This window comes from Nuphar pumila, chromosome 1, assembly GCF_984573655.1.
Source record: "Nuphar pumila chromosome 1, dmNupPumi1.hap1.1, whole genome shotgun sequence".
NCBI classification, from domain to species: domain Eukaryota; kingdom Viridiplantae; phylum Streptophyta; class Magnoliopsida; order Nymphaeales; family Nymphaeaceae; genus Nuphar; species Nuphar pumila.
Genome location: NC_143249.1, coordinates 172,039,384 through 172,165,383, shown reverse-complemented (window position 1 = coordinate 172,165,383; position 126,000 = coordinate 172,039,384). Strand labels below are relative to the sequence as shown.

Sequence of the window (126,000 nt, the reverse complement as noted above, 5' to 3'; positions counted from 1 at the left end):
CCTCTCTCCTGTCTCACATTTTTCTTTTTCTCGTCTTTGAGCTCACGTGTGGATTAGACCCGTGGATATGATCATCCACCTTTGCTAAGGGCCCAAGCCCTTCTCGTATCTTCGAAGTACAGTGAATCACTTGCTTGAGGAAGTTCCTACTATCATCTTGGAACTCTACTCCTACATATCACAAGCTAGGAAGCAAGTCAAGCTTATTACAAGTGGTGCCGAGGACTGTTATGAGATCTAATGTATAGTTGATCAAAGCCTTGTGTTTGGCCTTGGTGGAATGACAAATCAGAGGGTTATGGTTTTCACTTTGGAGGCAAAGTGGTACGGAGCGTGGTGATCTATTACAGCCTGAATTTTAGAAGATGGTGCGGATTTGAGCTTAAGGATCTACACGCCTTTCTCTGCAGGCAATGAGGGTCATCAAGGCCTAGGTGGAACCCATGATGTGTTTTGGTAGGCCTAGGTTCGGGTTTTAGAGTTTAGATAGGCTTGGGTTGGGTTTGGTTAAGTCAAAGGTCAAGGTTATTAAACATATTTGGGTAAGGTCTGGCAGGGTTCAACGAAAATTCAGCTTCTCTTAAAATATAGCATAATAAATGATGAAAAAATAGAAGAAAACTTAGGACACGTTCGGGAAGCTTGGGATAAAATTTAAGGGTCAAGGAATTTGGGGTTGCAGAGATTAAATTTTAGAATTTTTTAGTTTGTTTGGGAACTTGATTTTATTCAATTTCTAATAGACCCTGAGAGAATGAGTAATTTCTCTAATAATAAAAATTAAAAAAAAATCAAGAAAATAGGGTTAGGTTAGGAACAAGTTATAGAGCATTTTAAAATTTGGGAATCTATTTTGAATTGGTTTTGGAATTAAAATAGGAAAGTTAGGACACATGTTTGGATCATGTCTGATTCAGGATTGGGTCTTCGATATAACAAGTTTTGGTGATGGATTTAATTCTCCTAAACTGGGAAAAATTAAGATTTGGGATTTGTTTGGTAGGTTAAGGTCAAGTAGAGGTGTGAGGAGTTAATTTTGCAGGTCTAGATTAGATGGAGTTTTGGAGAAACATTATTTCTAAAGAGGATTAATTTTTAGAAATTACAGCAACTGTTCGAAAAATGTGTCTTGTTGAAAAGAGGTTTGGTTCATCCGGAAAATCTTAGAAACCTCACTTGATGTAGGGATGATCCACATTTATCGAAGAGTTGTAGTAGTCCACACAAGTATTAAGTAGAATTAATTCTACTTAGCACTTATGCAAATTCCAAATCTTTAGAAGATTGAAACTACCTTATTAACCAGGAGAAGAGCCCAAGATATGGTGAATAAGTCAATGGGGTAAGAACACCTAAAGGTAAGAAAGGAGGAAAGATGGATAGGGACCAAGAGATAGAAAGAGAGAGATAGAGAAACGTTCCACTAGAGGAGGCAATTTTTTTTTAGAGAGAGAGGGAGACAACTTGATTCTATTTTTCATATCCTTCCAGCACAAAAAAATGCATATTTTATAGACCAAGAGAACTCCTACACAAATACAGAAATTTAAGCAAAATCAAAGTAAATAACTTACTACACTAAGCACTTACACACTAATGAGAGACACTTAATATTGGAGGTTGTTGGGTTTCAAGTCCTTAAAGAAGGAAAAGCCCAAGGGCCACATGTTTTTAAAGGGCCTTGAAGGCCTCCTAAGTGGTGCCAATTGGGTGGGACCCACTAGCCATTAGTGGCTTTTAGAGGGGATGCTCCATGTGGGTCCCACTTAGCTTGATGAGGTGGATTGCATAGATGAGGTGGCAACATGGCTAAGGTGACCGCATGGTATGGATGAGGTAGCAACATGGCTGGCGTCTACTGGAAAGTTGTCTCTTGTGGCTAAAGTGGATTGCATTATTTAGAGTACGGGTGACAAATCTGGATCAGCTTGATTGGGATCAATTTGCATGATTTAGACCTTCAGAGTTGGATCGAGCTCACCTGGATCTTGGTCTGCATCAACCCATAAGGGTGATGTGCCAGATGAGGTGACTTCTCCACATGTTAAAAAGTCAAAGGTCGCATATGTTAATCTAGAGGAAGAGAAACCTGACACATGTCATAGCCAGAGTCAGCAGACGGGGCTCACATAAGTAGGATGGACTAGGTGTCCCTCATATCTAGAGGCTTCCTGAATCTTTTAAAAAAAATTTAATTATTAATTAACTAGAGTCTTAATTGTTTCACTTTTTTAATTGTTTAAGAGTTTTAATTAATATAAGAGTCCTGATAGAGTTTCACTCTTATTAAGTTTTTTTGTTCTTTATAGGATTGTTTGTAAAGTTACAATTAATTTATGATTAAACTCCAAGCCTCCACTTTATTAATAGAGAGTAGAGAACTCAATTGAATAAGAGAATAAAGTTGATTCTTTTCTCATGCTCTCTCTTTCTTTAGCCATCCCCCCCCTTGCCCTCGTTGATGTCTCTCTCCTTTCTTACATCTTTTCTCTTTCTCGTATTTGAGCTCAAGCTCTGGATCTGGTCGTTCACCTCTACTAAGGGTTCAAACCCTTTCTCGTATCTCTCTTTACAAACCAAGGTTAAGTTCTAGTAAGCAGAGATACAAATTTTATATATATATATATATATATATATATATATATATATATATATATATATATATATATATATATATATATATATATATATATATATATATATATATATATATATATATATAACCATTTGGATCAAGCATAAGAATGAGTCAAGTGCAAACAAGCTAGAGTTCAATTACTTAACCAAGCCCTTGAGGGTCGTGGATGGATACCCGTTCTAGTTCCTACCTTGTTGGACATAGTTTGCTTTCAAGTGTGTTTTCCTTCCTAATTCAAGCAACTATATAAGTGGCAAGCTGTTGGATTTGGCCGCTCATAGTGGAAATAGGCAATGGAAGGACCAACCACCTAATTGGTTTCCTTCTCGATTGAGCTTGCAAAATCTTGTTATTTTTGTACTGGTAGGGTCAGCCTAACCCCAGCTTGCCAACACAAAAAAAGAAAAATGCCAGTGAACACATTTATCCCCGGAGGATCGATCTCAGATCTACCTGCTACTAGGGTCCGAGTTTCTCTGCAATAAAAAAAATGCATTTATAAGGAGGCTTGGATTTTAAACCCAGCCCAAACCCACTGTCTATACAAATCAGAATCAGTGTGTCAACGGGTCGGTTGGTTCGGACCCATGTAGAACCAGACTTGGGACCGATTTTCAGGTACAGTATCGGGTCCAAACCCGAGTATAATCGGGTCCACTAGGAGAGAAACCATACCCGGACCGGATAGGAACTACATGTACCAGACCAGGACCATACCCGGTAAAATAATATTTTTTAGCATTTTTACATTGAAAATTTGTGGGTCTTAATCGGAACTTGGGTCAGGCACGGGTCTGGTATAAAATTTCACAAACTATACCCGGATCCATGTATTAATCTGACTTTCGGGTCTGAACCCAGTTCTTAATCGAGTCTTATTATTTATCACCATATCCACACCCTTTAGGGTTTGGTCCAGGTATACCAGACCCATTGACACCCCTAGTAGCGTCCAATGAAATCACTGACATATATCACCTCAACCTCTGTCCAGTCCAAACGGACCCTCGTTTCTGAGAGAGGATCAGGTCAGAGGAGCCTTGGATGTCATTCATCTTAAAACCGAACGGCATCCATCAAACAGTGAATAAGACTCATTGTGAGCCGCTCATTTTAAACCATCTAGATGTCGTCCATCCTAAACATAAACGACATTGAGAAAAAAAATGGGGCCCATCCAAGTGATGGGCATCTTATTCATGCAGGTTTCCCATCTCCTTGTATGCTTTGTTGTGATCCATAGATTTCGTTGGAGCACACCGGTAATATGGCATATGATGGGGACTGATCTCCCGAATGTTCTGGTGACAACCCATCTCAGCCAAGATCAAGTTACTTCTTTTATTTTTATACTGCTACCTTGTTTCCAGATGAGAAATTTTCAATTAAGAAAATTCTCGTGCCAGGGATCTAGCCTCTACTGTGAAATCTCAAATCAAGACCTCATGTTCTTGGCAATTTCATTAATGCCTGATCTTTTACAAAAACATGTCCAAAAAACAGGCCCAAAGCTTCTCATTGATTTTGATTCCTTTGAGATGATTTTTATATATGGGGGCAAACTTCAGACCTGAATTCTAGTATCCATGAAGATGTTTTGATTCACCGTTACAGCTTAAAAATGCAGTGTAACTCGAGTGGTACAAACATGCTAAATGAAATATACTAAATGAAACATGGGGTTTTGTATGTTTTTTCTTTCACAATCCTTGTAGATGTGTTTGGCATAGGGGTGGCAAAATCTGACACGACCCGCCAACCCGCTTCTTAGGTGAGTTGGGGTTTGACTTAAACAGGTTTGTGTCATAAATGGGTCAACCCGCCTAACCCGTTTATTAAACAGGTCAGGTCAGGTTCGTGTTAGGGGTATGCCAACCCGCCAACCTGGTTGACCCGTTTAATAAATCGGTTAGGCGGGTGGGTCAACCCGTTTACCCAAACCCGACCTGCCAAACCGTTTACCCGACCCAACCGCTAACCCGCCAACCCGTCCACTAACACGAACCTGACCCGCCAACCCGTTTACCCGACCCTGACCCATCCACTAACCCACCAACCCGTCAACTCGTTTATTAAACGGGTTAGCCGTGTCGGGTTACCCGTTTAATAAACGGGTCGGGTTCGTGTTGAGGTATGCTGACCTGCCAACCCGACCCGATTGCCACAGCATGGTCGATTTGCTAAGAATCTACACATGAATCATGTATTTTTTATCAAAACACTGATATTTGAAGCCTCAAAAAATTACAAAAATTTTGAAGTGTTAATTTTTTGAACCTTGTAAAAACTCACCCATGTTTCGAAATTGAACACTCTCTTTAAAATCAAGTAAGGAGATCGCATTTGTATGGTCATAGTTTAGAAACAAATAAAGAAAAAAAAAACCTGAAAACCCCATTTAACGTGGAGGTAGATAGAGCACGAGAGCATGAAAGATCTTTTTCTTGTGGTTTTTATGAAAAGTTGGGTCTTAGCTCTCGTTTTTTGAGATTTTTAGCAAAATGGGTCCTGGTTTGAGATTTCATTGTAAGTTGGGACCCAAATCAAATTGTTTAATAGCAACCAGAATACGGTGGCTCTTGTTTCGACATGTGGCGTTCTCCCATTGGATAAAAAAAGAACCGATAGGCCTCTAAAAATAATCAATGCCCACCAATAATGACCGAGACGATGAAGAGGCGGAGACGATAAAGAGCAAAATTGGGGAAGAAAAACCCAACCCTTCCCCTCCCCCTTTGATCAAGTTGGTTCTTCTCCTCTGTGCAGCAGTATCTACGTCTATCCCTTTATTGGGCATTGCCTGTATTGCTGTCTGACAAAGGGGGAGGCGGGTTTCGGAAGAGAGAGAGAGAGAGAATGAGGTTGTGGCTGTTGGCTTTGGATTGTGCGGAGCTTCTTGTGAGTTCGGTGGTTCATATGTTGTATGGAATGTACATCTTCAGCACGGCCATTGCCTCCGACATAGAGCTCATAGCCACATCTCGCAGCAGCAGCAGCAGAAGCAGCAGCATGGTGCTTAGGGCTAGCAACAAATTAAAAAGGATTGCTTTTGCGACTGCTTCTTCTTCGTTGATAGATGCGAACGGAGACGCAGATCATTCGAAGTTGCTTCTGGGAACGGGCGAGGGTCTCACACCGGAAAACAATCTGCCCCCTATTGTTCTTGTGCACGGGATTTTCGGTTTCGGAAAGGGGGTCGGTCACCAACTCTAAATCTTTCCCCCACCCCGCCAGCCATTGTTAGGTCTAGATCGGGTGAGATTTTTGCCCATTTGATGTTTTGTTTGTGTGTGTGTGTGTGTGACAGAGATTGGGAGGTCTGTCGTATTTCGGTGGGGCGGAGACGAAAGACGAGCACGTACTCGTGCCGGACCTCGGGTCGTTGACGAGCATCTACGATCGGGCTCGTGAGCTCTTTTATTACCTCAAAGGTGGGCAGGTTGATTATGGGGAAGAACACAGCAAGCACTGCGGGCATTGCCAATTTGGCAGAGTGTATGATCGAGGTACCTTCTAAAACTCCAATCTGTTTCGCCTCCTGGGGCGAAAACCCCCATAGATCAATACCAGTGGCAAAAAATGAGGACCTGATCTAATTGTGGAGTATCGTGTTTTGGTAATCCTTTCTTATGGTCTCCCCGTTGTCCACCTTCTATTACAGGGCACTACGAGGTATGGGACGAGCAGCATCCCGTTCATTTTGTGGGACATTCTGCAGGGGTGCAGGTTGTCCGGGTGTTGCAGCAGATGCTAGCGGACAAGGTATACCGTAATCTCTGTATCACCTCTATTAAGGGATCAAAAGCAATAATCGTCAGCAACTCTAATATGTCTCTTTTACATCACGCACACACACACACACACCTCAAAGGGTAATTGACAAACAAAAGGTTGTCATGTTTACTAGGCCTTCAAGGGATTCGAGGACACTTCTGCAGATTGGGTGTTGAGCATTACTTCTTTGTCGGGTGCCCTCAACGGAACGACCAGGACATACATGGATGGAATGCAGTGAGTGAATTTTGATTTTAGAGGTTTAGTTTTTCGATTCGCTTGTTGGCAGCAATCAAAGCGCGATTTGATGAGGCAGCTGTCAATCAAGAGCGCTCATCTATTCATGAAACCATGGCGCAATGCTGCACTAATCATTTTGGTTGATCGATGACTGGTTCTACGATGGAACAGGCCCGAAGACGGGAGATGGATGAAGCGTCTGTGCCTTCTGCAGCTGTTACGGATTGGTGTCATCTTATACGAATGGATGGACATTCCATGGGTGAAGAGGTATTACAGTTTCGGGTTCGACCATTTCCGCATGGATTGGTCAGCTCTGGGCATTTCTGGGCTGATCGACTCCCTGCTCGCCAACAATGGTGGGGGACCCTTCGCCTCAGGAGACTGGATCCTGCCGGACCTCACCCTTCAAGGATCCATGCAACTGAATGCCTCCCTCAATACCTTCCCCAACACTTTCTACTTCAGCTACGCTACGAAAGGTACCCGGAAGTTTATGGGCATCACCGTTCCATCCAGCATATTGGGGATCCACCCGTTATTGTTCATAAGAGTCCTGCAGATGACAAGATGGCGCCACCCTTCCAATGCTCATCCTCCTTACAAGGGATACAGGTTGGTTTGGTTTGGTTTGTTGAATGCTTGGGAGCTTTGGTCCTTAATTGACGTCCAAGGCCAAATTTTCAGGGATGAGGATTGGCATGACAATGATGGAGCAGTCAATACGGTATCCATGACGCACCCTCGCATACCATTGGAGCATCCCAGCCATTTTGTGGAAGATGAGCGCGACCCAGAGTGCCATCCCTTAAGGCCAGGCATATGGTAGTTTTTTCTTATTCTTTTTTCGCAGAATGGTGTTTGTTCACATTTTCACATCATCATTATGAAATGGGAGAACTGATGTACGCTTGTATTTGTGACCACCAAATCGATATCATCGCCTAGGTACTACAAGGTAGTGGAAGCCGACCATATCCTCTTCATTGTGAACCGAGACAGAGCTGGTGCGCAGTTTGATCTTATTTACGACGGCATCTTCGAGCGGTGCAGAAAGCAGGTCTCCAGGACAACGCTTTGCCTTCAATCAGGCCCACCATCTAGTTCACGTGAGGTGGCTGACTAACAGCACCTCCGAGCAAGCGGATAGTGGTGGCACCACAAATCACTCTCCATTCGGTATTTTGGCATCGCCGTGGTCCATCTCCCATTGTCACCGTCCATCGCCCAAAAACAGCTGGGCTATTCATAATGGAGCTCGTGAGATCATCATCATCATCAATGGTGTGGACTCGTATGAGTGGACTCCGGCCCAAGCCTTTGCGGTCACAAACGGTATGGCCAACGATGTGGTGAATCAACCAGTCCCCTGAGACCGTACCACCCTGCTCGAAGCTTGTCTTGCAAAGAGAAGGGGCGGAAGGGAAGAGCTGAAGCAGGCACGTCTTGAGGGAGATGAAAGGGCAGGCACATTCCCATGCATACACAACTAATTCAGGCAATCTGACAGGCTGTGTCATGACTTTTGTTCCATGGCGGAGGTTGGTAACAGGATCCTCTTGGCAGATTCCCAGCCCAATTGTTGTAAGCGATGCATTGTAAAAAGGTGAAAACTGAAAAGAAAACGAATACAACCTATACCTTGCAATTCGTCAGCTTCATCTCGTACCAAGCAAAACAAATTACATTTTCCTGAGCAAGATTTAAACTGCAGCATCCCAAGGCAAAACACGTCTTGGTGGAGCAACTGAGAGTAATAAAACAGAGAACACAGAAAGAAGAAAGAATACACACAATTGTTACCAACTCTCCTCATCTAGACATTGTTAACTTCCATCCTTTCAGATGAACAAGCAAGCAATGGTGTAGGCCGGGATTACGTGGTGGGTCTTTGCTACACTTTGAATCTACTACAGAGGATCCCTTGTACACGCATTATACTTGTACATTGCTGCGTCATCAATCACTGCAATGGCCAGTGATCTACACTGCTTTAAAAGATCCTGATTTCCTGTGCCTCATACCTTGCTGAACAGCAAATAGCAGAAAAATGCTTTCGATATAGGGAGACACCACCTGATGGATCTGTTTTACCAGTGCAATCAAAATATTGGAACGGTTTCAGTGATATAATAGCAAGAGATGAGCGGTCACGAGCAGACTGCGATCTACCCTAGTGGTTGGGAGTGACCTCTGAATGTTGAGTTTCTAGGAGTAGAGAACGCCAGCTCATGCTTCCATGGCATGTTGTGAAGAGAAAAAAATCAGGTGGATAGCAGACAATAAACTCACCTGCATCCATGTCATTGGATAGTATGATAAAGTCATGCCTCTGGTGATTGGAAAAGTGGCCGGAGTGGATGAATCAGTTTAGGTACCACCACTCGATCCCTACCAACTACAAGTAATGCCCCGACATTGTTTGCCGTTCCTGACAAATTTTCCACATCAGCATAGAATATCAGTAAGCATCCTTGTGGACAAAAAACAAACTGCTTGGATAAAAGCAATTCGCTGATACACTCATGGGCTCTGATGATGAGCTGCAACTTGCTCTTCTTGCAAGTCTCTCAGTCTGTCAGGTTGCATTCACAAAAAACGTACAATGGCATTCTTTTAAGACGAACTGAATAAATGTGTTCTTTCAATCTGGATAAAGATGGGGATGAATGGTATTAAAAGGATTAAAAGGAAAACGATATTTCTTTATTCCATTAAAAGGCAAAGGTGACTTACAAACATAACTTTCACACAAACTGGAACTGTTACTAACATCATTGTTGAAAGACAGAAAAATTACTAAGGGGTTGTTCAAATGATGCCCAAAGCTTGTGTTTTGGACCCTCCAAACAAGGGTTCGTTTATATGACACTGAAAACCAGGTTTTTAAACTTGGTTTTTCAGTGAAACCAGCCAGGTTATGTCTGTTTGGGTGACAGTATAAGGCAGGTTTTCATTGAAATCATGATTTATCAAAAACCAGACCCAACCAAGTTTTTCATTTGAGAAACCAGGCTTATTGGAGCTGGCTTTTCAACCCTTCATGCTCCCTTTCATGCTTTCCATCATTCATCAAGTTGGCTGGCCCATTCAACCATCAGAAAATGGCTGGGATGTAATGGCCCATGACACGTGGTGCCATGCTAGCCATTTTTTTATTGGTGGCTGGCCAAAAATTGACCGAAATTTTTAACCTTTTTCTTTAGTCATTTTCTAACCATCCATCGGCTGAAAAATGGCCAGGATGGTACCATCTTAGATGGTGCCACACATGCCGGGATGGTACCATCTCAGTTATTTTCTTGTCAATAGTTGATCAAAAAATGGCTGAACAAAAACATTCGAAACAATAAAAATATTTTCAACCATTTGCAGCCATCCACTGATCAAAAAATGGTCGAGGTGGTTTGGCATGTGTGGCACCATCCTAACCATTTTTCAGCCAATGGCTAGCTAGAAAATGGCCGAACAAAAATGTAAAGAAAAAGAAAAGCCAGCCACCGATTAAAAAATGACTCAACTGATACCATCCAACATTGACAGTAACAGTTAGCCGGCCAACCTGATGCCTGATGGAAGGGAAGCCTATGGATACATGATACATCTTATGCAAAGTGGTTCCATAGCTCCATTCCTACAGATGCATCAAATACATTGACATCACAACATCAAGTTATGGGTACAATTCAAGCTGCTTCTTTCATATTAGGAAGCTGGTAGAGTCAAGTTTTATAGAAACAAGAGTAATGAAGGAGTTGGAAGAAGAGCATATACTAGTGAAAATAATAGTGCAAGGTATGAGGAATAAAATGACACAACAGCAACATAATATGACACATTTACAATTAACATATTCTCATGGGGGTTTTCCTTCTTTTTTTCGTGAGATAATCACTGGATTTGGTGCAAATGCAAGCAAATATTGCAGATCTGACACCCAGCTGCTTGACACTGAAAGCCAACCTAATGACCATAGCGATAAAGTTGCTAATGTCAACAACAGTTAGTAGTTTTATTATGGGTCTGAAACCAAAGAATGCAAATCTTAGAAAGGCAGATGAATCTGCAATAAAAAGGAAAAGAACTTGATTTTGAAGAAAAATACCAAATGTGTGAAAAGAAAACAAAGAACAAGAAAAAACAAGAAAAAGAAAAAAAGAAGATTATGAAAGAAAGAGTAAAAGAAAATGCAAGTAAATGAACAAGACATCAGAAAAGAAAGAAGAATAAGTACCTAAGACCTGATGAGTATGGAAGAACCAATATTTGGATCCTCTCATGATCTCGTTGGAGAAGGTGGTTCTGAAACCATCCAAACAAGAAGAGAATAGGAGAAGAATTACAGAGCCAATGACCCAACCCCTTTGGTGTTGGTGAAAAATATATGACCGGTGGTTTTCCCATTCACATTTTATTAGGATTGTACAAATAAGATCACAGAATACCCTATTCAGCCACATTACAAATATGTATCTAACAATGATAGATGTTACTAGTGTGCACCTTCAAATTTCCAACAAGTTCCAAAGATTTTTCTTAGCCTTATTTTTGGGGAGAATTTCTCCAGCTTCAACTGTACTCCTGTCTTTTGATCCCCCTTTATTTCCAAAGTACTCTTCTTCAATCATTCAATTACACTAGAGAATTTTAGCCCACGACGGTATTGTGATATATAATAGCATTAACGTACTTATTTCTTTATATGAAGTAAATTAGCTTTTTTGTAGTGTTTCTTCTCTATAGTGTTCATCACCATTAGTACAATTACTTGGTCAGTAACAATAACTGACTAGCTCGTGTAAAAACCTTAACAGCAGATGAACTATTAGAGGTAGAATATAAACATGGGCACGATTGGAAGCGAGAAAATGGTAAGAAAAATGCAAGTAGGAAAGAAAAAAAGGTTAACTTTTTCAACCATTCCAAACGAGAGAAAATTTGTGAAAGGAAAGTTTTTCTAAAAAGTGTGATTTTTTATAGGAAAAATTCCTCCACCTGGGAAGGTGGAGGAATTTTTCCTATCAAAAATTATTTTTGATTAGGGCGACCATTCACCCATCCCATGGGCTTCCATAAGAAGAGCTGTCTTCATCTTCCTCCCACCCACCACCATTTTCAGGTCTGTCTGTCTGTCTCTCTGAGGGGGCTGATCTACTCCCCCAACCCTTTTCTCATTTTTTTAACATTTCTCATTCAGTTTTTCTCATGCTACACAAACTAGTGAAATTTTTTCATTTAGAAAAGTTGTCATATCAAAACTTCTCATAGGCAAAATTTTATTTTCCTGAGAGAACTTTTCTTGCTTCCAAACATGCCCATAGAGACCATTAAGTGTGTCATGTCATTGGTGATTACCGCTTCTTTGACAAACTATTTTTTATGCCTTGGACTTTATCATGTTTTTTACCCAAATGGATTGCAAAGAACTTAATCAACAAATTGTGGTAATAAAAAAGAGGAAAGGGGGTGGGAAATTATACAGGATATGGAGAGAATCGCTTTTGATACATCGTTGTATAGATGGAGGAATTCCAAGAACTCCAAATGAGGAAAAAGAATTCATAAGAAATGGTTGGCTTCCATGTTGAGAACAATAATAAGTTTTGGGCTATGTACAATTTCCGAAGGACGAGTTGGAGTAAACAGGCCCAACACAGCCTTATGGTCATAGTTTTTTTTATCCAGCTTTGTTTCTTGGTTTCTTGATGTACTCAGTGACTCTTTGCTGCCCTCTTTTTTATTTTCTCAAGGTTTTTCTGTTCTGCTTCCAACATAGAAAAGAAAGACAGGAAGAAGCTTTCTGCTTAAATATGTTTATTTTCATTAATATGCAATGCTTTGTTAGGTAATTGTCATATATTCTTTTGCTTTATCAACTTTTCTGTTACAATGTTGTTGATTACTAATGTATTTGGTGCTGTGAACTACTTTATTATTTGTTTTCTCATGCTACTCTGGGTGTTTGATAGTACTGCATTCTGCCACAAGCTTTGGATCCTAATCGTTAGCAATATTTAGATCAAATTGGAGAATTCACAACCCTTGGTATGAAAAAGGAAGCCTTTTTCAAGAGAGACTGCTTATTATCAGAACAAGTGCAGATTGGGAGGTCACACACAATAACTAGAGTGAAGAGGTACTCATGCATATTGAGATTTTTAATGTTAGATCAGAACAAAGTAATACTATATTGTAGCTTAAGGTGTGCCACCTTCTGGACTGAAACACTTCCATGCTCATGACATCTTTTGCACAATATTCAACACCCAAGAAGCAGAAGCAGTACAGCAAGAGAAAATATATGGGGTAACAAGTAAAGGTCTGATTACCATCGTTACCGATGCAAATGACAATGTAACGCTGATCAACTAACTCCATTGGATGGCCATAATGAGTGCCAGGCCCGGTCCGAAAACAACCACTCTGCCTGGACATTATAAGAAATATGCAGCAACGCTATTGGATCAGATACAGCCCAAGAGACAATAATTCACCTGTGCAACTTCAACTTACGATGTATAAAATCCAACACAGAGATCACCAGTATAAGGACCTAGTTTAGAAACAGACTTACATCATTTAGAAACAAAACAAACAAAACCATGCCCCTTCAAATTTCCTTTAAATGAGGGAGTTTAGTAATGAGGGAAGGGAGAGCCGACCTGAATGACGACCATGTTACCCATGACAGCCTAATAGTGTGCAGCCCGGGGAGATGGTGTAGGCAACAACAGGGAATGAACCTTGCACATTGCAGCAAGCTGTTGCAGGTTATGCAAATACTTTTATGATTATTTTGGACCCGCTGAATATACTCAGAGAATATATGTTGCTCATCTTAAAAGGCAGTGATCATCAAATCGCCAGAAATTGATCTATGATGGTCGATGGATTAAAGTATCCATCTACAGTTTGCTTATTCATTTGTGGCACATTGGGTACCAATGCTCTAATGGACATTTCATTGTTCCAGGGTGTTGGTCTGATCACATGCATGCCATGGATCAAGGGCACACTTTGACATGGTCCGAATGCCTTACCAGGCACCGACGACCAGATTTTCCACACAAAATAAACTTTATTTCAGCATCTCCAATAAATTTGCATTCCAAGTCTAGTGATTGCATCGCTTACTGCTTACCAAAGCTTAGTAGCATTGGAACAGATCGCATTTGGAAAGATAAGCCTTCTGACTGGTCTTTCTTTTACGTTTTTTTTATGTTAAAACAATTTTGTTTTGTTACTGGTAGGGATCTAGCTAATCCCAGATTGCTGATCTAAAAAAAAAAGTTCAGTTCAAAATGAGTTGCATGGACAGCCAAATCATTAAATTCCTACCATGTTAGCTGCAAATAAAAGCAAAGGCCATGAATCCACTCACCTGTACAAAAGAAAAGGAAAAGTTTGAAATCAATAAAATAATTTGAACATTTCTCAGGTGCTCGTTTATCTAGTAGCCAAGCAGAGGGATATAACACACCAGTGGGATTCGAACACCACCAGCCGTTAATAATCTTGCTCTCTACTGGCTCAAAATTGGACGTTACAACTGTTATGAAACTAAATGAAGTGACATTCATTTTTCAAATAAATCACATCTCAACTCGCATGTTCAAAATGTCTGCCAAAATATCACTTTTGCAGTATCTTCAAAATATGCCAATACATCACACAAAGTTCAAGAAATGGCATACTTAGGTATAGCACAATTAGAATTAGGGTGAGAATTGAGTGTAGCGACAAATATTACAGATTACAATTGTGGAATTCCTCTCGCAGCATCGTCAGACAGCGTTCTCTTCTTGAATTGCTGGCGTGTAAACTCCACAAATCAAAGCGGAAGAATCTTGTTCAGTGCAGCAAACAGATTCATACAAGCACACATACGAGCCTTAAAGTGGAACTCAGTTTGTCCAGGCTCGTTGTCTGGGTTAATGGGTCAAAGAGAACAAGGCTTAAGATGCTGGAACTATCATCAGGTCATGGAATTGGGATTGGCGCAAGTTGCAATAACCAAAGGGATGAGCACTAGACATAAGCTGCTACTTGTACCAAATCAGCATGTCCATACTGAATTACTTCTGCGTGCCCTGGTAGATCAAGAGGACAGCCCCAATTTTGGCTATGTTACAGATTCTCATTTTTTTTTTATTAATAACTATAGTCAAGGACAAGGATTCGGGTACATAGAATGAACTCTATCAATATCGGACATCATTTCTGTAGAAAGATCAACCTGACATGATTCAATAACCTCCTGCAATTGCCATTGCTTGGTTGCCCCAAAAACAGCACTGGCAACAATAGGATGCTTCAAAACAAATGCTGCATTGAAGAAATAAATGTCTGCATCAGAGCAGCAATCATGACTAAATGCACTTTATCAAGAAACTAGTTTTCATTCGTGACAACTGAACTTCAATAGATCTATTTACTAGTCCAAAAGGAAAAAGAATAAAGAAAACAGCAAAAATTAGTTACAACACACACACACACACACACACACACACACACACACACACACACACACATATATATATATATATAATACAAGGTTGTAAGTAGCATATCGTTACTTGTATTGGTCGACCCAATAATAACATCGAATTGTATCATAAATTTTTAATAAAAAATTTCAAAAAAATCCAAAAAACAAGAAAATTCAATAAAAATTCATGATATGAAATAATGATGAATTGCACAAAATACATACATAAAATCACATTATGAAACATTTATGTCTCTATTACATACCACAAGAGTCGAAATTTCATATTACATAAACAAAAACATCTCACAAGAACAAGTTTTTTAATAAAACATGAATACATGATCATCTTCATTATCTTCTTCTTCTCCGATATCCACATCCTCCCCAAGATACGTGGATTCTTCATCATCTACCTCTTGGGCTCCTTCCAAGTTAATCAATTCAATGTCTTCTTCGTTCAAATGAGCATTTTCTTATTATTCAACCCATGCATCTAATTCATCAAAATGTTCCAAACTGATGGAATTGAATTGCTCTTTGTACCTCCTTGCTAATAACTTTTCGATTTGCCTAAAAAATGATATGAAAAAATTAAAATTAGTTGAGTTTTGAATGAAAATGACAAATAAATTTTACAATTTTATATACCTCTGCATCAATTGTAAGTTTTAGCCAACGTAGACGAGGTCATTGAGCCTTTTGTGCTCCAATCTGTTTTTTCTTTTGGTATGGATTTGCTCGAAGACACTCTAGTTTCTCTTGCATTTACTTGCACTACATGTTTGGCTTAGAATGTGAATGACAAAAGATCTAAGATTTGGAACATCACTTTCAAGCCTAACCCACCACAAGTCTAAAAAAAAAAATAAGAAAATGAGAAATCAATTATAAGACAATAACAAATATTCAATCATACAAAACAAATTATCTGGATGCATTGTGGCACGATTTCGCACTGTTGTAGGTCTCCTCATATCATACAATGCATTATCATAAGTTTTTATTTTCTTATGAATTTGATTTTTAATGTTATAATCAAGGTTCAACCTTTCCCTGCAATCCAAAAGTCCCTGGTTGACTTCCATGTCCATTTTAAAAGTAAAGGATTATCTAAATGCAGGATTTAAATAGTATGCTGCAACACGAAGAGGTTGATGAAGTTGCCCAATCCACTTATGGTCAATGATGTTTCATATAGGTATGTAGAATTTTTTCTTCTCCTTCAAATTATCTCTAATGAACTATTTTGCCTTATCCATGGCCTCATAGAGATAACCCATAGTTGGTCTGTCTTCACTGTCAACCAATTGAAGCACATTCTCCAAAGGTATAGTTATTCTCAATAACTTCACGCATCACATGAAAACAAATTTTTTAGTGAAACTTTATTCTTTATTAAACTTTATACTGTCAAAAAATTTGTAGCAAATCTAGTAACTGCACTTCAAATCAACTCAGCACCACTAGTGTACTTTCTCATTAGGCTCAAAATTCATGCATAATTATAAATAAATTTAATAATTTTTTTGCAGCAATCAACTGTCCGATGTACCTCATCTATGTTGTTAATGTCCTCAAACATGAGGTCTATGCAATAGGCAGCACACGGGGTCCAAAAGAATGACCTCTACAACAATATTTTGAGGTTCAACCTCTACAACAACCTGATAAAAAACTCCAAGTAATGCATCTGATGTATTGGGCGTATCAGACAGATCAATTGATTTAAAAAACATGGTTCTTTTGGAGCAATAGACAAAAAAATTTATCAAGGTCCTCAACTTTCTATTTTTTCACCCATCTGCCATGATGCTACACCCAATCTCTCCATGACTACCTCATCTCATCACAATAAGCCTTCACTTTATTCACATTAGAATCTAAATTTTTTTCTCTTAAAGCATGATATGAAGGCATCTTGTATCCAGGCCCGATACTGGTTATGGTATATGCCATAGCTGAAAATAAAAGAAATTTACTGCATTAAAAGAAATGCAGGCATCATAGAACCATCTCCCAACTGTGACATTTGCCTGCTCGACTAAACGTTGAGGAGTCATAGCAGTACGAATATCGGGCTGCGCCCCAAGGGCAGTCCTAGGAGGGAAAAAACTCCTAATAGAGCCTCTAGCTCTACCTCCTGGTCCTCCTCTCAAAGAACTCTCTCCTGCTCCTCTTCTTTCTCCTCTTCTTTTTGTGTTCGTGGCGGCAATCGCGACACTACTACTGGCACCAGCCACACCTTTCCCCTTCGTTGCAGAACTTCTTATGATCCTATGCTATGGGTTGTAGGATTAGTATGGATCTCATTTTCGTAATATACATCCTCCTAGGGCTCTCCATACCCCATTTTTACCTCATTCATCTCTCTTTCTTGTCTTTTTTCTCTCAAATCATCAAGTAATTGTTGGCATTGTTATTTTACGACATCCAGCAATTTGCTTGACGTGCATGCTTGCACATTATGATGTGTCTCAGCTATGCTTCAACCAAGAGATACCACCCGAAAAACTATTTTTGCAATAGTTGCATTTGATTCTCAATCGGTTTTCACTCGTTATTTGAGTGCACCATTGCCATGTCGGATCTTCCTGTGCCATATTCCCCCAAAAACACTCAATAACAAGTAAAGAATAAGAATTTTTTACCTTAACCCACTTCCTTGGGTAGAAAAATGGGTGAAAATGCACTCTTGAGAAAATCGCAAAAGCTCTCTCTCTTGCGCACAAATCGACCACCAAATCGATCTCACGGAACCTAGGGTGCATGAGTTCCCTTCCAACAGACTCTACTCATGTGTAGAAGTTGACCCTTAAGAGGGCTTTTAAACCCAAAATGAAAAAGACCGAATTTCGAGTCTTTTTTAGTGTGCCAAACCCGTATTGTATGATAAGGGGTGTACCGTACGATACGGGTCGATACACAAGTGTATCGTATAATACACCCGACATGGGTATGATACACACTTGTATCGTGATACAAGTGTGCATTGTATCGTTATATCAAAAAGTAACGATATGTATCATGCTGTATTATATGATATGACACGATATGGACAACCATAATTATAATATATATGTACACACATACGTATATATGTATACAAATATGTATACATATAGATATATGTATATGTATATACATTTTAATACTCCCCCTCAAACTTACGGTAAAATAACCGAAAGTTTGCAAAGAAGAAAGCGAAATCTAGAAGCAACAAGAGGTTTGGTGAAGAAATCTGTCAATTGGTATTTTGATGTGACGTATGGCAAATCAGTGATGCCTTAAAGATATTTCTCCCCTACATAATGGCAATCCATCTCGATGTGTTTGATTCTTTCGTAAAATGTGTGGTTGTTAGCAATGTAAATAACACTCTTATTGATGCAACACATCTTTGAAACTGCTTGAATTTGGATTACCATATCAGTCAATAATCTTCTCAGTCATACCACCAGTAGTGGTCATGGCTCAATAAGAAAGAGAAACCTTTTGTTGCATTTTGCACCACCACGAGATTAGAAATTCACCTAGAAAAACACAGAAACCAGTGGTTAAATGCCTATTGTTAGGATTACCTCTCCAATCTGCATCAGTATAAGCAAGTCTAGTGTAGATGAAGAAGACATAAACAAGCCTCTAGAAATAGAGTTTTTAAGATATCTAATGATGCGCAAAACACCTTTTATGTGAATAGATGTGAGTGTGTTAAAACTGACTAGTTGTGTACAGCGTGTGATATATCAGGTCTAGTAATTGACAAATAAGAAAATGATCCAATAAGTTGTTGATAAGGTGCTGGATCAACAAGAAGCTCCCAATCATCACTTTTTATTTTGGCATTTGTCACTTCTGGAATATCAACCCTCTTATCATTAGTGATACCAGACCTGAGAACAATATTAGAAGCAAACTTAGACTGAGATAATAGATACCCTCTAAGAGAATAAGCAACTTCTATACCTAGAAAGTATCTTAAAAAACCTAATTCATTTATTTTAAAATTGGTTTTAAGAATCCTTTTAATATTTTGAACTCCATGTTTGTCGCCTCCAGTGATGATCATATCGTCGGCATAGAGAAGTAAAATAACAGTACCTGCATTAGAATCTTTAACAAACAAAGAGTGTCAGTCAAACAGGATCTAAAACCAATGTCAAGCATAACTCTACTAAATCTATCGTACTAAACTTTTAGAGTTTGTTTCAAACCATACAAAGCCTTTTGTAAATGAAGAGTCTTCCCTTGAGGGATGTGCATACCTGAGGATGCCTTCATGTACACTTCTTTCATAAGATTTTCATTGAGAAACACATTCTTAGCGTCCATTTGATATATAGAATAGTTATTAAGTAAAGCAATTGCAACGAGGGTTCTAACAATAGTCATACGGGCAACAAAAGCAAAGGTTTCTTCATAATCTGTCATACTCTTGCGAGTACCCTTTGGCAACTAGTCTAGCTTTGTATCTCTCAAGGGTCCCATCACTTTTGGTTTTTATTTTATATACACACCTACAACCTATGGGTTTTTTTCCTTGTGGAAGGTTTTGAACATTCCATGAGCCATCTATAATGCTTCTAATTATATTCTCATCACTTCAACGCATTCAGAATTTTCTTTGGCCTGAGTATAAGATAATGATTTTATATAAGAATGGATCAAGGCTAATGCATGCTTGGTATATCGAGAAAAGTCATAGGATATAAATTTTGATGGAGGTTTTGATATTCTAGATGATCTCCTAGTTTGCAATTCATTATCACTTTCAAAGTTAGAAAATTTCTCATGTGCACATGGAGGGTTTTGGTTTCCCTGTCTAGAATATTGTATACAAGTTTAATCATCATGGAATAGTTCATCAAGAAGTTCAATATCTTTTGATTCATTAACATTCTAAAAATCATACTCACAATCACAATCATCAATATCTCGTTTTGAAACAAGATCAAGCAAAAAGTTCAATTTCTTGAAATATATAGTTTTTCGATCTTAAAGTCATAATACCTATATCGTTTTTTGTTGTCATAATAACCGAGAAAGATACAAGAGATAGCACTAGGAGAAAATTTGTCATTTTTATTGGTTAAGACAAAACATTTGCAACCAAATAGTCTTAACCTAGAATAACTAGGAGTAAGTTTGAAAAGTTTTTCAACTAATGAAATATTTTGCAGACAAAGATGGCATTCTGTTTATATATAACCAGGAGTAAGTTTGAAAAGTTTCAACCGTTGCCACCTTCTTATCAGTATAGCATTTTTCATCCCTTCTTAGCTTGGGACACATAGGTTTAATGTGCCTTGGTTCATGATAATAATAACAAATGATTTTTTTTGTTGCTACAGGCATTTATTTGTTTCCCAAAGTAAGGTGATTTATAAGTCCGAGCATAAGATTTGGGCCTGGAGACGGCCAACACAGATTCTTCATCATTCTTAAGAGAATTTTTCAACATATTCTCTTTCATTCTTGGTTCATCTATTGTATCAACAATAGAGGAAACTTTGCCTCTATGCAAAAGAGCTAATTTAGTAGACTCAAATTCTAGCCTCAAACTATTCACAAATTGGTAAAAAAATCTTTGGCAGAGCTCAATATCTTCGAGAGAATGTCACTTTGGTGCAAGTAGGGCCAATTCTTCTCATAGTTCGAATAACTCATTATAGTATTCCCTAATACTTTTGTTGTATTGAGTCATAGTACGAACTTTGTCTTGTAAATTGCACATATATGCAATACCCTTAAAGGAATACATGTTCTTGAGGTATTCCCAAGCACTTTGGCATACTCGAATTTCGCAAAGCTAGAGCACTTTTTGACGTCAACTCCTATGATGAGCCAAGACATAATCATGGCATGTCATCTCCACTCTTTCCACTTTTTTTCATAATTAGCTATAGCTTTAGTTTTTTCCACATTGGAAAGAGGGATTTCTTTCTCATTCTCCACTTTAGTGAGGACTAGTTTAGGTTTTGAATCGGAACCATCCACTAATCCCCGCAACCCTTTTCCCTAAATGTGATACTTCATAATTGAAGATTACGTAACATAATTCATATAGTTGAGTTTCATGGGCATGATGGTGACACTTTATGATCCATTTTTATAAGGGTAAGAAGAGATGGAGGGAGAGCTATGTCACATGGGTGCGGGTGCGGGGATTCGGCACTTCCAAAAAACCCGGGTGCGGGGGTGCAGCAGGGGCAAAAATGTAAAAAAAAATTATATATATATATATATATATATATATATATATGATTTTGAAGTTTTAACAGTTTAACATTTAACAGTAAACATTGTCATAAACTCATAATATGATTCATCATGCATGCAATATATCAACCTAAATATCAAATTATCAATCAAATAAGTAAAGCAATTACATAAATCGACCTAAATATCAATCAAATAAGTATTGCATAAAAGAACTAAATTACATACCAAAGTATATCCTGATGAAGTAATGGATGCTAATAATTTTCTTCTTCATCATCAAATGCATCATTAGAAGGAATACTGGGCTCAGCTAAATCCATGTTTGTTACGTTGAATTCATGTTCTCCCTCGAAGTCACACTCTTCTGGGTTTACATCCCAAAATTTGGATGTTCCTTGTCTGCATTATAAACCCAATTTGAAAATGATAAATACAATACAAGTATATTTAAATGAAAACTAAGAAATAATCAAATAACTAAGAGAGCAAATTAGTACCTGTATTCATCATTGCTTCGCGAAAGTAATCGAAGATTTGAATGAACATATACTAAATCCTCTGCACGCTTGCTGGTGAGTTTGTTTCTCTTCATGTTGTGGATTTGAGAATATGTGCTCCAATTTCTTTCACAACAAGATGAACTAGCAGGCTGCGATAGCAATCTTAATGCAAGACGTTGCAGAAGAGGTGTTTCTGATCCAAATGTTGACCACCATGTGATAGGATCTATATTATCTTCTTCTCTCGCGAATAATGCTGGTGCATATAATCTCGAAGATGAAAATTTTCCAAACTCTTGTGTGACTTGATGTAGAAAATATGCTTCTGGAAAAAGTCTTGTCATACACATATTTCTATGTCTTGATAGCTCTGGGTCTAAATTTGGAGGGACACGACCAATACCACCAGCCCGCCACTTATTTGCATAATATTTTGGATTAAGAGAATGTGTCATGCAATGCAAAGGAGTGTTGCTCTTATCCCATCTTCTGACTAAAATTGAATGAATATGATTAAAAAAATCTGAATCATCCAATGCAGGATTTTTTCCTTCATGCATGAAAACTATAGCTTGTATTTTTTCAATCATATTATCCCACATTTCATAAACTCTGTGAAGCATGGGCTCATCCTTATCAACTTCTCTTAACATTTCCCAAATAAGTTGCGTAAATTGAAGGAAGTATACTACTCTGTCCCAAAACTCATCATCAAGAATGAATTTCTTAATTTCTTGAGCCTTCATATCATCATCAACACGATAGAATCTCCAATTTTCATCAGTCACCATGTTAATCAAAGCATTCTTCACTCTTTTAATCCTCTTCATCATCACAATGATGGAAGCAAAACGTGTTTCAGAGACCTTCAACAATTTTAAATCAGAATGCCTATTAAATATAGCATTAGCACGATGGTGGTTAACAACAAAATTCCTAATGCTTTTGACATTTCTTTCTAAATCTTCAATCCATGAACATAAAGCATATGCTTGTGAATTTTCTTCTTCTTTGGGGTTGCATATGCTCTTTAGGGCTAGATTTAAGCTGTGTGCTACACAGGGTGTCCAAAAAATATGAGGGTACTCACTCTCCAAACTCAACGCTGCACTTTTACAAACTGGAGCGTTGTCTGTAATGATTTGTACCACTTTCTGATCACCCACTTCTTTTATCACTTCTATAAACAATCCCTTCAAATACTCTGCATTTTTATATTCCCCAGATGCATCAACTGCTTTCAAGAATATTGGGCCACTAAGCGAACAAGCAATGAAATTGATTAATGGACGCCTTTGAATATTTGTCCATCCATCAGACACAATGGAAACTCCATTTTGCTCCCATGAATATTTTTTAATTTCTAGCAACCTCTACACATTTGCCCTCTCTTCTGCAAGAAGTGTGGTTCGTATTTTTTCTGAACTTGGAGGCACATAACCACTCAAATTACAATTTGCCAAGGATGTTACTAAATCCTTCTAATAAGGATTTCTAGCCACATTAAATGGGAGTGAACCAGAATAAAAATACCTCCCAACTTTTCTATCAAATTCTTCTCTTCCATATGTATTGAATGCTGCTTGTATCGTTCCTCTACCTCCTACATTGACTTTTCTTTTTTTTTCAGCATCTTCTTGGTGGCTTGCAAATGGCACACTGACTGCAGAAGAATCGGCCATTGCCTTTCTCTTCTCATATTCTTCTTGTATTGTCTTCGCATTGCCTCATCAACTTTTCTGCAAGCTAAAATGCCATGTCCTGGTATCTTCAACAAATGAGTCTTCACTCTTGTGTAAGACCCAACAAAATCTCTTTCGCAGAGCTTGCATCGAAATCTCTTGTTTCCACCACCTCCTTCTCCAGTTTTTGCGAGTTTATCTACATGTACCCATAGTGGCCCCACATCATCAATCCCACTGCAACTATCAGCAAAACTAGCAGCAGAACTCGCATGTTGGGATGAGGATGACGCAAGTCCTTTCCCTTTGTCCGTCATTTTTATCCTGAAAACACAAAAAAAAAATACATTACAATTTTCAAATCAATTTGAAAACACGGGGAGAAGGGGGGGCTCAGCCCCTCCCCTGCCAACCCAACAAGAGAGCGAGAGCGAGGGGGGCTCGGCCCCTCCCCTGCTGAAAACAGAGGGAGCAGGGGGGGAGGGGGGCTCAGCCCCTACCCTGCCGACCCAAAAAAAAAACAGATGGAGGAGGGGCTTGGCCCCTCCCCTGTCGACCCAAAAAAACAACAGATGGGGGAGGGGCTCGGCCCCTCCCCTGTCGACCCAAAAAAAAACAACACATGGGGGAGGGGCTCGACCCCTCCCCTGTCGACCCAAAAAAAATAACACATGGGGGAGGGGCTCGGCCCCTTCCCTGTCGACCCAAAATAAACAACACATGGGGGAGGGGCTCGACCCCTCCCTTGTCGACCCAAAAAAAACAACACATGGGGGAGGGGCTGATCCCCTCCCCTGTCGACCCAAAATAAACAACACATGGGGGAGGGGCTCGGCCCCTCCCCTGTCGACCCAAAAAAAACAACACATGGGGGAGGGGCCGAGCCCCTCCCCTGTCGACCCAAAATAAACAACACATGGGGGAGGGGCTCGGCCCCTCCCCTGTCGACCCAAAATAAACAACACATGGGGGAGGGGCCGAGCCCCTCCCCTGTCGACCCAAAAAAAACAACACATGGGGGAGGGGCTCGGCCCCTCCCCTGTCGACCCAACAAAAGACTGAGAGAGGGGGGGGGTGCTCGGCCCCTCCCCTGCCGACCCAACAAAAGACCGAGAGGGGGGGGGGGGGCTCAGCCCCTCCCCTGCCGAAAAATGAGGGAGCAGGGGGGGGCTCAGCCCCTCCCCTGCCGACCCAACAAAAGACCGAGAGAGGGGGGGGGGTGCTCGGCCCCTCCCCTGCCGACCCAAGAAGAGAGTGAGAGAGGGTACCTGCGAAAGGAGAGGATGAGCTGAGACGATGAGCCGAGAGGAGGAGCTGGGGCTGGGGCGGTGGAGCTGGGGCGGCGGCGGCGGAGCTGGGAGAGAGCTCGAGCTCGGGGGGAGAGAGAGGAGAGATTAGGGCAAAAAAAAAATTTGCCCTTTTTTTTTTACGCCCAAATCGTGGACAAAAATGACCCTGGGTGCGTTGACCGCACCCAGGGTCGTGTTGACCGCACCCGGTGCCGCACCCGCACGCGCACCCGCGTCGCGTCGCGTCGACGCGGGTGCGGCATATGTTTTGCCGAGTCCATGTGACATAGAGGGAGAGAGATAGAGAAGAGATGAGAAAGAGAGAACACACAAAGTACAAGCACCACTTTCATGAACTTTGAAAAGATCAACGAGCACTACAAACAAGTCAACCTTCAAGAGAGCACAACTTGATCACACGAACACTTGAGATGATTCACGAAGAAGAAAACAAGCTTGTGTTGCAACCACCAACACGAGCATGAGAGAGACACGATTTAACAAGCCAACGAACTTTTTTCAATCTCAAAGAGCGCCTTGCTCTGATACCATGTAAGGAAATATGATCCTCCAATTACAGACCAAAATGTCCACCAATAAACCAAATGGACAAGCACAAAAGTATCACTAAGGAAACACTCGCAAACACCCATAAAGGGGTTCTCCACAACAAAGAATACATAAAATATATTTTATTAATCACCAAAATGCAAAGAAATGAATTACAAATAATGAGGGGGTTCGCCCCGATATATACACAAGAGGTAGTCTCAATAGAGTTGTTGGAACAGTCCAACAACTACAAATAGAGCTGTTGGAACAGTCCAACAGCTACAAATAGAGTTGTTGGATTGTTTCAACAGCTCTAACTAAAAGGAAAAAGAAAAAAGAAAAAGGGAAAAAATAGTTACAGCATATTTACATATATATATATATAATATATATACACACATACATATATATGTATATGAATATGCATACATACTCAAGTATGTATACATATAGATACATGTATGTGTATATTGTATATATACATATTATATGTATATACATTTTAACAAATAGCCCTTCCCCAAATCAAGGTCAAATGTTCATCGAGCATAATTGTTTATCACTCAAAAAAAGTGGAAGCATCCTTTTTTCTTTATGCTTCTCCCTTCCCAAACATATCAGCAAAGAAACATGACTAGACCAAATAACTGATATAAGAATTTGGTCAGGCAAAGTCCTAAGCCTTTAGAGTTCAGATCAATATATCTCAAATCAATCATGTGACAGCAAAAGGATGTTCAACAAAAGATGGTTAATAAACTTAGATTAGCAATATCTGAAAAACAAACATGACTAATATATTATCATATTGTGTGCAAAATGAAAAATTATACCAATTGCAAGACATGAAAGGCGAAGGCCATAAGCTTCAGCAACAAGTCTATATGCCTGCAGAATCACGAATATCTTGTCAAAGAACAAGAACCAACTAAGAATGGAAACTGCAAATGACCAGTATGCTCTTTATTTCTTGCTCATGTTTATTCGGATTCCATTTCAAACTTAAAACATAAAAAGTTCATATATATTTAATCGGAACACAATATTTGATCCATTGGATGAACTGGATAAGATTAATACTCAATTCAGTATGAAGAGAATGCATCCGGCTAGCATGTGTTTCCTTTGTTATAATGAGGAAGAGACCACATCACACATATTTTGGCCTTGCCCAGTCTTCCAGGCACTCGTCAGTTTAGACTGGCCGGACTTGAGGTGAATATTTCACCAGAATGTTGTATACAACAACTTTTGATTGGCCCCAGGCAAGTTAGGAGGGAAATGGAAATATATCTGGAAATTCTGGCTGCTCTCAATATAGAGGTTCTTGTTGCTAGAAAAGGAAGAACCAGATCTTCAAGACAGTATCTTATCAAGTCAATTATATTCATAAACTATCTTAAGGGATAATACTAGGATACTAGTTTGTGCTAGGTCAAATGGCAATTATATTCATAGGCTATCCTAAGGGATGCACTTGCTTGTGCTTGGATAAAAGGGCTGCATTGCAACCTCTCATGAATAGTTTGTGTTAATCCTTTGTTAAAAAGTGTATATAATTATATATAATATAATATGTTTTATTATATATTATATTATATATAATAATTTTATTTATTTATTTTTCTTCTTTTCTTTTATTTTTGCATTTATTTCTGTATTTTTAGGCTTGTCTAGTTCATATTGAACTAGACTCAAAACTAGTCAAACCTTTGACTAGTTTTGAGATAGCCGTTGGAGCTAGTCCAACAACTACAATTAGAGCCATCAGACTAGCTCCAACGACTCTCTTGAGTCCTCTTAAGTCCCTTTTTCTCCCTCTCTCAATGTATATAAATAGGGGTGTTCCCCCCTCTCTTTGTATCAATGCTTCTTAAGCATTTTCATGTGAATAAAATAAAAGTTTATTATTTTATCTGTGTTATTCCTTTTATACCCTTTTGTGGGTTATGATTGTAGTGTCTTTAATAGACACCGATTACAAGCATTTGTGCTTTCGTGGAAGATCCTCATTTCCTTACATGGTATTATAGCTTGCAAGCTCCTAGATCTTAGAGTGTTTTCACCTCGTTTTTTGTACCTTTTTAGCAAAAGTTGATTCATCTCCTTGTTCATGATTCAAGTGTCTTTTTTGAAGAAAAGAGATGTTTTGGAGGATCGTTGGCTACTCAAAGATTGCAATTGTTCTCTTGTCCTTTCCTTTCTTTTTCTCTTTTTTTCTCTTTCTCTTTTCTCCCTTATCAACTCTCTTTTCTTTTTCACCCTTGTAAAAATTGATGACAATGATAAAGTCACCATCATGCCAGTCAAATTAAATTATACTAATTATGCGATGTTGGCTTCAATCATGAAACATTACATTTGGGAAAAAGGGTCATGGAGAATAGTAGATGGTTCCGATTCGGAATCTAAACTAATTCTCACAAAAATTAAAAATGAGAAAGAGGTGCCTCTCACGAAATGAGAGAAAAATAAGGCATTATCCCACTTATGAGAAAAAGTTAAAAAAATGGAAGATAAGGCATAACAAAATCATGTCATGGCTAATTAATAGTGTTGACATCAAAAAATGCTCTAGTTTAGCCAAATTCGAGCATGACAATAAGGCTTGGGAATATCTTAGAAATACGTATTCCCTTAAAGACATTGCATATGTATGCAATTTGCAAGATAAAGTTCGAACTTTGACTCAAAAAGATAAAAGTATTAAAGAATATTATAATGAGTTATCCGAACTTTAAGAAAAGTTGGCTCGTCTTGAGCCAAAGTAGCATTGTCCCGAAGATATCGAGCTTCACCAAAAATAACTCAATATGAAATATTTTTACCAATTCATAAATGGTTTGAGGCCGGAATTTGAAACAACCAAATTAGCCCTTTTACATAGAGGAAAATTTTCTCTATTATTGACACTATTGAGTTAACTATGGAGGAAAATAGGCTCAAGAAGAATACTCCAAAGAATGAAGATGATTTCGTTCTAACTGTATCTAGACTGAGAAATTATATGCGAGTTTATAAGCTGTCTTATTTTAGTAGACAAAATAATGATTATGACAAAAGAAAAATCATTTGTCACCATTGTCATGAACTAGGACATTATAGGCCTCAATATCCTAAATTAAAGGGAAGAGAAGAAAAGAAGGTAGAATTTTTTGGTTCATCACAATAATCAAAAGATCTAACCAATCAAGATGCGTCCGTATCTATGGCACAATTAATGAAAATCCTTCAACCTCTTCTCAAAGAAGCATCTTCATCAACCGAAACCTCAACCAGAGTCGTTGTCTCATCTTTCTCCGATCCCTGTAACTTTCCTTGGCTCCTTAAGTCTGGTGTTTCTTTTCATATAACTTCAAACATCAATAGTTTGTCTGAATGTCTTAACAATAACTCAAGTGTGCCAAATATTTTCACAGCTGATGATACATCTTTTGAAATAAAATAAATAGAAAATTTTGAAAACCTTCAAAAATCCAAAAAATTCTTTATTCCAAAAGTTAAAAACATTTTCAAATTAAATCTAAATCTTTTATCTGTCTTTCAAATATCTAATTATGGGTGTAACATCTCCTTCTCTTCTCATGGTTGTTGGGTACAGGATCGTCACTCAGGGAAGCTGATTAGGAAAGGCCATAGTGAAGGACTCTATTATACGAAATTTTTGAAATTACCCAAGAATGCCTTTTGTTATAATGTTCAGAAACTAGAGTTGAATCTATAGTACAAAAGACTTGGCCATCCTCATATATCCAAAATCCAACACTTTCCAAGTTTAGGAAAATTTTGTAATTCTGAAAGTTTTGCTTGTAAAGATTATATTCTTGGTAAAAATGAAAAAATCATCATTTCATGATAGAACTTTTGTTTCATCTATACCACTTCAGTTAATACATTCGAACGTTTGGGGTCCTGCACTGGCCATATCAAAAGGCGGATATGCATATTATGTAATTTTTGTTGATGACTTCTCTAGGCATACTTGGATCTTCTACCTTAAACATAAATCCGAGGTTTTTCGCATTTTCAAATATTTCACAAAATAGCTAAAAATAAATTTCAAAATGCTATTTTTATTTTTCGCAATAATTCAGGGGGGGGAACTTATGTCAAAAGAATTTAAAGGCTATCTCAATTTACATGGCATTACACATCAAAGATCTTATCTACACACACCACAACAAAATGGTTTGGTTGAACAAAAACACCGACACATTATGGAAACCACCCACTAGGACTTTATTAATAGCAAATCAAGTTCCAAAAGAGTTTTGGGCATAAGCAACCCTAACTGGTACCTATCTCATTAACCGAATGTCGTCTTCTTCTTTAAAAAATATAACTGCAATTGAAAAACTTATCAAATTATCCCCTGATTGCTCTAGATTGAGAGTTTTTGGATGCAAATGTTTTGTTTTCACCAACAAAAATGATAAATTCTCCCCCCCTGTCATTCCTTGTGCCTTCTTAGGTTATGCAGATAATAAAAAAGGCTATAAGTGTTTTGATTTTAAAAATGAAAAATTGTATGTATCAAGAAATGTATCCTTCTTGAAAAAGAAAAGTTTTTATTATTTTGAAAAAACCTAGTAACCGAATATTCTTTTTTGATAAATTCGACTTCGAAATCTGATGGATGTGACCATGAATACGATCTAGACGATGGTCTGATTCTAAACATAATGTTGCTAATGAAGAGCAAATCCATAGGGACACCAGTTTACAATACTCAAGAGGTAGAGAATTGAATCCTCCATGTGCATTGAAAAAATATTCTGAGCACAAACTAGGTCATCCAGTATTTCTAAACCTCTCGAAAAATTTGTGTCCTACGAATCTTTTTCACTCACATATAAGGCATTTATTGCATTAATACACTCATATGTAGAACCTTCATCCTATATTCAAGGCAAAAACCATACAGAGTGGATAGAAGCCATGAAGGCAGAATTAGAAGCATTAGAAAGGGGTAACACTTGGACTATTCAAGATATTCCACAAAGAAAGAAACCTATAGGCGATAGGTGGGTTTATAAAGTTAAAACCAAGAGTGACGAAACTCTTGAAAGGTATAAAGCCAGATTAGTGGCCAAGGGGTATTCTCAAGAGTATAACATCGATTATGAAGAAACTTTTGTTCCAGTTGCCCGGATGACCACCGTCAGGACACTAGTAGCCTTAGCCTTTATTAGAAAATGGCTCATATTTCAAATGGATGTCAAGAATGTTTTCTCAATGGAAACCTAGCTGAAGAAGTTTATATGGAAGCACCACCTGGTATTAGTATTCCTAAGAGTAAAGCTCTTCGTTTAGAAAAGGTTCTTTATGGTTTTACACAGGCACCAAAAGCTTGATACGACAAGTTTAGTTATGTTATGCTTGATATTGGATTTAGAACTTGTTTAATTGACATTGCTTTGTCTATTAAGATTTCCGATACAGGGATTATTATTACTATTCTTTATGTGGATGACATGATCATCACCGGAGGCGACAAACAAAGAGTTGAAAATATTAAAAAGTTTTTTAAAAATCATTTTGAAATGACTGATTTAAGTTTATTGGTATATTTCTTAGGAATTGAAGTTGTTTATTCCCCTCGAGGATATTTATTATCCCAATCTAAATTTACTTTTGATATTGTTTCTAGGTCTGAAATTACAGATGATAAGAAAGTGGATACTCCAGAAGTTGTCAACATAAAAATGAGAATCGATGATAGATAACCTCTTGATGATCCTACTCCATACAGACAACTTATTGAAGCACTTTCCTATCTTTCTATTACTAGACCTGATATTGCACATGTTGTACACACAACTAGTCAGTTTCAGCACGCTCCCACTTCTGTTCACATAGGAGCAATTTTGCATATTATTAGATACATCAAGTCTTCCCTTTTACGAGGCCTCTTCTTGTCTGCTTCATCGTCATTAGATTTAATTGCTTATACTGATGTTGACTTGGGAGGTGATCCCAATAACAGACACTCAACCACTGGCTTTTGTGTTTTCTTAGGTGAATCCATAATTTCGTAGTGGTGCAAAAAGCAGCAGAAAGTCTCTTTCGTCCAACGAAACTGAGTACCGAGTCATGGCCACCACAACAATGGAGGTAGTTTGGCTCATAAGACTCTTGGCTGACATGGGAGCTGAAGTAACACAAGTTTCACGCATGTGCTGTGACAACAAGAGTGTGATCTATATTGTCAGTCACTGAACATTTCATGAACATACCAAACATATTGAAATGGATTGTCACTATGTTAGAGAAGAGTATCTACATGGAACTATTGATCTGTCGTATGTTACATCAAAATACCAATTAGCAGATTTCTTCACCAAACCTCTTGTTGCTCCTAGATTTCATTTCCTCTTAAATAAACTTTCGTTCATTGTCCTGTAAGTTAGAGGGAGAGTGTTAAAAAGTGTATAATTATATATAATATAACATAATATAATTTATTATATATTATATTATATATAATAATTTTATTTATTTATTTTATTTATTTTCTTTTATTTTTGCATTTATTTCTGTATTTTTAGGCTTGTCTAGTTCATATTGAATTAGACTCAAAACTAGTCAAACCTTTGACTAGTTTTGAGATAGTTGTTGGACTAGAGTCATTGGACTAGCTCCAACGACTCTCTTGAGTCCTCTTTGTAATGAAATGGTAGGCTCCACGAATGCACTTGAATCTACTCAAAAGAAAGTATCTAAAAGATACTTTAGACAAGACCCATAAAAGGGTATAAATGGAAAAGCATAAAAATAAATAACACTTTATTTATGAGAGCAAAATGCGTAAAAAGCATTTAGAGGAATAATTTACACAAGGGGATGCACCCCTATTTATACAAGAGTATTAAGGAGAGCTCCCCTTTCTAGTTGTTGGAACTTTCAACAGCTAGAATTCTAACGGTTGTTAACAGCTAGAAAGTTGGTCAAGTTCCAACCGAAACTTGACCAAACTAGATGTATCTAGTTCTAATAGAACTAGATACCAAAAACAAAAAGGAAAATGACAAAAAAATAAAAAAGTATAAATACAAAAATATATAATAATAATATTATAATAATATTATTATTATATATGTGTTATTTATATTTTAACACTCTCCCTCAAACTTACGGTACAATGAGCGAAAGTTTGTCTAAGAGGAAGTGAAATCTGGGAACCACGAGAGTCTTGGTGAAGAAGTTTGCTAATTGGTATTCTGACGTCACATATGGAAGATCACTGGTTTCATGAAAGTACTCCTCTCTGACATAGTAACAATCTATCTCAATGTGTTTGGTGCGCTCATGGAAAGTCCGGTTGCTTGCGATGTAGATTGTACTCTTGTTGTCACAACACATTTGTGAAGCCTGTGTTGCTTCAGCTCCCATATCAGCGAGCAGTCGCCTGAGCCAAATAACTTCCATTGTGGTGGTTGCTATGGCGCTATATTCAGCTTCAGAGAAAGAAAGAGAAACCTTTTGTTGCTTCTTGCACCTCCATGATATTAGAGATTCACCTAAAAATACACAGAAACCAATGGTTGAGTGCCTATTATTAAGATCACCTCCCCAGTCAGCATCAGTATAAGCAATTAAATCTAATGGTGACGATGCAGACAAGAAGAGTCCTCGTGAGAGAGAACTCTTTAAATATCTAATAATACGTAAAACTGCTCCCATGTGAACAGAAGTGGGAGCATGTTGAAACTAGCTAGCTGTGTGTACAGCATGTGCTATGTCTGGCCGAGTGATGGAGAGATAGAAAAGTGCTCCAACAAGTTGTCTGAACGGAGTGGGATCATCGAGACGCTCTCCATCATTAATTTTCATTTTAACATTGACCACTTCTGGAGTGTCCACCTTCTTATCATCTATAATGCCAGACCTAGAAACAATATCAAAAGCAAATTTAGATTGAGATATCAAATACCCACGAGGGGAATAAACAATTTTTATTCCTAAAAAGTATCTCAATAATCCTAAATCAAACATTTCAAAATGAGTTTTAAGAAGAGTTTTAATATTGGTAACTCCCTGTTTGTCGTATCATCCACATAAAGAAGGATGATGATACATGCATCAGATTGCTTAATAAACAAGGCAGTGTCAGTCAAACAAGAATGAAATCCAATGTCAGTCATAACCAAGGTTGTCAGACTAGAAAGCGGAAGCGAGAAACGATACGGGAAGCGGAAGCGAGAAGCAATGCATTTTAAAATGTATAGGAAGCGGGAAGCGAGGAATGAAAAAAATAAACAAATATAAGAATTGAATGGGAATCAAAATGAAACACAAATAAAAACTAAAATAAAAGTGAAAAACATTAAATTTCATGTTTTTAGTGTAAAAATTAATTTTTTAACAAAATCTAAAAATAATGACTACCAATTTAGAGAAATCACATGGAAGTGAGTGAGAAAACACATAAAAACAAGACAAGTTGAGTAAGAGAACATATAAGAAGAATAAATGAAGCGTGTGGAAAGCATATGAGAAGCGTGGGAGAATCAAGGTTCTCATCAAGTTTCGGAAGCGAGGAGTATCGTGCTTCCGAAGCGAGCTTCCCACCTATCTAAGAAGCTTCTGGTAACTCTAGTCATAACATGACTAAATCTATCATATCAGGCTTTTGGTGCCTGTTTGAGGTCATAAAGGGCATTCTCAAGACGAAGTGTTTTACCCTTAAGAATAGTAATACCAGGTGGAGCTTCCATGTAGACTTTTTCAACAACACTCTTATTTAAGAAAACAGTTTTGGCATCCATTTGAAATATAGGCCATTTTTTTATAGAAGCCAAAGCAATTAAAGTTCTAACAGTGGTCATACGGGCCACAAGGGCAAAGGTTTCTTCGTAGTCAATGTCATACTCTTAAGCATAACCTTTGGCTACAAGTCGTGCCTTATATCTTTCTAGGGTCCCATCACTTTTGGTTTTGACTTTATAGACTCATCTACAGCCTAAGGTTTCTTTCCGAGAGGAAGGTCTTGAATGGACCAAGTGTTGGCCTTCTCTAATGCATCCAATTCTATTTTCATAGCTTCAACCCATTCTTCATGTTTTTTGCTTCAAAATAGGAGGAAGGTTCAACATAGAATTGGATTAATGCAAGGGATGCCCTATACGAGGGTGAAAAAGATTCGTAAGAGAAATTTTTTGGGAGGTCGAGAAATTCTAGAAGTCCTACGAGGGGGAACTTCAGAAAACCTTTCTAATGCACATGGTGGGTGTTGCTCTCCAACTCTTCGTCTTGAATATTGCAGACCAACATCCCTATTGGTTTGGTCTTCGCTATCATTTTAAAAAATAATAGGACTTTGATCATTGTCAAAGTTATATTCAAAATCTTCTTCATTGAATTTTGAAGTTAAATCGATTGAAAAGGAATATTCAGTAATATCTTTGGATTTTTTACTTTCAAAAGAACTTTCTTTTTCTAGAAAAGACACATTTCTTGATACATATAATTTGTCATTTTAAATATCATAGCACTTGTAGCCTTTTTTATTTTCAACATATCCTAAAAAGACACATGGGATTGCACGAGGGGAGAATTTATCATTTTTGTTTGTAAATACAAAACATTTGCAACCAAAAACTCTTAATCAAGAGTAGTCTGAAGCTAAATCATAAAATTTTTCAATTGGAGATATATTTTTTAATGAAGAAGATGGCATTCTATTGATGAGATAGGTGGCAATTAGAGCGGCTTCAGCCCAAAAACCTTTTGGAACTTGACTTGCAATTAGCAAAGTCCGAGTGGTTTCCATAATGTGGCGATGCTTACGTTCCGCAAGACCATTTTGTTGAGGAGTGTGTGGGCATGATCGTTGATGAGTAATGTCATATAGATTAAGATAGTTCTTAAATTCTCCAAACATAAATTCTCTGCCTGAATCGGTACGAAAAATAGAAATATTACTTTAAAATTTGTTTGTAACCATTTTATGAAATATTTGAAAGTGAGCAAAAACTTCGGATTTATGTTTAAGAGAATAAATCCAAGTGTGTCTAGAAAAGTCATCAACAAAGATGACATAATATGCATAACCACCTTTAGAGATAACTGGTGCAAGTCCCCAAACGTCCGAATGTATTAACTTAAGAGGTTTTGTAGAGACAAAGGTTCTACTAGAAAAAGGTAATTTTTTCAATTTACCAAGAATGCAGTCTTTACAAGCAAAATTTTCAGATTTACAAAATTTTCCCAAACTTGGAAAGTATTGGATTTTTGACATATGAGGATGGCCAAGTCTTTTGTGCCATAATTTTGTTTCTAATTTCTGAACATTTAAACAAAATACATTCTTTGGTAGTTCCAAAAAGTTCATGTAATATAGTCCTCTGTCTCTATGGCCTTCCCCAATCAGCTTTCCTGACTGACGATCCTTTATCCAGCAACCATCAGAAGAGAAGGATATATTACATCCATAATCAGAAATTTGTGAAACAGATAAAAGATTCAAATTTAATTTTGGGATATATCTAACTTCTGGAATAACTCCGCCTGTGTAGTTATACACTGCCGGTCCCAAGCCCGGATAAAGGAGGAGGGTTGCGGTAGGCCTGTGACAGCCAGCATAAAAACTGTCATATCCTATGAAAATGAACCAATATGAGAATTTCGTTGGGGCGTTCCCTACTGAGCGACGCGCTGTACTCTCTAGGCCCGGAGGCAGTGATAAATGTGCAAGGGTTGCTAGGTCGTCGCCCAGAAGCGACGCGTCACACCGGCGCCCGGGTGTGGTGTCAAATAGGCAAGGGTTCCCTCACTTTGTTGGACGGGTGGGGGTAAAGAAGTTAGTCCAAGACCATAAAATTAGGTTAGCCACTTGGAACATAGGGTCTTTAACTGGTAAGTTGGTAGAGTTAGTAGATGTTATGTGTAGGAGAAAGATTGATATTTTATGTCTTCAAGAGACCAAATGGGTAGGTGAGAAAGCTAAAGTGATAGAACCTTGGGGATATAAGATTTGGTATACAGGAATAAATAGGAATAGGAATGGAGTAGGGATTGTTATGAGTCGTCAGTTTATAGATAATGTAGTTGAGGTCCGTAGGAAGGGTGATAGAATTTTACTTATTAAATTAGTATTAGGTACGGATATTATTAATATTATTAGTGTTTATGCACCTCAAGTAGGTTTAGATGATTCCATTAAGCATCAATTTTGGGAAGATTTAGATGGAGTAGTACAAGAGACATCTTATGGAGAAAAGCTTTTCATCGGCGGTGACCTTAATGGACATGTAGGCATTAGTAGGGATGGATTTGAGAATATCCATGGAGGCTATGGTATAGGAGAAAGAAATGAAAGTGGAGAAAGGATTTTAGATTTTTGTTTGTCCTATGATATGATCTTAGCAAACACTTGGTTTAGGAAGAGGGAGTCTCACCTAGTAACATTTAAAAGTGGGGTTAATACGAGTCAGATAGATTTTTTCCTACTTAGAAAGAGAGATAGGGGTTGTTGCATCGATTGTAAGGTTATACCAGGAGAAAGTGTAGCTACACAACATAGAGTCTTAATTTTAGATCTTAGAATTAGACAATGCCGCAAAAGGGATAGACATAGGATAGATCCTAGAATTAAGTGGTGGGCACTGAAAGGAGCTAAACAAGGAATGTTTGTAGAGCAGGTAGTTAAGGAAGTTGATTGGTGTCTCGAGGAGGATTCAGAATCAATGTGGAATAAGATAGCGGGTGGTATGAGAAAAGTAGCTAAGGAGGTATTGGGTGAGTCTAAAGGCGGTGCACCACTAGGTAAGGATACATCATGGTGGAACGAGGATGTCAAATTAGCTATTAAGGTTAAAAGAGAGTGTTATAGAAATCTAAGTAAGAGTCGTGATAATGAGAATTTGGAGAAGTATATGATAGCAAAGAAGGAAGCTAAAAAAGTTGTTCGAAACGCGAGGGCTAAGGTATATAAGGAGGTTTATGACAAGTTGGATACCAAAGAAGGCGAGAAGGATATTTATAGGCTTGCAAAGATGAGAGATAGGAAATCGAAGGATTTGGGTATGGTTAGATGTATCAAAGATGAAACGCAAAGGGTTTTAGTCAAAGATGAGGAGATTAAGGAGAGATGGAAAAATTATTTTGATAAGCTATTTAATGATAGTCATGCTCAAGATCTTGGAGACTTCTCCATTCCTTTTCATGAGATAAATCGTGACTTCATGCGCAAGATTCAAAAGAAAGAAATTGCAGAGGCTTTGAAGAAAATGAAATCAAGAAGGGCAGTTGGCCCAGATGGTATACCTATCGAGGCTTGGAAATGCTTGGGAGAGAAAGGTTTAGAATGGTTGACAAATCTTTTTAACTTGATTTGGCGAACAAATAAGATGCCTAATGAGTGGAGGAAGAGTACTTTGGTGCCTTTATATAAGAATAAGGGTGATATACAAGATTGCACAAACTATCGTGGTATAAAACTCATGAGTCATACTATGAAACTTTGGGAGAGGGTGATTGAGTCTAGGTTGAGGAAGGTTGTCATGATATCGGAGAATCAATTTGGTTTTATGCCTGGAAGATCAACTATGGAAGCTATACATCTTCTTAGACAACTTATTGAAAGATATAGAGAGAGGAACAAAGATTTGCATATGGTTTTTATTGATTTAGAGAAGGCATACGATAGAGTACCTAGGGACGTTCTCTGGTGGACAATGATGAAGAAAGGTGTTTCTCTCAAGTACATTAGTATAATTAAAGATATGTATGAAGGAGTAGTAACCAATGTCCGCACTTGTGGAGGGGTGACAACCAATTTTCCGATAACGGTTGGGTTACATCAAGGATCTGCTTTAAGCCCTTTCCTATTTGCGATAGTGATGGATGAGCTTACGAGATCAATTCAAGAAAATGTACCGTGGTGTATGTTGTTTGCTGATGATATTGTTTTGATTGATGAGTCTAGAGCTGGGGTTAATGCTAAGTTAGAATTATGGAGACAAACATTGGAAGCTAGAGGTTTTAAGTTGAGTAAGAGCAAGACTGAATATATGGAATGTCGGTTTAGTAAGCAACGAAGTAGTGATGGGAGTGTAGTGAAGCTTGGTGAGCAAGATATACCGGTGAATGATTATTTCAAATATTTGGGATCCATCATTCAAAAGTATGGAGAAATTGATGGAGATGTAAATCATAGGATAAAGGTTGGGTGGATGAAATGGAAAAGTGCTACTGGAGTGCTGTGCGATCGTAGAATGCCATTGCGGTTGAAGGGAAAGTTTTATAGGACGACTATTAGACCCACTTTACTATATGGTACGGAATGTTGGGCTGCCAAGAGACATCATATTCAAAAAATGAGTGTAGCTGAGATGCGGATGCTTAGATGGATGTGTGGAAATACAATAAAAGATAAGATTCGGAACGAAGAGATACGTAAGAAGGTAGGTGTTGCACCCATTGAAAATAAGATGCGAGAGAATCGTTTACGGTGGTTTGGACATATTCGGCGAAGGCCTAATGATGCTCCAGTTAGAAGGTTGGAGAAATGGGAAAATATATTAGTTAAAAGAGGTCGGGGTAGGCCTAGGAAGACTTGGATGGAGATGATAGGAAAGGATATGAATGCTTTGAACCTCACCGAGGACATGGCGTTGGATAGAAATGATTGGAGGAAAAGGATTCATGTGGAAGACCCAAAATGAATTTCTTTTTTGGTTCATATCGCTGACCCCAATTGTTTTGGGATGAAGGCGTAGTTGTTGTTTGTTGTTGTTGTATCTAACTTCTGGAATACAAAAGGTTTTGGATTTTTGAAAACTTTCAAAACATCCTATTCCTTTTATTTCAAGAGATGTTTCATCTGCTGTAAAGACTTTTGATATACTTGAGTTATTTTTAAGACATTCGGATAAACATTTAGCATTTGGGGTCATATGAAATGAAGCACCAGAATCTAAGAGCCAAAGGAAGTTACCTGGACCGGATACAGATGCAACTGCCGCTCCAGTTGAGGCTTCAGTCGAAGATGATACCCCTTTGAGAATAGGTTGAAGAATCTTCATCAGTTGAGCCATGGAAACAGGTGCATCTTGATCTTTTGGCTCGGTTTCAACAAATACAACCCTCTTTTCGTCTCTCCTTTTTAGCTTCGGACATTGAGGCCTATAGTGCCCTGGTTCATGACAGTGGTGACAAATAACTTTCCTTTTGTCAAACTCACCACTCTGTCTCCCAAAAATGAAGCGGCCTATAAGTGCGAGTATGATTCCCTGGTCTAGACACAGCTAGAACTGAATCATCATCAACTTTTAGAGTACTCTTTTTAAGACGATTTTCCTCCATAGTTAGTTTTTCAATAGTATCCACAATAGTATGGATTTTACCACGATGAAGTAGAGCCGATTTGGTGGATTCAAATTCCGGCCTTAATCCATTCACAAATTGGTAAAAGTGTTCCATATCGAGTTGTTTTTGGCGAAGCTCGATATCCTCGGCGCAATGCCATTTTGGCTCTAGAATAGCTAACTCTTCCCAAAGTTCGGACAACTCATTATAATATTTACGAATAGTTTTGTCATTTTGAGTTAATGTCCGAACTTTTTCTTAAAGATTACACACATGGGCAATATCTTTAAGGGAATACATATTTTTAAAGTATTCCCATGCCTTATCGGCATGTTCAAATTTAGCAAAGCTAGAACATTTTTTAATGTCTACGCTGTTAATAAGCCATGACATTATCTTTGCATGTCCCATCCTCCACTCTTTTCATTCCTCTTCCGTTAGAAGGACTTCCTTATCACCCTCTTTTTTGGTGAGAGATAGTTTAGGTTCCGAATCGGAACCATCCACTATTCCCCATAAGCCTTTTCCCCATATGTGGTGCTTCATAATTGAAGTATCATTCAACTTCATGGGTATGATGGTGACCTTATTATGGTCATCCATCATTTACAAGGGTGTGAAGAAGATAGTAAGGAGAAGAAGAAAAAAAAAGAAAAATAGAGAAAAAGGGAGAAAGGGATCTAATACAATGTTGTTGCTCAAGTCCTTTTCTCCGAATGGATCCTCTTGTAGTCGATAGAAGAGTGATAAAACACTCTTTTGGCAAGTGATGAAACACTCATTTGCAAGTGACGAAACACTTTTTGTAAGAACAAGGTAATAACACACCTTTACACAAAAGGCACAAAAATCGAAGAGGAAGTTTTTCAAGATCTAAGAGTTCCGTAGCTTTGATACCATGTAATGAAATGGTAGGCTTCACGAATGCACTTGAATCTACTCAAAAGAAAGTATCTAAAAGATACTTTAGACAAGACCCATAAAAGGGTATAAATGAAAAAGCATAAAAATAAATAACACTTTATTTATGGGAGCAAAATGCTTAAAAAACATTTAGAGGAATAATTTACACAAGGGGATGCACCCTTATTTATACAAGAGTATTAAGGAGAGCTCATAAGGAGCTCTCCCTTTCTAGCTGTTGGAACTTCCAACAGCTAGAATTCTAGCCGTTGGACTAGTTCCAACAGCTAGAAAGTTGGTCAAGTTCCAACCGGAACTTGACCAAACTAAATGTATCTAGTTCTAATAGAACTAGATACCAAAAACAAAAAGGAAAATTACAAAAAAAATAAAAAAGTATAAATACAAAAAAATATAATAATATTATTATAATAATATTATTAATTTATTATTATTATTATATATGTGCTATTTATATTTTAACACTCTTAAGTCCTTTTCTCTCCCTCTCTCAATGTATATAAATAAGGGTGTTCCCCCCTCTCTTTGTATCAATATTCTTAAGCATTTTCATGTGAATGAAATAAAAGTTTATTATTTTATCTTTATGTTATTCCTTTTATACCCTTTGTGGGTTATGATTGTAGTGTCTTTAATAGACACTGATTACAAGCATTTGCACTTTCGTGGAAGATCCTCATTTCCTTACATCCTTGTCTGCTCATAGTTTGGTGACCTTTTGCCTTTCCTGTGCTATTATAATAAGATTTTTTTTCCTCTCAAAAAAAAAAGGAAGCCCCAACAGAGATGGTTGCAAGGATTCATCTTATTTTTTTAGCCAAAATTTTTATAAGGCAGCAGACGAAAAGGGTAAGTTCCTTCAAATACATGGCATAATGTCCACAACTAAACATACTTGTTAGAGACTAAATCTTTTTTATAGCTTATAAGTGATCATGAGAATGTGCATGGTTGATGTTACTTTGCAGCCACATTAATTTGCTCCTAACAAATTTTGAAGTACTATATTGACTCTTTACATCAATTGTTGCTAAAAAGGGTATTCCAATAATTTTATGAAGAGTATATGCATCGTGCATATATTTATTTGTATTTTGTTTTTTGCAGATTCATTTAATTAATATTGGTGGTGACTGTCAAGGTATGGAACAATATGGTAATACCAAAACTCATTAGGAGAATTTATTTGGTAAACCTATTTTCATTAAAAGCCATGGAAGACAATAATATAAATTATACACGTCGATGTGTAGCAACTATGCATGAAGCAGCAAGATAACGGACTGTCTGTGTGCATGTGTTGCACATGATAATTGGCAAAAATGAACAGCAGATCCTCAGTTCTCAAATTTGAGGATCACCCTCAGAGTTGAGATCTGAGGGATTCAAATGCTCCTTAAAGGTAATGGAATCTAACTAACTATATACATGCATTTTCACATTGGAAATAGTAAGTTCATCTGTAACTAGAAATGCACACTCGTCGATAATCCAACATTGGCAAAGGCCAGAACAATATCATAACAGACTACAGTAAATAATGGTAAAAAATGAAAAACATGAAACTACAGCATGTCTCATCCCAATGCAGTAGATAAGATAGGACACCTGTTCCAGAAGAGGCATGTTCATGCAAAGTAGATAATTTTCTCATGAAAGTGAAACCACACAAATTGAAAATGGGAAACAAAGGTGTGAATTCCAATGTGGAGACTTACAACCCTAAATCACACAGGGTACATTTGAGTGTATCACTTGTCACATCCTAGAGATCTTCAGGATTTGAGATTCATGCCCCACCCCCCACCCCCAAAATTCCCTCTAACCGGTCAGGCAAAAGATCCATGAATTAATCTTAAAAATGAACATCAGATCCTTATGAGCCTCATGCCAAATTCAACACTACCATAGTAACTACAGAAAACATGGTTTTATGATACTTTATAACAATAACCTTGTACATTTTTTGATACCACATAGTGTGAATACAAACAATAATAGGCAAACATAAGCAAAATTATAGAACTGTCACTGCTCATCTTCTTCTAACAGCCCCTAAAACTACCACCTTGGAATAGACCACAAATAGTTTATGCTAAGGTACCAACACCACTAACTAGTGAAAGATCTTGTAAAAAGTCCAACAATTTGATGCTCATTGGCAATGTAACAAAGAACAACTTCATAATCTTTGATCTCACAGATGAAATGTTGAATCTATTTCAATTACTTTTTGCATTGCTATTCTGGACTAGATTAAAGGACACAACATCCTACTAAAAAATAGCTCTAGCTTAGGCCGATGAAGTTGGAGGTATTAAAACCAAAGTGTTAAAAGTGACCACTGCTCTAGCACAATATTCAGCATTTGTTGTAAAGATCAGTTATGTATCAAACTCCTCCAAGAGAATAGACATGATGTAGAAGAGATGCAATAGTCAGAATCAAATCTTGTTTTTTGTTGCACTCCAGCTATATATAGTAGAGAATCCTTTTGACAACTTAAAAGGTGAGTATGCATAATGGATGCACATATTGTGAATCTAACCACATCAAGCCGTGTAAAGATGATTACTGAAATGCATTTTACGATGCTACAACACTATTGGTTTTGAAAGTATATCACCCACATATAGAGTTTAGTCTACATAAGTGAAAATAGAAGTAGCAACAAACTCACATTCATGCATGCAATGTTCATCTTACATAGATCTACCTCTATAATGTGTAAGAAGAATCACAATGATCAACCTAAACTCTGAAAAAATAATCCAGTCAGAAATTTTGCATGAGACCACCTGCACCAAAGTCTTTGACCTAACAAATACATTGTAAGGTGTAATATGCAATAATGATGTTGTCCACATATATTAGCACAATTATTAGTCTATGACTCTATGCAACCCTTGCAAAATGAAAGGAATTTAACCAACTGAAGTTTGAACAAGCCATGAAAATAACTAGTTTGCAGAATTATGGCAGCATGCCCTAGAAACTTGTTTTAGAGCATGAACACCATTCCTCACCTCAATTGCAGCTTGAACATTTTTCCTTGATAGGCTGTATCTAGATTCACCTTCTGAATACTTGCCTAGACAAGACATTTGAACTACAGGTCAATAAAGAAAATTACTATGCATACAGATGCACGAAAACATGTGCACACAGATGCACGCACACACAGACACACATTGGGAGTTGCTAGCATCCACAGCTTTGTGGATGTTAGTAGGTACTCAACAAATTTATACTCCTGATAAATTTAAAAAGATATGGTGGTTTCATGCATCATTTGTCATCATCATGGGTATTCTTATAATTTTAGAGTAACAAAACACTTATTAGCTGTCCTTTGTAAATAGACAATGTATTTTAGTTTCCTTATAAAATTGTAAAAATGCCTATGGTGGTGACAGTTACTGCATCAAATCACCATGTCATTTTCAAACTTCTTAGGGATGTACACGTGGTGAAGTGCTAACATGCACAAAAAGCCACGGACATATACACATATGCAATACATACAAATACGCATATATGCATAATCATTTTTGTCCAAGATCTGGTTGATCAGGCTTGAGCACAATTTTGACTAGACCCTACAGAATAAAATCTCATGTAAACTCATGTATTTCTGTCAAAAGCCTGTGAGCCTCATAGCTAATAAAGAAAGAGAAGAGGGGTAGATGGATTAGATTCTCATTCTTTCCTAACGACTCTGGGGACATTTGACTAATGCCCAGGCACAAGTTTCACCAGACCCTACAGAATAAAATCTCATGCAAAATCATGTATTTCTGTCAAAAACCTATAACCCTCATAGCTAATAAAGAAAGAGAAGAAGGGTAGAGGGATTAGATTTAGATTCGTTCCTAAGGACTCTAGGGACATTTGACTAATGGCCAAAATGATTTTTTTGGGAGCTATTTTTTTGCAAGAAAAAAAACAAATTTGAAAGAGTTTGATTGACAATTTTAGTAAAATAAATCATTATTTTGAATCCCTAAAATGATGTTTAACAACTATGACCAGTTTTTTTTTTAACATCTGTTATTTATTCGAGGGGAGGCATTCCCTAATCCACTTTCTCTTGCTTCCATTTTCAAGTTGTCCATGGCAACGTTATTTGTCACTTTGCACCAACCTCCTCAAAAGGCCAAGGGGTTTCTCAAGTACCCTTTCTCATCTGGGCCAAGACGGTCAGTGATTTATGAGCCACCAGGATAAAGGAAATTTCAAAGTGCTTTATAAACAAACTCAAAATCAACTGGCTGATGTATTTACTACGGCCATAAATAGGACTAGATGTACAAACTAGTAAGAAAGTCAGCAAAAATTGCCATATTCACCGAGGTTTTTTCTATCAAATGTTTGTAACACCCATAGTTAATAAAAAAAGAGGAGTCAACAGATTAGACTCTCATTCTTTCCTTAGGATTTTTTTCCTTCCTCTCCTCCAGTTTTTTTTAGTCTTCTCTGCTACTTTTTTTTCAATAAAAGCTTGGAATCCATTAGAAGAAGACCCTTGGTTATTTACAACATCTATGTATATATGTTTGTAGTCTCTTGTGGTTGCACACATTTTCAGGTAGATTGATCTGCGTGGTATGGATGGGCTTGGTATGATCCATTTCATACCAATTATGCTTTCTATCTAACGAGTTGGGTGTCAAAAGACTTACTCTATAGTCATATTTAGTGCGTTGTGAACAGTTTGTTTGTATACTGCTTTAAAATATATTTCAATATTTAATCTTGTTGATTGAGAGCATGTTGTAAAGTAAACAAACAATGATAAATATATGTGATGTCAGATTTGCTAAATAATGCATGAGCAAAATCTCATTCACTCACTGACAATGAATTTGTGGTGTACACATCCGCACCAAAGACTATATATAGCTGGAACAATTTTCTTTGATAGGTTGTATGTAGAGACTACATTCAACCTCTGGTTACATGCCTGAACAGGACATACCTGAACCACAGGTTAACAAAGAAAAACTTACTAAACACACATACACACACACACACACACACACACACACACACACACACATATATATATATATATATATATATATATATATATATATATATATATATATATATATATAATTCATTTATGTATTTGTTTATATTTAGCCTCATAGAGCTAGGCTTGGTTTGGACCTACAAGAGCTTGTTGACCCCAGGTAGAACCAAGGCAATACCATCATAGTATCATACCCTACTTGGTTATGAGATTGAGCTTACTAAATGATAATATGTCAGTCTGGAAAACCTCTCTCTTACTGTCTCCCGCAAATTATAACGTTAAGAACACCCTCCAACCCACCCCTCCCTCAACACCCACACACACTTTCAGGAAATTCGTTACACAGGTTTAATAAGGACTTTTAACCTTTGAATAGATTCATCCGGGCATCTGGTGGGCCACCACCAGGATATGAATACTTCCCTGATAGCAATCCCATTGCCATCGGACTATAAGCCAGTAAGCTAATCCTGGAAAAAAGAATGCAAATACGTTAGTAACAAGAAATTTGATAAAGTAATAGCAACAAATAATGGTCGAACAGGCTATCAAATGAGAGGTCAGACTTGAGTAAACTTGACAGGCATTTCTCAATCCAAAGAAGCCAATCCTGCAAGGATTGCATATATGCTCCATGAAAGCACCATAAAAGCTGACAGGAAAAGCACTGCAAAAGGCTTTAATTATATTTCCAAGAAAAGCACAAAACCAAAACCATTCACTCTTTTCCACCTATAAACATTGAAAGAATCAAAGGTATAAAAAGAGGGCATGAGGAAATTGTAATACCACGCTCCAATTGTACCCAATTATTTGCCTCATTTTTGTTTTAATATAATAGTTCAAGTAGAAGTCAATCAAGGTCTCATTTGTCCAAGCGCCATAAAGGGTGCCCAAGAAAGGAAAATAACTTTTAGCAATCAACTTATGAAAAATTTTCTTCTGAACTTTTGAAACAAAGTGGTGACATATCAAGATAGAATTTTTAAAAGCTTAAAATCAAAGAAATACCTAGACTTTAGAGATGTGTAATCTTGGGGCGATCCATAAAATTCTAAATTTGCACTGAAACCTTTGAGTGAGCTTTTTATTCCGTAGGAATTTGAATTCCTTGAAGTTACCTGGTTGTAGACACCCAATTTTTCACGATGCCCAAATACTAACCCCTTTTGAAAAATGTGCTCTTAGGTTCTAGAGTGAAGACCTCAAAGGAAAAAACATAAAAAACCCAAAAAATATCTCATTTTTCATTGGGACAACAATCCAGTTTGTCATCCTGCCTTGGGACAGCAAACCAGATTGTCATCTTGCATTGGGGACGACAAACTAGATTGCCGCCCTTCCCTGCGACGGCATACCTGTATGTTGTCCTGACATGAGACGGTATTCCTGCTTGTCGTCCTCCCCTAGGATGGCATACAGGTTTGTTGTCTTGCTACGAGACGGCATTCCCCTGTGTCATTTGTCCCGTCGAGCGTGAGGATAAGCCTCAAAGAAGCATGTCCCAATTAGGCTCAAACTCTTCCTGTGCGTTTTTCGTGCAGGACTCTATGGATGAGCCTTATCTCCTCTTTTGGATAAGCACAGATCCATTTGGGTTGGATTTAAATCCAGAAAACCCTTGATCCATATCTCATCCATGATTATTATAAATAGGGGTTGACCCCTAGATCCTGAACCATCTAGAAATTCCCTATCTGAGTGTTGGCGTTAGAGAAAACGAGCTCTAGCCAAGCCCCTCACTCTGCCCCTCTGTCTCAAAATACCATACCCTATGCAAAAAGGAGAAAAGACAGCCAAAGCATAAAGGACAAACAAAACCCAAAGTCCGATAAAGGTGCTTTTCAGATCAATCTGTTGGTTTATTCATTTATTTTAGTTTCTATATTTAATTTGTTTTATGAGTGCTTATATGTGTTTGATCTTGCTTACATATCTCATTTCACGAGGGTTGAAATCTTGAATCCGGATTTTTTCTACGGTGAGTTTCGTGTCGCAGAGATCAAAATCAGCTTTTGCTTTAACTTCTTGTGGAGGACGGCTGATGTTTGAAACAAGCGTCCCATATCTTTTAAGCAAATTTGAAAAGGGGTTTTGCGAAATCTAGGTGACTGCCTTTTCTTTTACCATAAAATTTTTGTTAGCAGTTTTTTAAGAGCATGGTGGGACATCGTATTTTTTTTTGTTTTTCGTAGCTAGAAGTGCATTATTGAGAGATTTTGGGTTCTAACGAGCCCAAAACCTTCAAGATTCAGGTATTTTCAGTTTCAAATGGCAAACACCTTTGTCGTTCATCCTTTGGCGTCCGTAGAGTCTGCCATCTCCTTTGTCGTCTGTAGAGTCTGCCAATTGTGTCTTTGTCGTTTGACTATTGTGCACAGGATCGGTCATCCGACAAACAGTGTTGTCTGAGACTCTTTGTCGTCTGCAAACCTCTAACTATAGGCTTTGTCGTCCGCAGACCCTCGGTCTATAGGCTTTGTCGTTCAAGGCATCATCTGCACTCACTGTTGTCTATAGTGATTGCCGTCCACTCTTTTCTACTGTTTGCGGACATTGTCATCCACAGTGTCTCTCTGCAAACTTTGTCGTCTGTAGATCCCCCGTTCGCAGAGTCTGTCGTCTGCAAAAAACCATGTTTTGTAGACTTTGTTGTCCACAGACTTGGTCGTTCTCAGCTCTACCGTCCAGGATCTTGGTCGTCTGGTGGCTTTGTCGCCCTTGTGCATTGTCGTCCAGGTGTCTTTGTCATTTGTTGTCATTTGTTGTCATTATCGTCTATTAGTCTTTGTCTTCCACTGTAAATCGGTAGAAATCTCACCGTTGTTACCTCTATATGGTCGTTTAATTTACTTTTCCGAAAAAATCTATTATGTTTTAGGGTTTTGGTTCGTTTTTTTCGAATATAGGTAGTTTTGCATTAGGTGCATGCATACATATTAGGTTTAGGTTTTATTATATTCTTAGAGACACTTGCTGAAGAAAAATCATGTCACTTAGAAATTAGAAAAAATACAACCTCTAGCAAGTTAGGATTTTGATTGAGACCTCGTTTGATTCATTATATGCTCTTCGTATTTTTATCCCCTCTTCTTTTAGAATTAGAGCTCTTCTTTTATTTGAGGTTGCAAAAATCTTATCCTATCGTTTGGATATTCGGATGCCCCACTAGTACCTTTAAGTTGTTAGCTTGGGTATATCAGTAGTGGTACCTTAAAGTTGGATAATCCACGCATCAGTACTTTTAAGTTGTTAGCTTGAGTATATCGGTGGTGGAACCGAGAGGGAACCCTGATTCATAGAACCCAAAGAGATCTCACAGATCTATGCAGCAATTTTTGAGAACTAAGTTAACCATTGTTTTTTTAAATCTAACGTTACTTGTTTGGGCCTTTGTGTGAAACATTGTTTTGGGTATCATGAATACACGATATAAAACCCGAAAATCTAAGTCTCAATCCATTATTGAGGAGCAACCTTTAGAAAATCCCACCTACAAGATGCCAACCCACATGATGTCCAATATCATCTTTAGGGCACGTTTGGAAGCAAAGACGTAGAAAAAGGGAACCAAGGTTGGAAAACCATACAGTTTTTCCAACCTTTCCAAACGAGCAAAAATGTTTTGTTGAGAAATATTTTGAAAACAGCACAACTTTTGATAGGAAAGACTCATCCATGGGGGGGTGGAGGAGTCTTTCCTACCAGACTTTTCTGAGCACCGGTCTCTCGCCCCTCCTCTTTCGTTTGCAACAGAGAGGTCATCCCCATCTCTCGCCCTTCATCTTTGGTTTGAAACCAGAGCTCGTAGTTCTCCATTGATGAACAAGATGACCTCTGCCGCTCAGGTGTGGTCGTAGATCTGAGAACGCCTATGTCCTCCCTTGCCCTCTTATCCTTTGAACCTTTTGTTTTCTCTTATCCTCTTTCAAGAAGGTGTCCTGAGCTCTTTGTGATTTCCTATGTTCTTCTCAGCGTAAGCGTTCTGTGGTGGTGATTCTCATTGCATTTTTCTGAATGAGAGTATTTTTCTGTAGTTTAACATTTTTATGCAATTTAGCATTTCGCATTTTAGCATTTATGTAGTTTAGCATTTTTCTGCAGTTTAACATTTCTTGCATTTTCCTGCAGTTTAACATCTCATTGCATTTTTTCTGAATGAGAGAGATTACTGTTTGACATTTTCTGCGGTTTAGCATTTTTCTGCAGTTTAGCATTTTTCTTTTCATTTGTACCAAAAGGTTCTTTTTTTGTTCCAAAATTAATATACCAATTTATTTGGCATATTTCTTTTCATGCATCAATTTATTGCTATGTTTTTTTACATTGGAAAAGGCTATAAGTGGGAGAAAATCTATTTTTTATTTGTTCAAAGGCCAGCAAGACATATCTGTAAACCTGTTTCAGCTAGATCCATGCTTGGTTTGCAGGATTGAGTCCACCTGGCTCAGGCTTTTTGATACAATTGGTGGGCCTGGAGTGTTCTAGCTTGGACTTGTTATACATGCAGTCAGGCAAAGATTGACCTGATGTTTTCTTTAACCTTAGAGCAAAGATGGCTGGGTTTTGGATCTTTTCATGTCGAGCATCAGTGGTAAAGCAAGCCATGTTTTGTGAATGCATAATGTTTCAAGTGTTGCACAGTTTTATATGGCATAAGAAAACATGTTCCTCTCTGTTCTTATATATAATGGGTTAACCATAACACTGATATTTGTTCTTATCTATGTTGCACAGTTTTTGGTTTTCTTGATAGACATGCTGCAGGATTACCCCCAAGAGATTCGAACCCGATAAGCTCAGTTATGATAGTGTGATCTAACCAACCAACCCAAGAAGAACTACCATTTATTAGCTAGTCGAAAAATTTTTCCATGCACAAACAAACAAGCATAAAATTTTCTCTTTCGTTTCCGGCTCGTTTTTCTCATGTTACACAAACAAGCGAAAAACTTTCTTTTGGAAAACTTCTCATATCAAAAACTCTTATAGGAAAAACTTTCTTTTCCTATGAGAGTTTTTCTCGCTTCCAAGCATGCCCTTAATGAGGATCCTGAATAAAGGACCCATACTAATGTCCTTGATGAGCCTAAGGACGACCAGAGAAAAGGAGAAGCTCCGAGGATCCCAAATTCAACTCACATCAGTATTCTCATCGTTCTCGTAAAGATCCTCCCATGGAGTATGAGACAAACAGTTCCAAAACAAATAAGTCCACAAGGAGACGAGTCTCTAGAACCTGACGTCTCAAATCTCCATCCAAAAAGAGGGATGTACTAGCACAAATGAGGCAGTATATGAAGGAAATAGAGGGAACATGAAGAAAATCCAGAGGAGAAAAAAGTATCAGCGAGCTTAGGTGGCAAAGACAGAAAGAAAGGCCAGACAGGCTCAAGAACATGAATATAATAGATGGAGTGAACCCCAAGTGTCCGACTGAGAAAGAAAAGTTCACAGACGCCGGTTGACCCGTCTGGTCCAAATCACATCATCAAAGTCAGACAGAAAAATAAAATCCCTAGAAGACATGGTCTGGAATCTCAGTGTCAGAATAAGATATATGGACATGGATCGGAACGAATACTCCCTAGAAGACTTTCTACCCGAGGCATGTGATGATGATGATGATGATACTCCCCAAGGTTTATGAAGTTAAGTGGAAAGAGGGACCCAATAACTCACATGGCCCTATTCATGGAGAGTGTTGCCAAATATCGCAACGATAGGGGGTTAATCAACTAGTTTCTCAGAAGTTTGGAGGGAGGCACTGGAATGGTTTGTTACCCTAAACTTCGAACAGGTTAGAGAGTTTAAACATATCATCAACCGCTTCATGGATCAGTTCTGCTTTAATCTTGAAGCCCTCCCTACCATAAGTCAGTTATATGACTTGAAGCAGAAGAATGATGAGAGAGATCATGAGTTAATTACTAGATGGCAGTTCATGGCAAACAGAATTAAGGAGTCAATCTCAAACTCTCATGCATTGATTATAATTATAGACAATTTCTCTCAACCTCTGAGGAGCCTAATCAGCATGTCTCAGGTTTAAACCTATGTCGTACTCATCAAGAAGGCTACTACTGCCTTTGAGGTAAGCATCAAAAGAGGAGTATATGACAGGTTCTTAAAGCACAACAGGGACAACGTTACAAGAAGTCAAACTCATCCAAAGGTCAGGTCAATGTGATTCGAACCTCGAGACAGACCGCTTAGAAGAATGGCAATCAAGGCTAGAAGGTGGGCAACGAGAGAACCACCTCAAAGAAATCAAACTCAAGTGCGAATAGGTATGGCAGCAACCCAAAATGTACCATGGACCGAAGATTCACAAAGTTCAAGCAAGCCTAGTCACAGGTCCTGGATCTTTTGCTACAGGATGGTTTGGTGAAGTTGCCTAAGGTGTCAAATCAATCACAGATGAAGGGTAAAGACTCATCAAAATATTGCTGATATCATAGAGCGGTGGGTCATAATACCAAAGAATGTATCATTCTCAAGCATATCATACAAGATAACATCAAAAGTGGTGAACTGCTTGTCGACGAAGAACAGAGTCAGGGCAATGATGACATGGGCATATTCAAAAAGTCATTCCCGGATCATAGCACAGAAGAAGTCCAAGCTTTTAAACCGAAAGAGAATTGGCTTCTAGAAAGAGGCATTGAGCAAGGATCACCTACCAACACAATTATTTGCATTCCCCATGCTCTCAAATACAATGTTAGTCATCATCAACTGCTTGTGGCTCCTCAAATATATTACCAAGGAGGGTAGAAGAAAGATAGATTCTAGAGAAAAGCAAAGAAATTTCACAGGACCCTCAGATAAGTATGATTCACCTGGACCCACCAGACAACAATTACACTAGGGTTCCTCCCCAAACGTCCTATGACAGAGACGCAATTATAAGAAAGGATTGTCCCCATGTACTCTCTCTTAAGAAGAACCAGCCAGAAAGTGATGAGTTAAATCACACGCTCAGGAAAAGTTTACCAACCAGAAGTCTTAAAGAAAGGCACACCCTTGATGCCTCACCAAATCACCTCTCAACCCAAATCCAAAGAGATAGATAAAGGAAAGTACAATATTGAGACCCAACTGGCCAAGACACGTTCATATCTCAATATTGGAAGTAATCAAGGTTTTTGATGAACACCGAGAGGCAATAGAAAGGATTTTGAGCAAGGTCAAAGTTTTCTCCAGCACCCAGCCTAAAGGATTGACAACCTTAATTTCTCAAGTCATGACTCAGATGCCAATTACCTTCTCAGAGGATGATGTATCAAAGCCCGTGACACCCCACACTAAGGCATTGTACGTTACCGCGCAAATCAAGGACATGTCGGTCACCAATTGTCTAGTGGACAGTGGTAGAGGAATGAATATAAGCCCAGTCCTTACTCCCAAAGGTTGGATATCTCAAAAACTGAGCTAAGGAAGCATGTGACCCAATTCAGCAAATATAATGGCAATACTACAACTACAATAGGGATTGTAATATTGGATGTGTATAAAGTATAACACTAAAAAAAACTTTCAAGAAAAGAGGAGTTAATTAAATTTATGCATGCAACAATGTGAACAAGAAAAACACATAATGTAATGTCTGAAAAAAAAAATCTGAGTCTGACACGTGTCTCGGTCGACTGACGATAGCGGATCTGAGCCCAGCACGGATCCGGCTTCTCAAATTTTTGAGAAGTCGGTGCACCCCCCTTTTTTAAAGGGTTCGGGTGTCTCGGGCGAGGGCATTTGCCCTCGCCCGATTCTCTCTCTTCTCTCTCTCTGCCCTTCTCTGACGTCGGCGTGTCTACCTGCCGACCGACGATCGTACGATCGGCCTTCCGGCAGCCCCCTTGGTGGTGATCGGTCTCCACCTCCTTCTCCGGCGTCTCACCGCCAGTTACCGCAGGTAGGTCTCCTCTCCTCCTCCTCTTCTCCCGGAGCTCGGTGTGCCGGCAGAGGGTTTAGCCCCCTGTCGCCATCGGGGTATCGGCAGGGGGGTTGGCCCCCTGTCGTCGTCGGCTCGTCCGGCAGGGGGTTTAGCCCCCCTGTCGCCGACAGGGTGTCGGCAGGGGGTTTGGCCCCCTGTCGCCGACAGGGGGTTTGGCCCCCTGTCGCCGTCGGCTCGTTGGCACGGGGCTTGGCCCCCTGTCAACCGTTGGTTCGCCGGCAGGGGGCTTGGCCCCTGACGACCGACGGCTCGTCGACAGAGGGCTTGGCCCCCTGTTGCCTTTGGTTTGCCGACAGGGGGCTTCGCCCCCCTGTCGTTCTGTTTGCCGGCAGAGAGCGAGGCCCCCTGTCGACGTTCTGTCTTCCGGCATGGGGGCTTCGCCCCCTATCGCTTTTGTTTGCCGGCAGGGGGCGGAGCCCCCTGTCGTTGTCCGGCTTGCCGGCAGGGGGACTTCGCTCCCCTGTCGTTGTCCTGTCTGTCGGCAGGGGGCTTGGCCCCCCTATCGTCGTCGGCTCCCCGGCAGGGGGCTTCGCCCCATGTCGTCGTTCTGTCTGTCATGCTCACAGTATGGCATGCTCACAGCTGTTGTTTGTTCTTTCTTCGGACTGCATGCTTTTACCTTGCTATTAGTTTGTTATTTGCAATAGTTAGAAGGTATGCATGATCAGTCTGGTTCTGATTGTTTGCAGTTAGATTGTTATCACTAAAATATTAGTTTGCTTGAGCTCGTGATATCTTAGTTAGCTTTGTTATTCACCTTCTTATGTTGTATCAGTTTCTACTTGCTTCTATTTAAGCATGCTTTAGATTAGTTCGTCTTATCCCTTTTGCGTACCTACCAGTTTTCAGGACTGACCCCATTTTTATGGGTGTAGGTGACAGGTAGCTCTTCTTACTAGCGGCGGTACAGATGCTACGTGGTCAAAGTCTCACCTCTCTCGTCGACACACTGGCTATTCGGTTTTGTATTTTTTGTTGTTTTGGGTGGATACCCTTCTGCCTTGTATAAACTAAACCTTTTTTATGAATATACTCTTTTCCACCTTTTGCTCACTATTTTGGCTTAGAAAATGGGCTTGTGTTTGTGCGGAGTCTTTTTGCTAACGTACTCAGAAGAATCGACTTGCGCTTTTAAATCCTTTGGCATCTTTAAAAATCTTTGCTGCAAACTCTGATTTTCGAAGGTATTTTTATTCAAATCTTTTTCTCTCGAGTCGAACTTCTGGGGCGTTACAACTTTTGGTATCAGAGCCAGGACGAGAACGGTTGAGCCTTGATCATCGAGCATTCCACCGCACTGTAAGTAGACGCTTGATTTTTTCTTGCTTAGATAAAATTAATGCATTGCTTTTACTTTGATCAGTACTTGTGTGTGTGATGGATCCGTCAGCTGGTCCGAGTGGCTATCACGGCAGGGGTGGTCGTAGAATGCGTGCTCGTTCATCAAAAGGTAGGGGTCTCTTTTTAGAAAGAGGAGGACGTAGGATGTCCTGGGAAGAGTGTTGGACTAATCGCCCACCCCACCGACCTTTACGGATGAGACGGGTATCCCGCTACCAGCAGAATTTCAGATACCCTTGGCAGCGACTTGGTCTTCAGTATATGCTCAAGTTGGAGGATTTTTACCCTCGCAAATCCAGGCAAATCGGCAGGCTACGCCGGAAGTCTCAGATGGCAGTGGTTCCCTCTTAGTACCCATTGAGTGTGTCTTTTGTGGTGAGTCCGGACACGCTCTAGACTTTTGTCTCCTTAAAGAGGAGCACGATAGGGCAATTGCAGCCCAGGATTCTGCCAAAGCCGTCATCCCCGACCTGAATGTGCCAGATCTACCTTTGGCGGTCCTCGAACAGCCTTTGCCCCCAGTGATCTCGGAAGGCCCGGTGCTCCCAATTCCTGGTGTTGATTTTCCAATCAACATTTCAGATTCGTCCATGAGCGGTTCAATCTCACTGGACTACACACCTTCGACTTCGATGTACGATGTGGGGATTCTCCCCAATGAGCCACTCCCTTTTGTCCCTCGACGCAGGTTTAGGCGTACGTGGAATAAGAGGGAATATCTTCGACAGTTCGAACGTCCCTAGAAGGAAGTGTTTGTAAATTTTTGTTCAATTTTTGTAAGAGAGGCTGCGAACTCTCATGCGGATAAGTTCTTTTTGGCTTGTATACCAGCATCGCTGGGATTTTGTATATGCAGTGACTTGAAGATCTATAAAGTACCCTTTGTTTCTTATTCGTCTTGGTGTATTCTGACGTACCTTATGTTTATTTTTAAGGATGGCACGACGACCAGACGAGGATTTGACGGAGGACGGGCTCGAACGCAGGGGATTTATTATGGATTCTCTGAACGCGTTGGCCAAAGCGATCCGAAATCAGGGTACTGCGCATAGGAGTCAGGCTCCTGAGCAGGGGGTCTCTTTCGAGAAATTCCTAAAAGTGGATCCTCCGGTTTTCTCTAGTGGAGTAGACCCAGATGCGGCAGAATATTGGATCAGTGAAATCGAGCGAGTCTTTGACGTCCTCACAGTTCCCGAGGAGAAAAAGACTTTATTTGGGTCCTTTCGTTTGAAGGACGAGGCTCGTGTTTGGTGGGACACCACACGGAAAATTCGATTCTCGAGCATTGGCACGGTGCCTTGGGAGACTTTTAAAAAGGCGTTTCTTGACAATTATTTTCCCCCTCATGCAAGGGAGAAAAAGAAGACCGAGTTCTTGGAGTTGTGTCAGGGCAGCTTGACTTTGAATGAATACGCGGCAAAGTTTCAGCAGTTGGAGTGGCATTGCCCCAACCTCTTTGAAGATCAGCGTGAACGGGCAAGAAAATTTGTTAGGGGCCTGAAGGAAGGACTCAAACATCGAGTTCTTACTAGCATGCCTGCAACCTTAGCAGCGGCTGTCGAAACAGCTACTTTTCTCAATGATGATTGGGAGCGTTCCAAAAGCATCCAGACCCGGAAGCCACCTCCGACAGGTGGCGATCGAAGGAGGATGCAGTCACGCGGTCAGGCCAAGCAACCGTTGTTGCCGGTCAAAATCAAGGAAGATTCGATTCTCGAGCATTGGCACGGTGCCTTGGGAGACTTTTAAAAAGGCGTTTCTTGACAATTATTTTCCCCCTCATGCAAGGGAGAAAAAGAAGATCGAGTTCTTGGAGCTGTGTCAGGGCAGCTTGACTTTAAATGAATACGCGGCAAAGTTTCAGCAGTTAGAGCGGCATTGCCCCAACCTCTTCGATGATGAGCGTGAACGGGCAAGAAAATTTGTTAGGGGCCTGAAGGAAGGACTCAAACACCGAGTTCTTACTAGCATGCCTGCAACCTTAGCAGCGGCTGTCGAAACAGATACTTTTCTCAATGATGATTGGGAGCGTTCCAAGAGCATCCAGACCCGGAAGCCACCTCTGACAGGTGGCGATCGAAGGAGGATGCAGCCACGCGGTCAGGCCAAGCAATCGTTGTTGCCGGTCAAAATCGAGGAAGATAAGCAACCGGTTCTGCCTGTGAAGATTGAAGGAGCGAAACTGTCGAGTCCCCCGGCAAAAAGGCAGCGGAACCAGTACCGTCCGCCGCGACGACCTCCTAGTGGAGCTTACGGTAAGTGTGGGAGATTGCATGTGGGTCAGCCTTGTCCCCGCGAGACAGGTGGCTGTTTATATTGTGGCAAGATGGGCTACTACATCCGTGATTGCCGCAAGAAGGCGGCAGACGAATTTAGGCAGGTCAGTGGTGCGTCCCAGCCTTCCCTGCAGCTGCAGGCACCACAGTCGACCCATCCAGAGCAACCGCAGACCAGCGGCGTAAAAAGAGCTCATGCACGAGTCTACACAGCTACTGCCGAACAGTTGACTAAAGGAGATCTCGTGCAAGGTACGATTTTAGTTGCAGATCGTGCAGCTTTTGTTCTTTTCGATTGTGGTGCCACTCACACGTTTATTTATGCAAGTTTTGCTGCACAATTGAAATTGTCTGTATCTCGGTTAAACTCTGCCTTAGATGTTTATAATCCGATTGGGAAGAATACAGTTTGCGTCACCTACTTACCAGATTTAGACGTAGTCGTGGCTGAGCGGCACATGCCGGCTTGTGCCATTTTGCTCGAGATGTCCAAAGTCGATGTTGTCCTGGGCATGGATTGGTTGCACAAATACCATGTCAAGGTCTTATGCCGCGAAGGTAGAATTGTTTTGTCTCCTCCGGGTTCTCCGAAGGTGGAATTTCGGATTCCACGGTCGGTGCGGGAGACAAAGATAATTTCAGCATTGAAGGCGCAGAGCTTCTTACGGAAGGGATGTTCTGCTTTTCTTGTGAATCTTATTCAATCGGTTAAGGCACTTGGTTTCCTTGGCGAGTTGGATATAGTACGTGATTACCCAGACGTTTTCCCCCAGGAGTTGCCTGGTCTTCCTCCGCCCCGAGAGGTGGAATTTTGTATTGACTTGTTGCCCGGTACCGCACCCATCTCGAAGGCTCCTTATCGTATGGCGCCTGCAGAGCTTGAATAACTCAAGAAGCAACTTCAGGAGCTTATGATTCAGGGCTTTATTCGCCCTAGTGTGTCACCCTGGGGAGCTCCTGTTTTGTTCATGAAAAAGAAGGGCGGATCTTTGAGGTTGTGCATCGACTATCGGATGCTCAACCAGGTCACGATCAAGAATAAATATCTGTTACCGTGTATTGAGGATCTGTTCGACCAGCTGCAGAAAGCTAGGGTCTTTTCCAAGATCGACCTTAGATCCGGATATCATCAGCTTCGGATCAAGGAGGGCGATGTTTCGAAAACAGTTTTCCGTACTCGGTACGGGCATTTTGAGTTCACTGTTATGCCTTTTGGACTCACTAATGCCCCAGCAGCTTTTATGGACCTTATGAATCGAGTGTTCAGGCCTTTCTTAGACACTTTTGTGATCGTGTTTTTAGACGACATCCTGGTCTATTCGGAAAGTTGGGAGCAGCATCGGGATCATTTGTGCATTGTCTTAGAGACCTTGCGTAGGGAGCGCTTGTTTGCTAAGTTCTCCAAATGCGAGTTTTGGCTCAAGAAAGTGATGTTTCTAGGGCACGTCATTTCAAAAGAAGGGGTGTCCGTGGATCCTGCGAAGGTTGAGGCTGTGTTGAATTGGCAACAACCAAGAACTGTGCGCGACATTCAAAGCTTTCTTGGGTTAGCTGGATACTACCACCGGTTTATCCAGGATTTCTCCAAGATTGCTCAACCTATGACCAAGCTGCTGAAGAAAGAGACTAAGTTCATTTGGGACGATAGTTGCGAGGCAAGTTTTCGATCCTTGAAAGAGCGACTTACCTCTGCTCCTATCCTGGCCTTGCCTTCTGGTCAGGAAGGATTCGTGATTTATACCGATGCCTCAGGCACGGGCCTGGGTGGGGTTCTTATGCAGAATGATCGAGTGATAATGTATGTCTCTCGTCAGCTCAAACCGCACGAGAAGAATTATCCTACGCATGATCTTGAGTTAGCCGTTGTAGTCTTTGCATTAAAGGTATGGTGACATTACTTGTATGGTGTGCAGTTCGAGGCTTTCACTGACCACCAGAGTCTCAAATACCTTTTTTCTCAAAAGGATCTAAATATGCGTCAGCGACGATGGCTCGAGTTTTTTAAGGATTACGATTTCTCGCTTTCCTACCATCCAGGAAAGGCGAATGTTGTAGCAGACGCCCTCAGCCGCAAATCCTCTGGGGTTTTGGTCAGCACGTTAGCTGCTGAATGGAAAATGATCAAGGATTTTGTCTCGTGGAAACCTTTCTTTTCTTCAACGGGCTCGTTGCGTTTATCGAACCTCGTAGTCTTTCCGAATTTATCTGCCCGGATTATTGCTGGGCAGATGATTGATCCACGCTACGAAGGGATTAAGATGAATGCGGCTCAGGACGGTTCTTCGTTCCGTCTGAAGGAGGACGGTAGTATTTGGTTCAAAGATCGTCTTTGGGTCCCTAGTGACCCTGTCCTGAAGAAGGAGATTTTGACCGAAGCGCATGGATCAAAGTATACCATCCATCCCGGGGGCACAAAAATGTTTAAGGATCTGCAGAGAAATTTTTTATGGAGCGGCATGAAGCGTGAGGTAGCAGAGTTCGTGTCTAGATGTTTGACTTGCCAACCGGTTAAGATCGAACACCAGCGACCGGGTGGAGTCATGCAGAAAATGGAGATCCCGCTATGGAAGTGGGAGGATATCGCTATGGACTTCGTTGTCGGGTTACCTCGAACGAAGAGAAAGCACGACGCAATATGGGTGATAGTTGATCGACTCACTAAATCAGCGCACTTTCTGCCTTTCCGTCTCAGCCAGTCGCTCGACAGTGTATATTCGGGAGATCGTACGGTTGCACGGAGTGCCAATTTTTATCGTATCCAACCGTGATCCAAGGTTCACTTCGAGATTTTGGGGGCAGCTCCAGCAAGCTTTGGGTACTAAACTAAAGTTTAGCACAGCTTTCCACCCTCAGACTGATGGACAGTCGAAACGCACTATTCAGACCCTGGAAGATATGCTGCGAGCGTGTATGATAGATTGGCATGGAGAGTGGGATTCTCACGTATGTTTGGCCGAATTTGCCTACAACAATAGCTACCACGCGAGCATCGGCATGGCTCCTTACGAAGCTTTGTATGGGAGGCCATGTCGAGCACCGGTTTATTGGGAGGAGGTAGGTGAGCGAAGACTTGAGCCACCCATCGTACTCCAGCACTATACCCAGCAAGTGCAACATATTCGGGAGCGTCTTCGTACAACTCTGAGCCGACAAAAGAGTTATGCCGACCGCCGTCGTCGCGAGCTTTCCTTCGCAGTTGGAGATATGGTGTTTATTAAGATATCTCCGACAAAGGGTGTCTTTCATTTCGGAAAGAAGGGGAAATTGAGTCCCATATATGTTGGACCGTTCGAGATTTTAGAACGGATAGGTGAGGCAGCCTATCGGGTGGTGTTGCCTCCGCAATACGCTAATATTCATAACGTTTTTCATGTGTCTATGTTGCGGAAGTACGTCCAAGATCCATCCCATGTTATTTGCTTTGGCGACGTGGATATTCGCGATAACCTAACCTTCGAGGAAAAGCCAGTAGAGATTGTTGATCGTTGCGAGCGAGTAACGAGGTCCAGGATGATACCTTTTGTTAAAATTCGGTGGCGACACCATGGCATCGATGAGTGTACTTGGGAGCCAGAGGCTGATGTAAGGGATAAATACCCTGAATTGTATGCTTAAGTCTAATCGCAATAAAAATTTCGCGGACGAAATTCTTTTAAGGAGGGAATGATGTAATGTCTGAAAAAAAAATCTGAGTCTGACACGTGTCGGACACGCGCCAGGCACGTGTCAGACACGTGTCTCGGTCGACCGATGATACCGGATCCAAGCCAGACCCAGATTCGGCTTCTCGAATTTTCGAGAAGTCGGTGCACCCCCCTTTTTTAAAGGGTTCGGGTGTCTCGGGCGAGGGCATTTGCCCTCGCCCGATTCTCTCTCTTCTCTCTCTCTGCCCTTCTCCGACGTTGGCGCGTCTACCCGTCGACCGGCGATCGACCTTCCAGCAGCCCCCTTGGTGGTGATCGGTCTCCACCTCCTTCTCCGGCGTCTCACCGCCGGTTACCGCAGGTAGGTCTCCTCTCCTCCTCCTCTTCTCCCGGAGCTCGGTGTGCCAGCAAGGGGTTTGGCCCCCTGTCGCCGGCGGTTCGTCGGCAGGGGGCTTGGCCCCCTGTCACCGACGGAGCGTCGGCAAGGGGTTTAGCCCCTTGTCGCCATCAGGGTGTCAGCAGGGGATTTGGCCCCCTGTCGTCGTCGGCTCGTCCGGCAGGGGGGTTAGCCCCCCTGTCGCCGAAGGGGTGTCGGCAGGGGGTTTGCCCCCCTGTCGCCGTCAGCTCGTCCGGCAGGGGGTTTAGCCCCCCTGTCGCCGTCGGCTCGCCGACAGGGGGCTTCGCCCCCTGTCGTGGTTCTGTCTGCCGGCAGGAGGATTCGCCCCCTGTCGTGGTTCTGTTCATCGACGGGGGGCTTCACCCCTGTCGCTTCTGTTTGCCGGCAGGGGGCTTCGCCCCCTGTCGTGGTTTTGTCCGCCGACAGGGGGCTTCGCCCCTGTCGCTTCTGTTTGCCGACAGGGGGCTTCGCCCCCTATCGCTGTTCCGTTTGTCGACAGGGGGCGGGGCCCCCTGTTGTCTTTTTTGTCTGTCGGCAGGGGGCTTCGCCCCCCTGTCATCTTTCCTGTTGCCTCTGTTTGCTGGCAGGGGGCTCCGCCCTCTGTCGCCGTTGGTTGTCGCCTGCCGCTTGGATTGTTCATCGGGGGCCCTGTTTGCCTGTCTTTCCTTGGCGGTTAGGCCCGTGTTTCACCTTTGTCTTTTGCTAACCTCTTTGGGTTTGCAGGTTGCACGACGGAGCGTACTCGTGTCTCGTAGCCTGAGACTCTTCGCACTTACGCCCGTAGGCGCCCAGGACCTCGCAATTCCCCAAGGTAGGGGAAAGTTGCGCAAAAGGACTTTGAATGAACTAAACTGAACTAAAGAAAAGACAATTAAACAATATACATATATGCGTATACATATAAGCTATATGTACGTTTTTTTTAACTCAAGGACGCGGTTTCGCGATCCTTGTCCTATTTACTTTTCAACACTTTACTTTCGGCTGCCGCCGCGCTATATGTGTCCAGGCTTTAATTTCTGTCTTTTTAACTCAAGGACGCGGTTTCGCGATCCTTGTCCTATTTACTTTTCAGCACTTTACTTTCTGCTGCCGCCGCGCTATATGTGCTCAGGCTTTACTTTCTGTCTTTTTAACTCAAGGACGCGATTTTGCGATCCTTGTCCTATTTACTTTCCAGCACTTTACTTTTTGTTGCCCCGTGCTTTATGCGCCTTGGCTATTTACGTTTCAGCACCTTACTTCTTGTTCCCCTGCTTGCTTATGCCTTTACTGACTCACTTCTTACCTGCACCATGTAAATTATGATTATGTTATTGTTTTACTTTGCAGGTACCTTCTAGAAATTTGTTGTCAGTGTTTGAGCTCGTTTTGAGTGCTTTCTGATGGCTTGTGGCTATAAACCTAGCCGCATCTCTTGGCAGTGCTATGCGATGCTATGATGCGTAGCACGAAGTGAATAAGTCTCATGTTCTGCGAAATATCATAATTTGGATATCTCACTAAATGTTTATCATGCGCCTTCACAGGCAAAATGCTCGAGTGGGTCGAATAGACCAGGGCATATAGGGCAAGGCGATGATGATGAATAACCCCTCATCGTGCTTGTTCGGGTTGGTTCATCAAGAGAGAGGATGGATGGTACAAAACCTCCGGTGGACAGGCCATTCATGGCTATTTCGGGCAAAGGTACGACTTCCCCAGTCATCGGAGGTAGGGGAAACGACATTATTATAAGTATCCTAGGTGGTAGTCGTCGGGCACTTCTGCAAAAGTTGGATGCATCCTTGGGCCCTCTTTTAGCCTTTGGGGACTTACTCTCTCGACCACTGGTCGTTCCCTTAGGAGCGGACTCAGTCAGTCCTTCGGGGTATAATAAAATACATAGCATAATGAACCCTCGAATGGATCTCGGTTGTTTCTACGTTTTATACATTGTGCGTACCCATAATGTCCAGATACTAATGAGATCACAGTATGGCATGCTCACAGTTGTTGTTTGTTCTTTCTTCGGACTGCATGCTTTTACCTTGCTATTAGTTTGTTATTTGCAATAGTTAGAAGGTATGCATGATCAGTCTGGTTCTGATTGTTTGCAGCTAGATTGTTATCACTAAAATATTAGTTTGCTTGAGCTCATGATATCTTAGTTAGCTTTGTTGTTCACCTGCTTATGTTGTATCAGTTTCTACTTGCTTCTATTTAAGCATGCTTTAGATTAGTTCGTCTTATTCCTTTTGCGTACCTATCCAGTTTTCAAAACTGGCCTTATTTTTATGGGTGTAGGTGACAGGTAGCTCTTCTTACTGGCGGCGGTGCAGATGCTACGTGGTCAAAGTCTCACATCTCTCGTCGACACGCTGGCTATTCGATTTTGTACTTTTTGTTGTTTTGGGTAGATACCCTTCTGCCTTGTATAAACTAAACTTTTTTTATGAATATACTCTTTTCCACCTTTTGCTCACTATTTTGGCTTAGAAAATGGGCTTGTGTTTGTGCAGAGTCTTTTTGCTAACGTACTCAGAAGAATCGACTTGCGCTTTTAAATCCTTTGGCATCTTTAAAAATCTTTGCTGCAAACTCTGATTTTCGAAGGTATTTTTATTCAAATCGTTTTCTCTCGAGTCGAACTCTTGCGACGTTACACATAATATATCCAACATACAATTAAAGCAGATTTAATGCACATAAGATGCATGATTTTAATATAAAGAATCAAATAGTCTTTAATTACAAATTAAAGTGTCCATCAATATTAAGTGGACAACACAAGTATTTTCGTAAGGAACACACTTTCAATACCCACAAAGGGGCACACCGAAGGAGGCTCACAATATAAAGAATAAGATTTTTATTAAACATCACAAGTATGCAAAATCCATGAAAATATTATCAACAAAAAAACTTCCTTATAAAGGAACGCAAGTAAAAGACATTTTTGAAATTTCATGGAGAGATTCTAAAAAAGCCCATCTAACAAAAGGAACGATACTTGCAAATTTCAACAATAGTTTGACCAATATAAGCAATTACCTCGCTAGACCTCCAAACGTCAAAATTCAGAACATAACCAATAGGTGCACATAACTCACCATATTGAAAACATCTCTTGTCTACATATAATGACACTCAAAACAAGTGTATCAACGACTATAATAAGAGCATAATCGCAATGTCAACGATAAGCTAAAATCACACATGAAGGTGTGAATAAACATCTTTTGTCTACATATAATGACACTTAAAACAAGTATATCAGTAACTAGAACAAGAGCATAATCATAATGCCAATGATAGGTTAAAATCACGCACGAAGGTGTGAATAAACATCTCTTGTCTACATATAATGACACTCAAAATAAGTGTATCAGCGACTAGAACAAAAGCATAATCATAATCCCACTAATGAGCTAAAAACACACAAAAGTGTAAATAAACATTTCTTGTCTACATAAAATGACACTTAAATAAGAGACATAATAGGAGAAAACACAAAAGGTAAGAGAGCTTGTAACGAAAACAAACTAATGCTATCAATTTTTACAATCTTCTTAAACACCATGGTTTTAAAAATATATAGCCATTACAGATAAACATAATTATGGCCATCCAACATAATAATGGCCAAATAAACAAATGAGTGATACAATTAACTCGTAAGATCAGAGATCAAACAACCGTCAATTAGAGCCAAACTATAAGTAGAGAATCTAAACTAACATAACCAAGGTGCACACAACTCGCCCCCACAAACAAACTCTTGTTCAACAATAACAAGGCCAAGAGAAATGATACATCATGTAAAATCCTGTGATGGACACAACAAATGCCATAAGGCAATAAATACTTACGAAAATCATTTTTCAAATAAGTGAGTTCAAATACAAAAACCGATTTGAAAAAAACAAAGTTTAAAATCAAATCCCATAACGGTAGATGGAAAACTTAGACTGAACATAGTGCAATCATATGCACAACAAGATGTCAATTGATGCAATCATGTGCTATGAAATCATAAGCATCGTTAATATAAGCAAGCTATATAAAGAGAGCTCAATCTAAATTACAAGTCTATTATGACAATCAATGTCATATAACATTAAAGAGAACCAAAACATATATAGAGATTCTCAAAGAACTATATAGAAAACCAAGTGCATACATAGGTACAACTAATCATGGATACTCACAAAGAAATTAAAAGAGCTCATGTATATGCAATAATCGAAATAACTTAAAGTCACATATCTTATACACAAGACATGTATAGGAACAAATTTAAGCATATATGCAAGTGATAGATTTAAGGCACTAAGGGCATGATATAAAAAATTATATTTTATAAATAACAAGTATGCAATGAATCAAGAGTCTTTAATCAAGAAAACACATGTCCACCAAATATCTAAGTGGACAAACACGTCCACAAATAATGGACAAGTAATAAAGTGAACCATAAGAGAAACACTTATAACACCCACAAAAGAAAAACACAAAAAAGATTTTTATAATTCTCAACCTAATATTTTATTAAAAATTAAGTGTTCAATATAAACATAATATTTAAATCTCATGCAAAACATGTAAGATAATGTTCATTAAAGAGCCATGAGATTAAGAAAATAACAAAATCATAAGGACCACAAAAAAGATATATTGTTATAAAATCATATGAAATACGCACAACACCATTATTATAAAATTTCTCAAATTATTTTAAAATATATGATAATTTTTCAAGAAAGCACAAAACAAAGTTCAATAATAAAACAAAAGCCAACAAATACTCAAGCATACAAAATTGTATACATATATATCAAATAAAGCAAGTTTTTGAAAAATTAAGATTCAAACATGATTTAAAAAAAACATATATATTTCTAATTTCACAAGATTAAACAAATAAACCTTATAAGAACAAGTCCAATAATAATAAAAAAGACATTCAAAGCCTTTTTTGTTTTAATAAAAAAAGGAAAACATATATATTTAAAGATTAAAGATAATAAGTGCTTCTTCATGCATAATGCATGAAAAAGATAACACAAATAAGATACATACCAAGTCTAGTTTTTCTTTAAATCAAAGCTACACAATGAACATGAATCTTTCACGAAGCACAAACTCAAACCAAAAAATCCCAAGACCCAAAAGAGGCAAAATGCAAAGGAGAAATTCCTGGCTTTGATACCATGTAATGAAATAGCAGAAAATACAAAAATAATGCCACTAAGGGCTTTATAAGATCATGATCACAAAAGTGCATAAGCACAAACCCATGCCACTAAGGGCTTACAAGTTCACAATCATAATGTGCACAAGCACAAGTCCACTATAGGACAAAACAATAGACACCAAAGGGCAACAACACAAGCACTAAGTGCATAATAACACATTAAAGAACTAAATAGAAAAAAATATATATAAACTATTAATCTTTATTGAAGATAAATGCTTAAGAGAAGCATTGCTTATACAAGAGGGGTTCAACCCCTATTTATACACAAAACAACCACTAAGAGAGGCTATTGGGAGCTCCTAACCGTCATAAAAATAACCGTTGGGGAGCCCCAACGACTCTTTGAGTGAATACCCAAAGAGCCCTTGGTCTTTTAGGAAAAGGACCAAAAATAAAAATAAGAAATAAAAAAATAAAAGTCTGCCCCAAGATGACAGATTTTATTACAAGGGGAAAAGACAAAAATACCCCTAACAATAACAGAAAATAAAAAGGAGTAAAAAAGTATACTATATATATATATGAATATATATATATAAGTATATATGTACATATATTTTAACATGTAGTTTGTGCAATTCATCATTATTTCATGTCATATGATTTTTTTAGAATTTTTACTGAATTTTTATGATTTCTCTGATTTTTCTTGATTTTATTGGATTTTTTAAATTTTTTATTAAAAATTTACGATACGGTGTTACTATCGGGTCGACCGATATGGGTAACGATACGCTACTTACAACCTTGTTTCTGCCATGACACTTAGAAGTTTGTTTCGCCCATGGTGAGAAAGGGAGGGAAAAGGATGCCAGCTCAGCATTTTACCATGAAATTACATTAAACGATGGGCCTTTAGGGAAATACTGGAAGAGTAGACCACCTTAGACTACCTGTGTTTGTGTCTATACGGATTAGATTTTCACGTAAGATGTGTAATATCATGTGAAATATCGACAAATATATCACTTTGTCTTTTGCATTATCATAAAGTATGAAATTACTAAGTGTGAATGTTAATTTTTACCCCTATCAAGTATTTGATCACTGGCCAACGTGAACTGGCAAGGGAGGAAGATGGGCCTTCTTTCTCACTTTTTGTGATTCCTAGACTTTAGATTGTGCTTTAAAATTCTATCAAGGATCACCATTTCTATATCCCTGTTATGCATGGATGCAGAATATTCATCTCAATATTCTTGACTTCTTCACCAATTTCATGTCATTTCTGCTCCTTTTCTTCTTTAGATCTTCCTCGTTTTAGTCTTACTGCAAGTTTCGTTATTTTTATTAAGGAAATTGCTGATTTGTTCTCTCTATAACAGGCTAAAGTTAGATCCATTCCATCTTTTAAGATTACAACTATTTGTGAAGCACACAAGGATATGAAGTATTTCATCGTTTGCAGTTTTGCAACCTGAATTTTATATCCCTCACAAATATTGAAAAAGAAGTATACCTTACAAAAAAATAAAATTCATTTAACTGTTGGAATAGATTTTAACATATCAATGTAAATGAAAGTGCCAGCAACAATCAACACAAATCTCAAAGCAGACAATCTTTTCAAATTAAGGATAAAGAATAGAGCATAAGAAACAGTTTGAAAATAATGTGCTGTTGAAAAATCAAATTTATATACACAACTAGCAAATGATTCTGAAAGAAATCCAAAGCTAGAGCACATAAAAACTGCGTAAGAGTTTTTTTGAAGTACCCTTCATGGTGACAACATTCAGCAAGACCAAAATCGAAGTTCCGACAGAGCAAGTTGTAACAATTCTGTCAAAGATGAAAGCAATAAGTACAACATTAACATGAATCTTGCACATCAAATGAAACAACAATTACAAATTATGCACACCTGAATAGAAACAATTTTTGGATAGCGACTGTCACTTCGAGAAATATGAAGAAATTTCATAACACCATAAGGTGTCTCATTGCTCAACCCAATGTACCTGATCTACAAACAGGACACATTACTTGTGAGACTAAAGTATGATGATGAGCTACATGTATTCATTTTATGCTAAACTTCAAAGGTCATTAGAGGTGCCCTAGATACATGCAAGTGCACATACACGCACACAGATGCATACATGTATCTACATACCTTACCAGCTTCTAAGGCACCTGCAAGAGCATCAAGCTGTTCCTCCATCGTAACTGATGCAAGTTGACGATTTGGATCATACTCAGTTTCCCCAAACATAGGTACATAACTATAATGGTAAAACCAAAACTATTTAGACAAGCTCTCCATTTGTTTTAAAATGAAATCTGAAAAAATGTTTAGGCACATTACGGATACAAGTCACCACAACTAGAAACCCAAAAACTTCTCCCCGTTACCACTCCAGAAAAAAAAAAGTAAAATAAAATGAACTAAAAAGGCATTTTGCATGTGTTGCTGCAAAACTAATAACTATTAACACGTACACAACCCCATATGGACTTCCTAAATGGAAAAACTATCTCAGCAACTTTTCTCAATCCACACAAAGAGTACATACCGGTCAGGCCAATGGATCTGATAGAGGTCTATGTAATCTGTATGCATGCGCAATAAACTGCAACAATAGAACAAATGAAAGAGAAGCAAAACAAAAGAGCCATGATGCACTGGACTAGTAAAATAAATCTAAAAAAAATAGGTAAAGAATTAATGAAGTGGCCTATCTAGAAAAAATAATGATGTGTATGCAACTCCAAGCATTTCCAAGTACAGATGCCAAAATTACTGCCATTGTTCTTTTAGGTGATCTCGAGCATTGGTGCTAGAGACTGTAGAAAGGGGAAACTTATTTAATAAGACATAAAAATATGAAAAATGCATGCCTATTTCAAAGAATTTCATACTCTTTTAGGCTACATGTATGCACTTTAATGCAAAATCTTTTTAGTAGTCACTAGACCCACATCATGACAACACATGAACAATGAATGACAGAAATATGAGACAGCATTTAGCAGTCACCAGACCTATATCATGGCAACAGATGAACAATGAATGATAGCAATATCCACCAGGCTGGGTCCACTATATAGAGTAATGTGTTCCTTAGGCCCTCTTTTTCATTAGGTCTCGTTAGGCCCCTTCAAAAATCACAGTTTTTAAGTATTTTTTCTCACGCCTAACAATGTAGATGTGATCTATAGGTTTTGTTTAGTGGGAACCGGCTTTTGGATCGCCGGAATCTGACCTGTATACAGGTTTTTCTGGTGTTCCAAAATCAATGGATATGAAGGTACCAGTTTTTTTTACTCAGAAAAACATGTTTTTTCGTCGAAAAAACATGATCCAAGAGTCGATTCCCACTAAATCGAGCATGCGAAACACATATAACGGTTCAGATCTATCATAAAACACTTAAAACCTATGGGGCAGAACGAGAAATGGGGCCTAATATGTTCAGTTCTCATATATATATAAGTGATTTGGCCAAAAACTGTCACTTCTCATATTTAAAGCAAGTCTAAGAAATTAAACCACCTAAAACTCTGCTAGTTAAGGTTAAGAGATACACCTCAAGGTAATGCTTATAACATAAATTAATCTTTGCAAATCATAGATAACAAAAAGTTACATAAGTATAACATATATATATATATATATATGTTTTTTCTATTTATGCACCATAAAGAAGACATCCTAAAAAACTCAATGCTAAGTAATGTTAAAATTTGAAAATAGAGGACAAGGCCATGAGATCCATATCCATTTGGTCATACATGTTCGTGTAGATGGCTTACATATTTTTCAATACCATATATTACTATTTTGATAAAAGCCCCAAGGGCTCCGTACAGCTGGCTAGGTGGGTCGGCTTAAAAGTGCTCAACTTGAAGGACACCAAGAGTTCAAGACTGGGGCGTCCACTCTTTGCAGCAAGGACGAAGTTGTATTACCCGAAGGCAAGGTCTCAAGGGTTTTATTGATGAAAGCCCACACTAGGACTGCCTAGGTTCACACCCATCTGGGTCACGGCTTATGAGAACTAGGTTTTCCCTCTGCTTAGCCCAAGAAAAAATGATTTCATCAAAATGACCCTTAAGTATACAAATATTCATTCGTATAAGGATGGGTGAACATCTAGCAGATTTGGCAGGGATGTCTAAGCTGCACCAATCACTTATCATTATTCACCTCATCTCCTTTTAACATCCTTCATAGAGTAAAATGCATCATTGCCTTATCTAGAGATATGGTCCCAATGCCCATCTTTTTAATCTTTAGATCACATTACCTCTAAACACCATTCATTGTTCTTATTTTCAACCTTCATCTCATTACCATAGCAAAAGCAATCATCTTATTCGCTATATGAAAGAGAGTTCCATTAATTCTACATCACATAGATCACAGATGTATTAATGCAGACAGTGATCACATATAAAGTAATGCCTCATTCTCTCCCTAATGTTATAGTGGCATCACCACTTATATATGTGTTAAATTGTACATATATGTATATAATATAATATACGTATGTATATAGAAATATATATATATATATATATGTAGGAGGTTGGACAGCTTTGGACCCAAGTCAACTTAGTTGACTCGGAGGCCCAACGGCTGGATTTCCAGTCATTGGACTAAGGCCCAACGGCTAGAAATCCAGCCATTGGAGCCTTGTCCCCTCTCTTCATGTTCTCTCTCTTTGCTCTCCTCTCTCTCTTGTATATAAATAGGGGTTTATCCCCCTTGTAAATGTACGCTTCTTGCATACTTGTTCTTTAATAAAAGATTTTCTTTTTTATCTTTTTGTGTATGCCTTTAGTGGCACTTGTGATTTTGCTCTTAGTAGCACTTGTGATTGTGTCCTTGTTGACACTTGTGCTTGTGTATTGCACTTGAATGATGTGTTGGTGCTTGAAGGTGTTCAACCTCTCTTTACATGGTTTCAGAGCTTGGAACTACTGAAGCCTATTTGAAGATCTTCTTAAAGTGTTGATGATCTTGCAAGAGTTCAAAGTAATTGTGTGAATCATTGAAGTGTTTCTATTCCACATTTGTTTTCTCTTCCCTCTTCACTTCTTATCTTCTCTTTCTCTCCTCCTCTCTTAGCCCATGTACGATAGATGACAATCATAATGTCACCGTCAAACTCATAAAACTCAATGATTTCAACTATGTAACAAGAGTTTCTATTATGAAGCACCTTATTTGGGAAAAAGGGTTATGAGGACTAGTAGATGAGTCTGATTCGGAACCTAAGCTACTTGTCACTAAGGTAGAAGGTGAGAAAGAGGTGCCTCTAACCGAAAATGAAATAGAAGGGACAACATTCATTGTTCTTATCTTGATGGCCGCAATTAATGCATTTTTTCTCAGTCATTTAGTTACCGAAAAACTCGATTCTTCCAATTTCATCTCTTGAAAGAAACAAATTATTCATTTCTTTTGCAGCCATGATTTGATGGGACACCTCGATGGGTCGATCCCTATGCCCTTGGAATTTATTTTCTAAACAGCTTCAGTACAAGAAGGAAACATAGAGAAAGTCTCGAAAAGTGTGATTAAAAATCCAGAGTTTGATGCGCAAAAGAGTGACCAGTCAGCAGTGGCTTTTATTACAGTCACGCTCTCCTGTGAGATTCTTTTACATATTTCATCAGGAGTCCCAGCGAAAGCGTTGTGGGATATATTGCATCAGTGGTACGAAGAGATTTTCACTCCCAAGATATTTCAACCGAAAGCAGAGTTCGTCGATTTGAAAAGGAGTGATTCTCACCTTGTTGAGTATCTAAACAAGATCAAGGCTCTTGTCGATCGGCTTGCTGCCATAGGTTCCCCTTTGTTAGATGAAGACATATGCACGAAAACGGTTAGAGGGCTTGGACCAGAATGCATGTTTGTGACAGTTTACACCAGCACTACGCCTCCTCCACCTTTTGATAAATTGAGAGTCATGTTATTGGAACATGAAGCAATGTTCAGCATATCTTCTAGGACTCAAAAGGATGAGGTAAATCATGAATTCATGGTTACAGCCCAAAACTTTAACTCTTCCCGAGGAAGAAGATGTGGTTGTAGGCGCAACTTTGGTGGACGTGGGACAAGTATCTTACCTACACCTTCATCTTCTTCTAATCAAGCAAATATCATATGTCAAATGTGTGGGAAGAAGGGTCATGTGCTCAAATTGTTATTGGTGATATGTCCCGACTTATCGGCCACCCACTGTGCCCATTCTTGCTCGATTTCGGGCATTGGTTGTTGTGGCTCCTCCATCGGTTGTTTTTTATCCACGTGCTGCAATAAACTTTATGCAAGGTGCTCCAATAAATTTTATGCAAGCCGCTACCAATCTATACTTTCCTTCAGTTGTTGGTTCTCATGATCTAGAGGCACTCAGTGAAGGCTTTGAACAACTTAATTTTCAACAACAGCATCATAATCATGTTAGTAATCCATGGGTTGTGAATATACACTCTTCATCTTCAACAATGTCTTCTACTATTTCGTCTCGGGGCTGGTTCATGGATTCATGGTAATCCAGGTCCTCTCTCTCATGTTGAGCCTTAACATGGTAGAGAGAGTGTGATTACAGGAGATGGAAAGCATAACCACATCACTCACATAGAGACTGATGTTATTTCTACTATTAGAAGAACCTTTTCTTTGTCTAATACCTTGCTTGTTCCCAATATTAAAAAAAATCTTATCTTTGTTTCTCAACTTTGTCGTGATACTAATTTATGTGTCTACTTTTCTTCGTCTTCTGTTTCTATGAAGGGAATTCACACGAATCAGATGCTCACTGAGGGAAGAAGAGGCGGGAACTTATATAACCCGAATGAAGCTCTGAAGTTCACATCATCGCTAGTCAGTCATTCGTTATTCGCGTCATCATCAAGTCCAGTTCACAAAGATGTTGATATTTGGCACCACAGATTAGGTCATTGCAATTCTAGTTTCCTTGATCTTTTATATAATAAAGGATTTATTGATGTAAAAAAAAAAACTATGTTTCTTCCGCTTCTTGTGTTAGTTGTCGTATCTGTAAGAGCCATGAACTTTCATTTTTCAGGTCGAATAAAGAAACTTATTTTCCATTTAAGCTTATTCATTCTGATGTTTGAGGGCCTTCTCCTATTGTGTCTTTATCTAAATCCAAATATTACGTAATTTTTTTTAAAATCCAAGGATCAAGTTTTTCCTATTTTTTGTAGATTCAAGTTGTATGTCAAAACTCAATTTTCTCAAAAAAATCCTAGCCCTACGTAGTGACGGTGGTGGTGAATACATATCGAATGAACTCACATGATTCTTACATAATAATGGAATCTGGCATGAGTTGAGTTGTCTCAAAACTTCTTAACAAAATGGTGTTGCTGAACGCATACAGCGACATATTGTGGAGACAACCCTTTCCATGATGTATGATGTTAATCTCAAGATAGGTTTATGGTTAGAGGCATTTCATACAGCAGTTTATTTGATTAATAAAATGCCTCTATCTAACCTTGGTGGAGAATCCTCCTACTTTCTTTGTATGGAATGCAACCTAATTACTCTTGGTTACGGGCATATGGATGCCGGTGCTTTGTTCGTATTTATGGTACAATAAGAGATAAGTTGTCTCCCAAGGCAATCATGTGCCAGTTTATCAGATATGATGATAAATATTTTGGTTACAGTTGCTTTGATCATGTTAGAAATAAAATTAGCATTTCACGCCATGTTTTTCAAAAACATATGAGCAGAAATGGATCATCGCCCTCTAACAACATTTTGCTGCAACCCTTCTGGCCATCCACACATAAAATACAGCATGCAGTCCATAGTGCGACTGCAGCTGAATCAGCGTGCTAGGCAGGTCTACCTTTAACTCATGTGGTTCAGCTAGCCAAGCAGACACCTTTTCTTTTCATTCAATAGGTATACAATAGAAGACAAACATCGCAGCCTACTGCCCAGGGTGGGCATGTCGCCCTGCATAGTGAATCGGCCAATCAATCAGTAACGTCTTCTGTTGATCTGATCCATAAGCAACTTTCCTGTGAATCTGAAAATGTTCCAGCGTCATCTCCTCAGGGTCCTACTCATGCTGAACCAATTCTGCAACAAAGTGTCTCTACACGCACGTCCAGCTGAATCCGACAGCCTCCCGATAAGTGGGTTAGTTATGAAGCCTTTTCCTTGTACTTTTGGGTTTATGCTACAGCACTTGATACCATTCAAGAGTCGAGATCTTTTGTTGAAGCTAATCAAAATCCATGGTGGACAGATGCTATGAATGAAGGACTTGCAGCTCTTCATGAATGTGGTACGTGGGACATTGCAGATAAGAATGTCGTTGGGTGTATAAAATCAAACGGAAGTCCGATGACAGCATTGAACGATTTAAAGCAAGGTTGTTAGCCAAAGGCTATACTCAAGAACATGGGTTGGATTTGGATGAAACATTCAGCCCAGTCGTTTGCATGGGCACCAGGACTCGTTTCAACTGAATGTCAAGAACACTTTTCTCTATGAAGATCTATATGAAGAAGTGTATATGGAGCACCCACCTGGATATCCTGAAGGAGACACGCACTTCACTATGCTTAAGTTAAAGAAAGCTATATATGGACTTAAGCAAGCATCGCGGGCCTGGTTTGATACCATTCATCATTGTAGTTCGCTCTCATGGGTTTGAACGAAGTCACTGTGACTATTATTTGTTTGTCCACTGCGACGAATCAGATCTCACTATTATTTTGGTTTATGTGGATGACACAATCATTACTGGTAGTAATGGAGCCAAGATTGCGCAGCTGAAATCTATGCTCCATAATCGATTTCACATGAAAGATTTGGGTCTTCTTCGGTTCTTTCTAGGAATGCAGGTTGACTAACAACCAGATTATTTTGTCTTATCGCAGCACAAGTATGCTTGAGACGCCCTTCAGCATAGTGGTATATTGAAATGCAAGCCTGTAAACACTCCTATGGCTGCTCATACTCAACTGGGCAATCTATCCTTTGATGATGAAGACTTTCGGGAACCAGAAAAATATCGCAGCAATGTTAGAACCTTGCAGTACCTGACTTTTACTCGACCAGACTTGGTTTTTTCAGTGAATCAGGTTTCACAGCTTATACATAAGCCCCAATTGAAACATATGGAGGTTGTAAAGAGAATGCTTTGATACATCAAAGGTACTCTCTAAGATGGTCTTATATATGTCAAACCTAATTCAATAAGCTCCCAAGTATCCATCAAGATCATTGCATATTCTGATGTTGACTAAGCTCATGACCCAATTACAAGAAGATGTTATGGAGTTTATCTAGGTTTGCATCTTATATCTTGGGTCAGTCGCAAGCAGAAGACTGTCGTCCGTTCAAGTACTGAAGCAGAATATCGAGCCATGGCCGCACAGAAGTTGCATGAATCAAACGTATTTTATTCAGTTTGGGTTAACATATCTCCAACTCGTTATTATATTGTGATAATCGTAGTGCAGTTGCTATCTCCACAAATCAGGTACAACATGGCAAGATGAAACATGGTGGAGGCCAAAGAAATCCAGCCAGTTTTTATCAGAGGAGAAAACCAAGTAGTTGATTTTTTCACTAAGGCCCTTAATGTACATCGTCATTGGTATTTGAAGTATAAACTGTCCATGGTCCTTAACCATGCACAGTGTGTTTAAGATTATACTAGATCTGGGTCCAGATTCAAACCTGACTAGGGTTGTACCATCCTTGTATTTATCCTATTGTAAAGGGGCAATATTGTAAACTATCTCACACTAATATAAAAAGAAAAAGATGCCACCCTAGACGGGTGAAGAAGTCTATTCAGTTTTCTAGATTCTCTCTTTTCCTCTTTCTTGTCCGTTTGTTTGTGCAGGACACAACTTCAGCAGCATATTTCACATTCTATACTAGATATGAACCGTTAGACGTGCTTCGCATTGTCTATTCAATAAAAAACATGTTTTTGATTAAGCATCATTATGCTTAGATGTGTATTTTAAAGAGGCAAAAAAAAATCAATGGTTAATATTATACTAAAATTTAACGAGAAAATATTTATATTTTTACATCAAGTCAATTTGAAACAAAGCTTGTTTCTTAATAAATAAGCAATGATAAACACATCTAACGATTCAGATCTAGCATAAAACATCTAAAACTATAATTTTTTGAGGGTCCTAATGTGACCTAACAAAAAAAGGGACAACACAATCTCCAATCCCTCTCTCTCTCTCTCTCTCTCTCTCTCTCTCTCTCTCTCTCTCTCTCTATATATATATATATATATATATATATATATAGAGAGAGAGAGAGAGAGAGAGAAAATTGTATATATATAATTTATTTATTTATATGGGACCATATTTGATACAAATGCCTCTCTTTTTTTAACTTCTTTCATTTTTTTGGTTGTTTAGCACGAAACTAACCTTGGATATGTGAACTACGTGTTTTCTTAGTGACAATCGATTCTTAGATCATCCAATTACGATTGTTGGCAGGTTTTTATAAGGCTTCAAAAATCAATGACCTACAATGTGTGAAACTTTTCTGGGTCATAAAATCTAAAAAACACAATTCAAAAGCTGGTTCTCACTATTTTGGACATGCTAAATCCATCTATGAGGTTCGATTGGATCAAAACAACCTGTGTCATGGAGATCCAAAGGCCTTTGCACCTACAATCTTTTGTAATAAATATTACCATATGTGTATGTAAATATCATAGTCACAAATATTGGTATCGGCTATATCTCGACAAAGCTATTTCTCGTGATATTATAGGTTTGGTGATAAATCTTGGGAAAATCGGGGCTTAAAAAATATAAAAATAACAAAAACAAGAAAATATCATGTTTAGACAAAAAATACATAAATAATAAAAGAAATAAGTAAAAATGTAAAAGAAATAAGAAAAACATATTTAAAATGTAAAAACAATAAAACAAATTAATAATATCGTGATATTATCAAATTGGCAATATTTTAAAAATATCACGATATTTTACCTATATTATCGTTTGTTAAATTTACAGTGATAATATAGCAATATTTTGAAAATATCATTGATGTATGTGACTATGGTAAATACATGTAAAATATCGCTGATGTATGTGACTATGGTAAATACATGTAAAATATCGCTGATGTATGTGACTATGGTAAATACATGTAAAATATCGCTGATGTATGTGACTATGGTAAATACATATATACGTCGACGCACATCTGGATGCTCTTGATACAATTCCTCGATTGAATGTCATAGAGCCATAATTTTGATTTTTGACTAGAAAATATCAACCACAACATCAAATGAGGTGAATATCATCTTATTTCTCAAGTATTGTTGATGTTTCATTCGTGAAAATTGTTTAAATCATGTGATCGTCTAGATTTTCATTCCTAACTTTTGATCCTCAGCATTTTCTTTTTGAATTATTGTTGGTTATGTGTACAACTTTTTAGATGAACATTTGATTATACAGACTGCTCAGTTTATGATTATCTCAAATTCTCAGTACTCAATAAGGATGATGATAGCAGCCAATCATCCAAAACTTATGCAATCAATTTTTCTCCAATATACCTTTTTCCTGCCATTGAGTTTGCTATTGAAGTATTTCTCTGTTTAAATTTTGAATAGTTTTGAAAGGCTTAGACCTTAATATTTGTCATTAAAAGCCTTGGAATGTGCGAGAACTGTTGACTGTGGTCAGGTAAAAAAACAGCTAAAATCACTTGAATTAATGCATAAAAAGGAAATATCAATCATGTAAAAGAACTAAAAACTTCAGAACATGGAAGGGAGATACACACAAGCTCAGTGGTACATCATAAGAGCAGTCATGGGAAACATTAAACAACAGCATCTGAAAAATCTGTGATAGAGTATGAATACACCTGCTCAAGGTTGTATGAACAGCAAACATCAGCAAAATCAAATGCAAGCATCTGCTCTCTAGTTTAAATGACATTGACAAGCACAAGAAATGGCTCAAGTAAACTATGTTGTACAAGATATGAACTTGTTATTAGGAATGGTACACTGTGTACAAAACAATAAAGAAGATACGTCATGTAGGAACCAAAAGAAAAGATATTTTGCAGTTTACAAGAACCACTATTTTCATGATGGATTGGTATAAAGCAGAATGTATGCATGTAACCTTTTATCTATTTCCTGATATGAGGTGCAGTCAAATAATTCCATGCATAACGGAAAAGCGGCAAAGGAGAATCTAGCTCATACTCCTCAACAACTCTTAATGCATTCAGTTCCAGGAGTAGTTCCTCTAGCAGATGGATATATTTGAAAGAAAAAAGCACTGTATATGCATGTCTAACCTTGCATCTATGGCTTCATTGATATTTTTGGCATCTAAACACACAGGTCCACCACGAATCCAAACCATCTGTCCAGATGGACCAGCAACCTGCATGATTAGACCAATTAAACATAAAAGAGAGAAGTATTTTGAATTCGAGAATCCTGATCTGGGTACTAGTCCAAGCACACACACATACAAACCAAAAAATTTTTAATCTCCATTTATCTGTTACTTTTCCAGCTAAAGTCAAAACGAAGAAATCATTGTGTGCAGTTGCAGTAAAACTTCTCCAAGGAACTTAATGTAAAAATTATATATATATATATATATATATATATATATATATATATATATATATATATATATATATATATATATCAAAACAAACCTACTAAATTATGCATAAAGGGAAATTTTGACAAATAAAACACTTCATGACTCTTAACCATGGTGTCACCACGCAACATCTGAATCAGCTACACATTCAGAATTCTAATTTGTTTTTGTTTTCAACAATCTTCCACAATCAGCAACAGCACTATCAATTTGTAAACATTAAAATAGATGAAAACACGAGCTCACTTTCGTGGCTAAGACAAGTTTATCGCGAGATATTTTCCGATCTCTCATCCAACGACCGATATATTCTTCACTCCTCCCCTGCGTTACAGGGCTTTGTGGCACTGGATACCTAGAAAAAGATAGACGCTTCAATCGAAAAAAAAAAAACAATTGCACAGACCACTAAGACGCATGCTAAAGGAGAAACCAGACGACAATTAAAATGTCACACTTCCATTCCTAACTTGTCAATAAATTGAGCACGATGCTGCTGCCATCAGTTTTCTGTTCCTAACAACTCTTTTGAGGAAATTTACACCGTTTTCATGATGGATTAGAAAATTTACACGAGAGAGAGAGAGAGAGGTGTCACACATTTCGGCCGAGTCGACGAAATTGATGCCCGCATTGAACGACACATCGAGAAGCCGAAAGGATTCGCTTAACGAGTTCTGCTCTCCGAACGTCATGCTTCCTGTCGATGGCAGCCACAGTCCACGAACCATCAAATGGGAAGACAGAGTAAGCGAGTGCAAGTGAACCAAAGGAAAAAGAAGAAAAGAAACGATGGGAAGGAAACCCCAACCAAAGCAGAGCCTGGAGACGTTCATGCCGGGGGCAAGTGCATAGAGAGGGACGGCCATTCAGCAGGATGGTGACCTACGCCTTTTCTCCAAGGCTGAGAACGGCAGCTATTTGAGGCAGCGAGGTTGAGAAACTTTGGTCGCTCATCCTTGTTGGGTTCTGTTATGGGAGGGAGCCCGCGGTTCTTTCCACGGAGACGTAGCAAGGATTTATCCCTGGTAAATGAACGAGCGTCATTTGCATTTGCACACGCCTAGGTGCAGCACCGTCTCTGCCACCCTTTTTCTCTCGGGGAAAGCATAGTACCGGGAGCGATTGTGAGCGTATAAGAAACAAAAAAAAAGTAAAACGCTCAGGAGAGAGAGAATATATACGGCAAATGATCACACTGTACAGTTAATTTGATGCATCGTAACTGCAAATTTAAGCATTTTTGTGATAAAAATTATATTACTCGTCGAGTATGTTCAATATCCACTTAAGTTCATAATTGCAGTTTTTTTGTTTGAATTAAAACTTCACAAACTTGCATAAATTTATTTACAAAATTTTGGTGAAATTCACCAAAATTGTAAATATCATACTCCTTTGCATATATTTTATGAAATAGCAAAAATATAATTACAAAACTCCACTTACCACTAAATTCGCAAATATCATACTTTTTGCATATACTTTTCAAGATTACATACATTTACGTGTGAAACTACACTTACCACTTCTTACGAAATTCGCAAATATCTTATATATTTGCATGTACGATACGATATCGCTTAAATTCATAAATATCTTACTTATTCATATATATTACACATTCTCGCATAACGTAATTTGTGAATCGCTTGATATCGAAAAATATTGTACTTAACTATTTGTGAAAGTTAGACATATGTGATATTGTTTATTTGCTGCGAAATCTTTTTTCGAATCATATATAAAGCGGTTGTGGTCTTCAACCTGATTATTTGCACATAATCTAGCATTTTTTTTGGTCTTTTGTCTTCAACCAGTGGTTCCTATCATACTTCCCTTTCGGCAATTATTTTAGTTAAATATTTTTAGGAACTATTTTTTGGCAACTATTCATTTAAAGCATTTGATTGCCGTTGAACCATTCGGTAAGTATAATGTGCCCTTTTGTTTAACGGTTGAATTAAACACTATTTTCATTTTGTTTAATGACTGAATAAAAAATTGTTCCTTTTTGTTTAACGGTTGAATGAATGAAGCAATGTTCACTTTTGTTTTTTTTTAATGCTCTTTGAAACATAAATCTGTAGTTTATTTTTTGCAATGCTTGTTCCATGTTTCATGTATTGTTATTGACAAAAAAATTGAATATATTTATTAATACAATATGGCTAATAAGAAGAAAATTGTATCGAAGAAGACCACACCCACATCATTTGAAATTTCTCAAGCACAACAATAAAAGCCGACGAAGAAGTATGAACTAGGTCATTATGGTAATTTGGAAGCACAACTTAGTGTGCATAAGTGGATAAAGAGGGAGCCACATCCATTTCCAAAACTGTGAGTGTCCAATGTTTTTCATAAAAAATGCACCAACGATGATCACACACAGCCGCATTCAAGCAGTGAGCTACAAATTCCAAAGTGGCTCGTATCTAAGGCATAATGTACAGAAAAAGTTAAGCAGCTTGTAGGCACAATATTGTCTTCTATCTCGGAAGCATCTAAAGAGGAGGAGGGTGACCCATTGGCTGGTTATGAGGTTGTTGCTAATCACAATGCCTGAATAAATGAAGCTGGAGATGAGGTCACCTACAATGGTGAGAGGGTGAAGAAAGTACCTGACTAAGTGGCTGAGGTTAATGTGGACCCCCCCCCCCCCTTAGGAAGTAGATATATGTCAAGGTCATGTGGCTGGGTCAGATACAAACATGGCTCAAGAGTCTGATGTCGCTCTCCATGTGCAAGAGAAAGTGCATGCTCCGACGAAGCGGTCGTAGCGAGAAAGAAGATCTAGTGATCGTAAACAGGTAAAAATTCATTATAATTGATTGATTAAATTGATATATATATATATATTGCTACTATATCTCAATGCAATTGATTAGTTTATTATATATTTATGCAAAATATAAAATTTTATTGTAATTAATTTATTTAATTGTTTAAATTAAGATATATATATTGCTACTATACATGAATGCAATTAATTAGTTTGTTATGTATGTGTGTAAAATGTAAAAATTTATTTTAATTGATTGTTTATATATATATATATATATATATACATATTGTTACTATATCTCAATGCAATTAATTAGTTTGCTATGTATGAATACAAAATGTAAAAATTAATTACAATTGATTGATTTCATTGATTAAATTTATATATATACATATTGCTACTATACATGAAAGCAATTGATTAATTTGTCATGTATGTGTGCAAAATATAAAAAATTATTGTAATTAACTTATTTCATTGATTAAATTGATATATATATATATACGATATCTCAATTTAATTAATTGGTTTGTCATGTATGTGTGCAAAATATAAAAAATTATTGCAATTGATTGATTTCATTGATTATATATATTGCTATTGCTATTGCCAATGCTATTACTATTGCTATTGCTATTGCTACTATACATGAATTCATTGAAATTGACTTATTTGAGTAAAATTAATTTAGATTGTAGGATTCTCAACCAATTAATTAAGAAAAACCAATATCACGCATGCATTGGTTCTACTAGAACAAAGCACACCAATGGTTTTTAACACTAGCAGAGAAAGCGAAGGAGTTGTTGGATTGAATGCATTTTCACAAATTCTTAGAGATCAAACTATGAAACATCAGTCACCCTCATTTTAGATGTCGTTGTGCATTTTGGAATTTGGCAACCAACGCATTCTAATTTAGAGATCATGAGATGATCATCATGTTGGAGGATGTACCATGAATAACCAGACTGAAGTGCCATGGAAAGCTAATTAGTGGACAATAGTGGAGAAATTTTAAACAGTTGTGTGATATTTATTTGCAAGCAGATGATGATGCATTTAAAGCCAATAAATTCATTTTTTTATGGCTTAAGAGCAATTATAACCCCAGTAAGGTGAGGAGGATGAATGTGGAACTATCATGTATTAGAGGAAAGAGCGATAGTAGAGTAAACAAGACAGTGAGAGTATTATTTCTATACTTCTTTAGCTCATGCTTATTCATCAACACTAGTGGGAAGTCGATCCATGCATTGTACATCAAATTATTGACAGATCTATATCACGTCGATAATTACTTATGAAAAGTAGTCGCACTTGCACACCTTTATGCAAGTTTGAGTAGCATAAGAAGCAAAAAAAAAATTACTAAGATTTTGGTGTTGTTGGAGGTATTTATTCCTTCATTATACATAAACTTTTTAATTTATAGTTATTCTTATACTTATATATTGTGTTTTAATATATACTGTGTATTAATCCCTTTTAATCAGTGTTATGCAGGTTTGGATATAAGAGCACATATCCATTGAAAGGCTCGTGCCCATAAATTTTTATGTGCAACAATGTGGAGTCGATCATACAACAAAGAGGGTTATAATCGAAGATTCGTGGGTCCTCGCATGTCATGTGTTGACTGCACTGTATCGCTTCACAAGATGACTAGGGCAAACATAAATATTATTGTTGATATTTTGTATGCTTTTTAATAAATGCATGTTTGTAGGCCTAATCATAAAAGAAACGTAAGTAAACTGGTAACCCTGTGAATGTGTGTTGAAGGAGGAGAAGAATGCTGATATGGTTGTGTGTGTGTGTGTGTGGGGGGGGGGGGGGGGGGGGGAGCAGGATATTGCCATAAAGGACATTTGGATGCACAACATGAATGAAATTAAGCGCCAAATGACCAGCCAAGTTGTTCAGTAGTTTGAGTTTGTTCAACAACTAAGCAGTCGTCCTTGTATAATTAGCAAATTTCTATCGCATGTCACAAAGGATTACCCCATGGTATTTATCTTTGAACTTCAAGACTAGTGTGAAGGAGGCAAATACATCAACTTGTCATCGATGGAACGTGCCACTAATGACGATTTTGTAGCCGCTCAGCAGGTTGCATGTTCTTCAATGACAAATAGTGACTTTCAAGGAGAGAAGAAAGTTGAAGAAAATACATAAAGAGTGTAAGTGGATCGAAGGGAGAGTTGACTCTTGCACTTGAAGAAATACGCAAGTTGAAAAATACGATACGTACTCAAGAGGATATGATACATACTCAAGCTTGCTTTCTAGAGAATGCAAATAAGGTCCTCAAGGAGCTACGATCATGACAATCATAACATCCTCAACCATAAAAATTTATTTGATCTTTTTTATTTTTTTTGTATATATTGAAAGATTAATATTGTAACTCATTGACTTACTCGTTGATTTATATATAATGTCATTTGAATATTTCTATGAGTGATTTTTTATATAGAGTCATTTATTTGTATATAATATCATTATTTTAATGTTTAAATTATTTGAATATAAAACTAAAACCATTATTCAACGTTTAAATAAAAACCTCTACTCTTGCACTTTAAACTATTTAAATATTGAAACTGAAAGCACTATTGAATGATTTGTATATAATGTCATTGTTTATATGTTTTCAACTCATTTAAATATTTAAATGATTTGGATGTCTATTTGTTACCTGAGATATGTGAAAATCCACAACAAGTTTATATATAATTCAAGAAATTTGTAAAAATTAAATTTTTTTGCATATTTATCATAATTTCATAAATATTTAACTACAATATTTGTTTTGAAGATTCATAAATAACTTCATGCGAGAGCATTCAATATATGTGAAAAGTAAGATATTTACGAAATTACTGGTAAGTGTTTTGCAAATATATTTTTCGAAATATTAATGTGTATGCGAAAGAGTATGATATTTATGATTTTGGTGGTTTCAGTTTCATCAAGATTTCACAAATAAATTTATGCGAGCTCGTGGGATCTAAATTCACATTAAAACCAATGAATTTGGATTTAAGTGGGTGTTGGACATATTCAACGGATAGTACAATTTTATTTCAAAAATGCCTAAATTCGTAGTTGCAAAGGGTAAAAGTGTCTTAATAATGTTGGATATTTGCAATTTTGGACATCAAGAGAATATAAAAAAATTATAGGGTTTTTTAGGGAATCACATCAAATTACCTATACAATACAATTATTTTTTAGAATATATATATATATATATATATATATATATAATAGAGAGAGAGAAAACATATTAGGCCATTTTTCTCATCCTTTCCCGTTAGTCCCCATAGTTTGAAGTGTTTTATGATAGATCTGAACCAATGGATATGTTTAACATGCTCTATTTAGTGAGAATCGACTCTTCGATCATGTTTTTTCAACGAAAAAATGTATTTTTCTAAGCTAAAAAATTGATGCCTTTATAACCATTGATTTTGGATCACGAGAAAAACATGTACACAAGTCAGATTTCGGTGATCAAAAAGCTAGTTCTCACTAAACAAAACCAATATATCACATATACAGTGTTAGATGTAAGAAAAAATACCAAAAACTACATTTTTTGAATAGGCCTAATAGGGCAGAATGAGAAAATGGGGCAGAACGGGCGCATTACTCAAATCATTTATATATAAAAAATCTTAATTTTTATTTTTCTTAATTTATAAACATTTTTTACTTTTTTTATCGAATCTGAGATTCATATCCGAGGCTAAAATCCAAAATAAACATGTTAAAACACTCATGTGGCCAGACAGATTGAGTCTTATGATCCACAACGAAGTTATCTGACCCATTATCTGTGTGTTTATGTTGTCCACACATAGAGTAAAACAAATATTGGACGCAAGGAGCACAACCTCTTGTACAGTCAAAACAAACATTGGACTTGTTACAGAAATGAACAGAAGAGTCGATTCCTATAAAATCAAACATGTAGAATGCACCTGTATGACTAGATTTAAGAGAAACACAAAAAACCCCTTCAAAAACCTAGTTAGGCAGTTAGCTAGAAAAGTGGTTAATACCTACTACTCTCTCTCCCTCACACTCTCTCTCTCTCTATATAAGAAATTGAAATATATAAACCAGCAAAATATGTAAACTAGTATAAATTGAGATTTTCATAGGATTTTTGCAAATCTAACCATGATCCATTTGCTTGGATTCGACTATTGGATCAAGAAATGTTATTTTATATGCTTGAATATTTATGAAAATTTTGAACCATTGATTTTCAAGCCTTAAAAGATCCTTCTTATACATCGTTATCGGATGATTTGAAAGTCTATTTCTATAAAACCAAGCATCTAGATTGCATTCATACGGTGAAATTTTAGAAAAAAAAACTATAAAATCTTGGTGCATACCAGTTTACATATTTCAGTTACCCATATATATATATATATATATATATATATATATATATATATATATATATATATATATATATATATATATATATATATATAATGTGTAAGTTTTAGGCCAATCATAGCCGAGACCATCTCAAACTCCTTTAAAAAATATATTTATATATATTTTTTACTTAAACTAAATACATAGATGTGATCTTTATGCTTTATTTAGTAAAAAACATATACTGGTTTAAACATTTTTCATGTTTGGATGTGATAAATCAATGATTCATATTACAACAAAAACTTGATTAACTAAAAATCATGAATTTTTGTTAAATTGATTCGTTCTTAATGAATAAGCAATGATAAATATGTCTATAGGTTTGAATTAAGCATTAAACGCATACGCAAGTATGTTTTATAAAGAAATCTAAGATGTTCTGTGTGATAAATGGTCTAGAACTTGCACGTTACTTTATATTATATATATGAAAAACGTAAAAAAATTAAGAAAATGGAGGAAAATAATGAGTGGGAAGTGATAAGAAGGGGAAAAAAACATAAAGCTAAGGAGAAGTTATTTGAAAAGTGCATGAGGAACACATTTTTATTATATAAGAAGTACGCCTCTCACAAATAAAAGCTAGTTTCTCAACACTTCCATCGTGGTGCTTCCTACTTCCTGTAACTATAGAATAAAAGCATTGCGCCTCTTCCTCACTGCAATACAAATCTCTCTCTCTCTCTCTCTCTGTATATATATATATATATATATATATATATATATATATATATATCCCCTGTGCCCATGTTTCATAATTAATTGTATTGCCTACATTTCTCATAGGAGACATCCGAAATAACAGTTATTGTCACAGTCATGCCAAGATTTAGAAAATCTTTCAATAATTTTCAAAAAAAATCGCAATACATGAATCTCACTATTGTTACAAAGCTTTTGAGTTTTATTCTCACTGTCTCAATATTGTAAGGACTTTATAGTTGCATTAATATCATTATCATTTTACTTATAGTTTATAGCCATTGGATCTTGGTATTGGATCCAGTATGACCATCGGGTCTCACAAATGAAACTCATAACTCATACATATGTTAGATTAAAGTATTGGATCTAAAGTATGGATCCATGTATTGGATGATGAGTCATTGGATCTCACAAGATAATCCAATAACCCAAGAGTAGTGGGCCCTTGAAATGTGAGTCATACAAAGATTGGTGAGCCCACAAGTCATTGGATTCCCAACACTGTTGGGATATTTAAACCACTAAAATAGTGGTGGGCCCATAATTCATAGGATTCCCACATTGTGTGGGAGAGCACTGGATTGAAACTGGTTATCCAAAGAAGGCTAGATATACTCAGCCCCTGCATTCTAAAGGAGCCCCTGCATTCTAAAGGAGAGATCAATATATGTATCAAGGTGATTTTCACTTAAGCAGGCCGTTAATGTAATATCTAACATTTTTTTTATATTTTTGATTTATATAGTATCAACATAATAGACATTTTGAAAACCTATTTTATGACATTTGAGTATGCAATTGCATTCACATCAAAATTTCAAAGAGAACTGTGGTGATTTCCTAAAAAAAAGAGTTGAAACAAGTTCAGAGCATGGCCAACAAATTTTAAGAGTAGCGGTTATTTTAGGAATGTTGCGAGGACAATTATGACATGGTCATAGTCATCCAAAACAATGTTGACTGACTCAGGGATATGTATATCATTAACATTTGACTTAATAGCATAATTGTAATTTTTTTTAGGGATTTATGTGAAAAAATCACAATTCATAAGGGTAACCTTGGATCTAGTTAGTTAGTAAAACTAAGTCCCAACTAAAAGCCAACCAAAACCAATTCTAGTTTGAATCTAAATTGAATTTCAATTTGGATCCATCCTAGATCCAAGACCTACTTCACTCCTCCCTCGACATGTTTAAAAATAATAGCCATTTGTCACATGGCTTTAACAATGTGTCTGCCCCCTCTCTTCACTTTCACTCCCCCCTAACTCCCTCTCAACCTATATAAACCCCTCCACCCTCTTATGAAAATTCATTCCGTCTAAACTCACCCTACTCCCTCTCTCTCTCTCTCTCTTCACTCTCGCAGCCTCCCTTGCTGGTGGGCAGCACCACCAGCAGCCCTTCAACCCAGCCCACCACCGAGCCTAGCCCGGTTTTGGCCGGACCTCGACCCAAGCTACCACAGAGCCCAACTCGGTTTTGCCACCCGAGCTTCCACCCAACTCCACTGCACCCTAACCCAGCTCAACTCAGTTGTGCTCAACCCGACTCCACTGCACCACCACCACCTCCTCCGCCCGGTTCGGTTTGGCTGGACCCACCACCTGAGCCACCTACTGCCTTGTCCGCAAACCGCAGTCATCAGTCACCACGATCTCCGCCACTTGCATGTGTTTCCATAGTGACATGGAACCCGAGGCGCTCTAGTTATCACTGCATTAGGATCTACGGCGAACATGCTTTTTAATGCAAACTTCAAACATCTTCACGCATTCTGAGGTAAGGTTCCTACACCAGTAAATAATGATGATATACTATTAAATTATTAATTTATTCCGTACACAAAAGTTACAAAAGGATTGCGCATCTTTATGACATGCTCGTAAATTATGTAATATAAAATAATATATTTTTTGATACATTAATGTAGGAAAAATATGTATATATAAATTATAAATCTTGCATGTTTGCATTTTCTGAGGAAAAATATAATATATGTTCTCAAGTGTTATTATCTGAGGAAAAATATATTATACGATTCGCAAGTTTTATTTTCTGAGGAAAAATATATTATATGCTCCTAATTGTTATTTTCTGAGGGGAAATATCTTATATGTTCTCCTGTGTTCTGTTTTGAGAAAAAAATATATTATATGTTCCCAATTGTTATTTCTAAGATAAAATATATTATATGTTTCACCTATGTTATTTTCTGAGGAAAAATATATATATTTTCTCATGTGTTCAAGCCAGCTTCCAGATTGGCATCCAAATAACCACCATATCGTGAAAGCCAAACCGATCATCCATCCGACCCATCAATCAGCATGGCCAGCAGTGTCATGCTGCTTTACTGTGTGAAAAGGAGGCTCGCTCTGATAGTGGACAGATTATCTCATACAAATTATACAGCACTCCTTTGTCATACATGTTCTCCTTACAAGCAAATTCCTCATCCTTCCATTGCAAGGCAGAGAAGGGCCAGATGCACTTTCTTTCTTGGGAATTGCTTTTCCCATATGTTGAGTCACCTGCATGAATGCCCTCCTTCAGTTGAGCACTGCTAGCCTTGGCTTTGTTTACTCGCACCTTCCAGCTTACATAGTCTGCCCATTTAAAAGTCTGCATATTCAAATTTTAACACTGTCCTGAGATAAATCGGCAAAAAAAGGCACATAAGCAGCTGCAGAATCAAATCTCAACCAACCTCATTCGTTGTTGTGTTTGTGAGACACAGATGCACGTGGTATATGAAGAATCCAGCTAGTAGTAACGAAACAACAGCCAGGAATACTATTAGAAGTATGTGTGTGTCGTACATTCCCAATAACCACTGCAACACATTATACAACGAATGTGGAACTTTAGTATTGGATATTAGAAAGAAAAAATTGCAGACCAAAAGCAGGACAGGACTTAAATTGGATTCTAGTAAGCATTGATTAACAGAATGGGCCTTCAACTCACAAGCCACAACCACCACTATCTTTACTTGTGTTTCCCTGTGCAACATGTATGCATAAACATGCATGCTGTTTCTTGGAGTGAAACTTCCAGAAAATAATTCCAACTTATTGTTGTTTCATAGAAAGCAAGCTTGCATTATTTCTGAAGTGATTTTAATTTTCTCACTTCTTCGCACTAAAACTGGCTATTGTGCTTTCTCAGAGATATCTTTATTTTTTCAACCTCTCCAGCAATTCTCCATATTTTAAATTCTCAAAACACAGTTAGAAGTAGATAGCCATTCAACAAGTACATGAGAAAATATAGGAAATCTTTGCATAGCAGTAATGTCATGAACAATCTCTCTCAAGATGGATGTCCATGGTAGTGCCACCATTTTTTTTTCTAACTTTTCTACCTTGTCCATCCATCTTGAGATAAGACAGGTATCCTACACTAACTACGCACTACCACATCCATCTACCTTCAGATAAGACTCTACGTTGAAAAGATACACTCTTCAGATACTGCATGATATATAAATGTCAAAATGCAGGTTAATTTTTCAATGTTTCAAATAACAATTCACCATTGACATATGATGGTCTCCACAATTTCCAATGACTAATTGTTCTTATAACTAATTCATTTTCAATTAAATTTAACATTGTCCCTCGGAGTTTCATGCACATTCTTATAGGCTAAGTGGCTGGCCTTGCAGGATAATTCACCTCTGCTTGCAGAGAACAATGATCGATTTTTACCACAACAATAATAACAACAAAGCAAAAGAAGAAACAAGGATAAACAACAGAATAGGTGCAGCAAGATGGAACATTTTGCATGAAAGACAGGACATTGCAATTTATCAAAGACAAATTGATGCAGCCTTTACAATGAAGCAGCCAATCAGAGACGAGTTGGGTCAGCAACATTTCAAGTGCAAAGTAGCCTCAGATAATATACACTAGATTGTAACCCAAAAGCCTCATAGCATATATTACAGAAACAGATTTTCCTTACCTGTACGATGTGAGGAGCTAGACTTGAAAATGAATTTTCAATTCCATAGTATACTGTAAGATGAGAAATATATAAATAGATAAGAAACATCCCAGGAATTAATCATTAAGATGCGAATGACACAACATGCATACCAGTTAGAATATAGATCACCTTGTGCTCTTTCAACTGACCAACAAGGATCATGGAGAGGACCGCACTCCCATATAAGCATAGCAAGAAGTGCCTACCACAAAAGAACAGTGTCAAAAGAATTGGCCATCCTCAAACATGTATGTGACAGATATCACATGTGATGAACATTTCAATCTATCAGTAACATATAACCTAGGTTCCTCACAGTTTATTTGGAGTTCATACGAAAGACGTGCATAGATATGTCAACAATTTTAATCTAATGTGGTTCGAAAGGATCTAATGATTGCCCAACTGTGAAAAATATAAATTAATTCCACTACCGTTAGAACAGGTGAGACCCAATTGTCCAGAGGCACATCTTAAGTCTTCAAAACAACAAACTTAAAACTTTGCATAGGAAGGTAACTTCATGTCCTTATTTGTCATCTTTTTTAAGGTAAATTTGTTGTCTTATGTCAGAGCTAATTGTTACTTGGAGAAAAGTATTTGACTGGGCTGGCAAACTGCGGGTACACTTTAAGCCGTGAATGCACCCTTCTCCATTGAACAACGTTGCAAATATGCAAATTTGTATGGTTATTCGATACACAATGTCAGGATAAACTTCATTAAATGTCTTTTACTTGTTGGCACAACACCACACAAACAGAAAACACAACGTTGTAAGTTCTTTTGGAGTACATTGTGTTACAGATACACTTCATTACACGTGTGTCACTTGTTGATGTTGACCACAATGACAGACTTTGAGCACATCAAAACACATCCTCAACATACTTAAGCCTTCATCAGGCACAGCCAACCATTGTATACCTAACAACACCTATGTTCTTTATCAAAACAATAGAGTTCCAACCATGAGAGAGAGAGAGCAAAGAAGATAAAAGAAACTTCATTAGCAAGAAAAAAAGATGAAAGATACATCTTAAAGGGGGACACCCCTCATGGTTACACTACAAGACAAATTTGGTTGACCCTCAAACTATCAGCTAAAATACAAGTATGCCCCTCATAAATAATATTATGTACAAGAATAAGAGAGGATAGCACAAAGAATACAAATACAAATATGATACAACCATATTACACTTCTCAACACTCCCCCTCAAACTTGAGATGATGCTGATGGAATCATCCCAAGTTAGGAAAGAAAGGGCTGAAAGTGAGTAGGAGTCTAACTTTTGGTCAATATATCAGCAACTTGTTCCTTTGAGCTCACATGCTCTAACGAAATAACTCCATCTTCATAAGCCTTCCTTGTAAAGTGACAGTCAATCTCAATAAGATTGATTCTCTCGTGAAATTTAGGATTTTTGACAATATAGATTGCACTCATGTTGTTACAATACAAGGAGGTACTTCCACAAACTTCCACTCCAAGCTTTTTAAGAAGTCATCTTATCCAAATGATTTCGGCAATAACCTGTGTCATGGCTCGGTTTTCTGCCTCAACAGTAGGCAAAGCAACACATTGGTGCTTCTTACTCTTCCAAAATATCAAAGAACTACCAAGAAAAATACAAAAACCAATAGTTGAAAGACAGTCCTTAGTTGATCCACCAAAATCCGAATCACAATATGTTCTGACATCTGTAGAGGATGAAGTTGAAAAGAACATGTCAAAATGCATAACGTCTCACATACTGAATTATTCTAAACACAAATGTCAGATGAACTGAGGTGGGGGTACTCATAAACTAACTAACTGCGTGCACTGCATATGTAATGTCAGACCTAATGATAGTTAAGTATTTGCACATCATCTCAAGTGATGATTAGGGGTGGGCAACTGGCCCGGCAGCCCGATGGGCCAAGCTGACCCGGCCTGCCATGGGCTGGGTTTTGGGCCATGATTTTAGGCCCAGGCCCGTTATATACGTGGGCCGGCCCGATGGGCCTAAGTTATTTATTAATTTTTTAATAATATACATTTTTTAAAAATTAACTATTACACAGTAACTTGGATAACTATTATTATTTACCTAATTAGTTGCATGAAAATTTGCTATTTGTTAATTATTACTATTTACCTAATTAGTTGCATTGAAACTTGCCATTCTCTCATTAACCCATAATTTCAGTCAAGCATTTATGCATTTTAAGATTGGGCCAAGCCGGACTCGGCCCGCTTCACACTGGCCCGTTGGGCCAATGGGCTTCTCTTCAAACTCGAGCCCATCAAGAACCGGGCCAAAACCCAGCCCGTTAGTAAAACCCAGCCAGGCCAAAACCCGACCCATTAAGAATCCATTAACAGGTCGGGCTGGGCCGGCCCGATGCCTACCCCTAGTGATGATCATATCATCAATATACAAAAGTAGTATATATTTTCCATTCTTGGAAGATGATACAAATCAAGCCGAGTCGTGATAACTTTGCTCAAAGTCAAGAGATTTTATTGCATTGTTGAACTTCTCAAACCAAGCATGTAGCCCATACATGGTTCTTCTCAACCTGCACACATGACCCTGAGGATCTGAATATCCTTGAGGCAATTCCATATAAACCTCCCCCTCCATATCTCTATTTAGGAAAGCATTCTTCATGTCTAGCTGCCAAAGGTCCCACTGGCGAATCGCAACAATTGCAAGCAAAGTCCTTATAGTGGTCATTGAAATGAAAAAATAAATACAATAGAATGCCAATAAATGGCTACAAGAGAACTCAAATACAAAAGGGCCAATCACAGTCTCACAATGGAGATGAACACAAAATACAAACCACCAGAGGAATGCTTAGAAAAACATACCAAACAACAATGTTATTAAAAGCACACCTCAAGGTGCAAAAAGCGCGCCTTGCCTCAAGGTGAGGGACTTTGTGCCTTGAGGCGCAAAAGCCCTGAGGCGCACGCCTCATACGCCTTGAGGCATATGCCTCAGGGCGAGGCGCGCCTCAAGGTGAGGCGTACGCGCCTCAAGGTGAGGCGTACGCGCCTCACCTTGTTTTGGTAAATTTATATTTTTCATCCATTTTACATTGAAATTTGAGGATCTCAGTTGGAACTCGGGTCTTGCCCATGTATGGTATGAAAGTTCACAAACCATATCATATATTAATTGGACCCTTCGGGTCTGACTCAGATTCTTTTTCAACCTTTTTATTTATCATCAAACCCAAACCATTGACACCCCTAGGTGAAAGATGCTTGCCTGAAGCAACTTGATTGATTGAACTTGAAAGGTAAAGTTCTTGAATTAAGTTTTGAGCCTGAAGTGGACCTTGTTGGGGCATTTGCACAAGAGCTCCAAACCAAACCAGTTTTTGTCCTTTTAAATCTCTTTTTTTTCTTAATTAGCCATGGAGAAGCTGTTGCTATAGCTTTGACCTGAGTCATTGTCTTCTGCAGTATAAAGCTGCACGAGTGCTCTTCATCTTACCATTGAGGATAGTTTCCAATTTTTCTGTCATTGCCAAATAAAATAATTAATAGAGAAGAGTTTGTCTTTCTATGTTGTTCTATTGTAAACGAGTATCAATTTTTTAGTATATTTTAACTTTTGTTGCTTAATATCATATATTTTTCAGTTATTTCAGTTATGTAATTAGTTTTTGTTAGGCAAGGGAGACAACCCTAAACCTAAACAAATCGGGTCTGATCCATAAGAAACTGGGTCCCAAACATAAGCCCAAGAAAAAAAAATTCCTCGGGGGGGTGGGGGGCGCTGCCCTTCTATAACCCCCCGCCAGGGGCGGCCCCCCTGGACTCCCGCTCGCTGACCGCGCAGCGGGACCCTGACCCCCCCCTTCTGTAAGGGCAAAAACTCTGAATCAGGCTCCACAACTCATCAGCTTTTTAATATATTTTAACTTTTGTTGATTAATCTCATATATTTTCCAGTTATGTAATCAATTTTTTAGTTACTTTTATATGTTAATCTCATATTTTTTAGAATAATCTCATATATTTTAACTTTTGTTGGTTAATCTCATATATTTTCCAGTTATTTTAGTTATGTAATCAGTTTATTAGTATATTTTAACTTTTTTTGGTTATTCTCATATATTTTCCAGTTATGTAATCAGTTTTTAGTTACTTTTATATGTTAATCTCATATTTTTTAGTACTTATTTAAGATTTTCTATTTCTTAATGATTGTTATTTAATCAATAAAGCATTTTTTTATTTATTTGTATTTTTAGATATTTTTTATAATAGTTTTTAAATTTTCAAAATTTTTTTTTGAGGCTTACGCTTTACGCCTCGCCTCGGTTTTTGGTGGAGCGCCTCGCTACGCCTCAACGCTTTTCACAACACTAAGTTTGACTGTCCCAACCAATGTTATAAAAAATGTGCCTTGAGGCGCAAAAGGCACACCTGGCCTTGAGGCGTGGTCCTCTGTGCCTCAAGGCGCAAGCCTGAGGCATGAGCCACAAATTTTTTTTTTTTAATTTCTAAGACATAATCAACAAGATTTTTATAGGTTAATCTCCTAAATTTCCAGTTATTTCAGTTATGTAATCAGTTTCTTAGTATATTTTAACTTTTGTAATCAGTTTTTATATGTTACTTAAAGTAACATATAAAAGTAACTTACTTTTATATGTTAATCTCATATTTTTTAGAATAATCTCATATTATATGTTAGGAGAGAAGGATTCATAAGAGACAGACTCATTTGGTGGTCTAGATATGCGTTCGAATCTCCTAAGACTAGGTTTCTCTATTTCAAGTGATTGACTATATTTATTGAGTGCACATGGATGCACCCCATCACCATGTCTAGAGTAATGTATAAGTTCATGAGGAGGTTCTCTACCATCTCTTGGTTCATTACTCGGTTCCTCATCAACACTATAATTATCATCAACATTCTCAATAGAATCATCAGCTACAATATTTTGTTAGGGCATTCTTGAAGATCAAATCATTTTCTTTCTCCAGGAAAGTAACATTCCTAGAGACATAAAGATAATTCATTTTTCAAGTCATAATATCGAAGCGTTTTTTGGTTATCGACGTATCCAAAAAATACACATTCAATGTCTTTAAGGGAGAGTTTATCATGTTTTTCAAGAAGAAGAAAGCACTTGCATCAAAAAACCCTTAATCTTTTAAGTCTGAACTAATTTTGAAAAGCTTTTCTATTGGAGACTTGTTTTCTAAAATTTAAGAAGCCATTCTATTTATCAAATAAACCGCAGTGAGAGCGGCTTCGGCCCAAACTCTTTTTGGAACTCTTATTGGAATAAGTAATGTCCTAGTAGTCTTAACAATATGTTCATGCTTTCTTTCGACAACTCCATTTTGTTGAGTTTTAGAAAAAGGTTTTTGGTGTACAATACCATGGGTTTTTAGATAAGTTTTTTAACCTAAATCAGAGCAGAAGATCTTAATATTTGTCCTAAATTAATTTTTCACAAGATTATGAAAATCACTAAAACATGCAAACACATCGGATTTGAATATAAGTAGATCCAAGTATGTCTACTAAAACCATCTATAAATATAACATAATACAAGAATCCACCTTTAGACATAACGAGAGCGGGACCACATACATCCGACTGCACCAATTCAAAAGGTTCATTAGACAAAAAGGTTCTAGATCCAAAAGGTAACATTTTCATTTTTCCAAGTATACAATCATTACAACAAAGCCTTTTTCCTTACAATAATTTTTCAAAAGCAGAAAAAGAGATAATTTTGATATGCTTGGGTGACCTAATCTTCTATTGTCTACTAAAATAACCTATAAATATAACATAATACGAGAATCCACATTTAGACATAATGAGCCATACATCTGACTACACAAATTCAAAAGGTTCATTAGACAAAAAGGTTCAAGATCCAAAAGGTAACATTTTCATTTTTTCAAGTATACAATCACTACAAAGTCTTTTTCCTTACAATAACTTTCCAAAAGCAGAAAAAGAGATAATTTTGATATGCTTGGGTGGCCTAATCTTCTATGCCAAAGATCTAAGTCAATCTCTTGAGCATGGTTACAAAATGATCTTTTAGGAAGACATAAAAAATTCATATAATAGATGTTCCCTCTTCTATGGCCTTGCCTAACTAGCTTCCATGACTAGAGATCCTGCACCCAACAAGTCTTAGATGAAAAGATAACCGAAAATTTAAGAAATTGAAAAAAGATTTATGTTTTGGATTGACTCTAACCATAGTTGGCAAACTCGTGACTCAGGCTCGGATCGGACCCCTACTGGGTCACCGAATAAGCGGGTTGACTTGGTGACTCGGATGAGTTAGGACTATATTGTATAGTATAAGCACATGAATAAGACATGGAAATAACTAAACTTCAAGCCAATATGTCAATAGCTAAGTTACAAAAACATATAATTATACATGATTATTAACTTTTTTCATTGAACAATATTAGATTCTTCGTAACAAGTGACTTTATATAAGAATTATGCATTAAAATAATAAAATACATGATAAAAATTTTTATTTAATGGGTTGGATCGATAGTCCTGAATCGTGACCCAATTGGGGTCCGATCCGAGTCAACTCGGGCGATTCCCGAGTCAACTCGGGCGATTCCCGAGTCAACTCACTGGATTTGCCAACTATGACTAACATCTTGAACAAAGAAAAATTTTTAGTCATTTGAAAAGTTTTCAAATTTCCTATGCTTTTAAAATTTAGGGATGTTCCATCAGCAGAGGAGACATGAAAAATATGAATTAGTGCATTCAAAAAGCAAGGATTCATTAGGTGCCATATGAAATGAAACTCCTGAATCTAAAATCCAAGAGTACTTACATAGAAAAGAAAAAGGTGACACGACAACACCAGATATAGATGAGGTAGCCTTTAGATATTATTGAAGAGCCTCTGCTAGTTGTGCAATAGACAAGTCTTTGAGATAGATTCCTCTTCTGCTTGTCTTTTCTTGTTTAGGAGTCGCTTCAATCACCGAAGCCACCTTCTTTTTGAGTTTAGGGCAATCCAGTCTTATGTGCCCCAGTTCATTACAAAAATGACAAACATTTTTTCTTCATCCTCCATGGTATTTTTTCTAAAAATCTCCATTAATTTTTTTCTCAAAGTGAGGAGGCTTATATGTCCTCACATGGTTCCCGAGTCTTGACACAACAAGAACTTCCTCATTTGTCTTATACATTCCAAGCCTTGTTTTCTCTTGACACACTTCGGCAAGAGCCTCACTTATAATTGGTGGAGAGGTTCTACGAAGGAAGGATGACCTTGCTCGAATTCTGGCCTAAGCCCATGCAAGAAAGAAAAAAGATTCTCTCAACTTGTTTTTGTCTCATTTCTATTGTTAGGTCTTCCCACTTAGGCTCAAACATAACTAATTCATCCCAAAATGGTGATAAGAGACCAAAATAATCTCTAACACTTTTATTTTCTGTGATAGTGCGTACAATGAATGTCTCTTTGAATGAATGTGCTCTTTAGAAATATTCAAGCAACTCTTGCCTTCTTGAATTTAATGATATTGGCGGCAATCTTGAACTCCATGGTATTCATGAACCATGAGAGTATTTAAGCATTGGTTGCCTCCCAATCCTTGAACTTGTCTTGGTATTCATTCAAGGCTTGTTCTTTTTCTTCATTGGAGAGAGATTTTACTTGATCTCTTTATTTTCTTGTCAACTTTAATTGAGGTTCGGTAATTGTACCACTAACGAAACCCTATAGCTTTTTTCCTTTGATGTGGTTTTCTATAGCGGTTGACCACATCAAATAGTTGTTCTTGTTGAAAGTGAAGGAGATTATAGAAGATTCCCTCTCGGCCATTATCACGATCAATGTGGAGAGGATGACTTGGGGATAGCGATCACCAAAAAGAGAGCTCGAACTAAGTGATTTTCAGATTACAAGAGCTTATTGCTCAGATACCATGAAATGAAACAATAAATACAATAGAATGCCAATAAATGGCTACAAGAGAACTCAAATACAAAAGGGCCACCAATGGGACAATCATAATCTCATAATGGAGACAATACGAACCACAAGAGTCACAACATAAAAAATCTAAATTTTATTCAGTCACAAGCATACAAAACAACATGGAGAATGACCCTATTTATAGAGCCAAGAAAGAGCCCCGGGAGGCAACCCAACTAGCCATTGGGCTGCCTCCAAGAGTCATATTTATGACTGCTGGTCCCAACAGTCATATTGACTAAAATAATAAAATACAAAAAACAGAAAATAAAAAAGACAAAAATGCAAAACAACCCCTACTAGGTTTTTCCTATTACAACAAGAAAAGACCATAATACCCCTGATATATATAAGTATATATAAAATCATATTTTAACAGTTGTGTGAGCCACTAGAGCAAAAGTCTCAGCAAAATCAATCCCAAACCGTTGGCTATAACCCTTAGCTACAAGTTTTGCCTTGTATCTCTCGATTGACCCATCTGCCTTAGTCTTGACTTTGTATACCCACTTGCACCCCGCTATGTTCTTGTCGGGAGGAATATCTATAAGGTCCCATGAATGCATTCTTTCAAGAGTTCCCAACTCTTCAACCATTGCATGTTGCCACTCCTCTTTTAAAGCTTCCTCTAAATAGGAACTAGGCTCGACATAGGAGTAAATCAAAGTAAAAAAAAGAATGGTGTTAAGGAGAGAAAGATTCATAGGACACAAAACAAGTAGAGAGAACCAACGCTCGAGCTACGGTGTACTTGAGGAGAAGGTGCCGAGGGAGAAGACTCTTGACTTGTGTAGTCAGAGACTCAGAATCAACCAGAAGGGGATTAAAATTGGCTTTTGAATTTCCTATTTTCTCATATTCTATCTGATTCAGAAAAGGTATTTTCACCACATAATCTTGCTTGCTGGAGTACGATAGACCAAATCTTCCACCTTGCCCCTGAACTCTTACAATTCTTTCCACCTCCCTTGTCTCAGGAAAAGTTATCAAGAAAGATAAATCACTAGTGTCCTTTTCCTTAAGTTCCAGCTTACTTAAATAGGGTGCATCCTCATGAAAAACCACATACCTAGAGATCCATACATGTTTCTCCACTGGATTATAACACTTATAACCTTTTTGTCCATGTGAGAATCTGAAGAAACAACACTTTACAGAGCATGGTAAAAGTTTATCTCTATATCTACTAGGCAACAAAACAGAATACAACAACAACAACAACAACAACTACGCCTTCATCCCAAAACAATTGGGGTCAGCGATATGAACCAAAAAAGAAATTCCTTTTGGGTCTTCCACATGAATCATTTGAAATAGAATAAGTACACCAAAAAAGAAATTCCTTTTGGATATGAATGCTTTGAACAAAACAGAATAAGTACACCAAAAAACTTTCATCATGCTATAATTAGGCCCAGATCCATATAACCTTTGAAATGGAGATATACCTTTAAAAACACTTGAAGGCATACGATTGATCTGATATATCGCCATACAAACTGCATCTGCCCAATACTTTTTATGTATATTTTCATAAAAAAACAATGCTCTAGTGGATTCTAAAATATGTCTATTTTTCCTCTTCGCCACTGCATTTTGCTCAGAAGTATAAGGACAAGACTTTTGATGTTCAATTCCCTTGACCGACAAGAAACTTTCAAACATACCACTAATATATTCTCCACCAGAGTAAGTACGAATAACTTTGATTATAGTAGAAAATTGATTTTCAACTATTACGCAAAATTTCTTGAAAATGTCAAACAATTCATTTTTATTTCTCATGAAGTAAACCCATGTAAATCTGGTTTAATCATCTATAAAGGTAACAAAATATGATAAACCACCCTTAGACAAGATAAGAGATGGTTCCCATACATCTGAGTGTACAAGATCAAATGGATTCTCTGATTCTCTCTCTCAAATCAAACGACAAGGCATGACCCTTTGCCAATTTACAACTTTTGCAATTTTGAACATTATCAGAAACAGCAAACTTCAAATCTCCTAAACATCATAAAGCAACTAAGTATTGCAACCTAGAGCTGGAGATATGGCCTAGACTATGATGGCACAAAAAGGACTCATCTTGACTAGCTGCTCCCAAACCAACTTCACATCTCCTTTATTTGCTCATATCCAGTCAATCCAAATAGTACATGCCACCCTTCCTATGGCCAAATCCAATCCTCCTTAATGATAGTTGACAGTCAACGGGAGAGAAGGTAACATCATAATTAAATTTGGTTATTTGACCAACAGAAATGAGATTCATAGCTAAGGATGAAACATGATAAACTTGAGAGACATTAAGTTTGCTTTCAAGAAAAGAACTAAAAGAGACAATACCAACTTTAGAAATAACCATAGAAGACTAGTCAGCAGTGTGAAACACACCACTGCAAGGACAACAATCAGTTAGGATGGTCTGATGAGTTGTCATATGACAAGATGCCCTTGAGTATATCAACCAACCATGAGAACTACCAATAATACCTGCATAAGCAGTACCAAAGGAAGGTAGAGGGGCCAGTGGCAGACTCAGGAGTTATTGCACCTGCTCCAATAACTATTGTCAAGTACCACTCACAAGCTCAGTAGGACGCTGTAGAGAAGATATTCTAGACTGAGGATCAATGTTGCTCATATCTGGTGGGTCAATATTAGTTTTAAAGTTCTATTCAGAAGTAGAGACAACCACTACACCTTTCTTCTTGAGCACCCGATGTTGATGAAGACTTGAGAATTTAGTTTGGAGAGTGTATCCTTAAGATCACCTTCACTTTTGCTTGTCTCCTTCTTAGGAATGGATTCTCTAATGGCAGCCAGCTTACCTTTAAGCTTAGGATAAGTCGGTTTGATGTGCCCTGGCTCATTCCACAAGTGGCAAATAATTTTTCTACCACCTCCATTATTATTTTGCCTCCCAAAGTGTGGAGGTTTATATGTCCTCACATTGTTGTCGGGTCTAGATACCGCCAACACTTAATCTCCTCTTGGCATGCCAAGATGAGTCTTCTCTTGACAAACTTCGGTAACAACATCTACAAGAGGTAAAGGAGATGATCTATGGAAAAGAGATGACCGAACTTGTTTATATTCGGGACGAAGACCATATAGAAATTAGAAAAAGTGTTTTTTTTTTCATTTGTTCCCGTCTTAGTTCCATATCTTCGGTGGCAACCCATTTAGGTTCAAGAAGTGCTAACTCAACACATAAAGAGAATAATGCACTACAATAATCACGGACACTCATGTCCCCTTGCTTGGTGGTTCTAAGTTTCTAACTTTCTCTTGTAAGAAATATTGTCTGCAAGATCATTTTTTGTCTATATGCCTTTCATAAACAACTAAGCCTCATTGGCTTTTCTAAACTTAGCAATGTTGGCACATATTTTAATGTCAACATTGTTAATAAACCATACAATAATTTTTGCATGATTACTCCCAATCTTCAACTTTGGATTGATAATCACTAATGGTTTTCACTCAATTATCTCCTTCAAGAGCCTTTACTTGATCTCCTTCTTTCTTGGTGAGCACAAGTTGAGGTTCGGGAATGGTGTCCACGTATCCCCAAAGTTTATTTCCTTTAAGATTGTTCTCCATAGTGGAGGCCCACATCATGTAGTTTGTTCCATTAATCTTGAAGGAGAGATCTATCTTGGAATCATGCTCTATTTTGAATAGTAGGAGATGAAGATATAGAGAGATAAGAGAATAGCTATAGATGAATAAGACAACCACAAGCACCACGATCCTACAAACACTTTTGAATGCTTTCTTATGAACACGAACACGTGATGGAAACCTTCCAAAAGTCCAAGAGCACAAAGGCTCTGATACGAAATGGCGGAAGTACAAGAGAAGAGGCCACTAAGGGCATACAACCAATACAAAGTGCACAAGCACAAGTCCTCGAAGGGACAATACAAAGCCAATAATGGCTTAACAAGATAACATAAAAAATAATAGTGCTTTATTATCCAAATGCTTAAGCAAAGCATTAGGGAGATGAAAGGGGACAAATGTCCCTATATATACATCTTTCAAGAGAGAGGCGAGAGCTCCCAATGTGACTGTTGGATAATAAGAGAGAGAGAGAGAAAGAGAAAGGAGTTCCAACAGTCATAAATATGACCGTTGGAATCTCTACGTTCCAAAAAGACCATAAAACCCTTACTCCTATTACAAAAGAACAATGACAAAAAGACAAACAAAAATATAAAAACTGTCCCTAGTGGAAGTACCTATTACAATGCAAAATGACCAAAATGCCCTTGATGGACATGGTCAAAGACAAGACAAAAAAACAACAATATATGTATATACATATGAATATATGTATATAAATATACATATTCTAACAGATTTCTAGCTGTTAGACTGATCTAGTTGTTAGACAGGTTTTAAGAGATAGTTTTGCTCCCTTGTGCATAATAAGGGATGTTTACCCCATTGTAGGTATGCATATTTGCATACTTGTGGATAAATAAAATATTAATTTTTATATTCTTTGTTCTTACTTTGTGTGTGCACTTAGTGGCATTTGTGCTCGTCCACTTAGGATTCTTTGGTGGGTGTTTAGTTCGTGCTTGAAGACACTCTATTCTTTACATGGTATCAGAGCCATAGTGCTCAAACTTTTGGAGATTGGTCATCACACGTTCATGTTCATGGAAAAGCTTCCAAAAGTGTTTGTGTTCGTGGTGCTCGCAGTGACTCAAGTGAACATGTTACTCTCTCTCTCTCTTTTGTAAACATGGAGGACAAGGAAAGTAATACCATTGTCCCCATTAAGCTAAATGATACTAATTATATAATGTGGTCTTCAATTATGAAGCACCACATATGGGGCAAGGGTTTATGAAAATTAGTGGATGGGTCCGATCCAAAACCTAAGCTACTTTTCACTAAAGTAGAGAATGGGAAGGACGTTGCACTACAAGACGATGAAAAGACCAAAGCCATAACCGACTATGAGAAAAAATGAAAGGAATAGAGAATGGTTCACGTGAAGATCATGCCTTGGCTCATCAATAACAGACATTAAGAAGTGCTCTGGTCTAGCTAAATTTGAAAATGTTAATGATGCATGAAAATACCTCAAAAACATGTATTCTCTTAAGGATATTGCATATGTGTGCAACCTTCAAGATAAAATTAGAACTGTGACACAAGGGAGTATGAGCGTTAGAGAATACTACAATGCTTTATCCGAACTTTGGGCGAAATTGGCCCTTCTTGAACCCAAATGGCATTGCCTCTTGGACATCGATCTCTGACAAAAACAAGTTGATGTGGAGCACTTCTACCAATTCATGAATGGTTTGCAGCCTGAATTTGAGACCATCAAACCGGCTCTTCTTTATAGAGAAAAAATTTCATCTATTGTTGATCCTATTAAAGAACTAAGTATGGAGGAGAATAGGTTGAAAAGGCACACTTCCAAGAATGATGATGAGTCCACCCTAGCCATATCTAGGTCGGGAAATTACGTGCATATATACAAACCGTCTCATTTTGAGAGACAAGGCAATGAGTACGACAACAAGAGAAAAATCACTTGTCACTATTGCCATGAACCGGGACATATCAAGTCATTATGTCCCGAATTGAAAAGAATGGAGAAAAATGTGGCTTCTGTTGGTCTCCCTCAAGAGACTAACAACATGAGCCACCCACAACACACATCCATTGAAAACATACCCTTATCTCAATTGGTAGAGACACTTAAACCTCTTCTTAGATGATCATCTTCCTCAACTGGAGCTACGGTCTCATCCTACTCTGATCCCAGTAAGTCTCCTTTGCTTCTAGATTTTTGAACATCATTTCGTATGACTCTCACCCTTAGTATTTTGTTCGAATGTCATACTAACTCAAGCATGTCAAATGTCTTAGCTGTTGATGGTATATCTTTAGAGATCAAAGGAATAGAAAATTTTGAAAGCAATTTTCAAAATTCAAAAAAAAATTCAATTCAAAAAAATAGATATATTCCTAAATTAAATTTAAATCTTTTGTATGTTTCTCAAATTTTGGACCATGGATGCAATGTCTCATTCTCATCATATGGTTTTTGGGTGCAGGATCGCAAGTCAAGGAAGCTTATTGGGGAAAGCCATAGAAAAGGGGGCCTTCCCTACATGGATGTTTTGGAAATACCCAAGAATACATTTTGTTATAATGTTCAGAAATTTAATTTGGATTTATGGCACAAAAAAATTAGGTCATCCAAATGTATCCAAAATTCAATATTTTCTAAATTTGAATTTTTTTTATAATGTTAAAAATTTCAACTGTAAATATTGTATTCTTGGTAAAATGAAGAAATTACCATTTCAAAAAAGGAGTTTTGTTTCCAATAGACCACTTGAGTTAGTACATTCAGATGTTTGGGGTCCAACACTGATTATGTCAAAAGGTAGATATGCATATTATATAATATTTTTGGATGATTTCTCTAGATATACTTGGATTTCCTTCCTTAGACATAAGTATGAAAAGTTTTTCTACATTTCCAAATCTTTCACAACTTGATCAAAAATAGGTTTAAAAATAACATTTCTATCTTTCACACTTTTAGGGGGCATAATTTTTATCAAAAGAATTTAAAGACTACCTTAACTTACAAGGCATCACATCAAAGATCTTATCTACACACCACAACAAAATGGTTTGGCTGAAAGAAAACAAAGACATATTATGGAAACCACAAGAACCTTATAGCAAGTCTTGTACCTAAAGATTTTTGTGTTGAAGCTGCCTTAACCATTATGTTTCTCATCAATAGAATGCCATCTTCGTCTTTACAAAATATATCACCTGTGGAAAACCTTTTCAAACTTACCCCTGATTATTTTGGATTAAGAGTCCTTGGATATAAATGTTTTGTTTTTACTAAGAAAAATGAAAAAATTTCTCCTCGAGCCATTCAATGTGTCTTTTTTGGTTATGCAAATAACAAAAAAGGTTATAGGTGTTTTGATCATAAAAATGAAAAATTGTATGTTTCACGAAATGTATCATTCTTGAAAAATAAAAATTTCTTTGATTTTGAAAACCCTAAGGAAGTAACTGAGCATTCTTTTCTGTTAGATTTTATTTCAAAAAATGACGTTGATGCTTGTGATTGTGAATTTGGTCTTGATAATGACAATGAATCAAGAAATGATATGACTAGGGAAGAGCAACCACATGGTAATGAAACTTTCTTACAAAGCGTAGTGTTCCAAAACCTACATGTGCACTTAAAAAGTATTCTAATGTTGAAAATACACAAGAGCAATAAAAAAGATCATCTAGAACATTAAAGCCCCCAGAAAAATTTGTGTCCTATGAATCCTTTTCATCCAAGTACAAGGCATGTATTGCGCTAATTCATTCCTATTTAAAACCTTCAACCTATGCTCAAGTCAAGGTCATTCTGAATGGAAAGAAGCCATGAGAGTAGAGTTAGAAGCCTTAAAGAAAGCCAACAATTGGACACTTTATGATATACCTTAGGGAAAGAAACTTATAGGATACAAGATGAAAACCAAGAGTAATGGGACACTGGAGAGCTATGTCACATGGGTGCGGGGATTCGGCACTTCCAAAAAACCCAGGTGTGGGGGTGCGGCAGGGGCAAAAATGTAAATATATATATATATATGTATGTATATATATATGTGTATATATATATAAAGGGGGTCCGGGGGTTCCCCCCGACACGGGTCCCGCTGCGCGGTTAACGGGCGGGGGTCCAGGGGGGGCGCCCCTGGCGGGGGGTTATAGGGGGGCAGCGCCCCCCCCCCCCCCCCTCAAGACAGGGGGGGTTCAAATACGAAACTCCTTCCCCTCTCCTGCTCTCTCATTCTCTCTGCACTCCTCCCCCTCTCGCTCTCTCGCCTCACCGTCTCTCGCTGGACCTCTCTGTACCTCCCCCCTGACTCTCTCTCGTCAGCTCGCTCGAGACCCCCATCCGCCGTCGGCCACCACCTTCTTCCTTCTCTCTGCAGCGAAGGCGCCGGCAACGCTCGCACGCCGATGACCCTCCTTCCGACGAGCTCCTCTCCGGTAGCCTCCCCAGGTACGCCCTTTTCCCCTCTTTGCTCTCGTCTCTCCCCCGATCCCCTCACTTTCTCCCTCACTTCTCTGTTGCGCAGGGAGGGGCTGAGCCACCTCCCTGCCTCCCTCAATCGCAAGGGAGGGGCAAAGCCCCCCTCCTTGCTGCCTTAAATCACAGGGGAGGGGCAGAGCCCCCTCCTTGCGATGAGTTTTGCGAGGGAGGGGCCAGCCCCTCCCGATGCCTCTTGTTTTCTTGACAGGGGGCGAGCCCCCCTGCATTCTTTTTGCCTTCCAGCAGGGGGCTTCGCCCCCTACCCTCTTGTGTTTGTCGGCAGGGGGCGAGGCTCCCCCTGCTTTTGTTATTTCCGGCAAGGGGCTTCGCCTCCCTACCACGTGTTTTCCCGGCAGGGGGCTTCACCCCTCTGCCTTGTGTTTTCCGGCAGGGGGGCGAAGCCCCCTGCCTTCTTGTATTTCCTGGCAGGGAGCTTCGCTCCTCTGCCTTGTGTTTCCGGGTAGGGGGCGAAGCTCCTCCTGCTCTCATGTGTTTTTCCGGCAGGGGGGCGAAGCCTCTCTTGCCTTCTTCCTGATTCCAGGCAGGGGGCGAAGCCCCCCTGCACCTCATTTGTTTTCTGGTTGTTGCTGGCAGGGGCAGACTTTCTCGTTTTCAGCAAGGGGTTGTGCCCCCTGTCCTGTTTCCTGTTGAGGCAAGTTCGGCAGGGAGCCTCTGCTCCCTCCCCTGCCTTTTCTATCCTGGCAGGCAGGGAGCATGAGCTCCCTGCCTCTGTGGCTTTTTGTCGGCAAGAGTGAGGTCCCTGCCTCCCTGTTTCTCGCTGACAGCAAGGGCTCGCGGCTCTTGCCCCTGCTTCTTACGCTGATAGCAGGTGCGCAATGGCACGATGCCTTTGTCTCTTCCTTCACGTCAGGTAAGCGGCAATGCTCCTGATTGGTATTAGCTTGCTAAGATCGTCGCTTTTGCAGCTCGTGCGACGGATCCCGCTCGCGCTCCGCGACCCGAGCCGTCCATCGCTTACACCCGCAGACGCCACCAAGCTTGCAACTCTCCAAGGTAGGGGAAGATTGCACAGAAGACTTGGACAATTGAATTAAGTTCAATTAACTAAAAAGGACCACTAAATAAATATATATAGAAATATATATATTTATACAAGTATGCACTTAACTGAAGGACGCAGTTTCACGATCCTTGCCCTTTACTTTCTGTCATGTCCTTTACCTTCTAACAGTCTTTACCTTGCCGTCGCGCATTGCGCAAGGGTTTTGCGTTGCACTCCTGCTTAGTCTTTACCTTGTCGTTGCGCATTGCGCAAGGGTTTTGCGTTGCACTCCTGCTTACAGTCTTTACTTTGCTGTCGCGCTTTGCGCCCAGGCTCTTGCTTTTGCATATGTGTTGTTACTGCCTTGCTATTGCAGATGACGCTCAGGTTTTTGCTCATTGTATACGCTTTTGAGGCATCCTCGTGGAGGATGCAATAGACATCTACCACTCTCCCTCTTGCGACAAGAGTTGAGTCAGGAGCTTAACGATTCATCATCGTCGAAGGAGAGGGATCCCTAGCAGGGATCCGGGTTCTTGGAGTACGCAGTCCTGCAGACGAATTAGGGTTTGAGCGAACTTCTTAGCGGGGGGTCTGTTGAGAAACCCGTATCCCGTCTATCGAGGCCGGTATCGAGTCATGCGAGGCATGTAGATACCCCGGTAGCGGATGAGATTCGAGATAATCACATGCCAAATGTTGGCACAAGCTGTTGGCTATTTCAAAAGATAAAGAATGTCAAAGTATAGTTTGAGAAGCATTATATCTTTGTGAAACACTTCTGTTGAGGTTCCTATTGAGGAACTATACCCCTTTCATCCTAGAGTACTTGTAGTCGTGCACTACACGCTAGTACTGCGATGATCGGATGAGACGATAGTGCGACCTCGAATAGTGCTAAATGCACAATGTTGTAATCAATAAAATGACCTCACATTCGCCTTCACAGGCAAGATGCTCAAGTGGTTTAAAGACCACAACATAGAATTGATCGTTAGTTAAGCAACCCCTAACGCACCCATTCGCTTCTGGTTGTCTGTTAAGGGAGAAGACAGAGCGGTACAAAACTCCAATGGACAGGTTGTTAACAACCACCTCACGGGCAATGATCTGGCCTCCCCAGTCATTGGAGTTAGGGGAAAGAGGCTACAATAGTTAGCTCAACACTTCTGCAGAAGTTGGATGCATTTGTGACACTGCTTACCTGCCTTTGAGAAATCCTCTCTCGGCTAAAGCCGTCCCTTTAGGAGCGGACTCAACTAGCTATTCAGGTTATTGAAAATACATAAAATAACAGACGCCCGAACTAGTCTTAGTTGTTTCTACGTTTTTCCTGTGCGTACCCGCAGTCCAGTAATATCAAAACATAAAGTCTGTTCACACTGGTTGATTGCTTGTTTGCTTGTTTGCTCGGTAGTTCAGTATGCTACTCGTTGAGCTATACACGTCTGTCAAGGCGTTACTCTAGTTGGTTAAACTGCTTAGGCAGTTCTTTGCTGAGTAATAGATAGCTTCTCATACTAGTTAAATGCTTATAATAATAGCATTATGCCAGTTGCTACATATTAGCATATGACTTGCTTTACCCCTTGGTTGAACTGCTTGGTGCTTATTGCAACGTAGCACTTGTTGGCTTGCATCTCTTATGATTGATGTGATTGCATACAGCTCGTAATCTACGAACTGGTGGCAACTAGGATTGATGTGGCCGCTTGTCTTATAAGCTGCTTACATATTGTGATATAACTGCTGTCGTATGATTGCTTATCATGTATAGCTTATGAATGGCTTGTGATGCAATGGTTTATGCCTTACGATTAATTTAATTACTTGCTGATGGACTGAGCCATTTGATGGTAATTGTATGTTTTCGCGAGCATTGTTATGAGTGCTTGTCTTATTCAGTTGTTTTGTTTGGCTGTCGGATAGAGTTAATTAATCTTCGCCTATAGAATCAGATGGGTAGCCATATCTGCGTATTCTCATGCGTCGTTTATGCATGCTTTGAGGTCCTATTTGAGGATTGCAATGTTCCTTGTGGCAATAATTTGATGTGTAGTATTATATGCTTCTATGTGATGTGATTGATGTGCCACGTGATAAGAAATGTTGAGAGTATGCGATAATATGTTCATGGTTAATAGAACCTTATTGGAGGAATGGGTGATCGTGTGTTTTGTTTTACCATGCAAAGTGATACGATGCATATTGCTGATATACATGCTTGTGCCCATATTGGTGGCTACTGACCTCAAGAGTGGTCAATGGTTCAGAGCAGTCAATTCATGTATCACTGAGTAGGTTGTATGTTGAGGACCTGATCTCCAAAGGATTATCTGTGAGGGCGTGTATGATCAAGACCAGGTAACCGGCTAGAGTGGTAGATTCTCTATGAGGATGTACACTATCCACGAACGAGTAGCCGCAAAGACAGCGAACTTCTGTGAGGAAGTGTATGGTCCAAGACCAGGTATACCATCTAGGGCGGAATTCCTTATGAGGTTATACATTTCCCAGACCAGGTGATCTGACGTTGATCTTGTTGATTGTAATGGTGGCTATCGACCCTGAGAGCGGTCATTTGTGTTGATGCGTGTATCATAATGATTTTTATTATATATGACATTTGTTGAGGATCGAGTTCTCAAAGGTTTCTCTGTGGAGTATGTATGATCAAGACCAGGTAATCGGCTAGAGTGGTAGATTCTCTATGAGGATGTACACTGTCCACGAACGGGTAGCCGCAAAGACGGTGAACTCCTGTGGGGAAGTGTATGGTCCAAGACCAGGTATACCATCTAGGGCGGAATTCCTTGTGAGGTTATATATTTCCAAGGCCTAGTAATCCTGCTAGAACGGTAGAATTTCTGTGAGGAGGTACACTGTCCAAGAGCTGGTAGCCGCAAAGACGGTGAATTCCTGTGAGGAAGTGTGTCGTCCAAGACCAGGTATACTCTCTAAGGCGATATTTTCCTTGTGAGGTCGTACTTTTTTCCGAACCGAGCGATCCAACGTAGATCTTGTGTTTGTGATTACCATAAAAAGTTATGGTGAGTTGTGATGATCTTCTGAGATTTTTTGAGATAGCCACTTATGAATCTATAGTTTTGGCTTTCTGTTTAGCATGATTTCATGCAGGACTCAGATGTGAGAATCAAGTCTTTATTGATTTTAGATCATGTTTTGGACCTTCTATGAAAGGGTGGTTTTTTCGGAGAAAGTACGACGCCTTAAGTGAGTCATAACAAGTGTCAGTTGGCAGCGTAAGGCCTTGGGAGATGAGAATAGATTAAGGTTGTTCAAGGCAAAGTGTTTGTTAGAAATAGTGAGAACAAGCAAACGATGTCCTGATAATGATTAAATGCAGAGACCCCGTTCTAGGAATGAAAATAAGCTTGTTGCGTGGTAGTTCACAGCTTGCGATCAAATGAATCGTCTTGCTACGTTTTGACAGTTGCACTGCTTACCTTGTTACACTGCTTACCTTCTTGCACTGCTTACCTGTTTAACTGCATATCTGCTTTAAACTGCTTAGCATACTGAATTAAATGTACTTAATTCAGTTTCCTGTAGTATCTCTTGTTCACCTACTAGTTTTTCGCAAAACTAACCCATTCTATGAGTACAGGTTATGATTAGGTACACCATGGGCAATGGCGCGATTGCAAAATGGCTTCAAGACTTCTTCCTGCTCTTAGCTCACGTCTTGGACGTTTTAGGTTTGTAACGGATTTTCTTTGGGATATCTGAATTTTGTGAGTTTTGGTTCTTTTAGCTAACGTGCCCAAAGTTGTCAGCTTGCCTTCTGAATTAACAAAAGAATAGTCTTTCGCTGATTTCATAAACAAACTCTGAATGAAAGATTTTTTCTAGTCTTTTGCCTGTTTTCTGAAAGGTTCGCAAGTTTAAAATTTTGGGGCATTACACCCGTGTCGAGTCGCGTCGACGCGGGTGCGGCACCCTGCTAGCCGAATCCCTGTTACATAGCTGGAGAGGTATAAAGCTAGATTAGTTGATAAGGGATATTCCCAACAGTATGATATATATTATAAGGAAACCTTTGCTCTCATTGTTAGGATGACCACTGTTAGGTTCCCAAGAATATGAAATAGATTATAAGCAAACCTTTGTTCTCATTGCTAGGATGACCACTGTTAGGACCTTATAGTCGTTGCTTCTATTATGAATTGGCCCATATATCAAATGGATGTAAAAAATGCCTTTCTTAATAGGGATTGGTTGAAGAAGTGTACATGGAGGCACCCCCTAGTATGAACATTCCCGAGAGAAAAGCTCTTCGTTTGAATAAGGCACTCCATGGCTTAAAATAAGTACCAAAAGCGTAGTATGACAGGTTTAGCAAGGTTATGCTTGATATTGACTTTAGATCTTACTTGACTGACACAACTTTGTTTGTTAAGGAAACTAATGCAAGTATTGTCATTATACTCCTGTAATTGAACAACGGCAGAGACACACTAAGTTGAAAATATTAAAAACAATTTTGAAATAACTGATTTGAGTATTTTAAGATACTTTCTAGGGATTGAGGTTGCTTATTCCCTTAGAGGGTATTTGTTGTCTTAGTCTAAGTTTTTGTCTAATAATATTTTCATGTCTGAAATTACATATGATAAGAAAATAAATACTCCTGAGGTGGATAATGTTAAGATAAGAATTGATGATAAAGAACCTCTTGAAGATCCAACACCTTACCGACAGTTCATCAGAGCACTCTCTTACCTTTCAATTACTAGACTAGATATAGCACACGTACATATAACTAGTCAATTTCAGCACTCTCCTACATTTGTTCATATGAAAGCAATTTTATGAATTATTAGATATATTAAAACTTCAGTTTCTAGAAGCCTTTTTCTGACTTCATCTTACATTAGATCTGACTAGAGAGGTGATCACAACAACAAGCACTCAATCACAGATTTGTATTTTTATAGGTAAATCCCTGATTTTGTGAAGATACAAGAAGCAACAAAAGGTCTCACTTTTATCAATAGAATATGAATACAAGGCCATAGCTACTACCACGATGGAGGTGGTCTAGCTAAGAAGATTGTTACTATGTTCAAGAGGAGTATCTTCAAGGCAACATTGATTTGCCCTATATTACATAGGAATATCAACTAACAAATTTCTTCATCAAACCTCTTAGCTCTTAGGTTTCACTTCCTTCTTGGCAAACTTTCGGTCATTATATTGTAAGTTTGAGGGAGAGTGTTAAAATGTATATATACTAGACATATATGTATGTATTTATCTATATATATACATATTCAAATATGTATATATATAGATATGTATATACATATAATATCCTTTTTGTATTTCATTTTTCAGGTAACAACGAGAAAACTAGTTGTTAGACTGTCAGTCTAACAACTAGTTTTGCTCCCTTTTGTGTGTATAAATAAAGGGTGTTTACCCCATTGTAGGTATGCATTTTTCATACTTGTAGATCAGTAAAATATTAATTTTTATCACTGTCACCGATATCGTTGATATTTTGAAAATATCACGATATTATCGGCTATTTCAAGGTAGCCAATAATATCAAGAATATAATGCGATATTTTCAAAATATCAGCAGAAACAAAATATCACAATATTATCGTGATATTTTTTGAGATTTTTTATTTTATTTTAAGTTTGCATTTACTATTTTTTTGTTTTTTTTATATTTTTAAACCTTTAAAACATGTTTCTTTGTATTTTTTAAAGAAAAATAATGCAAAACCTATTATTTTCTTAGTTTTTTTTTGTTATTTATATTTTTTCCAATTTTTTAAACTCTCAAAATATTCTCGAGATTTAGCAACTTTTGAAAATCTCTCTGAGAAATACCCTCGCCGAGAAATTACCTTTAACAATACAGTTGACTATGATTTTTATATTCTTTGTGCCTACTTTGTGTGTCCTTAGTGGCAGTTGTGCTTGTCCACTTTGGATTCTTTGGTGGACGTTTAGTTCCTGAAGGCTCTATTCTTTACAATTACATAGGGACTTGCCGACATAAGAGAGAGAGAGAGAGAGTCTCTTGTAGTATCAAACCACCCTAGCTCACAGTGCATTTGTTGCAAATACAAAAAAAAATCAAACTTGATGATTGTATAAACTTATTGCATTTTTAATCAAATTAGCTTCTCTAAAACTATATTTTGTTCACAAAAACACAAATGACATGGTAATTCCTTCCCAAGAAAATTTCCTCTCCAAAAAAAATCTTTCCCAATAGAATTGGGTCTTTGAAATCATGACATCTCAAAAGCTTGAAATAGCAGCAGTAAGTTATTTGCAATTTTTTTTACTTCATCAGCCAAAAGGTACTTTCTTCAAGCCCAAGTTACTTCCAAATAGGTATAAGGGGTAAGTAGACCTGAAAACACCAAAATTTATGGACCTATGGGTTGGACCTGGTCCAAAATGTGATTGAGACTCAATTATGAAATGAGATTGTTCTTGGGTATGTCATTTTAAGTTCTCAATTATATCAGACCTGACCATTTCTCATACCAATTTATTACAATGTACACCTAAACAGACCTGACACGGACCATCTTTACACTTGAATAGGATTTACACTCAAAATGCCAAGCGCAGTCCTATCTAACCAGTCTGCACATCAGCCTGATTAAGATCTGAACCTTTATATAACTGAACAGTTCATACAGAGGCCTGCTGACCCATATGGGTCTACTATAACTGTAGTACCCGGCCCCCAACATGATTTAAACCAGTCAGAGTTTGGGGTCAAAGTTCAGACCTGTTTCAGATTCTGGTCTAACAAAAGACAAACCAAACCATCACCCAACATACTGCAATCAGCCAAGTAATCTCAGTTCCTTCACTTTGGATTAATATCTTGTTTACTAAGTTGAATGAGTATTTGATTGAATACATTTTCTTAATCTCACAGATCTGACTGGGTGTCTAACATCTTATTTATCAAGACAAGGTGTCTAACCTCTTATTTAACAAAGTCCATTTCAACCCCAAGCAGACAATTAGACAAATCATTAGAATTAATAGCGCAATGGTTCAATATTGCTTTGACGTTGGCAAGATAAAAACATGAGGTCTCACTAGGTGTCTAACATCTTACTTATCAAAGTCCATTAAAACCGCAAGCAGACAATTAGATAAATCATTAGAATCAATAGTGCAATGGTTTGGTCTTGTTTTGACATTGGCAAGCTAATAATAGAAGTGGTAAAAAATGAGGCAGAAATCTGGCTTTAATGATAAAAACCTATTAAGCTTCAGTCGTACAAACTTGGATTCTACTAAAAAATATTTATCTAGGGAAATCTAACGATGTAGAACAGGTAACTAAATAGACCTGACTTTTGGTCCATACACAATGCTCCTAATCCATACTAAAAGTAGGATTCTTTCTTGATACACCCAAACTCAGATAGCTTCAATAAAAATGTCGTTATATCCACCTAATAACAACAAAATGAATTGGAAAATAGAAATGAAATGCATCTTTGTAAATATCATGGCAATCTGAAAGTATATACATTGTCCTAAATTTTCCTGTTAACTTCTGGACCTTCGTGTCATTGTATTCAAACCTGAAAACCTGACTTCCCATATAAGTTGAATCCATTATAACCAAGAAGCCGATCTCTTACAGTTCTTTTCTTCTTTGATCGTCATAGACAAAGTTACAGAAGGCAACAGCTAAGCAATTCAAAGTTCAAAGCCCACACTACATGACTTAAACACATACATCACAAGCACCTAACTTTTATTTAAGAATCTGAATTTAGCACATAGGTATGTGTGCATGTGTTACTAGGAAGACAACCACAGCAAAATCAATAACATCATCTAAAAAGCAAAACATGTGATATCAGTTAAGAAAGCCTTACCAGAGAAGAAAAGCCATGAAATATCGAGTATTCTTCTCTCCAATGCAATTATTCTGCATTAATAATTATTTTAATTAAATGCAAGTTGATATTAAGATAAAAATGATAGTCATCATGATCAAGGAAATATACCAACCATCCATCCACAGTGGTGGTCAAATCTTGCAACACATCGATCGCATATGCTGCAGTGCTTTGACCTTGCAGGTCTAAACTGGACAACAAGCACCATTAAAAAATTTGAACAAATAAGGAGAGCAAAAAGACCAAGAAAATAACCGAGGGAAGAAGAAACCTTGGAATCTTGCATGTTGAACATTTCTTTTCCATGTATATGATGTTGTCATAAGGATAAGAAGAGAGATACTTTAAAACATTTTCAGCTTTCACAGTGCCTGGATCAGAAAAGCTTGTCAAAAGAAAGAGCAGAACACCCACGAGAACTGCTAGCAAGGTGGTATACCTGCAAAAACATTTAAGAGAAAAAGACAAAAGGCGTCTCAGCAACTTCTCGAAGTAAGATTGCTGTCAACATCATTTTTAACATTCGACTACAAGATTAGGAATGACCTGTGAAACCCTGGCACATAATATCCAGGAATATAAGCAAAAGAGGACCGTACAATGAGAAAATAAGTCACTCCAACAATTCCCAGGTACATTATCTGTAAGAATAAGAGATAGCATAATTCAAAAAGCAACCAATACCTAGATCTATAACGAAGCATGACATGTCTCAAAAAATACAATTTCATTAGAAATAATATAATCAATAAGAAGAATTTGTCTAAATACAAGTTACTGTGCACTTTTCTTGTAATCCTCAAAACCAAAATGATTAATAAACTTATTTTTTTCATGAAGTGATTCTTGAGTAGCATGCAATGTTGATTATTTACAGAAATTGTCTCTCCAAAGCACAAGACAAGTAACAATCAGGAATGGTAAGTACAGGCTGCTATCCAAGAAAGCAAGCATCCACAACTTGGCCAGCAGGAATGAAAGAGGTGGGGTTCCAAAAAATCGCATAGATTAATAATAGGACAGTATCTGGTGCAGTTGATGTAACCAATGTTTAAAAACCCACCAGGCTAACTCACTAAGTCAGCCGAGTCAACGTGAGTTGGCCATTCACTAGGTTGACTCAGCCAGGTCAGAGCTAGATTGTTCAAGTTATATGTATGTATATATGTACATATGCATGTGTACATATACATACATGAGCATGTGTGTATGTATCTATAATAAAGTCTATATATATTATATGTATATGAATTGGCAATTGTTCAACTTTATTTTATGAATTCAGATTATGTTTAAATTGCATAACTTTTGTTGATATTGGCAATTGTTTGCATGTTTATTCAATTGTTCTTAATTTTTGGGCAGGTTTTGTAATATCATGTTTACTATGCAGCTATGCTTCACGATAGAGGTATTTTGTACTTTGTGCATTTGTTGATTAATTTTATTTTTGATACATCTTTGTTGTTGGTCTTAATAATATTTGGGCAGGTTTTGTAATATAACATGTTTATTATGCTTGATGATAGCAATATCTTATGCTTCGTGAATTTGTTGTTGATTAACTTTATGTTGGATGCATGTTTGCTGTTAGTTTTGGCACTTTATTTTAAATTAATTGGTATTTGTTGATAGTTGTTTGCTTTGCTTATTCAATTGTTTTTAGTATTTGGGCATCAACATATTTTTTTATCTTTTACTTATTGGTGATTGATTTTATGTTGCATACATGTTTGTTACTAATTTTAGCAGTTCATTTGCATAGTTTTTATATTTTTTAATTAAGGTACCGACTAGTCCGCCTAGTCTCTGACTAGTCTTTTTAAGGGTCCATCGACTAAGCGTTGTCTATCACTTTTGACTACATAGGAGGTTGGGACGTTGGGATAGGTGCAGGTCGGTTTCAGAAGTCAGAACTATCCTGATACGTGGACAACACTCTCTCAACAGGTGCGATTTTGGGCGTTCGGGTAGTTTCAGGTTATGGGACAGTTTAGACAGGCTCCAAAGGTTGTGTTAGCTCTGATATACCTCTGAGAATACCAGCAAGGGGCAAGACCAGCAGAATCACGACTGGAGAGTAGCACCGCAATAGATCCTTAGTTCAGGTGTCTCCTTTGGTTAACGCCTAGGAGCTAAAAAGGCTTGGGCCCTTGCAAGGATTCGAAAAGGATGACAAACTGCCAAGGGAGGCCTGGTTTCGCGTGGATCATAGAGAGGAGAGAGAGAAATGTGAGAAGAGAGAGAAGAGAGAGAGAGAGAGTGATTTAGGAATCAATTTTCAATTCAATTATTCAATAATCATAAGGGGATTCTCATACCTCTATTTATAGATTTGAGGCCTGGGGTAAAGTCCAATTCTAATTTCTGAACTAAAGTTAACCCATAAAACCAAAACACCTTTTAGTTGTAAAAAAAAAGTCTTATTTGGCAACAAGAACTAAACTAGAAAAAGGACTCTAGAGTCATATCCTGACAGGACTCTTAATTAAACCTAGTTTTCTAAAATCATAAAACACAATTAAATAGGTCCTATGTCACAGGGATTCGGTCAGACAGGTGCCGCTTGCGGGTGCACGTGCGGCACCGGGTGCGGTCAACCCGACCCAGGGTGCGTTGACCGCACCCAAGGTCATTTTGGTCCAATTTTTTGATTTTTTTTTTTTAAAATTTGCCCTATGAAATAGACTGTGGAATTTAAAAAGAAAAAAATTCTGCTGACAGCTGACCACGCAGCGGGACCCGCCCCTTGCTGGATTTTGATTTTGATTTTGGCCTTGATAGCTTCTGTCTCTTTAGAGTTGCCTATTCCTTGACGAGGACTTCCAGATTCTTCACTTCTCCCCACCCCTTGCTGGATCCCTGCAGGTAGTGATGAGAGAATGAAAGGACGGAACAGCCGAAGTGTGGATGCCTGCTTGTTGCTGCTCTTATTTTATAAAGAGGCACTTGTGTCCACAACATCTGACGAGCTTTGTTGGCATCCCATGCTATTCCTGCCTCCAAACAATGAATTCACAGTGTTGGAAAACATATTGTTAACTTGGAAATGATGATCCATCTTCCTTAAAAATTAAAACCAAAATTCAAGAGCCTTTTGAAGTCTTTATCCTTCAACCATCTAGATCTTTCTTCGTCAAGGATTTTCTCTCTCCATAATAAATGATAATGGTGGTGGTAGCCTTGGTGGCTATTAGTATTCACTTTTCTCCTGACGAGATGGGTGCTCTAGCCGTAGCCTGGTGTAGACCTCTCTTTTCCACATGTCAAATCCAATAAATTTCTTTTAGCTGTCATCCAGAGTCCAGACCAGAGATCTGTGTGCAACTGTATATAAAATGAAATTTGAAGAACCCTAGGCAGTGGTGTGGCAATGGTTGTGAAGCCGTAGGCCTCGTGAAGACACTCTCTCCAACAAACCACATCAAACCTTTCGCTTATATTTTTTTTCGTGAAGACTAGGGAGTTTCATACATGATTGAATCATGACAGTCACCAGAACGCAGCAGGCTGGGTCGATCAGATTGTCAATCCTTTCGGTTCATCAATTTTGTCCCGTTGCGCCAAAGTACACAACACGCAGAACGTGGGTAACAAGTCTTCAAACAAACACACCAGCAAAAAAAAACTGGTTATAAGTCATATATATATATATATATATTTTGCCGCACCCCCGCACCCGGGTTTTTTGGAAGTGTCGCATCCCCACACCCATGTGACATAGAATAGGTCTAATTGGACTCTACACATGTAAGGGGAAGTAGGAGACATTTTTTTTAGAGAGGAGAAGTTGTCCCCCCTTTAGGCCCGAATGGCTTGTTCTCTATCGTTCTGGTGCTGACACGTGGCACGTGATGGAGATGTCATCTCAATTCTGAAAACTCTGTAGGAGGTTGACACTTGTCTTGAGTAGGGTCCACTCTTGATCTGCCACCTAAGTTGCCATATCAGCATGTGTGGCTCCTACGCTGACTGGGTTATCCACCTCAGCACTAGATTTGCGATGCCATTTATTTGGATCTGGATCTCCTAATCGTTGGCTTGGATCATGAACGACTACTGGATCATGATCTGTACAGACCCGACCAACTTCTTTAAAAATAAATGTACACATCCGTACAGACCCGACTACTGCCATATCAGCACGTGTGGCTTCTTTACTAACATCCAAATCCAAAGACCCGCTACACTCGCCCGCTCAATTGGAGCAAAAAATCAAAACATCAAATCTCACTAAAATCAAAAGAATACAAAAGTAAATTGGGGCCGATTTTGAACCGTAACAGTCTGAGAGAGAGAGATCTGCCTATGTGCATGTCATTCTTATTACAACTAATATGACATGAAACATTGTAACCATTACAAAATAATTAAGAATCAATTAGATTCCTACTAGAAATGGGAAAAAGGTTTGAAGGAAGAAAGAGTAAAGTGTGCATGCAGGGGGGGTGGGGATGTAGGGAGGGAGCACGAGGAATGAAAGACCATATGTCCAATAGTCATCATCGCACACTAGAGCTTCAGAGAACAAATATTAGCAACTGCTTAACGATGCACATTCCATAGCTACTCAAATAAAAACTTTTAATCCTGACATCTTTTTCAAAATGAATAGAAATTGTTTCCTATATCCAAAAAAACAAAGAACACATCCTATGAAACAAAGGACCACCAAATACCAGGAAGAAAACAAATGACGGACTGCAAATCTCTGTGAAAATACAACACCTGCAGGATTGGATTTGGTCGTTCACAGCAATAATGCTCAATAGAAAGGAAGGCATTTCTGCCCCTTGAGCCGAAAACAACAACAACAAACCGCCTGCAACAATGAGAAGCAAGGAGACTCGAACTTAAACATGGTACAATGTGAAGATTTATAGCATTAAACAAACAAATAATTTAGCCACAGATTCTGTAAAGATCTGCTCATTTATTACAAAAACCAGAACTATTTTTTTTTTCAACCACAGGATTTTATCGCCAGACAAACAAGGAGCAAGCCAAAGCAATACCAAAAACCAAGATAGAGCGTTTAAAAACCAACCAAAAAACAAAAAGAGAAAGGAACAAAAAAAAAACATAGTGGAATTAAGAAACTAGACAAGCCACTGCTCCATGTGAAATTTTTATACGAGAAGCAGCACAAATGAACTATGCGGCCATGCAAAAGTTGATTACAGCTAAACAATAAAACACGTACAGCACTTGATCCACAAAAAGGGAAAAAAAGGTCTAATTCTCTCGTATAATGAATTCTGTCCTCTGATGCATAAAGTATTGAAAGTGTAGAGTGAATGTCTGAACTTTGAATAGACAGGCAGTCTACCGAAGAATGCACAGAAGAGCAATCAAGCCTTTCTGAGGAAGATGCAAACTGCGGGCCTCTAATGAATAACCATCCATCCAAAACAGGAGGCGTCTAATATATTACCGAGCAGGGAGGTGGGAATTGGTAAGCGAAGCGATCCTACCACTTTCACCTAATTCTTATTGCACGGCGTCGCCATGAGACACCATCCAAAGAGCACGTTTGTTTGAGCTGCAAGCAAGCACATGGAGGCCTTCCAACAAAGAAGAGAAGAGATGGGAATATTTTTTCACTCGAATCGGAGAAGGGCCTTGCGATGCGCTGAATAACCAGCCAAGCAGGAGGCTCAATTCTTCCAATAACATAACGGGGCGGGGTTGCGTGCTAGCGAGCACGGGAAAAAGGATTAAAAGCCCAAAAGTGCAGTCTCTCCTAAAATGCTGCTGTAACGAGTCCACTCATCTTTATCCTAATTCCAGTACCGCTTCTCTCTTTTCTTTTAATTGGTAAGGAACAAGAAGAAAAATGAAAAAAGGGGAGCAGAAAGGAGATGCCCAAAATTGCGATTTCCTTTTAGGAGCCAATCCAACCACGGCATCTACATTTGCAAAACCGAAAGAAGATTAACAATAAATAAAACTCCGTAACATTTCATGAGGATCTTCATCACAATTCACAAAGCGTGGGAACAAACGGATTAGATCATGGAAGTAAAGGCTTACAGGAAGTAATCGTAAAAACCAACTGTGATGAAGTAATGGATCTTGTCGATGAAGGTCCCTTGGAAGATGGGCCATTGACCGCACAAGAAAGAAACAACCACCAAGAGAGTCACCAACCCGTAGCACACCAACACCCACTGCGGCGCCATTCTTCTCCTTCTGCCCAACCCCTTCTGTATTAACAGCGAAGCAACAAACTCACCGATGAACGATCCTCCCACCACCCTCCCACACCACCATCGACGACAATGATCCAACCACCATCGCACGCTTCCGAAGCTTTACGAGGAACTTGCAAAAGCAACCGTAGACTTTCATTTTCTTCATATATTATTTTAATTTTTACTACATAGGCTATACTGGAAAGCTTTCCGCTAGAAAGTACACCCAATTTAACCTTGCTGCATAGAACGCCTATGTACGGGAGCATTTGGTTGTGGGGACAGCTTGAACAAACGTGCTGTTGTCCAGACACTATTGACCAGGCACAGAGTTGTCTTATCCAAGACAGTTACAATGGCGTTCTTGTGCAGTGTTTGCATTGAGCAGATATAGACACGATTGTTCACATGTCCAGTGTTTGCATTTACATCAAAGAAAGTCATAACATGAATAAAGACATGCATGTTTGGAAGCGAGAAAGATATAGAAAAATTGATGTAAAATGAAAAATCCAACCCTTCAAAATGAGACTTTTTCGTTGACAGAATTTTTTCTAAAAAGTATACTTTATATTCTTTCATGGGAGGTGTGGAGGAATGTTTTCTTCTATCAAGAGAAAATTTATTTTTATACTCCCCACCACCCATCTCACTGCCACCACCCACCATCTTTGTAATGCCCCAAAATTTTAACTTAAAAATCACAAGAATTATTTTTTTAATAGTTTGAAAATCATAGTAAAAATTATTTATGAACAAAATCAAATAAAGAGACTTGGCTATGCATCAAACCATTCACCGAATTAAATTGAATTTTAACAATCACATAATTAATTGAATTCAATCTCATAAGTTTGAAAATACATCAGAGTCATAAATGTTCAAATGACAAATAAATGTTCAAATCCAAAACTCTACAGGAAATGAACGACTTAGCTATGGTCTCGTTGCAACCCACCAACACAATGATTCTCTACTCAATACTTGTATGATATATTGGGTTCAGACTCAGGAAGAGATATTATTCAACATAGGTAAATCAAAACCAGTATATATGAACATATTTTGATAAATTCATACAATTATTCAAAAAATTATTCAATTCAAGCATGCATAATATCGCAGTGCATAACAAGAATTTCATTCATAAACAATTATAATCTTATGCATGAGTAGGTAAATAATATATGCACTTACCGATGTGGAACAGATAGTCTTTTCATGCATGAGTGATTTGTAACTGCTTTTATTTACTTTTCTTTTTACATGATGCATGCTATGCTTAATTAAATGAACAACAATTGTGTTTTTCACTTCTTAGCCTTGTAGGTACTACATAGGCTTAACCTGCATCAAGACAACAACTCAGGAGGGTAATTTCAAATAATTTGTAGCTTAACCCTGGCCGAACACTTTTCACTAATATCGGGCGAGAGACGACCTAGTCGAAAAAAATCTCCCAACACAACCATCTTGATGCATCAGACTTTACTCATGAGCTCCTTAACCTACCACTCGTAGCTAATGTAGAGGTTTTGCCCTATCTTTGTGGTTGGGAGGAGCAACCTTACATTCTCAAAACATATTCTACGAAGCCTAGAGTACCGCTTATCCTCTCATTGTAAACCTAATAGAATTAATGATCATTCTTTCAATGCATTAATTCTATTATTTATCTATACACATACAAAATGAATCTAATCTAAGATTCGAACCTCCAGTTGGACACATGGATGCATGATTCAATGTCAAGGATGTTATCATGCAACATATGTAATTTGTAATATATCAAATACATTTATGCATTCATTTATAGACATTGATCGTGATTAACTATATGCATCCATACATAATTACATGAAACAATATAATACACAATATACGAAATTTGATAGTAGTGTGCATTCAATCATAAGCATGCAGTAATAATCTTTTTCGATGTCATGCTTATTAGGAACTTGAACCTGCATATACACAACATCACATGTCATATCTTCATGCTAATTTAATATTCAAAATCACATATTCATATCAGACATTCATTCTATGCATTGATTAACCGATCCATAATCTATTCGGGATCCGTTTAGGCCTATATCTTCTCTATTTTTTCAATAGTTACCGATCTATGCACAGACTGAGAACAAAGCTCAAACTTCTACAGATTGTGCACAATTCTGTCAGCTTTTAGACGTTATAAACCATTCATAAAAACTCCTCCAGATAAGGAAGATACAAACGATTTACCAGACAAATGTATGATCTTACATACATAGAAGAAAATAACAAAATATATAGGTTTTAACAAACACATACAATACATGTATTTTCTTTTCCTTTGCAGACATCTAAACAATTAAAAACATCAACCAACATTTATATCTTCTAATTAATTTTTCTTTTGGTTGAGTATGCAACTAAACTACAGCAAGCACAGGGCAGCCTGATAGTTTGCTATAGTCCCAAATCCTTCCCGGGTTTTGCAAAACTTTGCATCAGATTGCAGAGAGTGTAACTCTCGAATCCAGAATTCGTTTGAGTCCATTTTGATTCCTAAATTTTTGTTGGAATGTCTAGTTTTAACTTGTCAAAAATCAAAATCTATTGATTTTCTATTAGGGAGATACAAAGATTAATATAGAGGCTGGTCGGATCTCAAACAACCTCCAACTCCCATACGTACATGCTTGAAATTTGATAAAACTTTCAAGGAGGTCATCTTTCGTATTTCAGATCCATGAACTAAATTTAAAACTCATAAATGACATAAAACTCATGTTGTACATAAATTTTAACAATGCCTAAATACAAATCCAAAACTGATTTGCAACAGTGCATGAGTCCCTCAAAAACATCTTTTCCAAAGACATTTTGGAGGCTATGAAAACCAACTCCAATACATATAAACCTACATGCAACAAGGTTGAGTACACACATATCAATGATATTTTTAAATTGATGCAATAAACATAACAAAGATCGATCCTTACGTCAAACTGATTAGGAGGAGACAATGTGTTCTCTAAAAATGTTTTCTCAAAAGAACATTTTTGGTATCTCCTAAAACTTGCAGTTCTCATACAGCCATGATCAAGGCCAACAGATGGATATATGAAATATTTTACATATATTAAAATCACAAAAGTATGCAATAACACTTTGGCACGTAGAGGTACTATGCACCTTCACACAAACATGCACACACCTATGTCTGCTTATATGAATACTTGCAGGTTGTTTTATTTTATTCTTTAAAAAAAAATTGATTAACTATATGTATACATATATGTATTATAGTTTGTTTCATAAGGCCTAATCGGTCGATCGGTCTCGGCTTAGCCACAGACTGATCTAGATCCACTTCACATTTCGAAAATATTCATAGTCGATGCATACTTGGATCGGTCCATGAAACCGAGTATCAATTTTTGTGACTATCAATATGCTGAACATGATTGAACCTATGTTGACTCTCGCACAGATTTAAAATAACGTGTAGGTTCAAACCTGATGCAACTTTTTTAATAAAGTATTTTAAAAAGATATTTTCAATAAAAATGTTTGTGCAAATCGTGCATCAAATAATAAAAACTGGTTTACACTAGTGGTGAAGTCCGGGTCGATCTCAGGGAACGGGAAAAAATACTTTGTATTCTACGGAAAAGCT

The 126,000-nt window shown here is 38.2% G+C and overlaps 3 protein-coding genes across 7 annotated transcripts; 1 reads left to right on the top strand and 2 right to left on the bottom strand.

Moving 5' to 3' along the window:
- The first annotated feature begins 5,296 nt into the window (after positions 1–5,296).
- LOC149851285 (uncharacterized) lies at positions 5,297–8,307 on the top strand. Of its 2 annotated transcripts, XM_089999745.1 has the most exons (7): positions 5,297–5,833; positions 5,946–6,144; positions 6,300–6,400; positions 6,546–6,649; positions 6,824–7,267; positions 7,340–7,477; positions 7,601–8,307. In XM_089999745.1, the coding sequence occupies exons 1-7, from the start codon at positions 5,495–5,497 to the stop codon at positions 7,776–7,778; spliced, it is 1,503 nt and encodes a 500-aa protein (XP_089855871.1). In that variant the 5' UTR covers positions 5,297–5,494; the 3' UTR covers positions 7,779–8,307. The 2 variants fall into 2 exon arrangements, with proteins under 2 accessions (XP_089855871.1, XP_089855877.1); XM_089999751.1 differs by lacking the exon at positions 7,601–8,307 and having other exon boundaries at positions 5,298–5,833; positions 7,340–7,481.
- Positions 8,308–14,268: 5,961 nt separating this feature from the next.
- LOC149851284 (uncharacterized) lies at positions 14,269–80,316 on the bottom strand. 2 transcript variants are annotated; one of them, XM_089999726.1, is made up of 12 exons: positions 79,968–80,316; positions 79,757–79,856; positions 79,403–79,511; positions 78,837–78,925; positions 69,028–69,084; positions 68,628–68,736; positions 68,376–68,477; positions 68,229–68,293; positions 46,024–46,127; positions 43,646–43,710; positions 26,219–26,273; positions 14,269–14,977 (listed from the first exon to the last, which is right to left on the bottom strand). In XM_089999726.1, exons 1-12 carry the CDS (start codon positions 80,023–80,025, stop codon positions 14,817–14,819), a joined length of 1,074 nt encoding a protein of 357 aa, XP_089855852.1. In that variant the 5' UTR covers positions 80,026–80,316; the 3' UTR covers positions 14,269–14,816. The 2 variants fall into 2 exon arrangements, with proteins under 2 accessions (XP_089855852.1, XP_089855861.1); XM_089999735.1 differs by lacking the exon at positions 69,028–69,084.
- A 9,033-nt stretch (positions 80,317–89,349) lies between these two features.
- On the bottom strand, positions 89,350–122,358 carry LOC149851283 (putative protein S-acyltransferase 17). 3 transcript variants are annotated; one of them, XM_090014478.1, is made up of 10 exons: positions 122,173–122,358; positions 120,868–120,961; positions 116,686–116,780; positions 116,411–116,578; positions 116,252–116,324; positions 116,116–116,168; positions 91,222–91,313; positions 91,088–91,140; positions 89,826–89,951; positions 89,350–89,740 (listed from the first exon to the last, which is right to left on the bottom strand). In XM_090014478.1, the coding sequence occupies exons 1-10, from the start codon at positions 122,319–122,321 to the stop codon at positions 89,459–89,461; spliced, it is 1,185 nt and encodes a 394-aa protein (XP_089870604.1). In that variant the 5' UTR covers positions 122,322–122,358; the 3' UTR covers positions 89,350–89,458. The 3 variants fall into 3 exon arrangements, with proteins under 3 accessions (XP_089870604.1, XP_089870611.1, XP_089870617.1); XM_090014485.1 differs by lacking the exon at positions 91,088–91,140 and having other exon boundaries at positions 89,826–89,881; XM_090014491.1 differs by lacking the exon at positions 120,868–120,961 and having other exon boundaries at positions 122,173–122,357.
- Between the last annotated feature and the right edge of the window lie 3,642 nt (positions 122,359–126,000).

What these genes read in the sequence shown, in the direction of transcription:
- LOC149851285 (XM_089999745.1), top strand. Translation starts at nt 5,495, where the DNA reads ATGAGGTTGTGGCTGTTGGCTTTGGATTGTGCGGAGCTTCTTGTGAGT. An exon ending in AGCAGATGCTAGCGGACAAG is followed by an intron (nt 6,401 to 6,545) that starts GTATACCGTAAT and finishes CATGTTTACTAG; the next exon opens with GCCTTCAAGGGATTCGAGGA. An exon ending in CCTCCTTACAAGGGATACAG is followed by an intron (nt 7,268 to 7,339) that starts GTTGGTTTGGTT and finishes CCAAATTTTCAG; the next exon opens with GGATGAGGATTGGCATGACA.
- LOC149851284 (XM_089999726.1), bottom strand. Translation starts at nt 80,025, where the DNA reads ATGGCCGTCCCTCTCTATGCACTTGCCCCCGGCATGAACGTCTCCAGG. An exon ending in AATGAAGCCATAGATGCAAG is followed by an intron (nt 69,085 to 78,836) that starts GTTAGACATGCA and finishes CTATTGTTGCAG; the next exon opens with TTTATTGCGCATGCATACAG. An exon ending in CCTTTCATGTCTTGCAATTG is followed by an intron (nt 14,978 to 26,218) that starts GTATAATTTTTC and finishes TCTTCAATGCAG; the next exon opens with CATTTGTTTTGAAGCATCCT.
- LOC149851283 (XM_090014478.1), bottom strand. Translation starts at nt 122,321, where the DNA reads ATGGCGCCGCAGTGGGTGTTGGTGTGCTACGGGTTGGTGACTCTCTTG. An exon ending in GACCAAATCCAATCCTGCAG is followed by an intron (nt 116,781 to 120,867) that starts GTGTTGTATTTT and finishes TTATTCTTACAG; the next exon opens with ATAATGTACCTGGGAATTGT. An exon ending in TATGTGCCAGGGTTTCACAG is followed by an intron (nt 116,579 to 116,685) that starts GTCATTCCTAAT and finishes ATGTTTTTGCAG; the next exon opens with GTATACCACCTTGCTAGCAG.